Source organism: Odontesthes bonariensis, chromosome 8 (genome assembly GCF_027942865.1).
Source record: "Odontesthes bonariensis isolate fOdoBon6 chromosome 8, fOdoBon6.hap1, whole genome shotgun sequence".
NCBI classification, from domain to species: domain Eukaryota; kingdom Metazoa; phylum Chordata; class Actinopteri; order Atheriniformes; family Atherinopsidae; genus Odontesthes; species Odontesthes bonariensis.
Window position 1 is genome coordinate 37,338,640 of NC_134513.1, and position 144,179 is coordinate 37,482,818.

General features: G+C 43.4%; 2 protein-coding genes across 2 annotated transcripts; one reads left to right on the forward strand and one right to left on the reverse strand.

Moving 5' to 3' along the window:
- Window positions 1–435: 435 nt before the first annotated feature.
- ovch1 (ovochymase 1) lies at window positions 436–7,845 on the forward strand. Its single transcript, XM_075472438.1, has 12 exons — window positions 436–625; window positions 2,314–2,497; window positions 3,814–3,889; window positions 4,882–5,071; window positions 5,160–5,299; window positions 5,662–5,812; window positions 5,880–5,921; window positions 6,009–6,231; window positions 6,319–6,476; window positions 6,558–6,656; window positions 6,951–7,084; window positions 7,410–7,845. Exons 1-12 carry the CDS (start codon window positions 436–438, stop codon window positions 7,572–7,574), a joined length of 1,752 nt encoding a protein of 583 aa, XP_075328553.1. The 3' UTR covers window positions 7,575–7,845.
- stab2 (stabilin 2) lies at window positions 7,695–101,762 on the reverse strand. The gene is made up of 68 exons (XM_075472372.1): window positions 101,654–101,762; window positions 92,598–92,722; window positions 92,372–92,487; window positions 91,015–91,100; window positions 89,870–89,936; window positions 89,690–89,785; window positions 89,435–89,557; window positions 87,985–88,181; window positions 79,625–79,752; window positions 79,406–79,539; window positions 76,541–76,620; window positions 76,081–76,227; window positions 75,000–75,143; window positions 69,380–69,442; window positions 67,882–67,998; window positions 67,743–67,796; window positions 67,580–67,660; window positions 66,329–66,481; window positions 66,034–66,216; window positions 65,871–65,957; window positions 65,396–65,507; window positions 64,028–64,208; window positions 63,858–63,951; window positions 63,613–63,771; window positions 63,408–63,503; window positions 61,950–62,042; window positions 61,686–61,733; window positions 61,276–61,409; window positions 61,093–61,195; window positions 60,933–61,010; window positions 60,758–60,847; window positions 60,567–60,674; window positions 57,902–58,033; window positions 57,686–57,814; window positions 57,528–57,593; window positions 55,967–56,065; window positions 55,693–55,888; window positions 55,517–55,612; window positions 32,786–32,837; window positions 32,631–32,704; window positions 32,431–32,556; window positions 30,623–30,696; window positions 30,479–30,550; window positions 30,268–30,387; window positions 30,152–30,196; window positions 29,990–30,076; window positions 29,710–29,859; window positions 28,043–28,171; window positions 27,867–27,935; window positions 27,482–27,652; window positions 20,475–20,564; window positions 20,249–20,395; window positions 19,545–19,604; window positions 19,338–19,461; window positions 18,865–19,014; window positions 17,200–17,304; window positions 16,964–17,071; window positions 15,800–15,993; window positions 15,571–15,712; window positions 15,217–15,350; window positions 14,955–15,120; window positions 13,675–13,781; window positions 13,461–13,580; window positions 13,246–13,392; window positions 13,043–13,153; window positions 12,834–12,965; window positions 9,657–9,770; window positions 7,695–8,059 (listed from the first exon to the last, which is right to left on the reverse strand). The coding sequence occupies exons 1-68, from the start codon at window positions 101,738–101,740 to the stop codon at window positions 8,000–8,002; spliced, it is 7,662 nt and encodes a 2,553-aa protein (XP_075328487.1). The 5' UTR covers window positions 101,741–101,762; the 3' UTR covers window positions 7,695–7,999.
- Between the last annotated feature and the right edge of the window lie 42,417 nt (window positions 101,763–144,179).

Sequence of the window (144,179 nt, forward strand, 5' to 3'; positions counted from 1 at the left end):
GAAGCTGAGCGGCTCACAGCCCGCTGACTTGGAGCTTTCAGGCAGACATGCTGCTGGTTGTCCTCTGCCTTCTGTGGGTCTGTCTGCTCACAGGGCTTCAGACAGGTGAGAACCTCCCACCACACCTGCACCTCCACCTGCTGCTGGAGGAACCTCCACCTGAAGTCAGTCACAGACCATCAGCAGCTGCTACAGGAACCACAGAAACAGTCAAACTCTCAGCTCGGCTCATTAAGACTTTCAGTGTATCTGATCAATTCCATATTTGCCTTCATAAATCCTGAGACTTCCCTTTGTAAAACATGTTTCTGGTATAACCTGAAACGTTTCGGCCACAGCTGTATAGAGCTGTACAGATGTGGGAAAGTTTTACTCCTCACAGCTGTGGCAGAAGTGATGAGCAGAGTTCTGATGGTTGTTTCTGGACCCGTGAACATGAAATGTGTAAAAGCATACAGATCATTGCTGGAGCTGACGCCGTTTCCTCCTTCAGATGGAAACCAGCACCAGGCCCAGCACCAGCACCAGGCCCAGCACCAGAACCAGAACCAGGCCCAGCTGAATGTGACTTTAAATGAGACCCAGCAGAACAGCGCCACGTTCTCTGGACAATTCTGTGTCAGTGGTGAGTTCAAACAATCAGTTTCATCATACATTAACTCTGTTTCCCAGGAACTAAAAAAACCTTAAGATTTCATATCCTGTATATTTATAATTACTCCAAATGTGTATTTAGTTTAAATATTTCTATCAAACTCAATTGAACCCTTTTTAAAATGTGTAATCTCCATGAAAATCTCCAACTTTTTCCGAGCAGAGTCCAGTAATGCCCTCAGATCTTCACCACGTTCGCTCTGAGATGGAAACCTCGGCAGTACTCTGATTATTTTCAGGGGTTTTCATTGAAGATGCAGTTATTTATGGACTTTCCAGACCAGACAAAACTGTGAGCTGTAGCATCAAACCTTTGATTCAAGTCAGAGTTTTGATCCTCGCACTAAAAAGACTTACAGCACAAACTCATGATGGATGATAAAATGCCTCCGTGGGTCCACAGGAACATCTGCAGCCATTTGAACAACTTTAGTTTCCATGCCCTAACCTTGACACCTGCCTCTTAAAGCTACGATAAAAGATGCCACATGGAGGGGAAGAAGGGGGTGGAGGGTGGCGTTGGGACAGTTTGTTTGCCCCCACCTGCAGATGGTTTGGAGTTAAATGTTGGTGCTGATGGTTTGAATCCATGTACATGACTATTAGATGTTAGAAAACTGCGTTCCCACTGGTCACATGATATAAAGCACCAAAATGCTGTCCTCCCCCAGATTCTGGACTGTGAAAGTACTTCATGTTGGGACAAATGCTCCTTTTTCAGTTTCTGGTGAGACTGAAACCGTGTGAACATTTCCAGGTGAAACCAGCAGGATTGACTGCTTTAACGCCGGCTAACCGTCAGCTGGCCCACTGAATTTAAGCTTCTTTTCTGGGTTTATAAAGTGCCTGTTTATCAGATTTCTCCCCCAGAACTTCAAAATGACGGTTTTCTTTTCTTTTTTTTTTATTCTGGCTCGTGTCTGTGGGACAGTTTAAAAACAAACTCAGGACTTGAATCTTAAATGATGCCGAGTGGAACTGGTTCCTGGGTTACCTGGTAACCAGTTCTCACTGTTGCTCAATCATTTTGTTATCAAAATGTCAGAAAACTCTCAAACGTCAGGAAAACGGCCGGCTGCTCAACACAAAGTGTGTTTGAATGGTCCAAACGTTCCGGCTTTCTCCAACAGAAAGGCCCGGCTCACTCAGAGTCCGAGTCTGCGCTCCCAGCCGATGGTTTAAGGATCAGCAGCTTCCTTCATCTCTTCTGTTCACACTCAAAGGTTCATGAGTTTTCAGTTGGAAAGATAAATAAATAAATGTATATTTCTCCTTTAATCTCTAATTGACTTTTGGTCACTTGCAGTTGCTTTTTGACATGATCTCTACTGCATCCTGTAAATGAATTCTGTGTATCCTGTTTAAGGTCCAATGGAACCCTTTTAAGATTTCCGAACCCTGCAGTTCTTTTACTGTCCACCAGCGTTTCTGATTGGCTGAGCCGACCAGCTGATGTCCCTACTTCACTCTTTGAAAATGTTTCCAGGTTTTTCTTTGTTTTGCCCTTCAGGGCCACAGATGCCTGAACGTTGGATTTGAATATTTGTGGTAAATGTTGAGTGTTCCTAACCCTCACACCTGTTTCTTCTGTTAAACTCACCTGTGGAAGCCGTCTCCAGTGCTTCACCTGGACTCTCGTGTCTGCTTGAACCCGCTCAGAGCTGGCGGGGAAGCGCTCCTTCCCTCTGGAGGAGGAGATGGAGACCCGGATCATTGGGGGCCAGGAGGCCTGGGCTCACTCGTGGCCCTGGCAGGTCTCCCTGCAGTTCTCCTCCATGCCGGCCTGCGGAGGAGCCATCATCTCCCCACTGTGGGTCATCTCTGCAGCCCACTGCTTCAAAAGGTCAGAGGTCACATTCGCAGGTAGGGGTGGGCTACGAAGCAGCATTAATGTGTAAGGAGGTATGTTTGGTTTTCAGTGCTTACATCGCCATGGTAACTGATGCTGAAACAAACAAACCTCGTGATCAGATTTTCATTCAGAACTGATAGGAAATCAATCATCACTGAAAGCATTCTCCAAGAGAAGAGGTCATTTTATATTTGAGCCAAAGTAAGAACATTCAGGACAGCTGTCAATCTTCCCATGAGGGGTCTTCTGGCACCACATCTTCTGGTCTGCCTGGGCTGGTTCAGGTAGTAGGAGACCCTCGTTCATGGCAATATTGTGCAAATCTGGCATGCCTTCTCTGGACTATAGAGCAGTTTGCCCCCTGCTGTATGAAGACACCCCCACCTGGCCTTCAGCTCAGTGCGCTCCACAACAGCATGGGTGCTTTGATGCGTATATGTGTGCATTGCTCCGATTATGTTTGGCAGTCCAGCCACGGCAGGAAAGTCCCTCTTAATCTGTACTTGTTGGACATCTGATGTACCATGGGTGATAAACTGAGAGCTTTGATTACCAAGGGGAGCGCACGACTAACAGAGGACTGGGACACCCCCGATCTGTCTCCAATCTCCCTCTGAAAGGGTCCAGTGGCCAAAAATCCAAGGGTGGTGAGGACCTGGGCGTGTGGTGGAATTGGGTTTGATCGTCATGTTTCTCTCTGGAGTTGTGGCTCCAGCAAGCTGCATATTTACAGCAGCACAGTCCTTGGTGATCTAAATCGGGATGTCAGCCGTTTGTCTGTCTCCGCAAGGATATCTTCTCGGTCTCGGAACACACGCTCTCTTCCAAGAGCCTGACGCGCTAAGGCATCCAAAAGTAGCAAGTCAGCCGCTGGTTACGCTTCCCATTGACCTTGTTATTAAAGGGATAGTTCGCCTCTTTTGATATGAAGCTGTATGACATCCCATTTTAGCAACATCATTTATGAACATTTTCTTACCCCCTGTTGCGTCCTGTGGGCCGAGTTCCAGCCTCGTTTTGGTGTTGATGAAAGTAGTCCTAGCTAGTTGGCTGGGTTTAAAAAATAAAGCGTTTTGCTTCTCAAAACAATATGCGTTCAACAGACTAATACATTTGCATCACAGAAGGTTTTCTCTTGCAGTCCACAGCTTTGGCCGTGACAAGGACTCGGGTCCATTTAGCTGGACCTGTGGAACCTGCTTCGTATCCCACCCTTCAGCACTGCTGCTGCTTTCAGGACTACATTTACTGTATGCACAGTCTGGGCTTCTCCTCACACCTTTTTGATGGTGAAAACTTGTCTGCAGGTACAATAAAGAATCTCTCTGGAAGGTTCTGGCAGGTAAACATGACCTGGATGAGCTGAAGGAGCCTGAAGAGCAGGTAAGGGGATTAACTCTGTCTGAGATTCAAATGTTGATCTAAATATGGAAAAGAAGCTAATGAAACCAACTTAAAGCTGCCGTCAGCAACTTTTTTTTTAGTCATATTAGCTTGAACTGTCATGGGATTCTGGAAGTGGAATATTAAATAGGCTGTTTAGGAAAAATCCTGAATTCTGTAGCTCCCTCTAAAGCCTGTAATCGTGCTTACAAAAATCGAGCGCTCCCGGCTGTTTTTAACCAATCACGTTAGGTTTATTATTGATCTATTATCTGAGCAGAACAGTCACCAACCACGTCTTCCATGCTGAGCGTGAGTCTGCCCCAGCTTGTGTGCGTGCACACAGGTGTGAACTCACGTGCACAACCTCGTCCACAGAGGAGGAGGGGTTTGGGGGGCGGTTTGGAGCTTGGTAGAGGTTGGGGGAGGGACCTGAAAGTTGTATCAGTTCGAATTTTCCGACTTCAGACTCGGAATTTTGAAAACCTGCCGACTGCAGCTTTAAAAGATATAAAGCTCGTAAACCAGGGCGACTGAATACTAATTTGGTTTAAAATCTGAATCCTAAACCAATACATTCCATGTCACATTAATGGAAATATCCTATAGATGTTGTACTGGCTGTTAAAATGTAGGTTTCCATGAATTAGCTGTTTGTAAGGGGACCGAATCTGGAGAATCCACAGCCAGGATGCTTGTGTCTTGGTGTTTATCAAACACTAAGTAGTACCAAAAAATGCCAGACCGTGACTTTGATGGGTGAAATGAGAATTATGACCCATTTAGATTTCCAAAGGCGTGCATGTCCTTCAGGCTTCAGCCTCTAAAGCAGGGCCTATTTTTGACACATTGGTTCTCTCTGCAGCGGACATGAATCTGACTTTGCGCTTCCTTCAGTGGAAAAAGGAGCATGTTGGTGTCTGCCTGTTTCTGTAGTTTCTGCTCTGAGGCCAAACGACGAGCAAACATGTTTCTGACTTGTGTTTGCTCAGCTGGTCGGAGTCTCCCGGATTATCAGCCACCACGGATACGACACTCACACTAAAGAGAGCGACTTGGCCCTGGTGAAGCTTGAGCATCCACTGGTTTTCAATGAGTTCGTCAGACCCATCAACATCTGGATGTCTTCACTGCCTGAGCTCATGCACTGCACCATCACCGGCTGGGGCTCCACACAAGAGAGTGAGGAGGAGCTTCGTTGCCAGGAAACGGGTTAGACTAAGATATCCTTCCCTCTGAGTCTGAGCCCTCTTAATTCTCTCATCTCCAGACGGACCCAGAGTCCACAGACTGCAGGAGGTGAACGTGAGCATCCTGGCCTTTGATGTCTGTAACCAGTACTACAAGGGCAGGATGAGGCAGTCCATGTTCTGCGCTGGGAAGGATGAAGGAGGAGCCGATGCCTGTCAGGTAGCCTCTCAGAGCAGTGGTCATTTAGTCATCTGAATAGCCCACAACACGCCTGTTGAAGGGCTCGATGACCACTGACTTAAGGCACCTTATTGCTGGAAAACAGATGGGTAGGGCCATGTGGTTGCACTAGAGGAATGATTGGGATTGGTCCTTAAAGTTGTGGGAATTGGGTTCAGAACTCCTCAGAAAGTTCTTGGTCACTCTGAATAACTTGAGCAGCTCAGCTGACCCCTGGTGCACCACAGGGCTCAGTACTCGGCCCCCTTCTGTTCTGTTTTACATGCTTCCTCCTTCATGCAAGCCTTTTTTGAACGGCAGACTGGTTGACTTTCACGTCTCCCGTCCTGTCGGGGTCTTAGGGGGACTCTGGAGGTCCGCTGTCCTGCTTCACGGGTAGCACACACAAGTTGGCAGGTTTGGTGAGTTGGGGAGTCGGTTGTGGTCGAGCCAGAAAACCAGGAGTCTACACCAGAATCCAGCAGCACGTTCAGTGGATATCTGACATCATGAGTGAGTTTACTGAAGATGCGACACCTGGAGGTGTTTTCTGCCTTTAACCGTTTGTTCTTTAACTCAGAGGATGAAGATGAACAGCATGAAGATGAGCTCACAGAGCAGAGTACGTGTTTACCTTCACGCTGTTTAACGCAGAGATACGCCTGTTCTCCACCTGACCCGTCTCTGTATGACCCGTCCTGGATGACAGGGGGCCGGTGTGGGAAGCTGAAGCGCTCCAGCTGTGATTGGACTCCACGCCAGGCTTGGCTCTCGGTGTCCCAGGATGGGGCGGTGTTTCTGGAGAATGTGACGGAGTCCTGCGCCTTCTTCTGGCCCTGGATGGTCAGTTTGCAGTCCAACGGACGGCACTACTGCAGCGGGGTTCTGATCCACTCCCGCTGGGTCCTCACAGCCAAACACTGCAGCGTCAGGTGAGACCGCCGTCTGTCAGGGAGCTCCGGCCACCCCCCCACCTCACCGGCCACATCCATCCAGAGCTGACTTTTATTTCCCTGCAGCCCTAAAGAGGATGTGGTGGTTCTGGGAGTTCACGACCTCAAGCTGATGTCTGTTCAAACCATCCTGGTGGACGAGGTGTTCACTCCCCAGCATGACTCCAGCTTCCCCCCCCAGGCGGACCTGATGCTGGTTCGCCTCAGTGTGTTAGTCAGATTCGGTACGAAGAACTTCCAGTCCTGCTGTTATGATTCAAACACTTGGCTGAAATGTAGAAACTGTCCTCTGGTTCTGTCTCCAGGCCCCAGCGTGTCTCCCATATGTGTTCCCGAGGAGGACGAGGAACTGGACAACAGCTGGTCTTGTTTCACAGCTGGGTGGGGAACAACTGGAGCAACGAGTGAGCCAATTATTCGCCTCATTTTTCATTAAAAATGTACCTTTTGATTGGTGTTAAGTCCTGAAGGCCTACATGGATGGTAGGGTGGCATAAACCAGGAGCCAAAATCAGAGGTCCAGTAAGAGTGTTAATACTTTGTTTTAGAAAACAAGCTCCGCCCCATTTTACTTGAATAAAAGTGAGTGTCGGCTCTGAACTTGGACCTGGTGAAAGTGTCGTCATCCCTTCTTGTAAAGCACTTTGTAACATAAAGAAAACCAGAGAGCTGCTGTGTCTGTTCCTTTGGTTTTGTAGAGAACATTGATCCGGAGCGGCTGCACCAGGCGGCGCTGACCCTGGTCAACCAGACGGCCTGCGTGCAGAAGTGGGGAGGACTCCTCACCGAGGCTCACATCTGTTCACATCCAGCGGGCTCTACGTCCTGCATGGTAACCAGCTTCTTCACATAGTTTGTAACTGCATTCAATCAGACTGGACAGAACATCCAGTGAGGCATGAAAGCGGTCTTCAGGGTTTCCTTCTTTGGACCAGCGTGTCGGTGGATAAAGCGGCTTAAATCTGACTTCTGAGTGTTATCAGCAGGAGAAAAATGCTCTCGCTTCATCAGAAAGAGTTTCAGGCTTCCTTGGATAGTGAAAACCAATCGATGTGCTGTCCACGTGGGGGCAGAGATTTGATCGTCACTGTATTTTCTGTCTTGTTCTCTTGTGATGAGACACTTTGAATCAAATAATGGCTGATTTTCCTCTTTAGGGCGACTCTGGGGCTCCTCTATTCTGTCGGAAACGGGACACCTTCTTCCTGTTTGGTGTGGTCACATGGGGCAGCTGGCGCTGCGACGCACAGAAACCAGCCCTCTTCACCAGTGTGGCCGACTATCATTCATGGATCACTGATGTGACCGATGGCGTCGACTGAAAATAAATCTGGAACATCTTCATCCTTTGAGTCGAGCATCTGTTCGCTTTGAGCTTCTGCTCTACATCTCTGCCCATTCTGTAGCATCTTCAGGAGAAAACTGCCAAGCCTTTCAGTACTTTAAAAAAAAATTTATTTGCATTAAATGGAAACACAGATGATCACAAATCTTGAATACAGCTTTTAAAATCAACTCTTTAAAGGTTGGGAATGATTCTTGATTCTCTTTAAACTAAAACTGCAGTGAGCCTGGGAGGATGACGGAGCAGCCGTTGGCTTCAGCACACTCCTGGTGCAGGTTTACTCAGTCTGCAGAAATCACGCCACTCTTCAGTTCTTATGAAGGAAACCCGAAAGGAACACGGCTGCAGAAGGTCCGACGCTGGTCTGGGGGGTGCAGTCCAGCAGTGAGCAGCAGTTTGACACTAGCTGTCCTGCAGCAGGTCGTACACGCCTCCAATCACCACCTCGTGTTTGTCCTCCACCTGCAGACAAACCGTTTCAGAGCAGCCGCTTGACGTTAGTGCCAGAAAAACAAGTTTATCATTAACAGCCCCCTCCAAAGAAAATGCAGGGAGCAGAAGGGAATTACAGCTTCCCTTCACTAAAGTACGGGGTGGGTAATGTTAAAGGAATAAAGAAAAAACAATGCAGTTTAAAATCTATTGGTGTGACCCACAGTGATTACTGGCCCAGGTTAGGTGGGCTGAGAAGGGGGTGTTTGAACCTGTGCATCCCATAAACTATGAGTTTGCCCCAGCCTTTGTCTCATGATACTGCAGAACAAGAGGGTTGAAAGTCCAGGGCCCTCATTCATCATTAGTGCGTAGAATCCCTTCTAAATCCTGTCATGAGTGAAATTTAGAATGTGCCCAAGTACAAAAAAATCGGCATTCATCAAACGTTCTTACACAGGTCGTACGCACACGGGTAGGTAATCTGCAATGATAAATACCACACCTGCCAGTTCACCTTGCGCGGGCACGATCAGACTAATTTGCATCATGGAACGCCCCCAAGTAACCATATATGGCACCAACATTCCCCTTAAAAGCCACCGGAACTTGCTTGACTTGCGCGGATCTCAAACACATGAGAAGCAGTTTCGTGTCAGTTTCAGGGGGTCTCAGATCCCCCGAGTCCCCCCGTCGTTTGAACACTGACCATACATATAACCAATGTTGCAAACATGCTGCGCAACACTCACCAATAAGCCATCCATCTTCAACAGCTCCTTCTTGTAAATGAAGGCCCACGGAGCTGTTATGCAAAATAAAGGAATCGGACAGCACCTGTATATGCACTGGTATGGCTTGCGTGCGCTTAGTTTCTCGCTCGAGAAATGGCCCCAATTCACGGCAGAGCAATATGTTTTGGAAATCTGAACCTGCTTAGAAGCCACTCACTACTTTCTGCCAATAAATCTGCACGCTCCCTAAACACGCGCTCCCTCCGTAGCTCACGGTTTTCCAGATCCTCAAGCAATGCAAGATGGGCCATGTTGCGTTCTGAATGGCATGTCCTACGTGTGCCTTTTATACCCATATCAATTAAACTAGGCTGATTATTGTCAGGTCTTCTGGTGAAACAATTATTGTTACACTCTGAATGAAATGCAATGAACGCCAGGTAGGTCTAATGCACCGTGCTTTGGAATTGCATAGGCTACACGGACCCAAATGCCGTCAGACATACTGTAATGCAACAATTGAATGAACATTGTAATATTCCCCTGTGCAGCGATCAACACCATTTGCAGTTTCGTAATTCTACCACTAGGCAATGTGCGTAAGCATGGTCAAAGCTGTGCGTAGATTCAGGCACATTTCTAAGTTCAAGTACATGTTCATATTTCCCACACTTTGCTCAGGAATGATCGCACGCACGCTTTATGCACAGATCTGTTCCTAAGAACGCTTGATAAATGAGGGCCCTGGAAACTTAAAGTTGGTTCAGAACTGTTAAGAGATGAGAAGGGAAAAAAAGTGGTGGAGGCAGTTTCATCATTCTACGTTTAATAACTCCTACTGTTCAGAGGTTAAACCAGACGAGTGTTTAACCTGAACCACTGAGATCACTCACTGTAACGGCAGGCGTGTCGGACTGGGCCGGTTCTGGTCCTGCTTCATAAACTGGGTTAGTGATGCTGCGGCTGCAGTTTGCTGCTGTAGCCGCTTCATCGTCTCCGTCGTCCTCCTGATGAAATAACCGCAGTAAAGATCAGCTGTACTAAAACCAGGACGAGTCAGACACTTTAAGGAACCCTTCAAACGTGTTGCACCAGTGGTAAAAAAAAAGCAGTATGTTCGTTATGTGTTCCCTCTATGAAGCGGTTGTGTTTTTAACATTTTGCTCCTGCAGTGAAGCTTCATGTGGGAAACTTGTGAGGAACCTTTCCAAAGGAAGTGGGACAGAAGCAAACATGTAGAGATATGAGTCACTTTCAGGATCTGTGGACATGCAGCTCAACGGCTGCTGTTTTTAGAAATAAACATCTTCTGTAATCAACAGCAAATATCCTGCATCATAATATTAGCACACTTTTTGTTTGACTAATAAAATGAATGAAAACATTCTGTAATTTCAATTTTATTTAGATGTTAAAGGGATGGTTTTTTGACCTTACCTCTTTTGACATGAAGCTGTATGACATCCCATATTAGCAATATCATTTATGAACATTTTCTTACCCCCTGCTGCGTCCTGTGAGCAGAGTTCCAGCCTCGTTTTGGTGTTGATGAAGGTAGTCCGGCTAGTTGGCTGGGGTCCCGAAAATAAAGCGTTTTGCTTCTCAAAACAACATGCGTTCAAAAGAGTAATACATTTGCATCACAAAATCGTCCCTCCAGAAAAAGTCAGACCTCACAATAGCTTTGCCCTATTTTCTCTCCCTTCGTATCACTGCCTGCTGTGCAGACCGAAGTGCAGACCGATCACTCCCCTGCTTCCGAGCAGTAAACACTGTAACAGGCGCGGCTATCACTAGGTGGGTGAACGCATTGATATGAAGGGAGAGAAAATAGGGCCAAGCGATTGTGAGGTCTGACTTTTTCATCGAGAACAATTTTGTGATGCAAATGTATTACTCTTTTGAACGCATATTTTTTTGAGAAGCAAAACACTTTATTTTTAAACCCCAGCCAACTAGCCGGACTACCTTCGTCAACGCCAAAACGAGGCTGGAACTCCGCTCACAGGATGCAGCAGGGGGTAAGAAGATGTTCAGAAATGATGTTGCTGATATGGGATGTTACACAGCTTCATGTCAAAAGAGGCGAACTGTCCCTTTAACCGACTGTTGCAACAGCCAACATCTGAGGCTGATAGCAGCTCAGCTAACAGTTCAGCTATCAGGACTACAGCTCAGTTATAGCTCAGCTAACAGTTCAGCTGCAGCTCAGCTAACAGTTCAGCTATCAGGACTACAGTTCAGCTAACAGCTCAGCTAACGGGACTACAGCTAACAGTTCAGCTGCAGCTCAGGTAACAGGACTACAGCTAACAGTTCAGCTGCAGCTCAGCTAACAGCTCAGCTAACAGGACTACAGCTAACAGTTCAGCTGCAGCTCAGGTAACAGGACTACAGCTAACAGTTCAGCTGCAGCTCAGCTAACAGTTCAGCTATCAGGACTACAGCTCAGTCATAGCTCAGCTAACAGGACTACAGTTCAGCTAACAGTTCAGCTGCAGCTCAGGTAACAGCTCAGCTAACAGGACTACAGCTAACAGTTCAGCTGCAGCTCAGCTAACAGGACTACAGCTCAGTCATAGCTCAGCTAACAGGACTACAGTTCAGCTAACAGTTCAGCTGCAGCTCAGGTAACAGGACTACAGCTAACGGTTCAGCTGCAGCTCAGGTAACAGGACTACAGCTAACAGTTCAGCTGCAGCTCAGCTAACAGCTCAGCTAACAGGACTACAGCTAACAGTTCAGCTGCAGCTCAGCTAACAGGACTACAGCTAACAGGACTACAGCTAACAGTTCAGCTGCAGCTCAGCTAACAGGACTACAGCTATCAGGACTACAGCTCAGTCATAGCTCAGCTAACAGGACTACAGTTCAGCTAACAGCTCAGCTAACGGGACTACAGCTAACAGTTCAGCTGCAGCTCAGGTAACAGGACTACAGCTAACAGTTCAGCTGCAGCTCAGCTAACAGCTCAGCTAACAGGACTACAGCTAACAGTTCAGCTGCAGCTCAGGTAACAGCACTACAGCTAACAGTTCAGCTGCAGCTCAGCTAACAGTTCAGCTATCAGGACTACAGCTCAGTCATAGCTCAGCTAACAGGACTACAGTTCAGCTAACAGTTCAGCTGCAGCTCAGGTAACAGGACTACAGCTAACAGTTCAGCTGCAGCTCAGGTAACAGCTCAGCTAACAGGACTACAGCTAACAGTTCAGCTGCATCTCAGCTAACAGGACTACAGCTAACAGGACTACAGCTCAGTCATAGCTCAGCTAACAGGACTACAGTTCAGCTAACAGTTCAGCTGCAGCTCAGGTAACAGGACTACAGCTAACGGTTCAGCTGCAGCTCAGGTAACAGGACTACAGCTAACAGTTCAGCTGCAGCTCAGCTAACAGCTCAGCTAACAGGACTACAGCTAACAGTTCAGCTGCAGCTCAGCTAACAGGACTACAGCTAACAGGACTACAGCTAACAGTTCAGCTGCAGCTCAGCTAACAGGACTACAGTTCAGCTAACAGCTCAGCTGCAGCTCAGCTAACAAGTGATGATGGGTGAATGAATGTCACTGAACTGTTACAAAATGAGTTGTGAAAGTCTTTGGTTCCCTGATGTATTTCCACATTGTGCAGAAATGCTCTTTCCTTCACTATCAAACAACATTCCTTCCTGGAAAATGACGGTTCAACACCATCTTTTCAGTTTTTAATGAGGTGTTGGACAGTTCTTGTCCCATATTTTTGTAGTTTCATTAGTTTATTTTTCTATTTTTTTTTATTAGTTTGTTAAATCCAGCAGGTGACTTTTCTTTTTTGTAAGACCGTGTTTATCAGTAGGCTGCCAATATTTTACATGTTAACAATATAAAGATCATAGATACAGACCAATTTTACACAAACTAAAAAGTGTAAAACTTCTAAATCAATGAACAATGAAAAAAGACCATCAGTGTAATCTCCTTTATGGTACTCATTGACTGTAAACACACTATGATACAGAGGGTATTTCTTGTAGACCACCTACTGATCAACATGTTGACGGACAGACCCCTAACCAACCACAAGCTCTCACCTTGAAGTAGTGGAACTGGAAGGGTTTGGTGTTATGTTTGTAGAAGTAATATCCAACAAAGACGATTCCTGTCACCAAAACGATCAGCAGCACCACCCCCACTCCCATCCCCGCCCGGTGCGCCACCTGCATCTGCACAGCCAATCAGAGAGCTCAGAGAGGTCAGCAGCTTAAAACGACAGCAGAGAAATCAATGTGACATCAGTCACCTTGTGATGGGGGGGCGGGGCTTCCAGAGGTCCCTGGAGAACATGGATGATCCCATTGGAGGCCAGAATGTCAGAGTCGATGACAAAGCGATCATTGATGTAACGGGAGGACTGAGAAGATAAAGCAGAGTCAGATCTGATGAAGCTGATCTCAAACAGGAAGAGCACCCGCAGACTTTCCTAAACGTGAGGAAGACTCTCACCAGAGCTGAAGGGTTGAGCAGGTCGGCGACTCCGAGGACCGTCAGACCCCCGGCACGTGTCCTGATGCGACTGCCGTTCTTCAGCTGGCTGAGAGGAAGAGCCTGGCCCTCCGACAGGTGGAACTCCATGTCCCGCTGGGACAGAGTCTGCAGGGACAGACCGGTGAGGACACAGCGGCAGTCCAGGTGTTAGCAAAGCCTTCTGTGGGACTCACCAGGTTGTCCGGGAAGCCGCTGTTGTCAGGTACAAACAGAGTGGACTGCACTGCCAGGTTAGTGAGGCGCTTCACGAACTGCTGGCCGGACTCACACACCTCAGAGTAGTTCAGGATTTGCTGCAGAAGGAGGAAAGTCCAGAAATGTTTCTTTAGGCTGGAGCGTTGCTGTGCATGAAGCTGTGAATCCGCAGCAAAGCCACAACACACTCACTGTAAGGAAGTTGGAGAAGGTGGGTGTGGATGTGAGGACCTGCAGCAGGTTACCTGCACAGCTGAAACCGTCTCCAACGTAGCCTGCTTTACACTCACATTTCACCTCTGAAAAACACAACACACAGACAGTCAGCAGCAGCACCAGGTAACATATACTAACAGAATTCTCTTGTGGAGAATATGGTTGCAGTTCGATGCCTGAGATACAGATGCTCTGCTTCTCAGTGGCATGTCCACTGTGACACCACCACCTTTACCAACTGGTGTTAAGAAGCTCTGTGACACCACCACCTTTACCAGCTGGTGTTAAGAAGCTCTGTGACACCACCACCTTTACCAGCTGGTGTTAAGAAGCTCTGTGACACCACCACCTTTACCAGCTGGTGTTAAGAAGCTCTGTGACACCACCACCTTTACCAGCTGGTGTTAAGAAGCTCTGTGACACCACCACCTTTACCAGCTGGTGTTAAGAAGCTCTGTGACACCACCACCTTTACCAGCTGGTGTTAAGAAGCTCTGTGACACCACCACCTTTACCAGCTGGTGTTAAGAAGCTCTGTGACACCACCACCTTTATCAGCTGGTGTTAAGAAGCTCTGTGACACCACCACCTTTACCAGCTGGTGTTAAGAAGCTCTGTGACACCACCACCTTTACCAGCTGGTGTTAAGAAGCTCTGTGACACCACCACCTTTACCAGCTGGTGTTAAGAAGCTCTGTGACACCACCACCTTTACCAGCTGGTGTTAAGAAGCTCTGTGACACCACCACCTTTACCAGCTGGTGTTAAGAAGCTCTGTGACACCACCACCTTTATCAGCTGGTGTTAAGAAGCTCTGTGACACCACCACCTTTACCAGCTGGTGTTAAGAAGCTCTGTGACACCACCACCTTTACCAGCTGGTGTTAAGAAGCTCTGTGACACCACCACCTTTACCAGCTGGTGTTAAGAAGCTCTGTGACACCACCACCTTTATCAGCTGGTGTTAAGAAGCTCTGTGACACCACCACCTTTATCAGCTGGTGTTAAGAAGCTCTGTGACACCACCACCTTTACCAGCTGGTGTTAAGAAGCTCTGTGACACCACCACCTTTACCAGCTGGTGTGGGTGGCAGCTCCCCCGGCTGATGCTGCCTACAGACAGACTCCCGGGTTAAACTCAAACAGGCTGATGCTCCTTCTGGACATCTGTGTTCCTTCCAGGAACTGTTTCTAAATCAAGATGAAACTGGAAATGATTGTTTTTGGCCCTGAAGCGCCTTTTCTTTCCCTCTCACCCTTCATCCGGTAGCAGAAGCTGTCCCAGGTCTCACTCAGGTTTTTGCGAATGCCGTAGTCCACGATGCCCACATGTCCAAAGCCACAGTTGGGGTTGGAGTAGGTGGTGGGGTATGCGACCTGAGCCTGGTCCAACCAGCCGGCAGCACACATGTTTAACCCGCCCTATGCAGAACACACAACCAACAGAGAGCAGCTTCCATTGGCAACAACCCAAGCAGCAGACTGCAGGCTCACTCCGGCCATGTTGTGTTCACTGACCTGCTGAGCGTAGGACAGCTGAGTGTATGTAGCCAGGCTTCCTCCCTCTGCCGTGCAGGCCTGCTGAGCTGCAGTGTAGTTCAGTTTGTACTGACCTTTATCTGAACGATAGTGAAACACACCAAGCGTCGCATCTACACACAAACAACAGACAAAACAACACGTCAGAACAGTGACACGTCAGCCGGGAGTTTGAGGGTCCGGCGTAAATCCCAGCTATCCCACGGCCTCAGTGTGTCATGTAACCTCTCCACAGCGCTCCTGTAGTCCAACCTCTCTTCCACCATTACATGTTAGGTAATAACCACAACGGTGCTACAAGCGTTACACTAGCATCAATTTTAATGTGTGTACCTTCAAAATGGAGGTCGCTACATTTGGCGTCAGGGTGGCACTGCCCGTTGTCCTGAAGACAGCGGCTGATTGGCAGCTGTTTGATCTCGCAGGTCACTCCGTCTCCGAGGTAGTTGTCCTTGCAGGTGCACTTCTTCTTCCCCTGTTCACGTACAAGTTAACGCGTCAGCACAGGTGACACTTCAGAGAGCGGGAACAACTCACACAAATGGGCCCAACTCGTGGTTACCGGCGCCGTCATGGTGCAGGTGGCGTGTTCGTGGCAGCCGCCGTTGTCCCCGGAGACACAGGGGTCGATGGGCAGACAGGTGAACCCGTCTCCAGAGAAACCTTTAGGACAGGTGCAGCTCACCTTTTCCTCTTTCTGAGCACATTTGGCCTCTTTATCACAACCGCCGTTCCAGATGCTGCACATCTCGGCCACTGCAGAGACAGACAGACGCAGTCGGTCCTCGTGTTCATTTTTAAAGATCGATCGTTACAACCTGCCGGAACAGAAGACCCCTATCTGAGCTCTTATTGAGCTGAACGTGACAGGCTTTGGTCAAATATCTGTCAGTGTAAGCACAGTCTGCCTCACAATTAACTTTAATGATGCTGCCAATAATGACTTAAATGAGGATGTAAACTTCTCTAACCCCTCTAATTCTTTTTCCTGGTGATTCCAATACCCCCTTCAACTAAAGAAATAACTGTCACGGTTTGTGTTTTTCTGTTTTATTTTCTGTTTTATTTTATTTTTTTTGTGGTTTTTCTCTTTTGTTTATTTTTTTCTGTTTTATTTTGTAGTTTATTTTGTTTTTGTGTTTTTTTTCTGTTTTATTTAGTTGTTTTTCTGTTTTTCTGCTTTATTTTGTAGTTTATTTTGTTTTATTTAGTCGTTGTCAGTTTTATTTTGTGACTGGGTCAGATTTCTGTGTCTTGGTTTTTTCTGTGTTTTCTTGTTCGTGTTGTCAGTATTTGGGAGTTCTGAATTGAGATTTATTCTCCGTCTGTTCTTGTTGGGCCTTTCTGTTTCTGCTCTCTCCTTTATGATCCGTCTTAGCTGTTGTTTTGCTACAGTTTTATATCTGTCTGATGTCTGGTTCTGCCTCGGTTCAGTCCTGACATAACCAACTTAGTTTCACCTCGTCCTCGGTCGTTGTTCCCAGTTTCCTCGGCTCTGGTACACACCTGTCTCCGGTTAATCTGCTGCTGTCACTCGTCTCTTCATTAATCTCCAACACTAACAGTTAACAGCCAGTATGTTCTGATGAAGTTTTCTTGACCTCAGTAAATGACACTCTGAGTTTTGTGACGTACGGAAGCATCGGTGATGCCTCCAAACATTTTCCTGTGTTGGGATTTTGAGCAACAGGAAAGTGAATCGTTCTGCCAGTCCAGCTGTTCTTACCTGAGCAGGTGAATCCGTCTCCCAGGTAAAATGGCCGACAGACACAGGTGTTGTTTTCCTTACAGACGGCCTTTGGAGAGCAAGGCGGCGAACACTGAAACACCTCAGCTGGAGGACAGACACAGAGTCAACCTCTCAGAGTCAGAGTCCCCTGCATGGGACCGTTTTACTTCCTGACTGAGCTCCGCCCCTTTAAACTATTCTCTCTGAAACAGCGTGAACAGGAAGGCACTCACTTTGCGGAGCGTCGCATCGTTCTCCGGTCCATCCGTCCTCACAGAAACACAAGCCGGTGCCTTTCCGTCCGTCGTCACATGACCCGTGTTGGGAGCAGTTACAGGCTGTAACACAAGCATTCAGGATGAGGAAAGCTGCCGCCTCAGAGGAAGCGCGGAGGAAGCGCAGAGGAAGCTCAGAGGAAGCTCGGAGGAAGCGCGGAGGAAGCGCAGAGGAAGCTCAGAGGAAGCTCGGAGGAAGCGCAGAGGAAGCTCGGAGGAAGCTCGGAGGAAGCTCGGAGGAAGCGCAGAGGAAGCTCGGAGGAAGCGCAGAGGAAGCGCGGAGGAAGCTCGGAGGAAGCGCAGAGGAAGCTCGGAGGAAGCGCAGAGGAAGCGCAGAGGAAGCTCGGAGGAAGCGCAGAGGAAGCGCAGAGGAAGCTCGGAGGAAGCTCGGAGGAAGCTCGGAGGAAGCGCAGAGGAAGCGCAGAGGAAGCTCAAAGGAAGCGCAAAGGAAGCTCAGAGGAAGCGCAGAGGAAGCTCGGAGGAAGCTCGGAGGAAGCTCGGAGGAAGCGCAGAGGAAGCGCAGAGGAAGCTCGGAGGAAGCTCGGAGGAAGCTCGGAGGAAGCTCGGAGGAAGCTCAAAGGAAGCGCAAAGGAAGCTCAGAGGAAGCGCAGAGGAAGCGCAGAGGAAGCGCAGAGGAAGCTCGGAGGAAGCTCGGAGGAAGCGCAGAGGAAGCTCGGAGGAAGCGCAGAGGAAGCTCGGAGGAAGCGCAGAGGAAACTCGGAGGAAGCTCGGAGGAAGCGCAGAGGAAGCTCGGAGGAAGCTCGGAGGAAGCTCGGAGGAAGCGCAGAGGAAGCGCAGAGGAAGCTCGGAGGAAGCTCGGAGGAAGCTCGGAGGAAGCTCAAAGGAAGCGCAAAGGAAGCTCAGAGGAAGCGCAGAGGAAGCGCAGAGGAAGCGCAGAGGAAGCTCGGAGGAAGCTCGGAGGAAGCGCAGAGGAAGCTCGGAGGAAGCGCAGAGGAAACTCGGAGGAAGCTCGGAGGAAGCGCAGAGGAAGCTCAGAGGAAGCGCGGAGGAAGCTCGGAGGAAGCTCGGAGGAAGCGCGGAGGAAGCGCGGAGGAAGCTCGGAGGAAGCTCGGAGGAAGCTCAAAGGAAGCGCAAAGGAAGCTCAGAGGAAGCGCAGAGGAAGCGCAGAGGAAGCGCAGAGGAAGCGCAGAGGAAGCTCAAAGGAAGCGCAAAGGAAGCGCAGAGGAAGCGCAGAGGAAGCGCAGAGGAAGCGCAGAGGAAGCTCGGAGGAAGCTCAGAGGAAGCGCAGAGGAAGCTCAGAGGAAGCTCAGAGGAAGCTCAGAGGAAGCGCAGAGGAAGCGCGGAGGAAGCTCGGAGGAAGCGCGGAGGAAGCGCAGAGGAAGCTCAGAGGAAGCTCGGAGGAAGCGCAGAGGAAGCTCAAAGGAAGCGCAGAGGAAGCGCAGAGGAAGCGCAGAGGAAGCGCGGAGGAAGCGCAGAGGAAGCGCGGAGGAAGCGCAGAGGAAGCGCGGAGGAAGCGCGGAGGAAGCGCAGAGGAAGCGCGGAGGAAGCGCGGAGGAAGCGCGGAGGAAGCGCAGAGGAAGCGCGGAGGAAGCGCGGAGGAAGCGCAGAGGAAGCTCAGAGGAAGCGCAGAGGAAGCGCAGAGGAAGCTCTGCCGCTGCTCACCTTTACAGGTGGGTCCGTAGAAGCCGGCGCTGCACAGCCCGCAGGCCGTGCCCCTGAAGCCCGCGTCGCAGGCGCAGGTGCCGTTACCAAAGCTGCCGTCGTCACATTTACCGCGGCCGCTGCAGGGCGAGTGAACACCCCCCGGGCAGACTGCACAGAGGAGGGGGTCAACAGGTGAGGTCACCTGATTGGTCAAAAAACTTTAATGTTCTCCTTCCAACCTCCAGCATCCCTGATATACTGCATCTACTGATTACTGATGAGTTTATCAAAGGAAGCTGTTCATGAAAGAAGAAAGAGATCGAAAGAGTTCAAAGAAAAATGTTCACAGCCAAGGAGAATATAGAAGAACGTGCGGAACACGACGCCAAACATGACTGTTCATCAGGATGACATCACACACTTCACAAAAGAAATGATGAAAGTTGTTTTTGAACACGGACATAAAGTTGTTATTGAGGTTGATCTCTCACCCATACAGTCTCGTCCGTAGTAACCATGACAACACTTTGGCTTCCAGATGTTGACGGCGCAGACCGAGCGGCAGCCGGTGTTGTGACTGACAAACATAGTGGGAAGGTCACACTTCAACACCTCCTGAACACAAACCACACAGAGAGCGTCAGAGAGGCGCCTCCCTCAGCCTCCACCCGACAGGCGCTGCAAAGGGGGGCTCTGACCTTCCGCTTGGATATGCTGGGACAGCGAGTTGCAGAAGACGTGCACGGGCCGCAGTTCATCTACCAACGAAGAAGAAGGGAAAGAACAGGAAGGTAAAACCACCACCCAGAAATCCTTTTCAGACCAATGACAGCTGCCCTCAGACGTGCCCAATAACACTCTGAAACTGACAAAGTGTTTTATATACCCTCTGAATCCTAATTCAGCGGGTAATTCACTGAGATGTGAATTTACAGCTCAGCAGCTTCTCAGTGACATGTTCGTCTCAGTTCATCCTCATCTGACAGCAGTGTTATCCATACACTGTCTATAAGAGATGGATGTAGTTCACCATCATAAAGGACACAAATCCAGACACGCCTTCACGTGCAGTACCACTGATGGCCACTAGATTCTGCTAAAAACACAAATCTGGCTCCGATAGACAACAATGAAGTAAATAAATTTTTTCCTCAATAACGATGCGGCCATTTTTCTAGATTCATTGCTTGTGGTCAGAGTGGAAATAATCCAAAGTTATTTCTGGACCTAAAAGATTTCTGTCCAATCAGGTTTTTAATAAAAGAAATAGCTCTAAAATCTGCTGCTCCATGTCGCAATACCATTAGTCTTTTGTCAGTGAAGTTACAAACAGCAGCTGGTGTGTGTGAATGCTCTTTGCAACATCGACCAGGTGAGTTTCAGCTGTAAAGTGGCGACTCACCTGAAGATCAAAGGTTGTCTGCTCATCACAGCGCCCTCCGAGGCTGGGTGGAGTCAGCAGGCAGTCGATCCCGTAGGCAATCCCATTTTTAAAGACCAGATGTCTCTGAACGATCCGACACTTTCCGTCGTTGATGAAGATTTCTCCCTGATCAATCAAGAACGATCGACGTGTCAGAGCCTAATCTAATCTCAACTTCTGTCTTTCTTATTTGTGTTGTACTTACGATGTTGTCCGACCCGCCACAGGAGAAAGAGAGCACCGAACCCTGCAGCGTCCGAGCCGATTCCAGATAGATCAGAGCTTCTGCATAAACCTGAGATGATAGAAAGTTTATGAACCAATGAAATCTGGTTCGTTAAGTTCAGGTTAAACTGTTAACACCCCCCGGTGGCTGATCCAAATCACACCCCTTTCATGCCCCTAGTTTCTAGGATGTTTCATGTCGAGCTTAAACTCATAAGCATCATAAGAAGGTCTGCTGCTGATGCTGCTACTGTTTTCTCCATGCTGGAACACTGGATCTGGAATGAAATGGGACTCGGACTCAAATGAAATCCTTTCAGGGCAGCACAGGGATGGTCAGCCTGGTAAAGGCTACACTGAGTTCTGCACAGGAGAGATCGGCTCCGTTTCACAGTCTTTGGATTCAGGAGTCACATTTCATTCTTTTTGGCTCGACACCATCTCAAGGTGGCTGGAAAACATGCAGGAGTTTGTCCAACCAGCCTAAAGGTACTGAGCCCGGCTGTGTCCTATGGGAGTACTTTGGTAGTGGGGGGTGCCAGGCCCGTTTGGTCCTTTTACTCGTAAATTGACAGCTCGGTACGTTGGTGGCAGAAGGTCAGACTTGCTCCTGTTGGGTGTTGGACTCCTCGTGGGCCGCTGTGTGTAACAGACACAGAGGATGGGGGGTTCTGGTTGGTCGGTTCAGGGTCACGTCTTTGGGTTTTTAGCAGAGGATGTGGTCCAGGTGGCTTTGCTGGATGAGAACCAGCCGTGGTCTTCAGGCTGCTCTGACAGGGCTGAGGATGAGTCATCAGCAACAGGATGGAGCAGGAGGCTGTCAGCAGCTCAGTGAGGCGTCTGCAGAGCTGTGCACTCTGATGCCCAATCCCAATTCACCCCTCACCCCTTCCCCTCCGTTTTGGGCGTTCACGTGAAGGGGTAGTGTTGTCCCAATACTCTTCCAAAGCCGTTCCCCTTAACCCTACCCCTCCGTTGTAGCCCTTCAAACGGAGGGCTTCGGCCAGGCAGACTCCGTTTGAAGGGGTATGATATATTTCCCAGAATACAACGCGACTAACGGGAGATCGCGAGTCTTTTTAAAAATGGCAGAAGCAAAGAGAGCACCACACAAATGTAAGTTCTTCTATTTTTTTTGCCATAATTTAACTGTTTTAACCGTTTTAGGTTGTGATAACTGGTGTATTGTGTGAGTTTAAAGTGGTGGCAATGTGTAGTTGTTTTCTGCTATAAACGCACATGGGAAAAGTCGCTATTTTACATGGAGTAATCGGTCAATGCATGTGAAGGTGCTGCGAAAGAGTTGTCGTTTTTCAAATTGTAACACGAGTATTTACAAGCAATGTAGTTGGTTAACCATAGAGAAGTTCCTTTTGAGTTACGTGAGCGTCATTTCGCTACCTATTACCACAAGTATTCATATACGTGACTGATTCACAGGGACTCAAGCACAAACAAAGAGCCTGATCAGGTTTAGCGCCGAAAACGAAGATCTGTTTCTAAAGTCATCCCCATCCCCAAAAAGAAGTAGGAAGTCCAATCCCATAATGGATTACCTGATACAGGAGAGCCTGAAGGAGCAGAAGCGCCACGAGCAGAAGACGGAGCGCTTTTTAGCTCTGTTTGAGCGCATGATAGACAAACTTTACGGTGAGTTGATGCGCCATGCACCTATTGTACACACAGCCACCACTACCGCATTCTGAAACACCTTTTTTAAATTTTTTACAATGGATGAAAGTGCATGCTATAATGTCATGTCGTGTCTTGTTCCCCCAGAACATCACTGAGCCCATGCAGCACCTCTCGTTCTTGATGATTGCACTGTTGCCCGTTTATTTATATACTGTTTATTGTCCATATTTGCACCACACACTTTACAGCAGACACTTTAAGCTGTTATTTCTGAAAATAAGCTGCCTTACCAGTCTGTAATGTGAGCCTAATAAAAGAAATTAAGGGCAAAAGGTTTGTGAGCATGATTATCACATCAACATCATATGAACGACTGGAACGGATATTGGTATGAAGAGATTTATTATACAAGGGATAACAAAAAAAATTGGGGTACATGTTGTGGTCCAATGGGCAATAATTTGTAGGATGACCCGTCTGCTGGAAAGAAAAACATGGAAAGATCAGGCTTTCATCCTCCCAAACCAACACATTGATAGCACACACAAGGCAGTGCATTTATTTATGTCATCAAATCTGAACCTGGTACAAAGAAAACCGCTTCAAAAACGCATGAGCTGCATGTTTATCCCAAACGGAACGAGGCGAGTAACAAAGGCTAAACGTTAGCTTATGCTTTCAGCTAGGTTAGCCAGGTTAGGATACTACTCCAATCAATAAATCAGCAAATCCAATGAGACAAGCAAATTGTTTCTATATTACACGATATCACAAATGTACAGTTAGAAGCACTTTCAAACACACACACACACACAATCATATTCACACGCCGGCTCTGGAAGCTACCAGCTGCTCACTCACAAGCGTTATTTGCATTAATTTCTTATTGTACATACCGTAACAAGATCCAGCAATGCTCCCAGATGTCGAAGACGCCTTCGCCTGATGGCACTCCGTCGATTCGACGCAGATATTTCTAAAAATATCCGAATAGCCCAGGACAGCGCGAACACCACAGCACCGGTCATGTTTGTTTACTTCTGGCTAAAGCTGTCGCTTTTGGTTACGTAACAACTGACGGCGCGGACTTATGACGTTTGTGAGTGTGAAGTGCTGTCCCAATTCGAAGGGGTGACATTCCTAGCCCTTCGCCTACCCCTCCGTTTGAAGGGGCGAGGGGTAGGCGAAGGGGTAGAAAATAGAATTGGGATTGGGCCTGAATCTGTCACTGCATGAAAAGAGGGATTTGTGGATGTATGTGGCCCCTTACATATCCGCATACGTTAAGCCCCTGCATTTGCGGTGGTAAAAGTGAAAACTTGGCCCAAGTTGTCGCAAATTGACCTGGCAACTGCTCCCTCATGCCCCCCTCCCCTCCCCTACTTAGGAGAGCCTTTAATATGTAAATGCCAGTGATCAGGTCAGGAGCTGCCACAGTCATTTTCAAGTGGGGTGGGGTGAGGTGAGGTGAGGTGGGGGGTGGGCAGGCCTGTTTCTACACGTTCATCACTATCACCTCCAACTCCAGCCAAGTTTGTTGCTGTGTTGTCTTGAAAAAGAAGAGGTGCACGCTGTCTGCTGGTGACAGGTGATGCATATCTGTTTTTTTTTCTCCCAAACACCTCTTTTGTAATACCGCTTTTTGTGGGCAAGATTCAAGGATTCAAGGATTCAAAGGTTTATTGTCATATGTGCAGTTAGAAACGTGTTTCCCTGAACAATGAAATTATTTTCTTTGTTGCCCGCACTGGATGTCCAAATGTATAATAATAAAGATAAGATAAAGATAAAATAAGCATGCAACAGCAATATTCTAAAAGGTTTCTTAAATAAAATAGAAATATAGAAATAAAAATATAGAAATCTGGCCTGTATACATAATGTGCAGTAGTGCGCTCAGTGTTTTATTGTGTATGGCTTAATTCGGTGTCACAATGGTCACAATATCGCCGAGGTCTTTTCTTTGTCCTTGCAGAGTCCATTTTTGTGTCAAAACAGTGCAAATTGCCAGCTGTGGTCAGACAACATTAAATAGCAAAAGGACGGGAGGTTGTCTCGCGAGTATTCCGTGTAATGACGTATACGCATATGATTGGTGGAGCTTAACGGCTCGCATAAGCTCTCGTTCAATCACGTATGAGAAACATTGTGTCGTGCAGTGTAAACAAAAAGTTTAAGGAGCAGATCTGGCGGCAACAAGGCAGACAGAAATCGCTGAGGTCCCGTGCTGTGAAAACTGCCCTGGTTTGCGGAATACAATGGCTGGAAGACGACTTGCTTTCAACTCCCCAGCAACTCTCTGCGGGTCTACAGGTTTGTGTGTTTTTTTCTACTTGCACATGACCATTTGATTGTTTAATTTTAGTCTTGTTGACACTGTACAGCACTTGGGACAGTTCTCGCTGATTTTAAATGTGCTGTATATTAAACTTACTTACTCACTTGCTTACAGGCAGATAAAATGAAAGTCCTGTTGAATGCTATGACCGGAATGTCTCGTATGGTGGCCAGCACTGTGGATACGGTCGTGGAGAGGGTTCTGGATAGCCTGGCTGACACGTCCACAATCTCGATGAGATGGTGGTCTGGGAACTAGGTGTGCATTTTCTCGTATTTGAGGCGTGGTTCAAGAATGCCTAGAGCCGTTTATTGGGCGCTACGAATGTCTATCAAATGACGTCAGGTTCTTCCCATGCTGCTTTGCGCGCGATTCATAGCCAATTGTATCACTTATACCAGATGACGACAGAAATTCGACGAGGAAGAAGAAAAAAATGGAAAATAAAAGTAAACTTGCGCTCTAAGCTACTTAAATTGACAACAAAGTAGGGCTATATGCTATATTCTACATGAATTTTTATGTTGTAGAGTTGTGAATTTATTCTAATAATGGAGAAATTGAGCAGCCTTGCTTTGTTGTCTACAGTAGTAGATCAACCCTCATCTTACTTTGAAGCTCCCAGCTCCCTGAAGTGACGTCGACGCAGCTTTAGCAGCAGAGAAGCTATCAGGCTTGTGTTGATAATAATAAACTCCTGAACTATGTACAAACTTCCAAATGCATCGTTTTGTGAGTACAGACCATATTTGTACTACTGTAGAAGTTTGGTGTCATGACATGTGATTTTAGTGTGGTAATTTTGGAGATACTGCCAGGGTCCGTTAGCGCTTGTACTAAGCTATTCGGGATAACTCAGTAACTCAGCTGATGTTCAGCCAAGATCGGAAAAACTGCGGGTGGGCTACTTGGCTGGATATCACGGTTCAAATGACCCTAGGGTGAATCTACTCCGAAACACTTTCTAAGGCTGCATTGAACGGTAACGTTGTGCCCGCTGTCATGTTGGATTAACACTCTACAAGCTTCGGTGTAGCACATAGACATCGTCATCGTCTTGCTGCCCCCCCCCGTTCTGTGATTGGTTCCCAAACTCTGGCAAAAATAAGGGCGGTGGTTTCCAGGCTGACTTTGCAGTGAGAATGAAATCGAGCGCAAAGCAGCATGGGAATTCCCAGGCTAGGTTCTGGAGGGAATCGACCAGAGATTCGCTAGGTTGGAGGCAATATGGCCGTCGAGAACGCACTGGAATTACATTCCAGAGAAGTTGAAGAGCGCACCCCCAAGAGAAGGCGGATACAGAATCCGAAAATCGCGGTAAGAGTAGGTTATTGACTGTGGCTTTAGGCTAAACTCAACTTAATTTTGTCCATCACGTGAAAACCAGTGTGAGTTGCTTTATTTAAAAAAATGTGTTTCGTGTTTTCAATTTATAGGAAGCAGTTCGCCGCCTGCATAACTCACCGTGGCATTATAATCCAGGTCAAGGGTAAGAATAAGTGAATGTTCTCCTAATATCTAGTTGAGTTGGACCCGATGTTACGTTACGTCAATGCAGTTTTTTTTGTTAACCATAGGCCTATTGTTTTTACAGGCTACTGTCACCTCACAATATGGATGTAACGAGTCGCTTGAAGGAGGCGGTGGCAAACAGTCCGAACTTCAGAGAGGCAGACGGGGACACTATCGAGGGTGAGCGGCGCTGACTTTTACCACGGCTCTGGCACTGATACTTTTAAGCACTGGTCATTTTATTCATTCCTCTTGTTTGTTTTTTTCAGCTGCGTGACGGACCTGTGTGCTGTGCTACAGGCGCGTCTTGAAGCCAACCCGAAATACTCTCAGTCTCACCACAGAAGAGTGAAAGAGAGTAAGAACATATACGCTGTCAATATGACTTTTGTTACTTTATAGACAAGTTGTCAATATGCTGTGCATGGCTAGACTATGTTTTGATTATTTATTGGTTATTCCAACAGCTCCCAGAAGCCAGCTTCTGATCCAGGATGAGGACGTCTGACAACTCCTGCAGACCCTGCAGGGACCGGAGTAATGCGAGGAATGCGGATTCCAAACGGCGGCGTTTAGGCTTATTGTGTATATTGTAGGCTACAGCAGTGTGTGTATATAATTTTCAATTCTTTATTATCAACATGGTTCTTATTACAATGTAAGGTTTGTATATTGTGTGGTGTGGCAATAAAAGCGCTTTAAAAAAAAAAAATTCCTTTTTCATTTCCTCAATAGATTCACGTCATTCATGCCTGCATTAGCCTAGTCATAGTGCAGCTTATAAGAATGACGTGAATATATGAAGTACACAAACATCCCAGGAATATTAGTAATCATAATCACAATTATTAATCATAATTGCTGAGTGATATGCCCATATAAAGTATGAATATATTAACCTTATTGGCCAATGGGCGGTCAGCTTTACAGGAGCTTTTTTATGTAATCACGTGCCTTTTTCGTCCAATACCAGCGAGGCCAGTGAGAGGTCCAGGCACTCTCACAGCGGGGTGCTAATCGCTGGGCCATTAGCACCCCGCTGTGAGAGCCCGCCGCGAGTCGGGTTCGTTTCCGACGATTTTCTCGCTCAACAAACTTAGTTTGTCTGTCTGCAAGCGCCCAGGTGCGTCCGAAAATTAGGCAAATTCGCGGATGTTCACTGCCGTCCACAGTGACACAAATCCCTCTTTTCGTGCAGTGTGTCAGTTTGCAGGTTGATCTTCCTTCTTCCAATGGTCATCTTACTTTACTCTGTGTTCAGTGGTGCGTTGGATCGCCATCAGACCCTGGAGGAGTGGATGGAAGGAAGGAAGACCGGCCAGCAGAGACCTGCTGACAGGAGCTGCCACCATCACCTCTTATTTGTCTTATCAAATCTCTTGAAAATATTTCCTACATTGTAATGAATGGTGTTTCAGCTTCTTCTCACTGATTGTGCAGCTTCTGTCTGTTGTTTTCCTGTAAATGAACTCTCTGGTTCCTTAGACTTTGGTCTTTCTCACCCTCTGGCTCCGCAAGATGTGGTACTTCAGGTACTCCAGCAGCTGTGGTCGGTTGTGTTGGTGGAACAGGAAATCCTTCTGTTCTTGTGGCAGAGAAGCCATGGCGTCATCTGAGGGCAGGAAGATGGTCAGGAGCATGCCGTCGTTTACCAGGTCCATCACGCCGGTGTCCTGCATCATGACAGACACATCGAGTTAGACATGCGCATGGTGAACATCTGGCAGCCGTTTCTGAGTCACTCCAGCACCAAACTCCACCTTCCTGACAGACGTACACCAACCTAAACCTTCTGGAATCCAACTTTAGAAGATGTGAGGTTTGTTTGAAACATCGAAAAACACAGTTAGAAGCAGTATGTGATGAGGGCACGTGGGACAGTTTTACCTGCAGCAGTTTGTAGAAGGTTTTATAGCCCTGGCGATCAGCCACCTGTGTCAGGACCTCTGTTGGGTCCTGCAGAAAAACATCCAAACTGAGAAGTTAAAGAATCACTGAAACTGCTCATTGAGCCACACACGAGCTCCTATTCTGAACCAGTGATTGAAATCAGGTGTACTGACAGACATGAGCAGAATGTTGTCTTTGTCAATGTCAGGTGGAAACAGAATCCTGTCGATCTCATGGATGATCCCGTTCACGCTGACGTCGTCGCTGTCCGTCACATTCGCCTGGTTGACGAAGATTGTTCCCTGAAAATAAGAACATTTCTGATGACAAACAGCTAGCTCCATATGGATTTGTTCAATCCTGGAGGGCCGCTGTCCTGCAGGTTTTAGATGTGTCCCTGCTTCAACACACCGGATTCAGATGAATTGGATCTCTTCAAAAGATTGTAAAGTTCTGCACAAGCCTGCTAATGATGGGTTAGGGTAACTAAACTAACCCTAAGCCTAACAACAGACCTTTGATTCACAAAAACAGAGTCACCACGTGAGGAGCCCTTTGTTTAAAATGGCGGACCTGTTGTTTTAAACAAAGGCAAAACAACAAGTCCGCCATTTTGGACCGCTATGTTGAACAAAGACACACCAGTGTCACCAACGCAACAGAAACTGAACAGAATAAAACCGAATTCAGGGCAAGCTTAAAGATAAACTTTTTATCACCAAATTGGACACAGGACTACCCCTTAGATCTGATCACCTAAGGGCTGCCACAAAGGAGGGCGTATGGTGATAAACAGCTGAAACGCCTGCTGATGTTGTGGTACACCACTGATGAATTAGTCCTGAAATTGTTTAGGAAAAACTAGCTTAGCTTCCTGGTAGCGTGGAAATGCAGCTGGCATCTCCAGACTAACAGCGTTACAAAACCTAAACAATAGGCCACAATACAGAATACCAAATGTATGAAGAGGGATCAATCGCTTCTTCAGTTTGCATGCTCACAATTCTTCATGCTACTGGCTGCTGGTGTCTATGTTCTTATGGAACAGGATTGCTCCACAGGAACAACTTCAGCGACCTGTTCTGCCACAGCATTATGGAAATGATTGGCATACAGGTATCAGATAGAAAAGCATTTATGAAAAATGATGGAACACTTTTCCACTCTTGACACAGGACCCAGAGGTTTCCAGTTTATTTAATAATTTTTTTTAATAAGTTAATCATTTCAACAATGATTATGTCTGTACATAACCTTTCCCTTTCACTGAACCCTAACCATAAGGTACCAGGACCAGGCAGGACACGCCCAACCATATCTACCCCTACCTTTCCTTTAAGGATCACAACACCAGCCACTCTACATAAGTCTGGATGTCCAGAAAACTACCAGCCAGGTCTTGAGTTGTAGCGTGCACCCCCCTGGCTCCTACACCAAACTCCATGGCGGCTTTTCAGACGCGTAGGAGGGGAGCCACTGAGTAAAAACTAAGTAAGTAACCCTACTCCAACCCTAACCCCACCCTAACCCTAACCCTACTCCAACCCTAACCCTAACCTAACCCTAACCCTACTCTGCAGGACAGCGGCCTTCCAGGACTGGATGTAGACATCCCTGGTTTAGAGACTCTAAAGTAATAAGTGGAATCCATTGGCTCCAGCTCTGATCGACAGTTTGTCCCTGAGAGGACATAGAATAGTTCCCGGATGTCCTCAATGAACCGAGTCAATTACTGTGTTTTAACAGGTGTATCCACGTTTTTAAAAACCTGATATATTCAGACTTAAAGGATACAGGATGAATGTCACAAGCTATTAGATTTTGCTCTCCGATTGGTCACCTGGTTGGAGCCAGTGGTCAGGACGAGTCCGGACAGAGACGTCAGGTTTTGAGGTCGACTCAAGGCAGCAGGCAGCAGAGTATGACACATAACGATGTGGCTGCGCAGCATGTTGGCATAGGTTTCTTTGTACTTGGACAATGATCCCATCTAAAGCGGAAGAAATCATCAGATACAATCAGGCCAACACGATCACTGTGAATAGGCACACTTTTTACACTTTGTAATGAAGGAACAAAGGCCTGAAACATTTCAGCCCGTCTACAGACGAGTCACCGACCTTGGGTGAAGAGTCCCCTTTAAAAGCCTGAAATTTTGGAGCAAAGACAGTGAACGGACCACGACCTTTCAAGGAGATCTCCATCATCTGAAATAAAAGCTCTCTTCAGTTCATCTGACTCTGCCTGCAGGGGGCGGCAGAGGGAAATGCATCCACACTCACCATCAGACCGAAGTAAAAGTTGGTCAACCCCTTCATCTTCATCTCCTGCCAAGAATCAGCAGAGAGTTAACTCAAAGGCGACAGACGTGGTGTGACGTCAGGTTTCAGCTCCTCACCTTCTCCACTGTTCCTTTACACGTGACTCCATCACCGACGAAGTTTTTCATGCACGTGCAGGATCGAGTGCCGGGACCGGTCATGTTGCACTGTGCAAACTGGTGGCAGCCGCCATTTTTCTGAAAACGGCAGCAGGTTGGTGACGTGCATGTGAAATCTGAAGAAACAACCCACGGATCCCACGGAACTTCAGATTCATGATGAACTCACCTTTTTACACAAGTTGACTGTGCTGCAGTTCTGCCCATCACCTGAGTAACCTGCTCTGCAGGCGCAGGAAGTCTGACAAGGTAAAGTTAAATTAAAGATGGAAGCCGCTCATAGATCGTGTCCACGCTGAGACTGGCTGCTTACTTTGTTTGGTCCAACATGAACACAGTCTGCGTTGGTGTGGCAGCCGCCGTTTCCCTCCAGACACGGATTTATTTCTGTGGAGACATGCCTTGGATATCATCGTTTACGCTTTTCTTCAATCTAAATGCAACATGTTGAAGATCTCCAGGAGGAACCCCAGGACTTTTTATTCAAGGAGCAGCATCCGAACAGAATCCATACGTTTACAAGAAGTCCTGCAGAACCTCAGAAAGATCTAATATGGTGTTTCTCCAAGACTTCAGTAACCTCAATGTGTTTAAACATTCTTCAAGGAGATTCAAGGACTGCTTCAATACATTTAAAAGCTATTCCAAGTCTAATACTACCTGAAAAGCTTTAGAAATGCATTAAGAATATCTACAACCTCTCCAAGGACAGGACCACTGCTAGTTCCTCCAGGAGGTCCATAAAGCCTCCATATAGACCTCTAAAATCTCCTCAATAATTCCTTCAACCTTCTGAAGGCCTTGAAAACATCACCAAGGACTTGTAAAACCTTCCAGAGAAGATTTCAAGAGGCTGACAGCCTTAGTAAGGTCTTCCAGACCTCCTACAAGACCTTTAAAACTACTTTCCAATACATTAAAAATAGGGACTCAATCATCTCAAGCACTTCAAGAGGACTACAGCCTCATCAGAGTCCTCTGCTCAGAGCAGGTTCAGTGGGTAGGATGCTAACACATCATGTCTTAAAGACATAAAGATCTGGATGACTCAGAACTGATGATGGAGCTCCTCCCTCCGGATGATGGAGCTCCTCCTTCCGGATGGTGGAGCTCCTCCCCCCGGATGATGGAGCTCCTCCCTCCGGATGATGGAGCTCCTCCCCCCGGATGATGGAGCTCCTCCCTCCGGATGGTGGAGCTCCTCCCCCCGGATGATGGAGCTCCTCCCCCCGGATGATGGAGCTCCTCGCTCCGGATGATGGAGCTTCTCCCCCCGGATGATGGAGCTCCTCCCTCCGGATGATGGAGCTCCTCCCCCCAAATGATGGAGCTCCTCCCTCCGGATGGTGGAGCTCCTCCCCCCGGATGATGGAGCTCCTCCCCCCGGATGATGGAGCTCCTCCCCCCAAATGATGGAGCTCCTCCCTCCGGATGGTGGAGCTCCTCCCCCCGGATGATGGAGCTCCTCCCCCCGGATGATGGAGCTCCTCCCCCCGGATGGTGGAGCCCCTCCCTCTGGCTCAAGTTTTTATATCTGCAATCGGGTCCTCTTTCACCACCACACCACAACTACGTGACACCATCACTGAGAACCAGATCCAGAGATACTGAAACTTCCCCCCCTGAGGCAGAGACTCATCCCGACCAGAACCATGAACCAGAACCGCGGCCTCAGATCTGCTTCACACTCAGCTGTGAACTGAGGGTCATGAAGGAGCCAACAGAAGCACATCGTCTGTAAAAGCAGGTCCCCAAACCAGACGCCCTCCTCTCCACGACTACTTATTGCCTCCAACTCTACGTGCACGGACTGAAAGTACAGGAAAAACAGTTTCATCCAACTGCTCTGCACTGCAGGACTTTTGGGATTTCTGGCAACATTCTTGTTTCACTTTTTCATTCAACTCAAGTATTTCTGTTATTAGTTTCATATCAACTTTTCATTCGTCTTAAATTTGACATTCTTCTGAATCCATGGAGACCGGATGGAGCATACCTGCTCCTGTCCTCAGGGTTAGGGCTGAAGAAGTCAGAGCAACATGAGCTCATTCTTTAAAAGCTAAAACCTTAACACTGGTTCTTTCTGCTCGAGAGAAGTCCAGGTGAGACGGGTGAACCTACCAACACACACCAGTCCATCTCCAGCGTAGCCTTTGTTGCAGACGCAGTCTCTGCGGCCGGGTCGAGTCCTCTTACAGACTGCATACAGGCCGCAGCCACCTTTATCCACCAGACACGGGTCCACAGCTGCGCACATCATCATCATCATCATCAGTCTGTTGGTTCAGGTGGGAGGAGCTGAGCTGTGTGGGTGTTCCTACCTTCGCAGACGGTCCCGTTTCCTTTAAACCCGGCAGCACAGAGACAACGAGGGCCAGATGTTCGGGTCACACAGCTGTGAGGCGGATCAAAGGGAAACAGTCAAAAGGATGAAGAAGGTGAAGCTGCTAACACGGGATCGCTTTGTGTTGCTTACTTTGCACTGCTGTGACATTTCACTGAGCCACAAAGTTCATCCGCCGCGGACTCTGCAACAAAATAAATGTGAAGAATCAGCACCGGACAGCTCCATCAGGTCCAAACGTCCCTTCAAACAGATCCTGAGAGAAGCTATCATCCCAAACCCAAAGTTTGGGACTGAAGCTTCTAATAAGCTCTTCATATCATCAGATATGAATTTCAACACTTGGTCAGGCCTCTGGGTGGTTTCTTTGATTTTATTAGGAAATAAATCCAATCAAAATGACACGTAATGTACACATCTGATCATGTTGGAAGGTGTGATGTCACTCCCATGTAAAGATGATTTAATTCCAAAACAAAAGTTTATTATCCTCAGGATGATAAAACCATTTCCTATTCTGCAGTTTGGGTCCTTTTCTCTTTGTAAAAGCACAATTTAATCCACAAAGGTTGTTCTTTAAAGAAAAACTGACAGTTTTCTAACTCTGATCTCCATCTCTAAAAAACCTTCATTTCTTTAAAAAAAAAAATCACTTCTGTGTTCTCCAATATCAAAAGAAGTTCAAACATTTTAAATGCCATACTGACAACATCACGAGTTCAGCTCATTGAGGTTTCAGCACAGGTCTCTGAAGGTTTAACCTTTAACATGCTAACTGAGGCCTGCAGAGTCTGAGATGTAGCTCTTTGGGTTTCTGACCTTGGGGTGACCTTTAACCTTTAACATGCTAACTGAGGCCTGTAGAGTCTGAGATGTAGCTCTTGGGTTTCTGACCTTGGGGTGACCTTTAACCTTTAACATGCTAACTGAGGCCTGTAGAGTCTGAGATGTAGCTCTTGGGTTTCTGACCTTGGGGTGACCTTTAACCTTTAACATGCTAACTGAGGCCTGTAGAGTCTGAGATGTAGCTCTTGGGTTTCTGACCTTGGGGTGACCTTTAACCTTTAACATGCTAACTGAGGCCTGTAGAGTCTGAGATGTAGCTCTTGGGTTTCTGACCTTGGGGTGACCTTTAACCTTTAGCATGCTAACTGAGGCCTGTAGAGTCTGAGATGTAGCTCTTGGGTTTCTGACCTTGGGGTGACCTTTAACCTTTAACATGCTAACTGAGGCCTGTAGAGTCTGAGATGTAGCTCTTGGGTTTCTGACCTTGGGGTGACCTTTAACCTTTAACATGCTAACTGAGGCCCGTAGAGTCTGAGATGTAGCTCTTTGGATTTCTGACCTTGGGGTGACCTTTAACCTTTAACATGCTGACTGAGGCCTGTAGAGTCTGAGATGTAGCTCTTTGGGTTTCTGACCTTGGGGTGACCTTTAACCTTTAACATGCTGACTGAGGCCTGTAGAGTCTGAGATGTAGCTCTTGGCTTTCTGACCTTGGGGTGACCTTTAACCTTTAACATGCTAACTGAGGCCTGTAGAGTCTGAGATGTAGCTCTTGGGTTTCTGACCTTGGGGTGACCTTTAACCTTTAACATGCTGACTGAGGCCTGTAGAGTCTGAGATGTAGCTCTTTGGTTTCTGACCTTGGGGTGACCTTTAACCTTTAGCATGCTAACTGAGGCCTGTAGAGTCTGAGATGTAGCTCTTTGGTTTCTGACCTTGGGGTGACCTTTAACCTTTAGCATGCTAACTGAGGCCTGTAGAGTCTGAGATGTAGCTCTTTGGTTTCTGACCTTGGGATGATCTTTAACCTTTAACATTGACGCTGTGACGCTTTGCGGTAAGACGTGTTGCATCACTTCCTGTTACCTTGCTCGTGCACTGTGGAATTTCTTGCTCCGCTTGGACTACTGATAATCACTTTATTTCGATCTATAACTTACACAATTTTGCATAGTTAAACTCTATAGCTTACCGTTCTGTTCTAACAAACTCCTACAGATATTTATTCTCACTTTTTAACGGTGTGTCTGGTTCTCTAGCGTAGCATGGCTACCGGTTCTCTTCCTCCTTCTCCTGCTTTCACCTGCTCCGTGTGTCAGATGTTTAGTTACTCCTCTGCCTCCTTTAGCGATAATGGTACATGTAACAAATGTAGTCTTTTTGTAGTTTTGGAGGCGAGGTTATCTGAATTGGAAGCTCGGCTCTGCACTGTTGAAAATCAACCGATAGCGAGCCAGGTCCCTTTAGCCAGTGTGGAGCCACCTAGCGCAGCTAGCTCAATTAGCCTCCCCCTAGCAGAACCTGAGCAGCCAGGATTACAACGTGGCTGGTTGACTGTCAGGAAGAGGCATAGCTCTAAAGTCAAGCCCGTTGTTCATCATCGACCTGTCCACGCTTCAAACAGATTTTCCCCACTCAGCGACACACCCGCTGAGGATAAAACCCTGGTAATTGGCAGCTCTATAGTCAGAAACGTGGCATTAGAGACACCAGCGGCCATAGTCAAATGCATTCCAGGGGCCAGAGCGGGCGACATAGAATCCTATTTAAAACTGCTGGCTTAGAATAAACGTAAATATGGTAAAATAGTTATTCACGTCGGCGTTAATGACACCCGGTTACGCCAATCGGAGGTCACTAAAATTAATGTTGCATCGGTGTGTAATTTTGCCAAAACAATGTGGGACTCCGTAGTTTTCTCTGGACCCCTGCCAAATCTGACCTGTGATGACATGTTTAGCCGCATGTCGTCCTACAATCGCTGGTTGTCTAGATGGTGTCCAGCAAACAACGTGGGCTACATAGATAACTGGCAATCTTTCTGGAGAAAACCTGGTCTGATGAGGAGAGACGGCATCCATCCCACTTTGGAAGGAGCAGCTCTCATTTCTAGAAATATGGATGAATTTATTTGCCACCCTAAAACATGACAACCCAGGGCTCAGACCAGGATGCAGAGTTGTAGTCTTACACACTTCTCTGCAGCTTCCCACCTGCTGCTACCCACCCAATCAATTAACACAAAAGGAGCAAATCCTCTTGTGCAAAAAGAAATTATTAAAACAAAAACTTTAACTGAACAAAAACATCAAACTATTAAATGTGGTTTGCTGAATATCAGATCTCTCCTTTCGAAGTCTCTGTTAGTGAATGAGTTGATGTGTGATCATCATATTGATATATTTTGTCTTACAGAAACCTGGCTGCAGCAGGAGGATCATGTTAGCATCATGTTAGCATCATGTTAGCATTAATGAAGCAACTCCCTCTGACTGTTTAAATGTTCACGTTCCTGGAACCACAGGCAGAGGAGGAGGAGTGGCAGCTATCTTCAGATCAGGGTTACTCATCAGTCCCAGACCCAAGATTAGTTTGAGCTCTTTTGAATCTCTGATTCTCAGTTTTTCCCACGCAAAGTGGAAATCCCAGAAACCTCTTGTGTTTGTTGTTGTGTATCGTCCACCTGGCCCTTATTCTGAGTTTCTGTCTGAATTCTCAGAGTTTTTATCCCAGTTAGTGCTGAGTACAGATAAAGTCATTGTAGTGGGTGACTTTAATATTCATGTAGATGTTGAAAATGACAGCCTGAATATGAACTTTAATTCTATATTGGACTCTATTGGATTTTCTCAGAGTGTTCACAGACCGACTCACTGCCTTAATCACACCCTTGATCTTGTGCTGACTTATGGCATTGAGAGTGAACAGTTAACAGTGTTCCCTCATAACCCTGTCTTATCTGACCATTTTCTGATAACCTTTGAGTTTACATTACCTGACTATACAGTTTCTGAGAAGAAATTTACGTATAGAAGGTGTCTATCAGAGGATGCTGTAACCAGATTTAAAGAATTAATTCCATCATCCTTTTCTTCACTGCCATGTGCAGATATGACAGAGGACGACTACATAAACTTTACTCCAGCAGCACTTGACTCTCTTGTTGACAGCACTATAGTTTCAATGCGTACAGCACTGGACAATGTTGCCCCTCTGAAAAGGAAGGTAATCAGTCAGAAGAGGTTGGCTCCTTGGTATAATTCACAGCTGCGTGCTTTAAAGCAGACTGCAAGAAAGCTGGAGAGACAGTGGCGTTCCTCTAATTTAGAAGAGTCTCAGTTAGTCTGGAAAGATAGTTTAACAATGTATAAGAAAGCCCTTCGTAAAGCTAGAACTGCTTATTATTCATCATTGATAGAAGAGAATAAGAATAATTCCAGGTTTCTTTTCAGCACTGTAGCCAGTCTGACTAAGAGTCCGAGCTCTGCTGAGCCAGGTATTCCTTTAACTCTCAGCAGTGATGATTTCATGAGCTTCTTTATTAATAAAATTGTTTCTATCAGAGAGAAGATTGATGGAGTCCTTCCCACTATTATCAGTGATGTATCATCAAGTACAGCAGCTTTAGAAGTATCTTTAGAACCTGATTTGTATTTAGACGGCTTCTGCCCAGTTGATCTCTCTGAACTAACAACAGCAATAGTCTCTTCTAAACCATCAACTTGTGTTTTAGACCCAATCCCAACCAGACTGTTCAAGGAGGTTTTCCCATTAATTGACACTTCCATATTGGATTTGATCAATCTGTCTTTGTTGACAGGATATGTACCTCAGACTTTTAAGGTTGCTGTAATTAAACCTTTACTTAAAAAACCTACTCTTGATTCAGAAGTGTTGGCTCATTATAGACCTATATCCAATCTCCCTTTTATGTCTAAAGTTCTTGAAAAAATAGTTGCAGCTCAGCTTTGTGATCACTTACACAGAAATAATCTGTTTGAGGACTTTCAGTCAGGATTCAGAGTGCATCATAGCACAGAAACTGCACTGCTGAAAGTTACCAATGATCTCCTCTTAGCCTCTGATAGCGGACTTGTGTCTGTGCTTGTCCTGTTGGATCTCAGTGCTGCATTTGATACGGTCGATCACAGTATCTTATTACACAGACTTGAACATGTTATTGGGATTAAAGGAACTACATTAGGCTGGTTTAAGTCATATTTATCTGATAGATTTCAGTTTGTTCTTGTAAATGAAGAATCTTCCTCACACACCAGAGTAAGTCATGGAGTTCCCCAGGGTTCTGTGCTTGGACCAATTCTTTTTACTTTATACATGCTTCCATTAGGTAACATTATTAGACAGCATGGCATAAATTTCCATTGCTATGCTGATGATACTCAGCTGTACTTATCTATAAAACCAGATGAACCCAATAGGTTGGTCAGACTACAAGCATGTCTTAAAGACATAAAGACCTGGATGACTCAGAACTGTCTGCTTCTAAATTCAGACAAAACTGAAGTCGTTATCTTTGGACCTGAGCGTTTCAGGGAGAAATTGTCTAGCTATATAGTTACTCTAGATGGTATTTCCTTGGCTTCTAGTTCTACAGTGAGGAACCTTGGAGTTATTTTTGACCAGAACTTATCATTTGACTCGCATATAAAACAGGTTTCTAGGACTGCCTTCTTTCACCTTCGTAATATTGTTAAAATCAGGAACATCTTGTCTCAGAGTAATGCAGAAAAACTAATTCATGCATTTGTTACTTCAAGATTGGACTACTGTAATTCTTTATTATTGGGCTGTCCCACATATTCTCTGAAAAGCCTTCAGTTGATCCAAAATGCTGCAGCCAGAGTTCTGATGAGAACTAACAGGAGAGATCATATTTCTCCAGTTTTAGCTTCTCTTCATTGGCTCCCTGTTAAATTCAGAATAGAATTTAAGATTCTTCTCCTTACATATAAAGCTCTTAATGACCGAGCTCCATCATATCTTAAAGATCTCATTGTAAGATATTTTCCTAACAGAGCACTTCGTTCCCAAACTGCAGGTTTACTTGAGGTTCCCAGAGTTTCTAAAAGTAGAATGGGAGGCAGAGCCTTCAGTTATCAGGCCCCTCTATTGTGGAATAAGCTGCCAGTAAATGTCCGGGAAGCAGACACCCTTTCCACTTTTAAGACCAGGCTTAAAACTTTCCTTTTTGATAAAGCTTATAGTTAGGGATGGCTCAGGTGATCCTGAAACATCCCATAGTGAAGCTGCTATAGGCCTAGACTGCTGGGGGGCCTCATCTGTCACACCTTTCCTCACTTTACTCTCTTTATGTATATGTGATATTATTGTGGCCATTAACTCGTGTTTCCCTGTTCCAACAGATATCCTTTGAATGGTGTTACAGTGCCGCTGCCACGGCGGCCCCCTCCCCCCTCCCCCCCTTTCTGTCTTCTCAAACCCCAGCTGGTCGAGGCGGATGGCCACCCTTCCTGAGTCTGTTTCTGCCAGAGGTTTCTTCCTGTTAAAAGGGAGTCGTTTCTCTCCACAGTCGCCTCAGGCACGCTCAGGCCGGGAGATTGGACCGAAAAACAAAAAGTTTTCAGTGCAATCTGTTGGTTTTCTTAGCTAGGAAATTGTTTTTGAATTGGCTCTATATGAACAAATTGGATTATTTTATGAATTATGATTATTATTAATTAATTGAATTCCAATTGGCTTGAATTGGACTTACTATCTAAGTGCCTTGAGATGACATTTGTTGTATTTGGCGCTACATAAATAAAAATGAATTGAATTGAATTGAACATGCTGACTGAGGCCTGTAGAGTCTGAGATGTAGCTCTTGGGTTTCTGACCTTGGGGTGACCTTTAACCTTTAACATGCTAACTGAGGCCTGCAGAGTCTGAGATGTAGCTCTTGGCTTTCTGACCTTGGGGTGACCTTTAACCTTTAACATGCTGACTGAGGCCTGTAGAGTCTGAGATGTAGCTCTTGGGTTTCTGACCTTGGGGTGACCTTTAACCTTTAACATGCTAACTGAGGCCTGCAGAGTCTGAGATGTAGCTCTTGGGTTTCTGACCTTGGGGTGACCTTTAACCTTTAACATGCTGACTGAGGCCTGTAGAGTCTGAGATGTAGCTCTTGGGTTTCTGACCTTGGGGTGACCTTTAATCTTTAACATGCTAACTGAGGCCTGTAGAGTCTGAGATGTAGCTCTTGGGTTTCTGACCTTGGGGTGACCTTTAACCTTTAACATGCTAACTGAGGCCTGCAGAGTCTGAGATGTAGCTCTTGGGTTTCTGACCTTGGGGTGACCTTTAACCTTTAACATGCTGACTGAGGCCTGTAGAGTCTGAGATGTAGCTCTTGGGTTTCTGACCTTGGGGTGACCTTTAACCTTTAACATGCTAACTGAGGCCTGCAGAGTCTGAGATGTAGCTCTTGGGTTTCTGACCTTGGGGTGACCTTTAACCTTTAACATGCTAACTGAGGCCTGCAGAGTCTGAGATGTCGCTCTTGGGTTTCTGACCTTGGGGTGACCTTTAACCTTTAGCATGCTGACTGAGGCCTGCAGAGTCTGAGATGTAGCTCTTGGGTTTCTGACCTTGGGGTGACCTTTAACCTTTAACATGCTGACTGAGGCCTGTAGAGTCTGAGATGTAGCTCTTTGGGTTTCTGACCTTGGGGTGACCTTTAACCTTTAACATGCTGACTTAGGCCTGTAGAGTCTGAGATGTAGCTCTTGGGTTTCTGACCTTGGGGTGACCTTTAACCTTTAACATGCTGACTGAGGCCTGTAGAGTCTGAGATGTAGCTCTTGGGTTTCTGACCTTGGGGTGACCTTTAACCTTTAACATGCTAACTGAGGCCTGCAGAGTCTGAAATGTAGCTCTTGGGTTTCTGACCTTGGGGTGACCTTTAACCTTTAGCATGCTAACTGAGGCCTGCAGAGTCTGAGATGTAGCTCTTGGGTTTCTGACCTTGGGGTGACCTTTAACCTTTAACATGCTAACTGAGGCCTGCATAGTCTTAGATGTAGCTCTTGGGTTTCTGACCTTGGGGTGACCTTTAACCTTTAACATGCTAACTGAGGCCTACAGAGTCTGAGATGTAGCTCTTGGGTTTCTGACCTTGGGGTGACCTTTAACCTTTAACATGCTGACTGAGGCCTGTAGAGTCTGAGATGTAGCTCTTGGGTTTCTGACCTTGGGGTGACCTTTAACCTTTAACATGCTGACTGAGGCCTGTAGAGTCTGAGATGTAGCTCTTGGGTTTCTGACCTTGGGGTGACCTTTAACCTTTAACATGCTAAGTGAGGCCTGTAGAGTCTGAGATGTAGCTCTCGGGTTTCTGACCTTGGGGTGACCTTTAACCTTTAACATGCTAACTGAGGCCTGTAGAGTCTGAGATGTAGCTCTTGGGTTTCTGACCTTGGGGTGACCTTTAACCTTTAACATGCTAACTGAGGCCTGTAGAGTCTGAGATGTAGTTCTTGGGTTTCTGACCTTGGGGTGACCTTTAACCTTTAACATGCTAACTGAGGCCTGCAGAGTCTGAGATGTAGCTCTTGGGTTTCTGACCTTGGGGTGACCTTTAACCTTTAACATGCTAACTGAGGCCTGCAGAGTCTGAGATGTAGCTCTTGGGTTTCTGACCTTGGGGTGACCTTTAACCTTTAACATGCTAACTGAGGCCTGCAGAGTCTGAGATGTAGCTCTTGGGTTTCTGACCTTGGGGTGACCTTTAACCTTTAACATGCTAACTGAGGCCTGCAGAGTCTGAGATGTAGCTCTTTGGATTTCTGACCTTGGGGTGACCTTTAACCATTAGCATGTTAACTGATGCCTGCAGAGTCTGAGATGTAGCTCTTGGGTTTCTGACCTTGGGGTGACCTTTAACCTTTAACATGCTAACTGAGGCCTGCAGAGTCTGAGATGTAGCTCTTGGGTTTCTGACCTTGGGGTGACCTTTAACCTTTAACATGCTGACTGAGGCCTGTAGAGTCTGAGATGTAGCTCTTGGGTTTCTGACCTTGGGGTGACTTTTAACCTTTAACATGCTAACTGAGGCCTGCAGAGTCTGAGATGTAGCTCTTGGGTTTCTGACCTTGGGGTGACCTTTAACCTTTAGCATGCTAACTGAGGCCTGTAGAGTCTGAGATGTAGCTCTTGGGTTTCTGATCTTCTCTGAGATCGTTGCTGATGTCTTTCCTCCTTGGCATCATGTTAACACACACCTGAATGCTGCAGAACTTCTGCTTTTATAGAGCAGCTCACATTGACTGATGATCAGTTAATCACAGCATTGATCAGTTCATCAGAGCATTGATCAGTTAATCAGAGCATTGATCAGTGATTCAGAGCATTGATCAGTATCAGTGAATCAGAGCATTGATCAGTTAATCAGAGCATTGATCAGTGAATCAGAGCATTGATCAGTGAATCAGAACATTGATCAGTTAATCACAGCATTGATCAGTTAATCAGAGCATTGATCGGTTAATCAGAGCATTGATCAGTGAATCAGAGCATTGATCAGTTAATCAGAGCATTGATCAGTGAATCAGAACATTGATCAGTTAATCAGAGCATTGATCAGTGAATCAGAGCATTGATCAGTTAATCAGAGCATTGATCGGTTAATCAGAGCATTGATCAGTGAATCAGAGCATTGATCAGTGAATCAGAGCATTGATCAGTTAATCAGAGCATTGATCAGTGAATCAGAGCATTGATCAGTTAGTCAGAGCATTGATCAGTTAATCAGAGCATTGATCAGTTAATCAGAGCATTGATCAGTTAATCAGAGCATTGATCAGTTAATCACAGCATTGATCAGTTAATCAGAGCATTGATCAGTGAATCAGAGCATTGATCGGTTAATCAGAGCATTGATCGGTTAATCAGAGCATTGATCAGTTAATCAGAGCATTGATCAGCTAATCACAGTATTGATCAGTTAATCAGAGCATTGGTCAGTTAATCAGAGCATTGATAAGTTAATCAGAGCATTGATCAGTGAATCAGAGCATTGATCAGTTAATCAGAGCATTGATCGGTTAATCAGAGCATTGATCAGTAAATCAAAGCATTGATCGGTTAATCAGAGCATTGACCAGTTAATCAGAGCATTTATCAGTTAATCAGAGCATTGATCAGTGAATCAGAGCATTGATCAGTGAATTAGAGCATTGATCAGTTAATCAGAGCATTGATCAGTTAATCAGAGCATTGATCAGTGAATCAGAGCATTGATCAGTGAATTAGAGCATTGATCAGTTAATCAGAGCATTGATCAGTTAATCAGAGCATTGATCAGGGAATCAGAGCATTGCTCAGTTAATCAGAGCATTGATCAGTGAATCAGATTATTGATCAGTGAATCAGAGCATTGATCAGTGAATCAGAGCATTGATCAGTGAATCAGATCATTGATCAGTGAACCAGAGCATTGATCAGTTAATCAGAGCATTAATCAGTTAATCAGAGCATTGATCAGTGAATCACAGCATTGATCGGTTAATCAGAGCATTGATCAGTTAATCAGAGCATTGATCAGTGAATCAGAGCATTGATCAGTTAATCACAGCATTGATCAGTGAATCAGAGCATTGATCAGTGAATCAGAGGATTGATCAGTTAATCAGAGCATTGATCAGTGAATCAGAGCATTGATCAGTGAATCAGAGCATTGATCAGTTAATCAGAGCATTGATCAATGAATCAGAGCATTGATCAGTGAATCAAAGCATTGATCAGTTAATCAGACTATTGATCAGTTAATCAGACTATTGATCAGTTAATCAGACTATTGATCAGTTAATCAGAGCATTGATCAGTTAATCAGACTATTGATCAGTTAATCAGACTATTGATCAGTTAATCAGAGCATTGATCAGTGAATCAGAGCATTGATCAGTGAATCAGAGCATTGATCAGGGAATCAGAGCATTGATCAGTTAATCACAGCATTGGTCAGTTAATCAGAGCATTGATCAGTGAATCAGAGCATTGATCATTGAATCAGAGCATTGATCAGTGAACCAGAGCATTGATCAGTTAATCAGACTATGTGGGAGAAGGATGTCATGACATGTTCATGACTTCTGGCCTAGTTACATCCTGGGCCTTGTTGACTGGTTCATATGAATATTGTTGATAGTTAGAATGAGCGTGTTTATGATAAACGGCGAAAGCTAGGCGCCTCCAGAGAGGGCCACGTACACTTGTTATGATAAAACGGTATAAAAGAGGTGTCACAAAATGAGCTCGTCGGACATTTTGTACATTCTGTATGCACATTTGCTGTGACGGTTTGTTCAATAAACTCCCCAATGGACGGCTGACCAACGCGGGATTCGACTCTAATTTCTCCACAACATAATGGTGACCCCGAATTCGTGAGATTTTGCATCTGGATCCTGGCGGAGCGTGTCCTCTGTGCCCCGACAACCGACATCAGCTGTAACAAGCCGGCAGGTGGGATTTTGTTCCTACCATTACAGTTGATCTCTGTTAGTGGAGCACAGCTGACGGCTTCTTCCGGCTTCCCCAAATTTAAAAGAACACAGGAGAGAGACAGATCCTGCACACGGTAAGCTCTTCCATTGTTTACTTCTGCGCAGGGGGGCTGCTGAAATTGTTTGGGAAATTTTGGGCCAAGAGGTGCCATATGTTTGAATTGGGATAAAATTGGGTAAACAGCAGCTTATGTGAGTTGTAAAGCAGACAGCTGTGGTCAGTTGGTCTGGCTTGTGTGGTTGTATTGTATTTTTTTTGTTGGTAATTAAGAAGGACTATAGTCGCCGCGCTCCGGCCAATTGTGAATCGGATGAATTCAAACTGGATTAATTAATAGCTGTAAAGAAGCGGGTAGGTCGTTGAGCGACCACCAATGGTACCTCTTGCATTCTATCAGCCATCCTTCAATGCATTGGGGGGAGGAACACTGACGGTAGTACGGGGCACACTAGACTCATTAAACATACGTGAAAATTATTTTCACTAGTCAAGGAGTAAAACGAATACTGATAATTGATTGACTGGCGAACATTAAAGTTCAACGATTGAATCAATCAGGCTTTCAAAAAAAACTCTGAAATGAAAAAATCCAGTTCTATGAGGAGCACATTTTAAGTATATATGTTTATATCATTTTATATATCTGCCTAGAACTCTTTGGAGTTATCCGAGACCTCAGTATAAAGACATTTTGAGAAGAAAGTTCAAATTCGTTTATGAAATTGGCCACAGGAGATTATTATTGAGAGGTCACAGCGAAGCTGGTAAATACACGTCAGCATCTGTTGCTTTGGTCAAGAAACCATATCACAAGGCTTGTAGGGAAAACACATTTTGTATTCCATATATTGCCGACACCAACATCTCCTGAAAAATTAAAAGTCTAAATGAAAGAAATTGATAATTTAAAAATGTGAAGATTTGAACGGTGACTGACAAAACTTTGATCGACCGACTTGGTGATCGACCGACTTGGTGATCGACTGACTTGGTGATCGACTGACTTGGTGTGGGTGCGTGGGACCGGTCTCTGTTTGTGTGTCAATGTGTGTGTCAATGTGTGTGGAGTCCTGCTGGTTTGTGTGAATCAAGAAAGAGAAGAAAAGAAAAAAGGTTCTGACTCATATCATCCCTTGACTTTTGAGTATTCGTAGCATTTTAAGTTAAACTCAGATTTGCCTCATTGTTATAATTTGCCTCATTGTTATAATTTGCTTAATTGTTATAGTTGCCACATTAATAACTTGGGGAGATAAGGAGTTGTTGCAGTAATGTGCTGTGAGTTTTAAACGCTGAGTGTTTATTTCTTTAAGATTCTGGATTTTCGTTGAGTGCATCTTGTTATTATTGAATTATTGAGTACTGCTGTGATTGGTGTTAAGTTTCTAAAGTTCTATTCTCAACAGGCGAGTGAAGGTGTTTTGGCTTTCAGGGGGACAGAGAGTGCTGCGCGTTCACAAGGCCGGTGTGAAGGAGCGGGCTCTGTCCTTGACAGTTTTCTGCTGCTGCAAATGTTCGTGTGTGATCACATTTTCTTTCCTTGTGTCTTCCAGGGGCAATTTATGGTTGAACTGTAATAATTATTAGTTTTCTTTAGGTAATGTGCTAATTGCAGAGTTGTTATCAGTCGAGTAATGAGGGTTTCGCAATTCTAGAGGAGAGTTTCTGTCTCTAGTCAAGTTGAATGTGACATTCCTGATAAAGAAAGTTTTTCGCTTATGCATTGTTTCTGTATCTTTTGATTTGTAGTTTCCCTGTCTACAGCGTGTTAAATTGTATTTCTTTCTCTTTCTTAACAAATGCCATTTCGAGGTGAAGAATAGTGCAACTGTTATTTCTGTGTTAAATTGTATTTCTTCTCTGTCCAGCTGAAAGTTTGTATTTCCTCCTTTTTCTCAACTTGTAACAAAAAGTGTGACAAACGCCATTTTGAGTTGGGGTGTGGTTCAATTGTTATGTCTGGTTCAATTGTTATGCTTGGGAGGAGTTAATAGCAGTCTAGGAAGTAGATGTAATGGTGTGTTCATATTTGATTTGTTAGAAATTCACGTGGTTCATTGGAGGCAGGCTTAGAGGTGTGTTCATATTTTATTGGTTAGAAGTTACGTGTCTCAGACGTGTTTCATTGAAGATAGGTTTAGAGGTGTGTTCAGATTTCATTGGTCAAAAAAAATTAAATAAATAAATAAATAAATTTATTTCATTGGTCAGAATTGACGTAGCTGTGACGTACATTGGATCATCTGGATTGGTGGAGGACATTGTGTGTGGATTGGATCGGCAACATCCGGATGTGAGCAAAAGTTGGGGCAACGCCTCTAGCCTGAGTCACTTCAAACAGAGTAAGCATTAACTGAGCTTTCGATTAGCAATAAATTAACATTGGGTAGCATTAGCAATACAGCAAGTATTGATTAGCAATAATTAGTATTCCTTAGCAATAACTAGCATTGTTTAGCATTGATTAGCATTGATTAGCAATCAACAGTATTGATTAGCAATAACTAGCATTGATTAGCAATAGTTAGCATTGGTTAGCATTAGGAGCATTTGTTAGCATTTCGTTAGCCATAATTAGCATTGATCAGAAAGACAATTAGCATTGATTAGCAATAGCAATAAGGCAAATATTGGTTTAAATCTTAATTAGCAATAGGTTAGCATTTATTAGCAACAGCTAGGAAGCTAACATCAATTGGCATTGGTTGGCAAACATTAACATTAGCAATAATAGTAACCGAACTCCAAACCGGAAGTCAAAAAGCTAAATTAGCCTAACATTGAATTAACATTGGTTTAATTTAAAAAAACAAAAACAACCTAGAGCATAAGCTTTCAAAGCTAACGTAGGCTAACCTTAACATTAGCATTGACAACATCCAATCCAATAATTAGCTGCATCTAAGCTAAATTTAGCCGAGCATTAAATTAGCATTGATTAGAGTTAAATAATTAAGTTAATTTAAATTGACTTTCAAAAAAAAAAAAAAAAAAAAAAGGGGGGAATACGAATAATAAATAAGGGAAATTTAGAAAATAGATAAGTAAATAAAAAGAAAAAGTCAAAAGACAATAGAAGGGAACTAACTAGGTGAAACAATGGATGTAACACCAACAATAATCATCAGCGCCAAACATCCTGAACATTCCAAAGATATTAAAAAGATATCTCTAAAATGGGAAAAACGAACAAAAAATAACGTCTCACCCTGGCCAAAAGGGGGCACTTTCAATGTAACTGCCTGTAAGATTATGGAACAAAGGATTAAAGCTTACAAACCAAAGGACAAAAGCAAAAAGAGACAGGAAAAAAGAGAGCTTGAATTAAAAGTTTTACATTTCTTTGAAAATGCAGAGCTATTTCCAACACTGCCGGGAGCAGCAAACATACAAGGAGATTCTGAAATAAAAGATCACAAAATATCTCATGAACGTCCAGAACCACAAATAGCTACATCAAGCAGTCATGGAGCTCCTGAGCCAGACGCCGTCTGTAATTCAGATCAGGCAAGGGGACAGCTCCCACAATACCAAAAAAAAAAAAAAAAAAAAAAAAAAAAAAAAAAAAAAAAATCACCAGAACTGGCACCTCCAGTTCAAAAGGCATCTTCTGAAGAACATAAGAGTCCAACAGCGTCAGCACCCAGTTTGATAGAAATGACGCAGGGACAGTATGTGCCGTGGCAGATGCTCGACCTAGGGGGGCTGGTTGCTCGATTGCCGGACATTCACACAGGTGCAAGTAGATGGATAAGAGCTTTTGAACAAGAGACTGTGCATAAACTGTTGTCTGTGGGACACATTAAGGCAGTGTGGGCACTGTGTTTTGGAACTTCTACCATGGAGGGCATGTTGAGACACAGTGAGAATGACTGGATGTTAAGCCACCGAGCTGATGGAACTGATTTTAATGCATATCGAGCTGCACTCTGGAGAGCGTTACGAGCTGAGTTTCCTGTGGGAGTGGACCTCGAAGCATTAAAGGAGGAACCACTGTCAGGAACAGAGAGTCCGGCTGTGTACATTGCACAACAATTGAAGAAATGGAGACAAGAGTCTGAGGGAGAAATCGAGAAGAGCCCAGCTTGGGTGACATTGTTCAGAGTTTCCATCAAAGAGGCTCTGCCTGCCCCAGCTCAGGGGAGGCTGGAGGATGTGGTGGGGTTGAATTCAATGTCACATGGACAATTCCGAGACCATGTGGTGCATGCAGTAAACAAATACAGAAAAGAACTGAAACGGAAGGAGCAGGAGAAGGATATGCAAAGGGAACTTGCACGGTTGCAGTTAGAAGAACTGCAAGCGAAGCAAGAAGTACGAGATGAGGCCATGACAGCGGGGGCCGCTGAACAGCCATCACAGGGGCAAGTCCATCGTCGACCCTGTCAAAGGTCAAGAAGAGGTGCACCTGGAGGACGAAGGTCCTCGGGGGCATGTTGGGCCTGTGGCGAGAGGGGACACTTTGTTTACAGCTGTCCGAGAGCACCGAGAAACCCGAGTGTTCGGCAGGACCGTGGCCAGTCCCTGGGGGGCGGAGCAAGTGGCCCGGCAGGTCCAAGGCGTTCCTCTGGCAGAGGAATCCCAGTATTGGTTTACATTGACATATAGAGGTAAGAAGTACACTTACATCAGACGTACTCAAAAGGGTTTAAAAACCGCCCTCAGGTGTGTCATCACTACAAAACAAAACAAAGTTTTTAAGTTAAATGTGTCACGACTACTAAGTTTCTAAAACTCAAATTTAAATAGGTCACTGTTACTAGGACAGAACAAAACAAAGTTTCTGAATTTAAAATTTAAATGTGCCACTATTACGAAGTTCTAAAATTTGAACGGAACAAAGTTTCTAATTTAAATTTTAGCATTGATAGTCTGAATTAGAGTATCTATTTAGCCCATAGGGAATTACTGATATCTCTCCATCCCACTTGGAGGGAGTAAGAAAAGCGCCATGTCCAAAATAAATGAATAAATATCTAATGAATAAATAAGTAAGATTAAAATACAACAAGTATGATCTTCTTTTGGGAGGATTATGCAATAAAATGCGCTTCCTCTGGAAGGAATCATGAAAGATCCAAAGATCAAAGGTTGAAAGCACAACTGGAGAGGACAACCGAGGCTAAGTTAGCCTTTGAAAAGTTGAAACGAAATTAGCAAAAGTCATCCAAAACGGCCAACACTAGTATATGAGAAGCCATTTTTCTTATATGTCTCCAATAAAAACCATAAGATTTCAGAACTAATAAATCAGAGTAGGTATGTTGTGACTCGGGCAGGATGTTTGCAGGTTGTGCATCTTTTGACACGTCCAGATGTGAATACAGAAGTGTGCTACATCGGATCCTGCGGATGTCATTTCACGTGAGTTTGAAGGAGAACCACATGAGCGTGTGGCAGAAGCTGTGAGATACATTAAACTGAGACCTGACTTAGGAGCAACTCCACTTGTTCAGGCTGATGTCACTTATGTTGTGCATGATTCATGGTGTGAGATCATTTGGGTGATCATGAGGTTTTGCAGTTGTGAAACAGGAAGGTGGAAAACTTTGTGACGGTGAAAGCTGAGAAGGGTGAACGGACATGTTCGGCACAGTTGGCTGAACTGAAGGCACTAACGGAAGCATGTTGACTGGTGAAAGGTAAGGTTACGAATGTGTACACAGATTCTGCATATGCTCATGATATTTGCTATTTGTTTGAAGCAGTTTGGAAGCAGAGAGGGTTCAGGAGGTCAGACGGAAGTCCAGCGCGACAGGAGGTCCAAATGAAGGAGCGGATTGCGGTCATGAAAATTGAAAATTGGCAGTGATACAGTGTCAAATAATCGTAAAGGTAACAAAATGGTTGGTAAAGGTAATATCGCGGCTGATGAAGCAGCGAAAGTAGCATCAAAGTGCCAGCTTGCTGTTTTGGCACCAATGGTGGTACTGGAGCCAGATGTCGCGCCATCACAAGGATATTGGTCATACATATTGGATAAATAGTCGTAAATTTTTTTTTGGTAAGAGAATTGATTCATCTGTTTGTCTTTCCATCAGAGATTAGCTCAAATAATGGTTAAGTGTTTGTTTAGAAAAGTGCAAGAGGCATTCTGCAGCAGCTGCGAATCAAGCAGCGCTGTGGGGCCGTTTATCATCCACAGAGTCAAGGGATGGGTGAGAGGATCAATGGAACCTGGAAAGTGAAAGTGAATTGAATCTGTGCTTCAACTAAACTAACTAGATGCTTTGCCGCTTGCACTAATGAGCTTTCGTATGCAGACTCATAGAGTCACGCACTAACACCGCATAAAATGCTAACGGGTCGACCCATGCCAGCACCTCAGTTCCCACTTGAGCAGGTGCAAACAGAGTGGACAGCTTACATGAAGCAACTAACTGCAATCCACAGAACAATCTATCTACAGGAGGAGTCCAGAGACTTGAGTCTCAAACAGCTGGTTGAGAGACCAGTGGTGCCAGGCGACCAGGTGCACATCGAAGTGTTCCGGAGGAAGTGGCTTGTGCCAAGACGGAAAGGACCGTACACAATGGTACGAGCAACATCAACAGCAGTTCAAGTGGAAGGTAGCAACAAATGGTACCATTTGAATCACTGCACTAAGGTTCGAACTAAAGACACAGACGGAGTCGAGTCCGAGGGAAAGGATGAACAAAAGGAAGAGGTTAAGATTTCTGACACTGTGAGCATCCAGGTGTGGGTGTTGGCCGACAGCATGGGCTCAGGAGAACGAAGCCTGGAGATGTTGGACGGGATCCCGCAAACAGGAGAGGCTGGAAGAGTCCCGTGATGAAGCCAACCCGCAGGGAAGTAGCCAGCCTGGGTCAGATGAGTATGATGCAACAATACACACCCACTCAGACCATGCCACGCCACAAACTTTGCCAGCAATACACACTAGAGCTAGTCGTGAAGAGGTATCTGCTAAGCTTGAATTTAAGTTCATGGAATAAACGATTTGAGGAGGGGTGGATCATGGGTCCGGTGGAGGAGACGACCAAATCACCGCCTCTGGACGCCACGACAAAGGGGCAATCTGGTAAGATCATGTCAGATCGGGTCAGAAGTAGTTGTTCACAATGGTTGTAAGAATAGAAAGATTTTTTGGGGAAGACTAGGGGGATTGGATACCATTAGCACTACAGGACAGAATAATCATGTTAATCCAAGAACAGACGGAGTGTACATGCACAGGTGGAGTCAGGAAAACAGTGCAACTGTGGAAAATGGGTTAAGGCAGCACAGGATATGTGGTATAGATGGGCATGGTACACTACGAGGGAACTGACAGCGACGGAGTGTCTCATATGCGCAGACGCTCCAGGAGCATTGCCTGTTGTTGTTCCAGAGCCACACACCTTCAGGGACTGTGCAGTGGTCCAGCAACGGGAATGCAGAGAAGGTAGGTTCACATCGGCAGAGGATAAACGGTTATTGTTTCCTATGTGTGGTATTAAGTGCAGATTGATGTTTGGGCCAAATAAATTACATAGTTATTTTCAAAATAAGGGAGGGCCACAAATTGGAGTCTTCTTGTGCTGAATTTAATCTGGGTACATCACAGGATGGGCCTCCCACTGATTATAGAGTAGATTACGATGGTGAGTTTGAATGCTTTTGGAACTCGCGTAGGTAGTACTAATGTTAAATGAAAACAAGATTTATTGGGATTTATTTATTTGGATCAAAATGTGAAAATATAGAAATGATCATTTTAACTCTATATCTTTTTGGGGATCAGACACACCCAGTAGCTGAGAGTTACTGGATGTGTGGAGATCATGTTTTGTTAAATGTGCTACCCAACAGGGAGATAGGTCTTTGGGCACTGGTGAGGAGGAACACATCAGTTGTGTTAGTGTATGACAAGGTAAAAGAGATGCGAGGTTTGGTTGTGGAAAAAGGGAGAGTTAAAAGATCTAGTGATGGCTACATCAGGGATAAGCACGTTTACTTGGATGCAATAGGGCAGCCGAGAGGGGTTCCTTTTGAGCTCAAAGCACGCAGGGAGGTTGGACTGGGAATGGACTAATTACATATAATACAACCAACAGGGAATTCTTAGCTACACGAGTGAAGGGTTTGCAGGCTTTGGAGAACAACTACATGAGACGAATATGATGGCTTGGTAGAACAGACAAGTTTTAGAATGTATATTAGAAGGGAAAATGGTGTGTGCCAGATGGTTGGGGAAAATGTTGTACATTTATACCCGGGAACACTGCAGCTGATAGAACGTTTACAACGGCCGTGAAGGAGTTCAGAGAACGGAGAGAGGAGCTGACGTGTGATGCTGGTGGAGGTGAACGGTGGTGGACTGGTCTGTTTGGGATTTTGGGAGAAGGGGGAGCGATGACAGTTAAGGCGGGAATAGCAATATTGTTGATAGTGAGAATGGTTTCCCTATTGGGGTGTTGCATTATACCTATTCTGAGAAGGTGTTTGCTGCAAGTGATGTTCAAACAAACAGTGGAAGGAATCTGGAGGCAGATGACCATGCGAGACCAGGTCTGAGGACCAACGCATGGGAAGAGCGGGTCAACGAATGAAGGTTACCAACGGACGGTTCACAAGATTCTTTCCTCGAGGGTGGAACCAAGTTTAGTCTGACAGGGAGAAGAGATGGTAAAGATCTCTTTGATTGGGAGTGACGTACTGGCGACCTCTCCTCCCAGAGTTAGCTTAGCAGTTCCAGACCCAGCCGGACGGATGTTCGGCCAGAAGCAGACGACACCAGAGTACGGGAGATGGGACGGGACTGGAGGAGCTGCATTACATTGCATTTTATTACTATTGTTGTGTGATAATCCATAATTTTATGTATTGTACTTGATACAAAACGGTGATTAACTGATTTGAAGGTGATGTATTCATTCTATGTGTATTATCAATCAGAACTGATCACTAATATGTGCATTGCCAGTTGTGTTAGTCAACTGTTCGGAGTGCGACCTTGGTAAAGTGGTCGGTCGCCAGTGGGGGGGGCCGTAGGTGAGTTTTCCCAAGATAAGAACATGAGTTACGAAAGTAGCAGCCGGTGGGTTTTTCGCACCTATGCACTGCGAACAGTGGACAAGTGTGATGGCAATGTAAAACTTGTAGTGTTGTTGAAATCAATATCGTGTAATTTAATTTAATCATTTAATGTGATTCGAGTACACACATATATATATCCCTTTTCATGTATTCAAAATGGTCCCGTTGATTGATATTGTAGAATTATTAGAATAATTTAGTGTTGATTATGTTAATTAATTCTTAATTAACTATGTGGGATGATTTTCTTTCATTTTAGATTATTTCTTTATTAAATCACTGATAAGTGATTTCAGGGGGGACTATGTGGGAGAAGGATGTCATGACATGCTCATGACTTCTGGCCTAGTTACATCCTGGGCCTTGTTGACTGGTTCATATGAATATTGTTGATAGTTAGAATGAGCGTGTTTATGATAAACGGCGAAAGCTAGGCGCCTCCAGAGAGGGCCACGTACACTTGTTATGATAAAACGGTATAAAAGAGGTGTCACAAAATGAGCTCGTCGGACATTTTGTACATTCTGTATGCACATTTGCTGTGACGGTTTGTTCAATAAACTCCCCAATGGACGGCTGACCAACGCGTGATTCGACTCTAATTTCTCCACAACAACTATTGATCAGTTAATCAGAGTATTGATCAGTTAATCTGACTATTCATCAGTTAATCAGACTATTGATCAGTTAATCAGAGCATTGATCAGTGAATCAGAGCATTGATCAGTTAATCAGAGCATTGATCAGTTAATCAGAGCATTGATCAGTTAATCAGAGCATTGATCAGTGAATCAGAGCATTGATCAGTTAATCAGAGCATTGATCAGTTAATCAGAGCATTGATCAGTTAATCAGAACATTGATCAGTTAATCAGAGGATTGATCAGTTAATCAGAGCATTGATCAGTTAATCAGAGCATTGATCAGTGAATCAGAGCATTGATCAGTTAATCAGAGCATTAATCAGTTAATCAGAGCATTGATCAGTGAATCAGAGTATTGATCAGTTAATCAGAGCATTGATCAGTTAATCAGAGCATTGATCAGTTAATCAGAGCATTGATCAGTGAATCAGAGCATTGATCAGTTAATCAGAGCATTGATCAGTTAATCACAGCATTGATCAGTGAATCAGAGCATTGATCAGTGAATCAGAGCATTGATCAGTGAATCACAGCATTGATCAGTTAATCAGAGCATTGATCAGTTAATCAGAGCATTGATCAGTTAATCAAAGCATTGATCAGTTAATCAGACTATTGATCAGTTAATCAGAGCATTGATCGGTTAATCAGAGCATTGATCGGTGAATCAGAGCATTGATCAGTTAATCAGAGCATTGATCAGTTAATCAGAGTATTGATCAGTTAATCAGACTATTGATCAGTTAATCAGAGCATTGATCGGTTAATCAGAGCATTGATCGGTGAATCAGAGCATTGATCAGTTAATCAGAGCATTGATCAGTTAATCAGAGCATTGATCAATTAATCAGAGCATTGATCAGTGAATCAGAGCATTGATCAGTGAATCAGAGCATTGATCAGTGAATCAGAGCATTGATCAATTAATCAGAGCATTGATCAGTTAATCAGAGTATTGATCAGTTAATCAGACTATTGATCAGTTAATCAGAGCATTGATCGGTTAATCAGAGCATTGATCGGTGAATCAGAGCATTGATCAGTTAATCAGAGCATTGATCAGTTAATCAGAGCATTGATCAATTAATCAGAGCATTGATCAGTGAATCAGAGCATTGATCAGTGAATCAGAGCATTGATCAGTGAATCAGAGCATTGATCAGTGAATCAGAGCATTGATCAGTTAATCAGACTATTGATCAGTTAATCAGAGCATTGATCAGTGAATCAGAGCATTGATCAGTGAATCAGAGCATTGATCAGTTAATCAGAGCATTGATCAGTTAATCAGAGCATTGATCAGTTAATCAGAGCATTGATCAGTGAATCAGAGCATTGATCAATTAATCAGAGCATTGATCAGTGAATCAGAGCATTGATCAGTGAATCAGAGCATTGATCAGTTAATCAGAGCATTGATCAGTTAATCAGAGCATTGATCAGTTAATCAGACTATTGATCAGTTAATCAGAGCATTGATCAGTTAATCAGAACATTGATCAGTGAATCAGAGCATTGATCAGTTAATCAGAGCATTGATCAGTTAATCAGAGTATTGATCAGTTAATCAGAGCATTGATCAGTGAATCAGACTATTGATCAGTTAATCAGAGCATTGATCAGTTAATCAGAGCATTGATCAGTTAATCAGACTATTGATCAGTTAATCAGAGCATTGATCAGTTAATCAGAGCATTGATCAGCAGCAGACCCTCTGAGTTCCTGTGGGTTTGCTTTATCTCATTTTAACACTTGTTGAGGACAAAATTATTTTTTGTTGTCCTGATATGTAAAACCTTTGACTTAAAAGACGGTGGGTTGTTCACAAATAAAGCCCATCTTAAGCTAGCTTCTGCGATAACTTCCATACTTTCTTGGCAGTGTAGGCCTGTCCAGCCGACGTCACACTCGCACACCCCGTCTCCTTCCAGTCCTTCCCTGCAGCGTCCGTTCTTACACTCGCACTCTGCAGATGAGACGCACACATCAGGACGGCTGAGGCTCAAACACTTTCATTCACCTTTTAGTCAAATGAGCTGGATCAACCTTGATCGCAGTGAATTCCATATTTGCCGCTCTGGCAGGTTTCGCAGGCCGTCCCATTGAATCCTGCGTTACACCGACAGACCCCAGAGCCGCCCACCCCGTCCAAACACGCCCCGTTAGCGTAGCAGGGCTGCCCCTTGGGACCGGGACACGGCTCACAGTGCTCCCCGAAGAACCCGTCACAGCAGCGCTGCTCCTGGAGACACAGAGGAAGGTTGGTCCTGCTAAGACTCCAGCCGAGCAGCACTTCTTGCTGCCAGCAGCAGAAACCTACCATGTTTTTCTTCAGGCAGCTGGCTCTGCAGCCCATGGCCAGCAGGCGTTCCCCTTCGAACACTGTCGTGGTCACACATTGCCTCATCCTCACTGATTTCTGCACAGAACACAACTGATCAGCACTCACAGTAAGAAACTCATCATCTGTTACTTTGTATTTGACTCTGTAGAAGCTCAGATTATCATCAACTGTTTGAAATCTGGTATCAACCCCTGAGAAAAGCAACAGAAGCTCCATGTCATCAACCTAAGGAAACGGATTCCAGATCAGCACAAACTCTTCGTAAAACTGAGCTTTGTAAAAGAAGAAGAACGTAAGCTCAGAGTTTAAGGTTTAAATATCAGGACAGCAACAGCAGCAGGGTTTCACATGCAGCTGTTAATGTTTGCAGTTTGGGAGGCAGAGCCTTCAGTTATCAGGCCCCTCTCTGTGGAACCAGCTGCCAGTTTGGGAGGCAGAGCCTTCAGTTATCAGGCCCCTCTCTGTGGAACCAGCTGCCAGTCTGGGAGGCAGAGCCTTCAGTTATCAGGCCCCTCTCTGAGGAACCAGCTGCCAGTTTGGGAGGCAGAGCCTTCAGTTATCAGGCCCCTCTCTGAGGAACCAGCTGCCAGTTTGGGAGGGGGAGCCTTCAGTTATCAGGCCCCTCTCTGTGGAACCAGCTGCCAGTTTGGGAGGCAGAGCCTTCAGTTATCAGGCCCCTCTCTGTGGAACCAGCTGCCAGTTTGGGAGGCAGAGCCTTCAGTTATCAGGCCCCTCTCTGTGGAACCAGCTGCCAGTTTGGGAGGCAGAGCCTTCAGTTATCAGGCCCCTCTCTATGGAACCAGCTGCCAGTTTGGGAGGCAGAGCCTTCAGTTATCAGGCCCCTCTCTGTGGAACCAGCTGCCAGTTTGGGAGGCAGAGCCTTCAGTTATCAGGCCCCTCTCTACCTCTACCCTCGTTCCTTTTTTATAAAGCTTATAGTTAGGGATGGCTCAGGTGAGCCTGAAACATCCCATAGTTAAGCTGCTATAGGCCCAGACTGCTGGGAGAGCTCCCATGATGCACCTCTCCTCCCTCTGCTCTCTTTCCTCTCCATGTACATGTGACATCATTGTTGTCATTAACTTGTTTCTCTCTCTCAGCAGGTGTTCCTGGCCTGGTGTTACGGTGCTTGTTGTCCCCTCTTTCCTGTCCTCTCAGCCCCCAGCTGGTCCAGGTTTCTTCCTGTTCAAAGGGAGTTGTTTCTCTCCACAGTCACCTCGTGCATGGAGGGTTGGATCAGAGAGAAGTTTCAGTCTGTTGGTTTCCTGAGCTGGGAAACTGTTTTAAATGGCTCTAAAGTAGAATTTAATCAGTTTGGTCATCATTTGATTTGATGATGATTGTATCACAGTGAATTGGCTTGAATTGGACTGTATCATCCAAGAGCCCTGAGATGACTTCTGTTGGGATTTGGTGCTTTATAAATAAACCTGCATTGATTGAACTTTGTTGATCACGTGTTAACTAGAGGGAAAGTGTCCAGGCTGATGGCAGCTGCATCATCATCAGTGCAGGGGATGAGGGTGTGAGCTCTTACGTCTGGGACGGTGTTGTTGGGGCAGATCATGTGCTTCTGGTAATGCAAACAGTCGACACACGGTCCCTTTGAGAAGAGAGACAGAGTTAGTATTTGCCCTTCTCCACCTCCCACACATTTACTGTCCCGGCTGTGGAGCTGAAGTCAGCTGACTTTACCACAACGTTTTTATATGAGACTTTGTCACAGCGGTTTCTGTTGATGTGCAGAACGGCGGACAGCCCGTGGATCACTCCTTTACTGCTCAGAATGTTTGAGGAGTTGATCTGAGCATCGTTCACAAACAGCTGGAGGAGGGCACAGAGACAGAGCCGCTTAGTGTGACGATCATGTGATCAGATACATCTGCTGCCAGCGTGAGATCAGACGCACACCTTTCCGTCTCGAGGGTAGATGCCGAGCTGGAAGGAGAAGCCGAGCAGCGTCTTCTTGTACCCTCCGGGCTGCAGGTCGGTCTTCAACAGGCGCTCCGATGCCACCACGTGGTAACGAGTCGTGTTCACGTCCTGGAAAAAGTGACAAAAACCACTTCAATCTCTGGAATTAACAGTTCAGGTTGCAGTCATGTCAGGGTCTGAGATCGTCTTAGATTTCCTCCAGTGAAATAAGAACAGTACGTCTCTGTATAACCAGCATATACATAAATATATTTCTACATCCTGCAAATGAATGGACGGAGGAGTGCCACTGAAACACTAGGATTAATTTAAATACCCTCCTCTAAATCATTTTTGATTGGATAGGGAAACGCCCACATTTACACATGTGACAGATGATGCTAAATTAACTAACTAATTAACTTATTAATTAATTAAATTAAGGCTTCCTTTCAGAGTTTCTCTTTGGACATTTTCTGCTTCTTCCCTCATCTTCAGCCCAGTCCTTGTACCTGAGCATCTTCAGTGGAATGTGTTTTTTCTCTGTTAAGCCACTTAACTCTGAGCTCTGAACCATTCAGGCAGGAAAAAGGCTCCTAATTTAAAGGCTGAACCAGTGTTGTGTCCAACTTAGCAAAGAAGCCATTTTAAACTGGATCTTTAGGCACTTTGTTCCCAGCAGCCTGTCACAGAGACACATCATTTGTTCCCATTTCTTTAGCTGCATGTGTGAAAAACAGCAAAGATAACACAGTCTGACAGACAGAAAACAGGATTTCTGCAGCAACAAGGTGATTCCCAAAGAGCTGTTAGCTGAAAACTTGGCATATCTCAGCATGGTGTGCAGTGTGTCCTTAAAACATTTGAGGAAACTGGACAAGTGGAGGACAGAAGAAGAAGTGTCAGGCCTAAAGAACTATCTACAGCAGGTGAACAGGATCTGAAAGTGATGTCCTTAAGAAAGAGGAAAACATCCAGCAAAGACCTGACACAGGAGCTGAGAGATGCATCTGGACCTTCAGCTGATCCATCTGCTGTTGGCCCAAGCCTCATCAGAAATGGGCTCCATGGAAGGGTGGCTGTCAGGAAGCCGTTCTTCAGGAAGGGAAACAGGGAGAAAAGGCTGAGCTGTGCCAAAGGACACAAGAAGTGGGCTGAAAATCAGTGGCAGCAGGTCTGATGGAGGGATGAATCCTCCCCAGAGCCCGGACCTCAACATTACTGAAGCAGTGTGGGATCATGTTGGCAGAGAACGCAACAAAAGGCAGCCCACATCCAAAGAAGAGCTTTGGGATGTCCTTCAAGAAGCCTGGAGAACTATTCCTGAAGACTCCTTAAAGAAAGGACAGAAAGCTGTCTGAGAGGGTTCAGGCTGTGCTGGAGGAGAAAGGAGCTCAGAGCAGATATTCACTTTAAAGCTGCTCAGAACTGAACTAACTCTGCTTCTGACTCAGATTCTGGGTTTATGTTCATGTTGGAACATGTTTCAGTGAATCTCTGCAGCTGTTACCATGGAAACATCTGCAGATATTCACTTTAAAGCTGCTCAGAACTGAACTAACTCTGCTTCTGACTCAGATTCTGGGTTTATGTTCATGTTGGAACATGTTTCAGTGAATCTCTGCAGCTGTTACCATGGAAACATCTGCAGATATTCACTTTAAAGCTGCTCAGAACTGAACTAACTCTGCTTCTGCCTCAGATTCTGGGTTTATGTTCATGTTGGAACATGTTTCAGTAAATCTCTGCAGCTGTTACCATGGAAACATCTGCAGATATTCACTTTAAAGCTGCTCAGAACTGAACTAACTCTGGTTCTGCCTCAGATTCTGGGTTTATGTTCATGTTGGAACATGTTTCAGTGAATCTCTGCAGCTGTTACCATGGAAACATCTGCAGATATTCACTTTAAAGCTGCTCAGAACTGAACTAACTCTGCTTCTGCCTCAGATTCTGGGTTTATGTTCATGTTGGAACATGTTTCAGTGAATCTCTGCAGCTGTTACCATGGAAACATCTGCAGATATTCACTTTAAAGCTGCTCAGAACTGAACTAACTCTGGTTCTGCCTCAGATTCTGGGTTTATGTTCATGTTGGAACATGTTTCAGTGAATCTCTGCAGCTGTTACCATGGAAACATCTGCAGATATTCACTTTAAAGCTGCTCAGAACTGAACTAACTCTGGTTCTGCCTCAGATTCTGGGTTTATGTTCATGTTGGAACATATTTCAGTGAATCTCTGCAGCTGTTACCATGGAAACATCTGCAGATATTCACTTTAAAGCTGCTCAGAACTGAACTAACTCTGGTTCTGCCTCAGATTCTGGGTTTATGTTCATGTTGGAACATGTTTCCTGCACAGGTGGTCCTGGTGGTGTGTCCACCCCTCTGACCGTCCCTTCTGCTCCAGGAACAGACTGATTCTCTGTAAGTTACACAGCTGCGTGCCCCATCAACGTTGCCTGGTTTATCTCTTTTAAAGGCTGAGTTTGCTTCCACACAGATGACACCAGCTTTTAACTTCCTGACTGTGTGAACACATGCTGCGTGTTTCAGGAGAGCCTGTAGATCTGGATCAGTTTCTTTAAAGCTGTTAACCTCAGAGGAGGTCTGGGGTCATTAAAACGGTCTGTTAGACTTTGGGACTCCTCCCGCTGTACCAGAGCAGTCGCTCCCATCTTCTGGAGGTACTCAGAGATGGCGGCGTCTGTCGGAGCGAAGATGGTGAACTCGTCGTCCTGCTCGATCTCGTTTGTCAGGTTATAATCCTGAGAAAAGAGAAAAGACCACGCTTCAGCAAATGCCTCCATCATCCAGCTGCAGAGGGTGTGAGGTGTGCGAGCGCTCCTACCATCAGGTACGATCTGAAGAGCGAGAACTCGGGCCTCCGCGCCAGCGTAGCCAGCAGACCGTCGCTCAGCTTCCTGTCGGGAACTAAAACCTGAGGGCAGGAAGGAGGCGAGAGGAGAAGCTGTCAGAGCGGGTGGTCGCTGCGCGGGGGGCAGCAGCGTCTGATCAGCTCCAACCTTATCAATCAGGTGGAGCAGCCCGTTTGTGGCGGCTACGTTTGAAGTGATGATGGTTGCTCCGCCGACAGATGTGACCTGTGGAACAAACGCACTGCGTGAAGGCTGGATGTCAGAGTTTGTGAATGAAAGGAGTCCTATCAGGAAACAGATCTTTTACCTCCTGGCTGGTGGAGACAGGAAGTGTTGTTGAGAGCAGGGAGGTGATGGAGGACATGTCTCTCAGCTCGGACAGCGGGTGGCTCCCAGAGATCATGTGGTTTCTGTCAGACACACAGCAGCCGTCACACATCTGAGCACAACTCCAACCGACCGGGAAGGTGGAGCCACGCTCAGCTCTAACCTGATGAGACTCGGCAGGTTTCCCTTTGCGCTCCAGAAGCTTCTGTCCTCCTCCGACAGCTTAGAGACGGCAGCAGACGTCGGAACCAGCAGGGTGATGTTCTGATCCGACAGAGAGCCAGAGAGGCCGGAGTCCTGGCAGGAAGGGTGGTGTAAACAGATGTGAAGTAGCACAAACAGCTGTTATGCTCCTACAGCTGGGACAGTTATAGGAGTTATGGGCCGGATGCATCACACACTGACAACATCAGGACATGATAAACCTCAGATGAACACTGTGTCATCATTCAGATTCACTGAGGTTTAACAGAGGTTCACTAAGCTTGTTGGTCTGCTCTGATAGGTCAGCGCGAGGCCCTTCTTTGAGTAAAAGCTTCATATCCAAACAGGAAACAGACGGCAGACACTCACAGTTGTCCAGGTGAAGAACTCTGAGACGTCAGGTAGAGTCGCCAGCTCCTGAAATCAGCAGCAATCAAATCAATTCAAATCAAACTTTATTTCATAAGCACCTTTCATACTAAAAAGTAGCACAAATGCATAAACTCACACACAACATCACACCGACAACCACACTGCACCCCCCCCCCCCCCCCACCCCAACATGAGCAACATCAACAACAACAATCAATGGCGGCGATGCGATGCAGCCGACTAAACACGGGCGCCACTCACCTGTTCAACTGTGCCGTAACAGATGAGTCCGTTTCCAACGTATCCGTCATCACAGACACACGTCCACTGAGAGGACAGCAGGTGGCAGCTGGCCTGGAGACGGTTAAAGCACACGAGTCAGCAAAGCTGCAGACGCTTCTGCTCTGTAGCTAATTCATGCTCCTGCAGTCTGCTGTGAGGGCTAATTCATGCTGCTGCAGTCTGCTGTAAGGGCTAATTCATGCTGCTGCAGTCTGCTGTGAGGGCTAATTCATGCTCCTGCAGTCTGTTGTAAGGGCTAATTCATGCTCCTGCAGTCTGCTGTGAGGGCTAATTCATGCTCCTGCAGTCTGCTGTGAGGGCTAATTCATGCTCCTGCAGTCTGCTGGGAGGGCTAATTCATGCTCCTGCAGTCTGCTGTGAGGGCTAATTCATGCTCCTGCAGTCTGCTCTGAGGGCTAATTCATGCTCCTGCAGTCTGCTGTGAGGGTTAATTCATGCTCCTGCAGTCTGCTGTGAGGGCTAAATCATGCTCTTTCAGTCTGCTGTAAGGGCTAATTCATGCTCCTGCAGTCTGCTGTGAGGGCTAATTCATGCTCCTGCAGTCTGCTGGGAGGGCTAATTCATGCTCCTGCAGTCTGCTGTGAGGGCTAATTCATGCTCCTGCAGTCTGCTGTGAGGGCTAATTCATGCTCCTGCAGTCTGCTGTGAGGGCTAATTCGTGCTCCTGCAGTCTGCTGGGAGGGCTAATTCGTGCTCCTGCAGTCTGCTGTAAGGGCTAATTCATGCTCCTGCAGTCTGCTGTGAGGGCTAATTCATGCTCCTGCAGTCTGCTGTGAGGGCTAATTCATGCTCCTGCAGTCTGCTGTGAGGGCTAATTTTTGCTCCTGCAGTCTGCTGGGAGGGCTAATTCGTGCTCCTGCAGTCTGCTGTGAGGGCTAATTCGTGCTCCTGCAGTCTGCTGGGAGGGCTAATTCGTGCTCCTGCAGTCTGCTGTAAGGGCTAATTCATGCTCCTGCAGTCTGCTGTGAGGGCTAATTCATGCTCCTGCAGTCTGCTGTGAGGGCTCTGAGTAATTCATGCTCTTGCAGTCTGCTGTGAGGGCTCTGAGTAATTCATGCTCCTGCAGTCTGCTGTGAGGGCTCTGAGTAATTCATGCTCCTGCAGTCTGCTGTAAGGGCTAATTCATGCTCCTGCAGTCTGCTGTGAGGGCTAATTCATGCTGCTGCAGTCTGCTGTGAGGGCTCTGAGTAATTCATGCTCTTGCAGTCTGCTGTGAGGGCTCTGAGTAATTCATGCTCCTGCAGTCTGCTGTGAGGGCTCTGAGTAATTCATGCTCCTGCAGTCTGCTGTGAGGGCTCTGAGTAATTCATGCTCCTGCAGTCTGCTGTAAGGGCTAATTCATGCTGCTGCAGTCTGCTGTGAGGGCTCTGAGTAATTCATGCTCCTGCAGTCTTCTGTGAGGGCTCTGAAACTCACCAGGTAGTGACAGCCTCCCGTTACACTCACACACTGGTTGACAGCTTCGCACATCAGTCCGTTTCCTTTGTAGCCAGCCTTGCATATGCAGTCACTCTGAGCAGAATCACATCAAACAGAAAAAGACTTTCACCGGTGGGATCTGACCACGCTTCATTCCACGTGCTGCTCCTTTACCCAAACGGCCTCGCCCTGTGGCTGCTACCTGTCCAGGTCCCACGTAGATGCAGGTGCTGTTGGGGTGGCAGCCTCCTCTGTCAGGACCATCGCAGTTGTTGATGGGTCGACACCCGTCTCCGTCCTCCGTCCATCCGGTCAGACACTGACAGGAGTGCGTCGCCGGGCCCGTCGTTATGCATTTAGCCTGCAGGGGGCAGTAAAACAGCGCCTCAGAGGTGTGGGTGGGTGTATGCGCTTCCTGATTCCTCGCTGCTGGTTTGTCTGACTTACATTCACATCGCAGCCGCCTCTGAGGGGTGGAGCACACGGGTCCGACTCCACGCAGGTGATACCATCACCTTTGAAACCAGGTTTACAAACACACCTGAAAGCAGCAGACGGATAGGAAAAAGTGACCACAAACCCACTTCTGAGGTCTCACCTGGTGCAGGTAAACTCACCTGGCTGTTCCCTGGCTGAAGTCGCAGTCAGCGTGTGCGTGACAGAACTGGGCCTGAGCGCCGCAGACGGACGTCTGGCGCTCACAGAACCGACCGGTGTGACCCGGCCGACAGGAGTCCACTTTACATCGGCCATCTGAGTCCGGGCGGCTGTCGCACAGTCCGTGGATGCAGGGACAGGCTGAGGACACAGGTAAGGTTCCACACACGTGAGGTTCCACACAGGTGAGGTTCCACACAGGTGAGGTTCCACACAAGTAAGGTTCCACACAGGTGAGGTTCCACACAAGTAAGGTTCCACACAGGTGAGGTTCCACACAGGTGAGGTTCCACACAGGTGAGGTTCACACAGGTGAGGTTCCACACAGGTGAGGTTCACACAGGTGAGGTTCACACAGGTGAGGTTCCACAGAGGTGAGGTTCGACACAAGTAAGGTTCCACACAGGTGAGGTTGCACACAGGTGAGGTTCCACACAGGTGAGGTTCCACAAAGGTGAGGTTCCACACAGGTGAGGTTCCACAGAGGTGAGGTTCCACACAAGTAAGGTTCCACACAGGTGAGGTTCCACACAGGTGAGGTTCCACACAAGTGAGGTTCCACACAGGTGAGGTTCCACACAGGTGAGGTTCCACACAAGTGAGGTTCCACACAGGTGAGGTTCCACACAGGTGAGGTTCCACACAGGTGAGATTCCACACAGGTGAGGTTCCACACAGGTGAGGTTCCACACAGGTGAGGTTCCACAAAGGTAAGGTTCCACACAGGTGAGGTTCCACACAGGTGAGGTTCCACACAGGTGAGATTCCACACAGGTGAGGCTCCACACAGGTGAGGTTCCACAGAAGTGAGGTTCCACACAGGTGAGGTTCCACACAGGTGAGGTTCCACAGAAGTGAGGTTCCACACAGGTGAGGTTCCACACAGGTGAGGTTCCACACAGGCGAGGTTCCACACAGGTGAGGTTCCACACAGGTGAGGTTCCACAGAAGTGAGGTTCCACACAGGTGAGGTTCCACACATGTGAGGTTCCACACAGGCGAGGTTCCACACAGGTGAGGTTCCACACAGGCGAGGTTCCACACAGGTGAGGTTCCACACAGGTGAGGTTCCACACAGGTGAGGTTCCACACAGGCGAGGTTCCACACAGGTGAGGTTCCACACAGGTGAGGTTCCACACAGGCGAGGTTCCACACAGGTGAGGTTCCACACAGGCGAGGTTCCACACAGGCGAGGTTCCACACAGGCGAGGTTCCACACAGGTGAGGTTCCACACAGGTGAGGTTCCACACAGGTGAGGTTCCACACAGCTGAGCTCACAGCATCACAGCCGCCGGCGTGACATCACAACATATCACTCAGACTTACTGATGTCACAGTTGGGTCCGTATTTGTTGGGGGAGGAGCAGTACTGACAGCGAGAGCCTCTGAAGTTGGCCTCACAGATACACGATCCATTTCCTGCCATGCCCTCCATACACTGAAGAAGAAGAAGAAGAAGAAGAAGAAGAAGAAGAAGAAGAAGAAGAAGAAGAAGAAGAAGAAGAAGAAGAAGAAGACAGCGAGGTTTCATTCAACAACAACAAAAGAACTCAAACTAAACATTTGAACGTGAAGAAGAAATGCAGTTGCCCTTCGTGTAGCTTTTAGGATGACCCTGACCCGGATGACTGAGAATCTGCACCACCATCAGTCTGAAGCTTCCATCAGTCTCTCCAAAGCCCACAGAAACTAAATGAGCCAGATTCCCACTGCTTCCTTCCTAATTCTGACCCTAAAGTACGCGCTTCAGTTTCCTCTGAACACAGCAGTAGCCACACACAGGCTCCGCCCCTCTGCGCACCTGTCCGTGTCCGGAGCAGCTGGTCTGGAATCCACCTGGGCAGGGCGTGCAGTCTGGACCATAGAAACCTTTACAGCAGGCTGGAGTCTGAACAAACACAGGTGTGTTTACCAGGTGACAGCGGCAGCATTATCAGAAACAACGATGGGATGCAGCAGTGTACCGTGACAGTTGTGTTGCAGAGGGGTGAGCAACCTCTCACTGTTATCTTCATGGGTGGGTCACCAGTGGAAATAGTGGAAACACATCCAATGATTGCGTTGCGCCCATGGGCAGGGATTTTTACGTCTGCGTTGTCTTGGGACGGGCACGTGAGCAGGTTGGGTTGACAACTGACACACTCACCCTGAAAAACAGCAGCCTTTCAGACTCCTGAGCACAGCTTCATGGAAGCATCACATCACAGACAAAGTTTTCATGGTTAATCAGCTTCACACTGAGCCAACCGTCAAACTCACCTGGAAGAATTTGGTCCCTGTGATGTCACACCTGTGAGGCAGCACAGGCTCAATGGAGGGTGGAGTCAAAACTCCATCCATCACATACAGACGTCCATTTTTAGCCTCCACAGCTGCCTCCAAGATGGCCACTCCGTTAACCAGAATCTGACCCTGAATAAGAGAGAAGATGAACAACTGAAGACGCATTCACCAGCTTTTCTGCTGGATGCAGCAGATGGTCAGAAAGGCACTTCTCTTCTGTTTGGTTGTTGTTCACACCGTTGAGGTTCACCATCAACTTCACACGATTAGAACTAAATCAATCAACTTTATATTTATTTTCTTTGTAGATTACAGTTCATGGACAAAGTAAAGCTCAGGAGCTGCTCACCTGTGAGGTTGAAGTACCTGAAAACAAAAAGATTTGCCTTTGGTTTCTACCTCTGTTGTCTTTACTCTGTACCTGGAAGTTTGAGTTCAGGGTTGGTTTACAGCTAAAGGCTGCAGCCTAGTGACACCAGTCATGAGTTTGGGAACTTCCATTTTAGAGCCTTGGGTTTGAACTTTAACTGGAACCAAAAGCTGACATGAGCTGATTCATAAAACATGCTCAGCAGCAGCAGCTCTGGACACAATAATGACACCATGATAACTCATTGGAAAAATGTACCACCTTAAAGGGATGGTTCGCCTCTTTTGACATGAAGCTGTATGACATCCCATATTAGCAACATCATTTATGAACACTGACTTACCCCCTGCTGCGTCCTGTGAGCGGAGTTCCAGCTGAGTTTTTTTTTTTCCTCCCTTCATATCAATGAACGCCTGTTACGGTGTTTACTGCTCGGAGGCAGGGGAGTGCTCGGTCTGCACTTCGGTCTGCACAGCAGGCAATGATACGAAGGGAGAGAAAATAGGGCAAAGCTATTGTGAGGTCTGACTTTTTCTGGACGGACGATTTTGTGATGCAAATGTATTACTCTTTTGAACGCATGTTGTTTTGAGAAGCAAGACGCTTTATTTTCGGGACCCCAGCCAACTAGCCGGACTACCTTCGTCAACGCCAAATCGAGGCTGGAACTCTGCTCACAGGACGCAGTAGGGGGTAAGAAGATCTTCATAAATGATGTTGCTGATATGGGATGTCATACAGCTTCATGTCAAAAGAGGCGAACTATCCCTTTAATATCTCATGAGATGTTCCCGGTGGCCGTGCAGTGGTACTACACTTTGAGGCTTTTCGGCGGGATGGATCAGATCCACACTTACGTTTTCTGTCACATTGATTGTCAGAAACTGATTGGCCATCGTCACAATCCCGGGGCTCGACACGACGTTAAAGACCTCCAGCTTCAAGACAACGGAAATACAAGTCATTCGAGAAGATGTGCAGAGATTCAAACTCTGGGAGTCGGCAGGCGGTCATACTCACGGCGGTCGACGGGACGACGTGGTTCCTGAGGAGCTCCAGCAACTTGTTGTGACCCTGAGGGTTCAGAATAAACTGATGAAGTTCTAACCTATCAACAGGCCTCAATCTGTATGTTAATTAAAGCTCCAGTCGTTCTCACGTCTGCACTTCTGAGGAACTCCAGGTGTCCCTCCGGCATCGCATCGAAGGCTGCTGCAGCCGGAGCAAAGACGGTGATCGGTCCTGGAGCATCCATGACTGACGCCAGATCAGTTTTCTGTAGAGAGAGGTACACTTTGGTGAAGGTATAGCAAACACCACATGGATGGGCTTTTTAAAGTTTTTTTTTGGGGGGGGGGGGCTTTTTATACCTTTAATGATAGGACAGTGTGAGAGAGACAGGAAGCAGGGGGCAGAGAGATGGGGAAGACACGCAGCAAAGGGCCGCCCGGTGCGGGAGTCGAACCGGGGCCCGCTGCATTGAGGACTAAGCCTCTGTACATGGGGCGGCTGCTTAACCCACTACGCCACTGACCGCCCCGTGGATGGGCTTTTAGGTGCAGAGCCACATGCTTTCCTCAAGTATTCCTGAGATATTTAGTTCTCTGAAATTGTATGAGGCTCATCAGATGTTTCTTGGATTTAGTCTCTGGAGCAGAACAAAGGGTCCAACCATTCAGTCAGACACTAAGCCCTGCGCTGGCTGTGGTGCATCTCATCTGGACTCAAAAGTCAGATTTTTAAAGATCCCATTGGAAAAATCAACCGGATTACAGCTGGGTTATTTACTGAGAGCAGGAGAAGTCCCGACCGCAAAATTCAATATGGCCGCCGCATGCATGAAACACTTCTATCCGTGAACATGTCACAGTGTTTGTATGAGCAAAATACAAAACACATCAAGTTCTACTGGGTTTCCAAGTTGTTGCAAGAACACAGTTAACTTGAGTGGGACATCATTCCAGCTCTGATTTCTGACTGATGGAGTCCAAGTTGGTACAAAGACAGGAGGTACTGAGACCACAGAGGAACGCTGGTAAGTCCTCTGAGAGGCCGAAACAAGCCAAAGACCAGTCCCAGTCCACACCAAAGTCTGGATCCAGTCCTGATCTGAGCACCATGGTCAGACTGGGTCACACAGAGGGACACTGAGGCAGACCCGCTCCTTAGAAGAGGTGCCGAGGTGAACTGGGAGAACTGGAGCTGGTGTGAAGAAAGTGTTCATTCTTTCCTTGGATAAAGCTCATGAGCACATTCTTAAGAAACACAACATAATTATGTGAAACACACTGTTTTTCTACATTTTGATGCTCTCTTTCAGCTTTAATAACACATATACAAACACTGTGGATATCAGGAAGTCACATGGATGGGATTTATCTCTGCACACTGTTTTTAGTCAGCACTCCTGACTCAAACCTGATCAAACCAACGAACCATCTGGGATCCCGTCACGATTATCCCAAAGTCAACCAATCATTGAGACATCTGCTAACGGCCAACACACGAACCATCAATCATTATTAAAGACCAGCCTTCGTGATCTGAGGGTTCATCCTCTGCAGGATGCAACTTAGATCTGATACAGGTGGTTACAGGATGTGATTAACTACTGATGATCTGCCCCAAATTCATTATTAGTAATCTGATTACTGTACCTCCAATAAGGACTTGAATGTCCCGAATTTGCTGTAGTCAGAGATGATCTTCATCAGGTTCTCCTGTGGAGACACAACATGTTAATGTAATGACGGGATGACAGTGAGGTTACATCATGGTCATGTGATGTAAACATTGGCTGTATAAAACAGCTGTGGTTACGTCAGTCCTGCAGATATTTTAAAGTTCAAAGCAACTGGAGGATCTGACTGAGAATCACAGATTTCTACAGCTTTCAGAGGAACACATACTCAGAGTGCCGTCAGTTTTACAAAGATGGATGTGGTATTTGCTGTGCTAAATTTCTGCTCCAACACATTAAAGCCTCCATATTGTGTAAAACTCCCTTCTTCCTGTTCCTGGGAGCATATATCAGTATGTCTGAAGTCACCAGCAGGTGTAAAACTCCTTCTTCCTGTTCCTGGGAGCATATATCAGTGCGTCTGAAGTCACCAGCAGGTGTAAAACTCCTTCTTCCTGTTCCTGGGAGCATATATCAGGGCGTCTGAGGTCACCAGCAGGTGTAAAACTCCTTCTTCCTGTTCCTGGGAGCATATATCAGGGCGTCTGAAGTCACCAGCAGGTGTAAAACTCCTTCTCCCTGTTCCTGGGAGCATATATCAGGGCGTCTGAAGTCACCAGCAGGTGTAAAACTCCTTCTTCCTGTTCCTGGGAGCATATATCAGGGCGTCTGAAGTCACCAGCAGGTGTAAAACTCCTTCTTCCTGTTCCTGGGAGCATATATCAGGGCGTCTGAAGTCACCAGCAGGTGTAAAACTCCTTCTTCCTGTTCCTGGGAGCATATATCAGGGCGTCTGAGGTCACCAGCAGGTGTAAAACTCCTTCTTCCTGTTCCTGGGAGCATATATCAGGGCGTCTGAAGTCACCAGCAGGTGTAAAACTCCTTCTTCCTGTTCCTGGGAGCATATATCAGGGCGTCTGAGGTCACCAGCAGGTGTAAAACTCCTTCTTCCTGTTCCTGGGAGCATATATCAGGGCGTCTGAAGTCACCAGCTTGTGTAAAACTCCTTCTTCCTGTTCCTGGGAGCATATATCAGTGCGTCTGAAGTCACCAGCAGGTGTAAAACTCCTTCTTCCTGTTCCTGGGAGCATATATCAGGGCGTCTGAGGTCACCAGCAGGTGTAAAACTCCTTCTTCCTGTTCCTGGGAGCATATATCAGGGCGTCTGAAGTCACCAGCAGGTGTAAAACTCCTTCTTCCTGTTCCTGGGAGCATATATCAGGGCGTCTGAAGTCACCAGCAGGTGTAAAACTCCTTCCTGTTCCTGGGAGCATATATCAGGGCGTCTGAAGTCACCAGCAGGTGTAAAACTCCTTCTTCCTGTTCCTGGGAGCATATATCAGGGCGTCTGAAGTCACCAGCAGATGTAAAACTCCTTCTTCCTGTTCCTGGGAGCATATATCAGGGCGTCTGAGGTCACCAGCAGGTGTAAAACTCCTTCTTCCTGTTCCTGGGAGCATATATCAGGGCGTCTGAGGTCACCAGCAGGTGTAAAACTCCTTCTTCCTGTTCCTGGGAGCATATATCAGGGCGTCTGAGGTCACCAGCAGGTGTAAAACTCCTTCTTCCTATAGGAGCATATTTCAGGGCGTCTGAAGTCACCAGCAGGTGTAAAACTCCTTCTTCCTGTTCCTGGGAGCATATATGTTCTAGAATGCGCTGCTGAGGGTGGCAGCACGTTGGAGTAGCTCTGTACATCACATTGAGATTTTTCTTTTTTTTCTAAATTTCATTCCTGTTATTTCTTGGAAGAAATTGCATTTTTTGGACAACTGTTCCTTCCTGCCTTGGATGCTGTGCAGCTGGATTAATTTTTCCCAATACTTTTGTATTTTTTACTCTTTTGTCATGATGCATAACCATAGCAACAAGGTGGTTTACAACAGGGAGCAGCTGAATAACATTGGAAAAGCAGAAATAATTCGACAACTGAAGCCAGAAATCGCACTGGAATTGAAAAGGAGGCGTCGTGGATGCAGAGCAGGAGCAAAGAGGAGAGAAAGAAAGAAGAAGTTCAAACCATCTCTGCCATCCGTCATCATGGGCAATGTAAGATCATTAGCTAACAAGTTGGATGAACTTCTAGCCTTGACAAGGACTCAGCAAGAATATCGGGAATGTAGCATTATGTGTTTTACTGAGACATGGCTGCAGGATCATATCCCCGACTCCAGCGTCTCTCTGCCGGGCTTCCTGACTGTACGAGCAGATCGAGATATAAAGAGTAGCAGGAAAAGGAAAGGGGGTGGATTGGCAGTGCTTGTCAACAACAGATGGTGTCACCCAGGACATGTAACTGTGAAGAGTCGTCTCTGCAGTCCTGACATTGAACTATTGGCAGTAAGTTTTCATCCATATTATTTGCCAAGAGAGTTCACCAGTGTTGTTTTGGTGGCTGTTTACATTCCACCCTCAGCTGTTGCCGACACTGGATGTGATGTCATCAGTTCCGTTGTTGCTAAGATACAGACACAACACCCCAATTCTTTTGTGGCAATATCTGGTGATTTTAATCATGCCTCACTCTCTGCTAGACTGCCAACTTTTCAACAGTTTGTCAGCTGCTCTACCAGAGAAAACAAGACATTGGATTTGTTTTACACAAATGTCAAGGATTCATACATTTCCAAATCAAGACCTCCCCTGGGTAAATCAGATCACAACCTTGTTTTTCTCTGTTCAGCATATAAACCCCTTGTCCAGAGACTACCTGTCACAAAAAGGACTGTTAGAAAGTGGTCACAGGAAGCTGAAGAAGCCTTACAGGGTTGTTTTGATGCAACTGATTGGATTTCTCTTTGTAAGCCACATGGAGAGGACATTAATGCCATGACTGAGTGTGTGACTGACTATATAAACTTCTGTGTGGACAACACCATCCCCACCAGAACAGTGAGATGCTTCCCTAATAACAAACCCTGGATCACCTGTGAGCTAAAGGAACTATTGAACAAGAAAAAAAGAGCCTTTAGGGAGCGAGACAGGGAGTTACTGAGGAGTATACAGAAGCAGCTCAAAGTCAAGATCAGAGAGAGCAAGGAGGTGATAGAAAGAAGCTTGAGAGTAAACTGCAGAGGAACAATATCAGAGATGTGTGGTCAGGAATGAAGAAGATCACAGGCCTCAAGCAGAGGGAGGATCGGATGGATGGAAGTCTGGACAGAGCAAATGAGCTGAACACATTCTTCAACAGGTTCAGTTCAGGAACAAGCTCACCATCCTCCCCTCCTGTTCCCAGCCAAAGAGACATCCCACCCTCCTCTGACCCACAGCTTTCCTGTAACATCTCCACCTCCACCTCAGTCATGGATTCTTCTGCTTCCACTAGTTTGTCATCAACCCAATCAGGAGATGCTGCTGTCCCCTTTGCCTCCCCCTCCCACTTTTCTGTTTCTAGAAGTCAGGTGAAGAGGCAGTTGGAGAGACTGAACCGGAACAAGGCTGCAGGTCCAGATGGTGTCAGCCCCCGAGTCCTGAAGGCCTGTGCAGAGCAGCTCTGTGGGATTCTGCAACACCTTTTCAACCTTAGCTTGACCCAAGAGAAGGTACCACTGTTGTGGAAGACATCCTGTCTGGTTCCGGTACCAAAGAAAAGCCACCCTTCAGTCATCAATGACTACAGACCTGTTGCCCTGACATCCCACATCATGAAGGTCCTGGAGAGACTCCTGTTGACCCACCTGTGTAAGCAAACCAGCACATATCAGGACCCCCTGCAGTTTGCTTATCGCCATGGAGTGGGAGTTGAAGACGCTATCATACACCTGCTTCAACAAACCCACTGTCATCTGGACAAAGCAGGCAGCACTGTGAGGATCATGTTCTTTGATTTCTCCAGTGCATTTAACACAATCCAGCCTGATCTGCTTCGTCTGAAACTCCAGAAGACTCAGGTGGAGACCTCAACAATCACCTGGATTAATGACTACCTGACAAACAGACCACAGTTTGTCAGACTAAAGAATTGTGTGTCTAACCAGGTGATCAGCAGCACAGGAGCACCACAGGGGACTGTACTCTCACCATTCCTTTTCACTCTGTACACTTCAGACTTCCAGTACAAGTCAGACTCCTGTCATCTACAGAAATATTCAGATGACTCTGCAGTTGTCGGGTGTATCAGAGATGGACAAGAAGCTGAGTACAGAGAGCTGGTGGACCGCTTTGTGGCATGGTGTGGGAACAATCATCTCATCTTGAATGTTAACAAAACAAAGGAGATGAGTGTAGATTTCAGGAGAAACAGGGTCAGATCAAACCCTGTTTCCATCATGGGAGAAGAAGTGGAGGTGGTTGAGGAATATAAATACCTTGGTGTTCATGTGGACAACAGACTGGACTGGAGACAACAGTGAAGCAATCTACAAGAAAGGACAGAGCAGACTGTACTTCTTGAGGAAGCTAAGGTCCTTCAAGGTTTGCAACAAGATGTTGCAGATCTTCTACAAGTCTGTTGTTGAGAGCGTCATTTCCTCTTGCGTCATCTGTTGGGGCAGCAGCATCAGAACCAGGGACCTAAAAAGACTCAACAACCTGATAAGGAAGGCTGGTTCTGTTCTGGGGACGACTGTGGAACCTCTGGAGACAATGCAAAGAAGGATTTTGCATAAAATCAAGAGAATTATGGACAACCCTGAACATCCTCTCCATGAGACTGTTATCGGAAAACAGAGTCTCTTCAGTCAAAGGCTTCTTCAGTTTGGATGCAAAACGGACCGCTACAGGAAATCTTTCCTGCCCACAGCCATCAGCATCTATAATAACTCTTTGATTTAATTGAGCTACATCAACACCTAATTTCCCTCTGGGATAAATAAAGTATTTTTGAATTTGAATTTGAATTGAATATCAGGGCGTCTGAGGTCACCAGCAGGTGTAAAACTCCTTCTTCCTGTTCCTGGGAGCATATATCAGGGCGTCTGAAGTCACCAGCAGGTATAAAACTCCTTCTTCCTGTTCCTGGGAGCATATATCAGGGCGTCTGAAGTCACCAGCAGGTATAAAACTCCTTCTTCCTGTTCCTGGGAGCATATATCAGGGCGTCTGAAGTCACCAGCAGGTGTAAAGCTCCTTCTTCCTGTTCCTGGGAGCATATATCAGGGCGTCTGAAGTCACCAGCAGGTGTAAAACTCCTTCTTCCTGTTCCTGGGAGCATATATCAGGGCGTCTGAAGTCACCAGCAGGTATAAAACTCCTTCTTCCTGTTCCTGGGAGCATATATCAGGGCGTCTGAAGTCACCAGCAGGTGTAAAACTCCTTCTTCCTGTTCCTGGGAGCATATATCAGGGCGTCTGAGGTCACCAGCAGGTGTAAAACTCCTTCTTCCTGTTCCTGGGAGCATATATCAGGGCGTCTGAAGTCACCAGCAGGTTTAAAACTCCTTCTTCAGTGTGTGGATGTACAATGTGGTCAGAAACATTAAGTTTGGTCAGTTAAATGTTTGACTTGAGAGAAAGTGCTGCTTTTAACTCTGTGAGAGCCTGATTTTACTGCACAGAAACTATATATTTCAGTGTTCTTGTACATCTGTAGGACCGCCCCTGGATGAAGTGCAGCATTATTTCCAAAGAACAAACAGAAATGTTAATATCTCTTACGTCTGTGTTGCTCTCCACGGTGGCTGATACGCTGTCCATCAGATTACTGATGATATGGATCATACCGTTGGATGCAACGAGGTCCGACTGGATGATTGTGCCTTTCTTCCTGCTGCCATGGATACGGAGTTTGAGCTGAGTGTCCTGGAAAGAAACAAGATGGTGATCTTTTGATAAAACTATCAGCCTGTGTAACTTATTCCAACCCTCTCCCAGGCCATCAAAGAGAAGTTTTGTGTGTGTGCCAGAGGCCCTAAAGGCAGCCGGAGCTGCAGCTCCATCCTCTTCTCATCCCGTCCCACCTCTCTGCAGCTCCTAATACAATAAATCTGGTCCAACTATCTATCCCCAGTGACACATTTGTACATCACTGGGTGTTCATTGAAGGTGGCATGGTTTGGAAAATGTTTGCATCCCCCACCAGGTTGCTGGGGGATGCAACATACAGCATCTCCTTGTACCCAGTCATCTGCCAATCATTTCATCAGTTTATTTACACAGCCCATCTAAAAACAGCAAAGGTAACCGAAGTCAACTGGAATAAAGAAGGAAGCTCAATAAGAAGCAAACCACCAATTTAAACTCTACTCAAGTCAAGAAGAAGAGGTGAGACCTCAGCAATGATTGAAATATTTCTTTAGTCTGAGTGGTGGTTTATGTAAAGGCCAAGATCTTTGTCTGATGATCCAGTCTAAGCTGTCCAACTGTCTTCTTCTACATTTTCACTGTCTTCTTCTTCTCCTAAAGTCCAAAACAACCACAAGTTTCATTTAAAGCTGCAACAGTTGGTCAGAATGAATGTGTCACATTTGATCTTTTGGTGGTTTGACTTCTCTGAACCTTTTGGACTTGTGCTCAGGTCAAACTAAAGGCTGTGTTTTTGAGTCTGAACACTCAATCCAGGAGCAGTTTCACTCTGATGCAGTGAAGAAGCTCACAGTGCAGATGTAAAAACCATTGGCTTGTATTGGGTGTCAAACATTAAAAAACCTGAAGGGGTTTCTTTTGTTTTGTTTGTTTTCTCTTGGTGGTTTAATCTCATTTTCCTGATGTTTCTGATGGATGGCGCCTCTCTTCTCACCCAGTCTGATGCGACCACGGCTGATTTTCCCGTCAGAGTGTAGAAGACATCGGTTTTCTTCAGAGAGTCAGATGGCATCGCCCCAGCAGCCAGGTGGATCTTACACAGGTACTTAGCTTTGGACGTGTCGGCTGTCAGAGTCTTCATCTGGAAAACAAATGAAGATTTACAGCGTTTCATCTGATTATTACAACCTATTGTTAATATACAATCATTGTAAATATTAAGAATTTTTTGAGCTACTTGACTAATTTGAATTCCCCCCATTTATAATTGGGGGATGAATAAAGTATTTTTCTATTCTATTCTATTTCTTCTATTCCTGAGTTCAAACCACAGACTTCATTCCATCCTGGACTTCAGTTCACACATCTCCTTCCACATAAATGCGAGATGATCAATAGAAAAGTTTCTTCAACTCAAACTGCTGGTCGATACGTTTATTGGGTGCGATTCTCACCGAAAGTCCCCTGAAGCCTCTGTTGAGCGGGACGAAAACTGTGAAAGGACCCAAATTCATCAGCGGAAACACCAGAGAACCTGAAAAAAACAAACAGATCCAGCATCAACAGCATCTCTATCCATGGAACACCTGCAGGACACAAGGCTTCAGCTCAGACGCAACAAATCAGGTGGAACTTCTGTTGTTTCTGACAGCAGGATGTGATGATGAAGGAATGTTTGACCCAACAGGCAGCTGCTCAGTTACTGATATGATGCTTAATAATAAATGTCCTATCCTTTAGGAAACGTCCTTTAGGAGAGAAAGGACTACAGACCGGTATCCCTTCTACCCTTTCTGTCCAAAACTCTTGAATGTGCTGTCTTTAAACAACTGTCCTCTTACCTCCACCAGAACAACCTCTTGGACCCCCACCAGTCCGGGTTCAAGGTGGGCCACATACCTGAGACGGCCCTCCTAGCAGTAACTGAGTCACTCCAAACTGCTGGAGCTAACTCTCTCTCCTCTGTCCTGGTTCTCCTGGACCCTAACCCTAACCCTGGACCTGTCTGCAGCATCTGACCCAGTGAACCACCACATCCTTCTCTCTACCCTGGAGGGAATGGGGGTTTCTGGCTCTGCACTCTCCATGTTCTCATCCTACCTGACAGGTCGCTTCTACCAGGTCACACTGAGAGGGTCTGTGTCCAAGCCACGTGGGCTCACCACTGGGGTTCCACAAGGTTCGGTCCTGGGTCCTCTTCTTTTCTCCCTCTACACATCATCTCTTGGTTCTGTCATCCACTCTCACTTTTCCTACCACTGCTATGCAGATGACACCCAGCTGATTTTGCCCCGTCTTTTTCCCCCTCCTGACACCCAAGTGGAGGCATTGCTGGCGGACATCTCGGGGTGGATCTCGATGCACCACCTTAAGCTCAACCTGAGACTGAGCTGGTGTTTCTCCCGGGGAAAGGCTGCCCGTTCAGAGACCTGGCTGTCACCATGGATGACTCTGTGGTGACATCAACCCGGACCGCGAGGAGTCTGGGTGTGACCCTGGATGACCAACTGTCGTTCTGGGCAAACAGGGCATCAGTGACTGTGGGAGCGAAATGTCATGACATGGCCTAATTACATCGTGTGCGTTGTTGACTGGTTCAAATGATTATTGTTTAAGGCTAGAATGAGCTTGTTTACGATAGCGGCGAAAGCCAGGCGCCTTAGAGAAGATTGGGCTGGAGCCACGTACGCATTGTATGAAGCAGGGCAGTATAAAGGAGTGTCACAAACTGAGGTCAAAGGGAATCTCCGGACATTTCCGAATGCACATGTTTCTGTGACGGTTTGTTCAATAAAACTTCCCCATGAGAGGCTGACCGCGTGGATTCGACTCCTTTTTTCTCCACAACAAGACCCGTTCCTGCCGATTCCTCCTCTCCAACATCTGGAGGATGAAAATCCATCTCTGCAGGAAACACTATCCAGATCCGCCCTCTTAGGACATCACCTGTTTCGTCCCAGCTCCTTACGCACTTATTTGTTTCCTAAATTGTCTTCCCATATGTCTCGGTACCTAACTTACCGCACTTACTCTAGCACTAGTTATGCTCTTTTGCCTACCGATGTGGAACACACTGATTGTAAGTCGCTTTGGATAAAAGCGTCTGCAGAATGACGGTAATGTAATGTAATGTAAAGACGCTCTGACGCTTCCTCGGGAGATAAAACTCGATGTTAGAAAACTCCGATCATCTTCTTCTTTTCTCCACAAACAGTTTAGAACTGAAGAACCTTTCAGATGAGAGGAGAAACATCCTTAAGAACCAACAAGCAGAAGTCCAGTCGCCTTCTGTTAAAGCTCTCGGGATTGGTAAACACAGTCACAAGAGACAGCCGGTGAACAGGAAATAAAGATAAACAATGTGGTCTATGAAGGACACAAACTGTCCCAAAGACTCCTTTCCCTGAGTCAGATGTGGGCAGGAAGGGTAGAAATCCATCAGAGATCAGCTGGTTTACTTTAAACAAGGAAAGGATTTGATTGAAATCATTTTTCAGAGAAACATTTGCACACATATGCTTTATATTTAACTAAAATTTTAGTTGTTTTAGTTTTTTAAATTTTAGTTGTCTCAGTTATGTGTCAATTTTAGCTTTCTGCACATTTGGAGTCTGGAGAAACGCAATTTCAGTCACTGTGTAATGTACTGTTGCGTAGAAGATTGACAATAAAGTTGTCACGCCCATGGACTTGTGTTTTTTAATATCATGTTTTAAGTTACGTTTTTTTTGTTCAGTTCATGTCTTGGTTTTTAGTTTTGCCATGGTTTTTCCCTTCACTTCCCTCACCCAGGTAATTAGTTCATTCCCCTCACCTGTCCATTGTCTCCAGCTGCACTCATTCTCCAATCACTCCCAGCCCTCTATTTAGTCTCTTGTCTCCCCTGTCTGTTTGTTGGTTCCTTGTTTGTTTCTGCCCCTTCATGCCATGCTACGACGTATCTTGACCAAGTTAAGTATTTATTTATTAATAAATAAATAAGTGTTTATTTATTAATCCTTGCCATGTTAAGTCCTTGTTTTGTTCTCCAGTATTTTTCCCCAGTTGCGGCTAAGCCGCGCTTTGTGTTGTTACTTTGTTTTTTGTTAATAAATCACCCTTCTTCTTTGAAAAGTCCGCATCCGTGTCCTCCCTACACCACATCCTGACAGAAGTTCACTATGACTATGAGTGTATCCATGAGTTGGAGCCGTCATGGACCTGGGATGTTCTGTATTCCTGCTCAAAGCAGCTGCTTTAAACTTTCAAAGCATTAAAAAGCAGTTGCTGTTTGTAACCTAAGCCTGCACATAGGGAAAGTAGAAGGACCCTCCTCTTACTGAACAGAGAGATGGCGCTGCTCAGCTGGCCGCTCCACTGTCCTCCAGGCTCCGTGTTCAGCTCGTTCAGACGCTGAATGATGTTCCCGTAACACACCTTCCCGTTGCCGATGTAACCCTGGAGACAGGTGCACCTGGGGAGCAGAGCAGCAGCACGTCAGGGCTGGGACACGTGGTGTGCATGTGGCCGTCTCATCAAACGGAGGTCAGGTGACTCACTCCACTCCTCCTGGTCCCAGCGTGGAGCAGTTGGCGTTCTTGTGGCAGGAACCAGGTCTGCAGGCATCCCTCAGGCTGCAGCCGCCAGGCGACAGGTTCTCAAATCCAGGGAGACACTCGCAGTGAGACTGAAACACAGCAGGAATATGGAGGTAGATTTGTTTCTTTATTATTCAATCAAAAAAAAGGTTGCTTCAATCAAAAAATATATTTTCAATCAAAAAAACCCGTTTCAATCAAAGAAAAAAAGTGTTTGAATGCAAAAATATATTTGAGACTCAAAAAAATGCATTTGAACACTATTTTTTTTTGCTTGAAAATGTTTTTTTGATAGAAGTGAAGGTTTTTTTATTTGAAGCAACTTTTTTGATTGAAGTATTGTTGTTTTGTGTTTGGGCCATATTATGGGTAGGACATTTGTGTCTTTATAATTCAATCAAAAAAGAAGTTGCTTCAAACAAACAAAAAATATTTTCAATAAAAAAATCACTTCAATCAAAAAATAAACCTTTTCAATCATAGAAAAAATGTTTTTGAATGCAAAAAAATATTTGAGACTCGAAAAATTGCACTTGAACACTTTTTTTTTTGATTGAAAATGTTTTCTTTGATTGAAGTAATCTTTTTTGTGTTTGGACCATGTTATGGGTAGGACATTTGTGTCTTAATTATTCAATCCCAAAAAAGTTGCTTCAATCAAAAAAAAAACATTTTCAATCAAAGAAAAAACTGTTTAAATGCAAAAAAAAAAAAATCATTTGAAGTGTTTTTTTTTTTTGATTGAACTTTCTTTTTTTGTGAATGAAGTGAAAAAAGTTTTGAAGTCGTTTTTTTTTTTTTAATCATTTTGACACAAACGTACCGCAGTGGGCGGGTGCTTCCCCATTGGTCAGACATGTTTGAGTGACAAGTGTCTACACCAACGACGTCTTTCTGACAAGCAAGTCATGGTCGCCACTCGCCAGCGAGCCAGGAAGCAGTGGTCAGGCAGTGGTGGAGTTGTTGGTAAGTAGATAAAACCGTATTAAAATGATTGGTGTCACGTTATTAGCCTACTCTGTTTGATATTTCGATTAAACATACAGCTTGCTAACTTAGCTCACGTTGACTAATTTGTGTGATTGTGTTAGATATCTGACGCCTCATATTGTCAGGCAGGCTAGCAGGGTGCGCTAACGGCTAATTGAATTGTTTATTTCACTTAAGTAACGTTACAGAGGCTTGCTATGTGCTAGTGCTATATTGTGTTATAATACGTAACGTCATTAGTGGTCAAACAACAGTCCACAGGCCAACTGTTGCCCACAGCGCTGCCTGTTTAGCAGCAACAGGTCATGCAGAGCCTGAGTCTATCTTCTCACACAGCCCACAGGATTACACGACGCTGAAGTTGGCATCCGATTCGCCAGCCTCCGATTCGCGCATTAAAGGGGTGGGCATAAAGGGCCATTTCACTGCTTTTTTGCATTTTGATCGACCAAAACAAGGTCCTATATGGAAACTACAAAAGTTACACTGATCAAATCTGGATGGAATTATTCTAAAGAGGCTATAGATTCATTAAAATCTTGTTTGGGATTTGTGAAACCTTTTTCTGATTTGTAAAAATACAGAACAGGGCCATTTCACTTCTTTTTTGTTATTCTGATCACCCTGAACTGGGTCCTGTATGGAAACTACATTACTTAGACAGCTCAAATCTTGATATAATTATTCTAAAGAGGCTATAGATTCATTAAAACCTTGTTTGGGATTTGTGAAACCTTTTTCTGATTTGTGAAAATACAGAACAGGGCCATTTCACTGCTTTTTTTGCATTTTGATCGACCAAAACAAGGTCCTGTATGGAAACTACAAAAGTTACACTGATCAAATCTGGATGGAATTATTCTAAAGAGGTTGTAGATTCATTAAAACCTTGTTTGGGATTTGTGAAACCTTTTTCTGATTTGTGAAAATACAGAACAGGGCCATTTCACTGCTTTTTTGGTATTCTGATCACCCTGAACTGGGTCCTGTATGGAAACTACATTACTTAGACAGCTCAAATCTGGATAGAATTATTCTAAAGAGGGTACAGAGTCTTTAAAACACATTTTATTATTTGTGAAAACTTTATTTGGTCATTGAAAATTCAAAAAGTTCCTCTGAGCTTTCTTTCTTCTTTTCATTTGGACCATCCAAAACCAGAACCTGTATGAAAAATGATTAAATATGGGTTTAATCATTGATCACATGATATAAATGATATCAAACACACTTTAGAATTTGTGAAACCTTTCTTTGTCCCAAAATTCACTGGAGTCCTCGCCTCTCCATGTTCATTTTAATTTCCATGAGGATCTCCTGTCTTTCACTACATAGGAAAAAGAAAAAGTTCATGCATTTTACGTCACTAACTACTTACAAGAGTCTTCTTTACTTGTTGACTTTATTATCATGTTCTTTTATCTAGAAACAATGACTTCTCTCACCTTTCTTCCATCTGCCCGTGGTCAACCTCTGCCACCGGTTCAATCCGTTTCATTTTTCTGACTACTTCCAGAGCCTTTATTGTTGCCTGCATCAGACATCCCATAGTCCAACCATTAATATGCCCTATTCTGTATTGGATGCTTTGATGAAATCTGCATCACACATTTATTGCTGTCATCTCATTAATCTTTCCACTAACATGTGCTATCATTTCAGACCCTGCTTGTCTTCTCCTGCTCCCATCATAGTCATCTTACCTCCCATCTGAGTGCAGACAGGACCTTCTTCATCCCTTTATTAACACTATCTTAGATGTCTGTAAAACAACTGTTCAACATTGTCTTTGCCTTGCAGCCCTTTAGCCTATTTGTGAATGTGATAACCTGCCATTGTAATAATGAGATTAAAAACTGTCTATTTGGCTAAAGTTTGTTTCCAGTTGCCATTTTACAAGACACGTCAAGAAAATAAAAATTAATTTTATTTGACATATTTAATGTAAAATAATGGGTGGTTAAAGACATGGTAGGTAATCCTGTTCAGAAACACATTTTGTAATACTGGGTGAAATGGTCCGTCTATCCTGAGAGAAATCTATACAAGATGTATTTAGAAAAAGGGATGAAAATAATCAGACCTCTGTGGCAGCTGCAGGACTGAGAAAAAGCTGACCAATCCCGCTGATCTCGGATTGGTCGCCTACAAAAAACCAATCAGATGCCTCTGCTTTCTGCCTACGCCCCCCTCTGCCGGCTCCCTGCTCCATGTGCGCATGCGGTTCCACCGGCTTTGGATGAAGCACTGACGGAATGGGGAGGGGGGGGTGGAGCTTAGAGGAGTGGACACTTTCGAATCTTGCTAGCTCTCTTGCTAGCTCTCTAGGATTACCTACCATAGCTTTAAGACCAACAGTAATCATTAGGTTGTGCTTACATGATTTAGAATACTGTACATGGACATATGTATCTGTTAGGATGGCCATGTAGCAGCTGGATACGCAAGGTAGGAGACTTGAGGCAGAGGTAGTGATGAACCAACCGGGTGTTTTATTCACCAACATTTACATCAATCATACACTTTAACATGGACACATACTGCGGACCAGGAGCACTGTGGTCCTAGCAGCATTCGTAGTAACAGGACCAACTCTCTCACGTGGTCCAACTGGCAGCCTTATATCCTACTCTGGCTCCACCAACCAAACCCGTAGGGGATTCTGCTCCTCCCATTACACATCCCCATAACAACAACACACAAAAACCTTAAAATACATTTACCCTCTATTATAAAATCAATCAATTCCTAGCATGTCTAAACAAAAGTACCAAATCTACCAAAGACTTCCCCTAACTGATTCTGGTGCACTCCCCCCTACACTAATCAGCACATGGTACGACCCGGAACCTTCAAACGCTGCAGACTGAATGTAGGGACTCTTTTGACTGAGCACCCTGGAGAGGAGACATAGGTGAATGACTTTACACACAAATTTCAGAATTCACCATTCCAAACAGCATAGTCACCTCACAGTTTATCACATCCTTTAGCTACACGTATCCTTATCACAGAGCATTTCAGGCTACTAACTGACTGGATGTTTCCCTTTACAGGCCTGGTCCCCCCTCACTCCCCGCTGAGGGCAACACAGGACCTGCACACCCACCTGTTGTTAATATACACATTCAATAAAACATTTGACAATTTATTTATGCCACATTATTAAAAATACTACTCATGTGACCTCAAAGACCAAAAGTCAGAATGAAGATTACCTTCATTACAGTAGCCCATTTTCCCATTGTAATTTATTTTACTCTACTCTGGAGCCACGACAACACTACACATTTTTAACTGACCAAACTACACACTGTTCTATCTATATTACAACAACTTAACAAGAAGTTTATTTCTCACTGGCAACCACTTGGAGATATGAAGAAATAGTTTAACCCAAAAGACATCTTCAACATTCCAGAAAGACAAATCTTGATTAAGTAAATGTATTTCAACCTTACATTCACAAATTGTCTGGTATAGGGTGAACTCTAACAGCAAAATGTAATGTTTAATATCCAATTCATCAGTGCACATAACACATAATGGCAAAATACTACAGGTTTGATAGACGATATAATCAGGAAGTTGTGGTACAGTATCTAAGATAGTGTTAATAATGGGATGAAGAAGGTCCTGTCTGCACTCAGATGGGAGGTAAGATGACTATGATGGGAGCAGGAGAAGACAAGCAGGGTCTGAAATGATAGCACATGTTAGTGGAAAGATTCATGAGATGACAGCAATAAATGTGTGATGCAGATTTCATCAAAGCATCCAATACAGAATAGAGCATATTAATGGTTGGACTATGGGATGTCTGATGCAGGCAACAATAAAGGCTCTGGAAGTAGTCAGAAAAATGAAACGGATTGAATCGGTGGCAGAGGTTGACCACGGGCAGATGGAAGAAAGGTGAGAGAAGTCATTGTTTCTAGATAAAAGAACATGATAATAAAGTCAACAAGTAAAGAAGACTCTTGTAAGTAGTTAGTGACGTAAAATGCATGAACTTTTTCTTTTTCCTATGTAGTGAAAGACAGGAGATCCTCATGGAAATTAAAATGAACATGGAGAGGCGAGGACTCCAGTGAATTTTGGGACAAAGAAAGGTTTCACAAATTCTAAAGTGTGTTTGATATCATTTATATCATGTGATCAATGATTAAACCCATATTTAATCATTTTTCATACAGGTTCTGGTTTTGGATGGTCCAAATGAAAAGAAGAAAGAAAGCTCAGAGGAACTTTTTGAATTTTCAATGACCAAATAAAGTTTTCACAAATAATAAAATGTGTTTTAAAGACTCTGTACCCTCTTTAGAATAATTCTATCCAGATTTGAGCAGTCTAAGTAATATAGTTTCCATACAGGATCCAGTTCAGGGTGATCAGAATACCAAAAAAGCAGTGAAATGGCCCTGTTCTGTATTTTCACAAATCAGAAAAAGGTTTCACAAATCCCAAACAAGGTTTTAATGAATCTATAGCCTCTTTAGAATAATTCTATCCAGATTTGAGCAGTCTAAGTAATATAGTTTCCATACAGGACCCAGTTCAGGGTGATCAGAATACCAAAAAAGCAGTGAAATGGCCCTGTTCTTTATTTTCACAAATCAGAAAAAGGTTTCACAAATCCCAAACAAGGTTTTAATGAATCTATAGCCTCTTTAGAATAATTCCATCCAGATTTGAGCAGTCTAAGTAATGTAGTTTCCATACAGGACCAAGTTCAGGGTGATCAGAATACCAAAAAAGCAGTGAAATGGCCCTATTCTGCATTTTCACAAATCAGAAAAAGGTTTCACAAATCCCAAACAAGGTTTTAATGAATCTATAGCCTCTTTAGAATAATTATATCAAGATTTGAGCTGTCTAAGTAATGTAGTTTCCATACAGGACCCAGTTCAGGGTGATCAGAATAACAAAAAAGAAGTGAAATGGCCCTGTTCTGTATTTTTACAAATCAGAAAAAGGTTTCACAAATCCCAAACAAGATTTTAATGAATCTATAGCCTCTTTAGAATAATTCCATCCAGATTTGAGCAGTGTAACTTTTGTAGTTTCCATATAGGACCTTGTTTTGGTCGATCAAAATGCAAAAAAGCAGTGAAATGGCCCTTTATGCCCACCCCTTTAATGCGCGAATCGGAGGCTGGCGAATCGGATGCCAACTTCAGCGTCGTGTAATCCTGTGGGCTGTGTGAGAAGATAGACTCAGGCTCTGCATGACCTGTTGCTGCTAAACAGGCAGCGCTGTGGGCAACAGTTGGCCTGTGGACTGTTGTTTGACCACTAATGACGTTACGTATTATAACACAATATAGCACTAGCACATAGCAAGCCTCTGTAACGTTACTTAAGTGAAATAAACAATTCAATTAGCCGTTAGCGCACCCTGCTAGCCTGCCTGACAATATGAGGCGTCAGATATCTAACACAATCACACAAATTAGTCAACGTGAGCTAAGTTAGCAAGCTGTATGTTTAATCGAAATATCAAACAGAGTAGGCTAATAACGTGACACCAATCATTTTAATACGGTTTTATCTACTTACCAACAACTCCACCACTGCCTGACCACTGCTTCCTGGCTCGCTGGCGAGTGGCGACCATGACTTGCTTGTCAGAAAGACGTCGTTGGTGTAGACACTTGTCACTCAAACATGTCTGACCAATGGGGAAGCACCCGCCCACTGCGGTACGTTTGTGTCAAAATGATTAAAAAAAAAAACGACTTCAAAACTTTTTTCACTTCATTAAAAAAAAAAGAAAGTTCATCAAAAAAAAAACCACTTCAAATGATTTTTTTTTTTTGCATTTAAACAGTTTTTTCTTTGATTGAAAATATTTTTTTTTGATTGAAAATGTTTTTTTTTTGATTGAAGCAACTTTTTTGGGATTGAATAATTAAGACACAAATGTCCTACCCATAACATGGTCCAAACACAAAAAAGATTACTTCAATCAAAGAAAACATTTTCAATCAAAAAAAAAGTGTTCAAGTGCAATTTTTCGAGTCTCAAATATTTTTTTGCATTCAAAAACATTTTTTCTATGATTGAAAAGGTTTATTTTTTGATTGAAGTGATTTTTTTATTGAAAATATTTTTTGTTTGTTTGAAGCAACTTCTTTTTTGATTGAATTATAAAGACACAAATGTCCTACCCATAATATGGCCCAAACACAAAACAACAATACTTCAATCAAAAAAGTTGCTTCAAATAAAAAAACCTTCACTTCTATCAAAAAAACATTTTCAAGCAAAAAAAAATAGTGTTCAAATGCATTTTTTTGAGTCTCAAATATATTTTTGCATTCAAACACTTTTTTTCTTTGATTGAAACGGGTTTTTTTGATTGAAAATATATTTTTTGATTGAAGCAACCTTTTTTTTGATTGAATAATAAAGAAACAAATCTACCTCCATACAGGAACATGGGATCATCCTTCCTGAAGCAACGCACCGCCCCCTGCAGGCTGCTTTCTGCATTACAGCCCTTTACAGGTCCTCATCCTGCTCCTGCCCCTGCCCCTGCCCCTGCTCCTGCTCCTGCTCCTGCTCCTGCCCCTGCCCCTGCCCCTGCTCCTGCCCCTGCTCCTGCTCCTGCCCCTGCGCCCCTGCTCCTGCCCCTGCCCCTGCCCCTGCTCCTGCTCCTGCTCCTGCTCCTGCCCCTGCCCCTGCCCCTGCTCCTGCTCCTGCTCCTGCTCCTGCCCCTGCGCCCCTGCTCCTGCTCCTGCCCCTGCTCCTGCCCCTGCCCCTGCCCCTGCTCCTGCCCCTGCTCCTGCCCCTGCCCCTGCCCCTGCTCCCGCTCCTGCCCCTGCTCCCGCTCCTGCCCCTGCCCCTGCCCCTGCTCCCGCCCCTGCCCCTGCTCCTGCTCCTGCTCCTGCCCCTGCCCCTGCTCCTGCCCCTGCTCCTGCCCCTGCCCCTGCCCCTGCTCCCGCTCCTGCCCCTGCCCCTGCCCCTGCTCCCGCCCCTGCCCCTGCTCCTGCTCCTGCTCCTGCCCCTGCCCCTGCTCCTGCTCCTGCTCCCGCCCCTGCCCCTGCTCCTGCCCCTGCCCCTGCTCCCGCCCCTGCCCCTGCCCCTGCTCCCGCCCCTGCCCCTGCCCCTGCTCCCGCCCCTGCCCCTGCCCCTGCTCCTGCCCCTGCCCCTGCTCCCGCCCCTGCCCCTGCCCCTGCTCCCGCCCCTGCCCCTGCTCCCGCCCCTGCCCCTGCCCCTGCTCCTGCTCCTGCTGGGACCCTTTTCCTTCCTGAGACTAATCCTGATTCTTTGGCCGGTCCTTATCATGTCCCCATCTGAACGCTGTTCCTGATCCAGTTTAAACTTACCTTCCCCGGGCCATCGTAGACACAGCGGGCAGAATCCGGGGAGCAGCCTCCGCTTTTGTTCTGACACGGATCGATCGCCATGCAGACACGTCCATCGCCGCTGTAGCCCTCATGGCAGGCACACAGGTGTTGGTTTGGACCGGTGTGGACGCAGGAGGCGTGGGCATGGCAGACGGGCTGGATGCATGGGTTTTTAGCTGAGGAGGAGAGGATATTCAGTGGAAACACTCAAACACTACAACATTCTACTTTGTGAGGTGAAAGGCATATTTTCTCTGTTTTTAAAGCTACAGGCAGGCACGTGCTTCACAGTATCACACGGTCAGTTCTGAGTGTGATAACATCCATGGAACATTTTAGTGTGATGGAAATGTTTTGAAATTATTCACTAAATGGAACTTTTTCTGTGCTTGGGAATATCTGAAATCAGTCTCACCTGAAAAAACATCTGCAGGAGTACATTTAATCACCTCATCTGTAACATCACTGATGACTGGATCCTGAGCACATTTCCACATTTTTCTTTTATTTTCTCCTTTTCGATCCTTTTCTGAACTCATGAACACAACTATGAACAAAGCCTTTCCAACTTCTGACCTTTTTCGTGTTTTTCTCTCATTTTATCCACATAAAAACGACAGAATCAGTGAAATGAACGTTGGAAAGACATTTTACTGATTCTTACTATCAGATCCTGATTCTTCAGTGTTTGAGTGGCCAAGAACTGGTGTTCATCTCTGTTAGTTTCATCTGTTCTCAGTCCAGAGATGATCAGTTAGGGTTAGGGACAGCAGCTCAGGGGGCTCAGCATCTGTCACATCTGTCTCCTCAGAGGGTCTGGTCCCCCCTGGTACTTCCTCAGTATTCAGAGAAACCCAGTCCTCATTACTGCTGACACACTGGTTCCCATTCAGACCCCCCCTGTGCCCCATCTACCTCCACCTGGTCGACCCAGTTAAAGGGAAATTCTCACCCTTTGAATCTTCAAAGATTTGAACCAAAAACATCTGTTCTTGTTAAATATTTTGATTCATTTTCTCTAAATTTCACCAGAACATCTTCCATGTGAACACTTCCTGTTAGCTGCGTGAGCTAACGGCCCTTCCTGTTAGCTGCGTGAGCTAACGGTCAAACACTTCCTGTTAGCTGCGTGAGCTAACGGTCAAACACTTCCTGTTAGCTGCGTGAGCTAACGGCCCTTCCTGTTAGGTGCATGAGCTAACGGCCAAACGCTTCCCGTTAGCTGCGTGAGCTAACGGCCTCACTGATACGGCGTTTTATTTCACTCTTCAGTTTACTGGAACATTTTGAACATGAATACACCTTAATTCAGGGGTAATTCAGATGAAACTTGTCTGTTATCTGGTGTTAGTGAGTAGAAACAAGCTCTGATGTTAATGTGGGACTTTCAGCCCGTTTTATTCAGTGTGGGGGGGCTGTATAAACTCACATATACACTGAGATCCTGACTTTTCATAGCCTGGCAGACACTGACACACCAGCCTTCCTGTCAGAGCTTCTTCCATACAGCGAGAGTTGTGCTGACAGCTGTGAGCTGCACACTCAGGTAGCTCTGAAACAGAGGGTAGATATCAGGGAAATGGTGCAGGTAACTCCCCCAGAGACTGGTGCAGGTTCACAGGATGTTCTGGGTCCAGGTAACACAGAGGTGGGTTATAACGGTAACAGCAGCAGAGCAGCTTACCTTGGTCACAGTTGGGACCTTTGTATCCAGAGAAGCAGGTGCATCGACCGCCACCTCTCAGTCCAGAGTCACAGAGACCGTGGACACATGAGCACTCTGAGACCGAAGACACGAGCACAGCGGATGAGAAACAGTGAAAAGTGCTTTTATTCACCATGAGACGGCGGGATCTGAGGTTACCTGAGCTACAGGTGGGGCCATAACGACCAGGTGCACAGTCTTCACACGCAGTTCCTGCAAAGCCCACCTGAACCACACGGAAACATCATGAGGAAGGACTCTCAAACCCTGCTTTCCAAAGGTCATCAAGGTCTTCAATACTGGAACTGGTCCAGTTCAGAAGAAGCTTGAGAGACCGGGATAGTTGAATGGTCCTCTACTTGGCTCGAGATTATTTCAGTGTTCTGCTGGGTTCCAGTGGGATCCAGTGGTTCTAATGGTTTCTAATGGATGCAACATGCCTCCAGGGGTTGTTTCTTAGATTCCACAACAGAAACTTGTTGCTGGATTTAACTGTTATCTGTTCTGTTCTAAAGTTCGAGAAGTTATTTAGGCTTCTAGTTGAAAACACCATTGAAGAAGGTAGTTCCTTAGATGACATAAGGGGCTCAAACCGGTTCTAATGGTTTAACAAGTCTGTAGGTATAATTCAGAGGGCTCTGTTGGGTTCTCGTGACATTGATTGGGCTCTGGAATTCTTTTGAAAAGTCTGGGATCCTTAAGAGATCTCCTTGAGTCCAGGGACTCCTGAGGGAGTTCTAGGGTTTAAAAGCCAGTTGTAGACCAATTCAAAACTTCCCTGGGTCTTTTAGTGGTTCCCAGTGGTCTTGTTGCTGGTCTTTACGATTGTTTGGAGGCTCTAAGAAGTTTTAATGGCCATTTAAGTGATAGAGATCAATCATTTCTTGAGATGCTTAGTGAAGATGCCATTAAAGGAGTTCAATTCAGGTTGGATTTCAAGGGGTCACTTGAGTTGTTCTGGAAACAACATAGTAGGCTTAAATAGACTTTTGGTGTCCCAGGTGGGTCCTATCTGTCTATGATCCAGGTCTAGGATCCTTTTGGAAATAGTTGGATCCTTTAAAGGGATTTACTGGATTTCAGAGAGCATTGACCAATGTAGAACTTTTCTGGGTTGATCAGTGGATTCTATTGATCCTGTTACTCAATTAACTGATTCAGGGGGTTCTTAGGAGGTTTAAAGGACAGGATATTACCAAAATAAGACAAAGCCAGCACATATGAGCACCAACTGTTGCAGGTTCCGCATGCAGGTGAACCTGTACACAACATGCTCAGGATGTGTGCGGTCAGCAGGCGCTCACCTGGCAGCTGCAGGTGCCGTTCCCTCCCAGCCCGTCGGAGCAGCGTCCCCGGCCGCTGCAGGGACTCTTGGCCTGATCGGGACACTCTGAAACAGTGGGAACACAACAGGAAGCTGGCAGAACAGGTTTGTGTAACACTGCGTTGTTTTCATGTCTTCTGTGAGGACCCCCCCCCCACACATCCATCCATCCTTCCTTCCTAGCCCTCACCCCTCTCCTCAGCCTTTATCTGCCCTCTTCCTGTGTTCCTGTGTCCCTCTTTTATCTCCTCATGTCATCACTCCATCAGCATCTCTGTTTCCTCCTTTTCTGTGGCTTCAGACTGACACTTTTCTGTGGTTAACTTAAACTGCTTATACGTCAGAGTATATTTTCTGCTGCTGTCCAGTTGCTTAGAATCCTCACAGAGCCGGAGAATGTTTAAAACCAGAATTACTTTGGATCCGACATGTTTTTAGGTTTAAAGAAGTCTACAATACTGCATTTGATTTCACACGCAGAGCAGAAACAGCCAATGTTTGTTTTCCATCTCAGATGTGACGGTCCGTGAGGCAGCAGCTGGAACAAACAGGTGAACTTTTTCTCTCCCCTGGGTCTGAGTGGGACCAGAGTCCAGCTCCATGAGTGTCAGCAGATTTCTGTGCTGCTGACAGAGTCCGTGGACAGGAAGGAAGTCCTTATTTCTGCAGGATGCAGGCCGTCCTGGACATGTGACACCGGTCACCTGGAGGCCTGTGCTCTGAGTTTAAGGCCTTTCCTCACACCAGATATCAGGAACCTTCCTGCTTCATGAACAGGGGTAACAGCATCACCAGCTCAGTGTGGGAGTGAGTGGAAGAGAAAAGTACACCAGAAATACCTTCGAATATGTTCAGCCTTTATCAATCCTCTGAATACTTTCACTTCAAATTCTGACCTTCAGATGCATAAATACGTGTTAAATATATGAAGATGATTTCAACAGGAACTCATGTTACCTGCATGGCTGATACAGACCACAGTTTGAATGTTAAACAATCAGAGAATCTCCTTAAAAGATGGAGCAGGAGCACATAAATTAAACTGTTTTCAGGATCATAGATCATGAGTGTGAATTAGGTGCAGCTTTGGTTATTTCAAAATTCTCCTCTCTTTTAAGGGTTCTTCTGATGAGAATGTTGAGCTCATAGTTTCCATCATATCTGAGTTAAAACCAGTGTGCCTGTCCTTTAAAGAAGAGGTCTCAGATCTGGCACAGCTGCTGGGACCTTCTCCCTCTGCCGGACTGAATCAGCTGAATCAGTGCTCCTGTGGGATTGAATGATGTGTGTTTCTCTCTGTGCATGTTTCTGAGTAAATCACATGTTGGTGTACTGACCGATACAATCTGGACCCCAGAAACCAGGACAGCATATCTTCATCTCCAGCTCTCTGTAGCACTGGAAGGAGCAGCCGCTGATGGCCAACATCATGCTGGCAGTCTTAATGTGGTACCTGCAGGAAGAAACTCAGCTTTAAAGTCTTTAAAGACTCTGACAGAAACCAAACTCTGAGAACTGTCCAGCTTCTCAACCATCTGCGAGTCGGGTCCTTCTGCTGCTTACTTGCAGTCCGTCGTGGTGGACTGTGGGGACTTTTTGTAGCCGGACGGACACGCGACCAACAAGCTGATGCTGCAGGAGTGGCAGGCAGTCTGCGTCCTGGCCACCGTTCGGTTGGAGCAAAAGTTCTGATGGAAACAAACATCCACTCTCAGTGAGTCCTTTCAGGCAGGATTACATGCTAATCACTCTGCTTACTTTAGCTGAATGTGAGTTAGTAACTTACATTTCCTTTCAACTGTCATCACAGACAGTATGAACTGAAGAAATGTAATTACTTTTAACTCATTTTATTTGTTCTTTGTTTTTACATTTTAGACCTGCAACATTCCAATAAAAGTTGGGTCGAGGAAATTTACAGCGACTAATGAGGAAAAAGCAGCCTCCATGCCAGGCTGAGTCTGTGAGCAGCAGAGATGCTCAGAGGATCTCCAGTTTGTCCACAAATGTGTTTAAAACAACGTTCCTCAGAGAAAGACTGGAACGGATCTGCATATTTCTTTGAACTCAAACAGGCACTGATTCTACATAGTGACCCCCCCCCCCCCCCAGGACTTTCCTTCACCCTGTGCAATACTCCATTATGCTCATGTCTGCACTGAGAAAGGAGATGCTTTTAATCTCATTGTACTTGTGTAGTGACAATAAAAGGCATTCTATTCTATTCTGTGGTTATCTGGTGATCCACCCAGGAAACTCTCAGTGAAACGCTGGATCACACATTCTGTCCACAGGAAATAAATCTGAGCTGGAACTCTTTAAACACATGGTTTTCAAAATATTAGACTGAAATGTACAATTAAACAGATTAAAGACCGTTTAAAAAGCTCAAACAACTTCTGTTTTATGCATGACGTTATCAGTGTAAGTAAGTGAACCCCTGATCCAGCAGCTGGTAGCAGCAGTGAAAAATCTAAGTGAACCCCTGATCCAGCAGCTGGTAGCAGCAGTGAGAAACTAAGTGAACCCCTGATCCAGCAGCTGGTAGCAACAGTGAGTGAGAAACTAAGTGAACCCCTGATCCAGCAGCTGGTAGCAGCAGTGAAAAATCTAAGTGAACCCCTGATCCAGCAGCTGGTAGCAGCAGTGAGTGAGAAACTAAGTGAACCCCTGATCCAGACCAGCAGCTGGTAGCAGCAGTGAGTGAGAAACTAAGTGAACCCCTGATCCAGCAGCTGGTAGCAACAGTGAGTGAGAAACTAAGTGAACCCCTGATCCAGCAGCTGGTAGCAGCAGTGAGAAACTAAGTGAACCCCTGATCCAGCAGCTGGTAGCAGCAGTGAGTGAGAAACTAAGTGAACCCCTGATCCAGCAGCTGGTAGCAGCAGTGAGAAACTAAGTGAACCCCTGATCCAGCAGCTGGTAGCAGCAGTGAGAAACTAAGTGAACCCCTGATCCAGCAGCTGGTAGCAGCAGTGAGTGAGAAACTAAGTGAACCCCTGATCCAGCAGCTGGTAGCAGCAGTGAGAAACTAAGTGAACCCCTGATCCAGCAGCTGGTAGCAGCAGTGAGTGAGAAACTAAGTGAACCCCTGATCCAGCAGCTGGTAGCAGCAGTGAATGAGAAACTAAGTGAACCCCTGATCCAGCAGCTAGTAGCAGCAGTGTGTGAGAAACTAAGTGAACCCCTGATCCAGCAGCTGGTAGCAGCAGTGTGTGAGAAACTAAGTGAACCCCTGATCCAGCAGCTGGTAGCAGCAGTGAGTGAGAAACTAAGTGAACCCCTGATCCAGCAGCTGGTAGCAGCAGTGAGTGAGAAACTAAGTGAACCCCTGATCCAGCAGCTGGTAGCAGCAGTGAGTGAGAAACTAAGTGAACCCCTGATCCAGCAGCTGGTAGCAGCAGTGAGTGAGAAACTAAGTGAACCCCTGATCCAGCAGCTGGTAGCAGCAGTGAGAAACTAAGTGAACCCCTGATCCAGCAGCTGGTAGCAGCAGTGAGAAACTAAGTGAACCCCTGATCCAGCAGCTGGTAGCAGCAGTGAGTGAGAAACTAAGTGAACCCCTGATCCAGCAGCTGGTAGCAGCAGTGAGTGAGAAACTAAGTGAACCCCTGATCCAGCAGCTGGTAGCAGCAGTGTAAGAGAAACTAAGTGAACCCCTGATCCAGCAGCTGGTAGCAGCAGTGAATGAGAAACTAAGTGAACCCCTGATCCAGAAGCTGGTAGCAGCAGTGAGTGAGAAACTAAGTGAACCCCTGATCCAGACCAGCAGCTGGTAGCAGCAGTGAGTGAGAAACTAAGTGAACCCCTTATCCAGGAGCTGGTAGCAGCAGTGAGAAACTAAGTGAACCCCTGATCCAGCAGCTGGTAGCAGCAGTGAGTGAGAAACTAAGTGAACCCCTGATCCAGGAGCTGGTAGCAGCAGTGAGAAACTAAGTGAACCCCTGATCCAGCAGCTGGTAGCAGCAGTGAGTGAGAAACTAAGTGAACCCCTGATCCAGCAGCTGGTAGCAGCAGTGAGTGAGAAACTAAGTGAACCCCTGATCCAGCAGCTGGTAGCAGCAGTGAGTGAGAAACTAAGTGAACCCCTGATCCAGCAGCTGGTAGCAGCAGTGTAAGAGAAACTAAGTGAACCCCTGATCCAGCAGCTGGTAGCAGCAGTGAATGAGAAACTAAGTGAACCCCTGATCCAGCAGCTGGTAGCAGCAGTGTGTGAGAAACTAAGTGAACCCCTGATCCAGCAGCTGGTAGCAGCAGTGAGTGAGAAACTAAGTGAACCCCTGATCCAGCAGCTGGTAGCAGCAGTGAATGAGAAACTAAGTGAACCCCTGATCCAGCAGCTGGTAGCAGCAGTGAGGGAAAAACTAAGTGAACCCCTGATCCAGCAGCTGGTAGCAGCAGTGAGTGAGAAACTAAGTGAACCCCTTATCCAGCAGCTGGTAGCAGTAGTGAGTGAGAAACTAAGTGAACCCCTGATCCAGCAGCTGGTAGCAGCAGTGAGTGCGAAACTAAGTGAACCCCCTGATCCAGCAGCTGGTAGCAGCAGCGAGTGAGAAACTAAGTGAACCCCTGATCCAGCAGCTGGTAGCAACAGCGAGTGAGAAACTAAGTGAACCCCTGATCCAGCAGCTGGTAGCAGCAGTGTGTGAGAAACTAAGTGAACCCCTGATCCAGCAGCTGGTAGCAGCAATGAGTGAGAAACTAAGTGAACCCCTGATCCAGCAGCTGGTAGCAGCAATGAGTGAGAAACTAAGTGAACCCCTGATCCAGCAGCTGGTAGCAGCAGTGTGTGAGAAACTAAGTGAACCCCTGATCCAGCAGCTGGTAGCAGCAGTGTGTGAGAAACTAAGTGAACCCCTGATCCAGCAGCTGGTAGCAGCAGTGAGTGAGAAACTAAGTGAACCCCTGATCCAGCAGCTGGTAGCAGCAGTGTGTGAGAAACTAAGTGAACCCCTGATCCAGCAGCTGGTAGCAGCAGTGTGTGAGAAACTAAGTGAACCCTTGATCCAGCAGCTGGTAGCAGCAGTGTAAGAGAAACTAAGTGAACCCCTGATCCAGACCAGCAGCTGGTAGCAGCAGTGAGTGAGAAACTAAGTGAACCCCGGATCCAGCAGCTGGTAGCAGCAGTGAGTGAGAAACTAAGTGAACCCCTGATCCAGCAGCTGGTAGCAGCAGTGAGTGAGAAACTAAGTGAACCCCTGATCCAGACCAGCAGCTGGTAGCAGCAGTGAGTGAGAAACTAAGTGAACCCCTGATCCAGACCAGCAGCTGGTAGCAGCAGTGAGTGAGAAACTAAGTGAACCCCTGATCCAGACCAGCAGCTGGTAGCAGCAGTGAGTGAGAAATTAAGTGAACCCCTGATCCAGCAGCTGGTAGCAGCAGTGAGAAACTAAGTGAACCCCTGATCCAGCAGCTGGTAGCAGCAGTGAGAAACTAAGTGAACCCCTGATCCAGCAGCTGGTAGCAGCAGTGAGTGAGAAACTAAGTGAACCCCTGATCCAGCAGCTGGTTTCCTGTGGAACGTCATCAGTCTCTCTCCTGGTTCTGGAGGAATCTCGGCCCACTCTTCTCTGCACAGCTCGGTGAAGGTCCCACCACAGCATCTCAGTCAGGCTGAGGTCTGGACTCTGACTGGACCGTTGCAACACCTTGATTCTTCTCTTTTTCACACATTCTGCTGTAGATCTGCTGCTGTGTTTGGCATCAATGGGCCTCATGCAAGAACATTTTCGTATTTTTATTCTAAGTTTCTCTTACTTTTTTCGTAAGAAGGTCTCGTACGAACACGCCACGTCAGATTCAACAAACGCTCTTATCTTCGGAAAAAAGTGTGTAAACGACCTGCGTAAATGATGAATCCCACTCGTGCGTATAGAATTGCACGTGCACGAGGATAGTAGATTTGCATACTCCACGCCCTAAATGATACCATATAAGGCTGTGCTTCCTCTCTCCTGTGCCAGGAAGTGTTGAGTTATGAGAATGGCATCAAGGCACAAAAAGAACAACTTTAGGGGCTCTGAGACTGAAGTTCTGCTTTCAGAGATCCAGAAAGGAAAATCTGTCATTTTTAGCAGAGTCAGCAGTGGAATTACGGGACCTGCTAAAGCCAAGAAATGGGAAGTTATTACGAGTGCTGTTAATTCTGTGTCACCTGTAGTTCGTAATGTCACCGAAATAAAAAAATAAATGGTTTGATATGAAAAGGGCTTGAAAAAAACGTCTCGCCATAGGCAGGCGCTCGATGACTGCAACTAAAGCCGTGCGATCAGTTGTTGCCTCATCATGATGGCACTTTGATGGGGCGGTCCATGAGGAGGGTCTAGCCACGGGATGAAAGTCCCTGTGCTGTCATGACCATTAACCTTTAACATGATTGATTAATTGATTAATTGATTGATTGATTAATTGATCAATGAATCAGAGCATTGGTCAGTGAATCAGAGCATTGATCAGTTAATCAGAACATTGATCAGTTAATCAGAGCATTGATCAGTGAATCAGAGCATTGATCAGTTAATCAGAGCATTGATCAGTTAATCACAGCATTGATCAGTTAATCACAGCATTGATCAGCTAATCACAGCATTGATCAGTGAATCAGAGCATTGATCAGTTAATCAGACTATTGATCAGTTAATCACAGCATTGATCAGTTAATCACAGCATTGATCAGCTAATCACAGCATTGATCAGTGAATCAGAGCATTGATCAGTTAACCAGACTATTGATCAGTGAATCAGAGCATTGATCAGTGAATCAGAACATTGATCAGTGAATCAGAGCATTGATCAGTTAATCAGACTATTGATCAGTTAATCAGAGCATTGATCAGTTAATCAGAGAATTGATCGGTTAATCAGACTATTGATCAGTTAATCAGAGCATTGATCAGTTAATCAGAACATTGATCAGTGAATCAGAGCATTGATCAGTTAATCAGAGCATTGATCAGTTAATCAGAGCATTGATCAGTGAATCAGAGCATTGATCAGTTAACCAGACTATTGATCAGTGAATCAGAGCATTGATCAGTGAATCAGAGCATTGATCAGTGAATCAGAGCATTGATCAGTGAATCAGAGCATTGATCAGTTAACCAGACTATTGATCAGTGAATCAGAGCATTGATCAGTTAATCAGAGCATTGATCAGTTAATCACAGCATTGATCAGTTAATCACAGCATTGATCAGCTAATCACAGCATTGATCAGTGAATCAGAGCATTGATCAGTTAATCAGACTATTGATCAGTTAATCACAGCATTGATCAGTTAATCACAGCATTGATCAGCTAATCACAGCATTGATCAGTGAATCAGAGCATTGATCAGTTAACCAGACTATTGATCAGTGAATCAGAGCATTGATCAGTGAATCAGAACATTGATCAGTGAATCAGTGCATTGATCAGTTAATCAGACTATTGATCAGTTAATCAGAGCATTGATCAGTTAATCAGAGCATTGATCGGTTAATCAGACTATTGATCAGTTAATCAGAGCATTGATCAGTTAATCAGAGCATTGATCAGTGAATCAGAGCATTGATCAGTTAACCAGACTATTGATCAGTGAATCAGAGCATTGATCAGTTAATCAGAGCATTGATCAGTGAATCAGAGCATTGATCAGTTAATCAGAGCATTGATCGGTTAATCAGACTATTGATCAGTTAATCCGAGCATTGATCAGTTAATCAGACTATTGATCAGTTAATCAGAGCATTGATCGGTTAATCAGAGCATTGATCAGTTAATCAGAGCATTGATCAGTGAATCAGAGCATTGATCGGTTAATCAGAGCATTGATCAGTTAATCAGAGCATTGATCAGTGAATCAGAGCATTGATCAGTTAATCAGAGCATTGATCAGTTAATCAGAGCATTGATCAGTGAATCAGAGCATTGATCAGTTAATCACAGCATTGATCAGTTAATCAGAGCATTGATCAGTTAATCAGAGCATTGATCAGTGAATCAGAGTATTGATCAGTTAATCAGACTATTGATCAGTTAATCAGACTATTGATCAGTTAATCAGAGCATTGATCAGTTAATCAGAGCATTGATCAGTTAATCAGACTATTGATCGGTTAATCAGAGCATTGATCGGTTAATCAGAGCATTGATCGGTTAATCAGAGCATTGATCGGTTAATCAGAGCATTGATCGGTTAATCAGAGCATTGATCAGTGAATCAGAGCATTGATCAGTTAATCAGAGCATTGATCAGTGAATCAGACTATTGATCAGTTAATCAGAGCATTGATCAGTTAATCAGAGCATTGATCAGTTAATCAGACTATTGATCAGTGAATCAGAGCATTGATCAGTGAATCAGAGCATTGATCAGTGAATCAGAGCATTGATCAGTGAATCAGAGCATTGATCAGTTAATCAGAGCATTGATCAGTTAATCAGACTATTGATCAGTGAACCAGAGCATTGATCAGTGAATCAGAGCATTGATCAGTGAATCAGAGCGTTGATCAGTGAATCAGAGCATTGATCAGTGAATCAGAGCATTGATCAGTTAATCACAGCATTGATCAGTGAATCAGAGCATTGATCAGTGATTCAGAGCATTGATCAGTTAAACAGAGCATTGATCAGTTAATCAGAGCATTGATCAGTGAATCAGAGCATTGATCAGTGAATCAGAGCATTGATCAGTTAATCAGACTATTGATCAGTTAATCAGAGCATTGATCAGTTAATCAGACTATTGATCAGTTAATCAGACTATTGATCAGTTAATCAGAGCATTGATCAGTTAATCAGAGCATTTATCAGTTAATCAGAGCATTGATCGGTGAATCAGACTATTGATCAGTTAATCAGAGCATTGATCAGTTAATCAGAGCATTGATCAGTTAATCAGACTATTGATCAGTGAACCAGAGCATTGATCAGTGAATCAGAGCATTGATCAGTTAATCAGACTATTGATCAGTGAACCAGAGCATTGATCAGTGAATCAGAGCATTGATCAGTGAATCAGAGCGTTGATCAGTGAATCAGAGCATTGATCAGTGAATCAGAGCATTGATCAGTTAATCAGACTATTGATCAGTTAATCAGAGCATTGATCAGTTAATCAGACTATTGATCAGTTAATCAGAGCATTGATCAGTGAATCAGAGCATTTATCAGTTAATCAGAGCATTGATCGGTGAATCAGACTATTGATCAGTTAATCAGAGCATTGATCAGTTAATCAGAGCATTGATTAACTGATCAGCAGCAGCTGCTTCTTACTCTTAGTTCCTGTGGAAGCAGGAAGGGTTCACCTAGTTTTTCACTCACTTCTGTGTTTAGTCTCAGGTTTTGTTCCATAAATAATGAGACGGTGTGATATGCTGATCTGAGGTTGGATTCACTGAGTTTTATCACCTGCTGAGGAGCAGATGATGTTTTTATGTCTAAAATGGAAAACTTTTCACTTCATATTGTTCTATCTGCTGCTTCAGATAGAATTAAAAATTATTCTGACACATTGCTAAAGTTAGCGCTAACATTCGCTTCACTTTAACACATTTATGAGGGAGAAATCTGAAGCTCCAAATCAGGTGAATTCCAGAGAAAATCTTTGGTATTCAGACATCAAACTTTGATCTCTTTACTGAATGAATGATTCTAAATGGAATGAGAAATGGGAATGAGATTCTTCCCCAAGTGGAGGAGTTCAAGTATCTCGGGGTCTTGTTCACGAGTGAGGGACGAATGGAGCAGGAGATTGACAGACGGATCGGTGTGGCGTCTGCAGTGATGCGGGCTCTGCACCGGCCCGTCGTGGTGAAGAAGGAGCTGAGCCAGAAGGCCAAGCTCTCGATTTACCGGTCAATCTATGTTCCTACCCTCACCTATGGTCACGAGCTGTGGGTAGTGACCGAGAGAACGAGATCGCGAATACAAGCGGCCAAAATGAGTTTCCTCCGCAGGGTGTCTGGGCTCTCCCTCAGAGATAGGGTGAGAAGCTCGGTCATCCGGGAGGGGCTCGGAGTAGAACCGCTGCTCCTCCGCATCGAGAGGAGTCAGATGAGGTGGCTCGGGCATCTGGTTAGGATGCCTCCTGGGGCATCTGGTTAGGATGCCTCCTGGGGCATCTGGTTAGGATGCCTCCTGGGGCATCTGGTTAGGATGCCTCCTGGGGCATCTGGTTAGGATGCCTCCTGGGGCATCTGGTTAGGATGCCTCCTGGGGCACCTGGTTAGGATGCCTCCTGGGGCACCTGGTTAGGATGCCTCCTGGGGCACCTGGTTAGGATGCCTCCTGGGGCACCTGGTTAGGATGCCTCCTGGGGCATCTGGTTAGGATGCCTCCTGGGGCACCTGGTTAGGATGCCTCCTGGACGCCTCCCTGGTGAGGTGTTCCTGGCCCGTCCCACTGGGAGGAGGCCCCGGGGAAGACCCAGGACACGTTGAAGAGACTATGTTTCTCGGCTGGCCTGGGAACGCCTCGGGGTCCCCCCAGAAGAGCTGGAGGAAGTGGCCGGGGACAGGGACGTCTGGGTCTCTCTGCTCAAGCTGCTGCCCCTGCGACCCGATCCCCGGACCAGCGGAAGATAATGGATGCATGTTTCTAAATGACAGAAACCACGGAATGGTTGATCTCACCTGTTCTGAAGCCGGGAGAGTCTTCATCTCATCCATCATCATCATCAGAGATGCCATCAGCAGCTGCAAACTCAGCTGGACCTCCATGTCGTCTGCCACCCGTCCTGTCCTGTGTGACCCTTTTGAGCGTCTCCTCCTCTTCACTGACTCCTCCTCCTGGGTTTCCTGAAAACCAAAGTGCTGAGTGCACACTAACTCTCCTAATGAAGCCACACACACACAGGAAGGCAGATCTTTTCTGCTGTTTTTAAAAGTGACTGCAGTGCGATTGTTGAATAGATTAATGCCTGGATCAAATACACCTCTGCTATTTCTTTTAATGATAACAACAAGACAAATTTCTCTAAAGGAGAAGAGATGCTGCTTGAATCATATCGCTGGTGAGCAGGAGATGAACTCAGCTCCAGTAAAAAGTGAAGCCGTGAAATCCCGAGCTCATCGAGTGCAGGAGCTCAACAAAAAAATAACGGCATGCATTAGAAAGTCAAAGTCTTCCCTTCCCGGTGTGGAGCCACTGACAGGAGCTTTTAGAATAGCAGGAAATCCTGGACTGTGAATAAGATTCTGTGTTTTCTTTCCCCCAAACTTTCTGCCGTGTCATCACACACTGGTGATAACACACAGTTCTGCACTACTGCTCTGTGAGAATCCTAAATGACCCAGGAACACAAACCCGACCCAGAACTTAATCCTAAAACCAGGTCCGAAGGATTGAATAGGCCTCTGAGGGTCTGTACCGATGAGACGACCAAACAGCAAAACTTCAACGGGCAGAAAAGTCCTCAGAAAGATGGTGAAGATAAAGGTGAAGATGAAGAGAAAGATGAAGATAAAGGTGAAGATGAAGAGAAAGATGAAGAGAAAGATGAAGATGAAGAGAAAGATGAAGATGAAAATGAAGATGAAGATAAAGGTTTTTTTTGTCTCGCAGTTACAGCTCGTTACCAGTAGAGGGAGCTGCAGCCTCCCCAGCACCCCCTACTGCCCCGACCCTGGATAGGAGTGATCGCCACCAGAGTGGTGCAGAGCTACAGAGTAATACAGACAGCCGTTCCACTTCCTATTCGCCCCATTATAAAAAATTTGGCTGCAGTTCAGTTGATTTTGTCTGGGGGCGCTGGCGAGCGAGTGCAGAATGACCATTTTCCATAGGGCTGGCGCTAATAACTCAAAAAATGTCCCCGCTAGCGGCTGAAACCTGAAAATAATACTGTGATTTCTGACAGAGGGATGTGGATTTATATCGAAAGTACAATAACCTGGCAGTTATAGCTTTCTGTTTTCTTACAGGTCTGGCATTTGCGAATCAATATCCGCTAGCATCTAGCTAACGGAATCTGAAGAACGCGCGGCTGATTACGACCGGCTGCTTTACGGCACTCGTCCACTGTGCCAGAGTGCTAACCTGGTGCTGCTAACAACAACCAAAGCTAAACCAGAGGCTAGTCAGAGAGAATGTAAAAGGGCTGTGCTGAAATCTGTAACTATTTGAGCTAAAACCTCTCTGCTAGCTCAGCACTAGGACTGACCATAACGTAAAGTGATGCCAAATGCGTGACGTCACTCGGGATGCAATACTGACATTAAAAGTGTATTTTAAACAAATCTAGTGAGTCTAAAAAATCAAACCAAGTGCCGTTTGAAAGGATAATTTATCCTGCGTTTAGGAAAATTAAAATGAAAAAATATAAAAAATTCTATCAAAAGCAATGGCTGCATCTAAGGTGGATTTCATAGTACCACCAGAGAGTTCTGCCTGCTCTGCACTGCTTCGTTGGCGCCCCTAGAGTGCATTTCCATCCGGAAAAAGCCGCCAGTTTTCCCTCTCCTCATTATAGAGACTCTCTGGTAATACATCGCCACAACACTGAAATGTCCCCACATATCCTTAAAAGGTAAGACAGACTGTCCCCACAAGGCCGAACTGTCCTCACAAAATGTCCAGATATTGTACAACTGACTGTCCTCACAAAATGTCCAGATGTTGTACAACTAACTGTCCTCAAAATGTCCAGATGTTGTACAACTAACTGTCCTAAAAATGTCCAGATGTTGTACAACTAACTGTCCTCACAGAATGTCCAGATGTTTTACAACTGACTGTCACATAAAATGTCCAGATGTTGTCCAACTGACTGTCCACAAAAAATGTCCAGATGTTTTACAACTGACTGTCCTCACAAAATGTCCAGATGTTTTACAACTGACTGTCCTCACAAAATGTCCAGATGTTTTACAACTGAGTGTCCACAAAAAATGTCCAGATGTTGTACATCTAACTGTCCTCACAAAATGTCCAGATGTTGTACAACTAACTGTCCTCACAAAATGTCCAGATGTTGTACAACTGACTGTCCTCACAAAATGTCCAGATGTTGTCCAACTGACTGTCCACAAAAAATGTCCAGATGTTGTACAACTGACTGTCCTCACAAAATGTCCAGATGTTTTACAACTATCACACAAAATGTCCAGATGTTGTACAACTGACTGTCCTCACAAAATGTCCAGATGTTGTACAACTGACTGTCCACAAAAAATGTCCAGATGTTTTACAACTGACTGTCCTCACAAAATGTCCAGATGTTTTACAACTAACTGTCCTCACAAAATGTGCAGATGTTGTACAACTAACTGTCCTCACAAAATGTCCAGATGTTGTACAACTGACTGTCCACAAAAAATGTCCATATGTTTTACAACTGACTGTCCACACAAAATGTCCAGATGTTTTACAACTAACTGTCCTCACAAAATGTGCAGATGTTGTACAACTGACTGTCCTCACAAAATGTCCAGATGTTGTACAACTAACTGTCCACACAAAATGTCCAGATGTTGTAGAACAGACTGTCCACAAAAAATGTCCAGATGTTTTACAACTGACTGTCCTCACAAAATGTCCAGATGTTTTACAACTAACTGTCCTCACAAAATGTCCAGATGTTGTACAACTGAATGTCCACAAAAAATGTCCAGATGTTGTACAACTGACTGTCCTCACAAAATGTCCAGATGTTTTACAACTATCACACAAAATGTCCGGATGTTGTACAACTGACTGTACTCACAAAAATGTCCAGATGTTTTACAACTGACTGTCCTCACAAAATGTCCAGATGTTTTACAACTGACTGTCCTCACAAAATGTCCAGATGTTTTACAACTAACTGTCCTCACAAAATGTGCAGATGTTGTACAACTAACTGTCCTCACAAAATGTCCAGATGTTTTACAACTGACTGTCCTCACAAAATGTCCAGATGATTTAAAACTAAATGTCCTCGCGAAAAGTCCAGATGATTTACAACTAACTGTCCTCACGAAAAGTCCGGATGTTTTACAACTGACTGTCCTCGCAAAATGTCCAGATGTTGTACAACTGACTGTCCTCGCAAAATGTCCAGATGATTTACAACTAACTGTCCTCGCGAAAAGTCCAGATGATTTACAACTAACTGTCCTCACGAAAAGTCCAGAGATTTTACAACTGACTGTCCTCACAAAATGTCAAGATGTTTTACAACTAACTGTCCTCAAAAAATGTCTAGATGTTTTACAACTGACTGTCCTCAAAAAATGTCCAGATGTTGTACAACTGACCATCCTCACAAAATGTCCAGATGTTGTACAACTGACTGTGCACAAAAAATGTCCAGATGTTGTACAACTGACTGTCCTCATAAAATGTCCAGATGTTGTACAACTGACTGTCCTCACAAAATGTCCATATATTTTACAACTAACTGTCCTCATAAAATGTCCAGATGTTTTACAACTAACTGTCCTCACAAAATGTCCAGATGTTGTACAACTGACTATCCTCACAAAATGTCCAGATGTTTTACAACTGACTGTCCTCCCAAAATGTCCTGATGTTGTACAACTGACTGTCCTCCCAAAATGTCCAGATGTTTTACAACTGACTGTCCTCACAAAATGTCCAGATGTTGTACAACTGACTGTCACAAAATGTCCAGATGTTTTACAACTGACTGTCCTCCCAAAATGTCCAGATGTTTTACAACTGACTGTCCTCGCAAAATGTCCAGATGTTGTACAACTGTCCTCACAAAATTTCCATATGTTGTACAACTGACTGTTCACACAAAATGTCCAGATGTTGTACAACTAACCGTCCTAAAAAATGTTCAGATGTTGTGCAACTAACCATCCTAAAAAAATGTCCAGATGTTTTACAACTGACCGTTCTCAAAAAATGTCTAGATGTTGTACAACTGACTGTCCTCATAAAATGTCCAGATGTTGTACAACTGACTGTTCTCACAAAATGTCCAGATGCTTTCCAACTGACTGTCCTCACAAAATATCCAGATGTTGTACAACTGACTGTCCTCAAAAAATGTCCAGATGGTTTACAACTGACTGTCCTCACAAAATGTCCAGGTGTTGTATAACTAACCGTCCTCAAAAAAATGTCCAGATTTTGTACAACTAAACATCCTCAAATAAATTCCAGATGTTGTACAACTAACCGTCCTCATAAAATGTCCAGATGTTGTACAACTGACCTTCCTCAAAAAATGTCCAGATGTTGTAAAACTGAGTGTCGTCACAAAATGTCCAAATGATTTACAACTAACTGTCCTCACGAAAAGTCCAGATGTTGTACAACTGACTGTCCTCACAAAATGTCCAGATGTTTTACAATTGACTAACCTCACAAAATGTCCAGATGTTGTACAACTGACTGTCCTCATAAAATGTCCAGATGTTTTACAACTAACTGTCCTCATAAAATGTCCAGATGTTTTACAACTAATTGTCCTCACAAAATGTCCAGATGTTGTACAACTGACTATCCTCACAAAATGTCCAGATGTTTTACAACTGACTGTCCTCCCAAAATATCCAGATGTTGTACAACTGACTGTCCTCCCAAAATGTCCAGATGTTTTACAACTGACTGTCCTCACAAAATGTCCAGATGTTGTACAACTGACTGTCCTCACAAAATGTCCAGATGTTTTACAACTGACTGTCCACAAAAAATGTCCAGATGTTGTACAACTGACTGTCCTCACAAAATATCCAGATGTTTTACAACTGTCACACAAAATGTCCAGATGTTGTACAACTGACTGTCCTCACAAAAATGTCCAGATGTTTTACAACTGACTGTCCTCGCAAAATGTCCAGATGTTGTACAACTGACTGTCCTCACAAAATTTCCATATGTTGTTCAACTGACTGTTCAAACAAAATGTCCAGATATTGTACAACTAACCATCCTAAAAAATGTCCAGATGTTTTACAATTGACTATCCTCACAAAATGTCCAGATGTAGTAAAACTGACTGTCCTCACAAAATGTCCAGATGATTTACAACTAACGGTCCTCACGAAAAGTCCAGATGTTTTACAACTAACTGTCCTCACAAAATGTCCAGATGTTGTACAACTGACTGTCCTCACAAAATGTCCAGATGTTTTACAATTGACTAACCTCATAAAATGTCCAGATGTTGTACAACTGACTGTCCTCACAAAATGTCCAGATGTTTAACAACTAACTGTCCTCATAAAATGTCCAGATGTTTTACAACTGACTGTCCTCAAAAAATGTCCATATGTTTTACAACTGACTGTCCTCACAAAATGTCCAGATGTTGTACAACTGACTATCCTCACAAAATGTCCAGATGTTTTACAACTGACTGTCCTCCCAAAATATCCAGATGTTGTACAACTGACTGTCCTCCCAAAATGTCCAGATGTTGTACAACTGACTGTCCTCCCAAAATGTCCAGATGTTTTACAACTGACTGTCCACAAAAAATGTCCAGATGTTGTACAACTGACTGTCCTCACAAAATGTCCAGATGTTTTACAACTGTCACACAAAATGTCCAGATGTTGTACAACTGACTGTCCTCACAAAAATGTCCAGATGTTTTACAACTGACTGTCCTCGCAAAATGTCCAGATGTTGTACAACTGACTAACCTCACAAAATTTCCATATGTTGTTCAACTGACTGTTCAAACAAAATGTCCAGATATTGTACAACTAACCGTCCTAAAAAATGTCCAGATGTTTTACAATTGACTATCCTCACAAAATGTCCAGATGTAGTACAACTGACTGTCCTCACAAAATGTCCAGATGATTTACAACTAACTGTCCTCACGAAAAGTCCAGATGTTTTACAACTAACTGTCCTCACAAAATGTCCAGATGTTGTACAACTGACTGTCCTCACAAAATGTCCAGATGTTTTACAATTGACTCACCTCACAAAATGTCCAGATGTTGTACAACTGACTGTCCTCACAAAATGTCCAGATGTTTTACAACTAACTGTCCTCATAAAATGTCCAGATGTTTTACAACTAACTGTCCTCACAAAATGTCCAGATGTTGTACAACTGACTATCCTCACAAAATGTCCAGATGTTTTACAACTGACTGTCCTCCCAAAATGTCCAGATGTTGTACAACTGACTGTCCTCACAAAATGTCCAGATGTTTTACAACTGACTGTCCTCAAAAAAATGTCCAGATGTTGTACAACTGACTGTCCTCACAAAATGTCCAGATGTTTTACAACTAACTGTCCTCCCAAAATGTCCAGATGTTTTAAAACTGACTGTCCTCGCAAAATGTCCAGATGTTGTACAACTGACTGTCCTCACAAAATTTCCATATGTTGTACAACTGACTGTTCACACAAAATGTCCAGATATTGTACAACTAACCGTCCTCAAAAAATGTCCAGATGTTTTACAACTGACTGTCCTCAAAAATGTCCAGATGTTTTACAACTGACTGTCCTCAAAAATGTCCAGATGTTTTACAACTGACTGTCCTCAAAAAATGTCCAGATGTTGTACAACTGACTGTCCTCATAAAATGTCCAGATGTTTTACAACTGACTGTCCTCAAAAAATGTCCAGATGTTGTAGAACTGACTGTCCTCATAAAATGTCCAGATGTTGTACAACTGACTGTCCTCACAAAATGTCCAGATATTTTACAACTAACTGTCCTCATAAAATGTCCAGATGTTGTACAACTAACTGTCCTCACAAAATGTCCAGATGTTGTACAACTGACTGTCCACAAAAAATGTCCATATGTTGTAAAACTGACTGTCCTCACAAAATATCCAGATGTTGTACAACTGACTGTCCTCACAAAAATGTCCAGATGTTTTACAACTGACTGTCCTCGCAAAATGTCCAGATGTTGTACAACTGACTGTCCTCACAAAAATTCCAGATGTTGTTCAACTGACTGTTCAAACAAAATGTCCAGATATTGTACAACTAACCGTCCTAAAAAATGTTCAGATGTTGTACAACTAACCGTCCTCAAAAAATGTCCAGATGTTTTACAACTGACTGTCCTCAAAAAATGTCCAGATGTTGTACAACTGACTGTCCTCATAAAATGTCCAGATGTTGTACAACTGACTGTCCTCACAAAATGTCCATATATTTTACAACTAACTATCCTCATAAAATGTCCAGATGTTTTACAACTAACTGTCCTCACAAAATGTCCAGATGTTGTACAACTGACTGTCCTCAAAAAATATCCAGATGTTGTACAACTAACCGTCCTAAAAAATGTTCAGATGTTGTACAACTAACCGTCCTCAAAAAATGTCCAGATGTTTTACAACTGACTGTCCTCAAAAAATATCCAGATGTTGTACAACTGACTGTCCTCACAAAATGTTCAGATGTTGTACAACTAACTGTCCTCAAAAAATGTCCAGATGGTTTACAACTGACTGTCCTCACAAAATATCCAGATGTTGTACAACTGACTGTCCTCACAAAATGTCCAGAAGTTGTACAACTAACTGTCCTCAAAAAATGTCCAGATAGTTCACAACTGACTGTCCTCACAAAATGTCCAGATGTTGTATAACTAACCGTCCTCAAAAAAATGTCCAGATTTTGTACAACTAACCATCCTCAAAAAATTCCAGATGTTGTACTTCTAACCGTCCTCATAAAATGTCCAGATGTTGTGCAACTGACTCTCCTAACAAAATGTCCTGATGTTGTACAACTGACTCTCCTAACAAAATATCCTGATGTTGTACAACTGACTGTGCACAAAAAATGTCCAGATGTTGTACAACTAACCGTCCTCACAAAATGTCCAGATGTTGTACAACTGACTGTACTCCCAAAATGTCCAGATGTTTTACAACTGACTGTCCACAAAAAATGTCCAGATGTTGTACAACTGACTGTCCTCACAAAATGTCCAGATGTTTTACAACTGTCACACAAAATGTCCAGATGTTGTACAACTGACTGTCCTCACAAAAATGTCCAGATGTTTTACAACTGACTGTCCTCACAAAATGTCCAGATGTTGTACAACTGACTGTCCTCACAAAATGTCCAGATGTTTTACAATTGACTAACCTCACAAAATGTCCAGATGTTGTACAACTGACTGTCCTCGAAAAATGTCCAGATGTTTCACAACTAACTGTCCTCATAAAATGTCCAGATGTTTTACAACTAACTGTCCTCACAAAATGTCCAGATGTTGTACAACTGACTATCCTCAAAAAATGTCCAGATGTTTTACAACTGACTGTCCTCCCAAAATGTCCAGATGTTGTACAACTGACTGTCCTCACAAAATGTCCAGATGTTTTACAACTGACTGTCCTCAAAAAAATGTCCAGATGTTGTACAACTGACTGTCCTCACAAAATGTCAAGATGTTTTACAACTGACTGTCCTCCCAAAATGTCCAGATGTTTTAGAACTGACTGTCCTCGCAAAATGTCCAGATGTTGTACAACTGACTGTCCTCACAAAATGTCCAGATGTTGTACAACTGACTGTTCACACAAAATGTCCAGATATTGTACAACTAACCGTCCTCAAAAAATGTCCAGATGTTTTACAACTGACTGTCCTCAAAAAATGTCCAGATGTTTTACAACTGACTGTCCTCAAAAAATGTCCAGATGTTGTACAACTGACTGTCCTCATAAAATGTCCAGATGTTTTACAACTGACTGTCCTCAAAAAATGTCCAGATGTTGTACAACTGACTGTCCTCAAAAAATGTCCAGATGTTGTACAACTGACTGTCCTCACAAAATGTCCATATATTTTACAACTAACTGTCCTCATGAAATGTCCAGATGTTGTACAACTAACCGTCCTCAAAAAATGTCCAGATGTTTTACAACTGACTGTCCTCAAAAAATGTCCAGATGTTGTACAACTGACTGTCCTCACAAAATGTCCATATATTTTACAACTAACTATCCTCATAAAATGTCCAGATGTTTTACAACTAACTGTCCTCACAAAATGTCCAGATGTTGTACAACTGACTGTCCTCAAAAAATATCCAGATGTTGTACAACTAACCGTCCTAAATAATGTTCAGATGTTGTACAACTAACCGTCCTCAAAAAATGTCCAGATGTTTTACAACTGACTGTCCTCAAAAAATATCCAGATGTTGTACAACTGACTGTCCTCACAAAATGTTCAGATGTTGTACAACTAACTGTCCTCAAAAAATGTCCAGATGGTTTACAACTGACTGTCCTCACAAAATATCCAGATGTTGTACAACTGACTGTCCTCACAAAATGTCCAGATGTTGTACAACTAACTGTCCTCAAAAAATGTCCAGATAGTTCACAACTGACTGTCCTCACAAAATGTCTAGATGTTGTATAACTAACCGTCCTCAAAAAAATGTCCAGATTTTGTACAACTAACCATCCTCAAAAAATTCCAGATGTTGTACTTCTAACCGTCCTCATAAAATGTCCAGATGTTGTGCAACTGACTCTCCTAACAAAATGTCCTGATGTTGTACAACTGACTCTCCTAACAAAATATCCTGATGTTGTACAACTGACTGTGCACAAAAAATGTCCAGATGTTGTACAACTAACCGTCCTCACAAAATGTCCAGATGTTGTACAACTGACTGTCCTCCCAAAATGTCCAGATGTTTTACAACTGACTGTCCACAAAAAATGTCCAGATGTTGTACAACTGACTGTCCTCACAAAATGTCCAGATGTTTTACAACTGTCACACAAAATGTCCAGATGTTGTACAACTGACTGTCCTAGCAAAAATGTCCAGATGTTTTACAACTGACTGTCCTCGCAAAATGTCCAGATGTTGTACAACTGACTGTCCTCACAAAATTTCCATATGTTGTTCAACTGACTGTTCAAACAAAATGTCCAGATATTGTACAACTAACCGTCCTAAAAAATGTCCAGATGTTTTACAATTGACTATCCTCACAAAATGTCCAGATGTAGTACAACTGACTGTCCTCACAAAATGTCCAGATGATTTACAACTAAATGTCCTCACGAAATGTCCAGATGTTTTACAACTAACTGTCCTCACAAAATGTCCAGATGTTGTACAACTGACTGTCCTCACAAAATGTCCAGATGTTTTACAATTGACTAACCTCACAAAATGTCCAGATGTTGTACAACTGACTGTCCTCGAAAAATGTCCAGATGTTTCACAGATAACTGTCCTCATAAAATGTCCAGATGTTTTACAACTAACTGTCCTCACAAAATGTCCAGATGTTGTACAACTGACTATCCTCACAAAATGTCCAGATGTTTTACAACTGACTGTCCTCCCAAAATGTCCAGATGTTGTACAACTGACTGTCCTCACAAAATGTCCAGATGTTTTACAACTGACTGTCCTCAAAAAAATGTCCAGATGTTGTACAACTGACTGTCCTCACAAAATGTCCAGATGTTTTACAACTGACTGTCCTCCCAAAATGTCCAGATGTTTTAGAACTTATTGTCCTCGAAAAATGTCCAGATGTTGTACAACTGACTGTCCTCACAAAATTTCCATATGTTGTACAACTGACTGTTCACACAAAATGTCCAGATATTGTACAACTAACCGTCCTCAAAAAATGTCCAGATGTTTTACAACTGACTGTCCTCAAAAAATGTCCAGATGTTTTACAACTGACTGTCCTCAAAAAATGTCCAGATGTTGTACAACTGACTGTCCTCATAAAATGTCCAGATGTTTTACAACTGACTGTCCTCAAAAAATGTCCAAATGTTGTACAACTGACTGTCCTCATAAAATGTCCAGATGTTGTACAACTGACTGGCCTCACAAAATGTCCATATATTTTACAACTAACTGTCCTCACAAAATGTCCAGATGTTGTACAACTAACTGTCCTCACAAAATGTCCAGATGTTGTACAACTGACTGTCCACGAAAAATGTCCAGATGTTGTAAAACTGACTGTCCTCACAAAATATCCAGATGTTTTACAACTGTCACACAAAATGTCCAGATGTTGTACAACTGACTGTCCTAGCAAAAATGTCCAGATGTTTTACAACTGACTGTCCTCGCAAAATGTCCAGATGTTGTACAACTGACTGTCCTCACAAAATTTCCAGATGTTGTTCAACTGACTGTTCAAACAAAATGTCCAGATATTGTACAACTAACCGTCCTCACAAAATGTCCAGATGTTTTACAACTGACTGTCCTCCCAAAATGTCCAGATGTTTTACAACTGACTGTCCTCGCAAAATGTCCAGATGTTGTACAACTGACTGTCCTCACAAAATTTCCATATGTTGTACAACTGACTGTTCACACAAAATGTCCAGATATTGTACAACTAACCGTCCTAAAAAATATTCAGATGTTGTACAACTAACCGTCCTCAAAAAATGTCCAGATGTTGTACAACTGACTGTCCTCACAAAATGTCCATATATTTTACAACTAACTGTCCTCATGAAATGTCCAGATGTTGTACAACTGACTGTCCACAAAAAATGTCCAGATGTTGTACAACTGACTATCCTCACAAAATGTCCAGATGTTTTACAACTGTCACCCAAAATGTCCAGATGTTGTACAACTGACTGTCCTCGAAAAATGTCCAGATGTTTTAAAACTGACTGTCCTCAAAAAAATGTCCAGATGTTGGACAACTGACTGTCTTCACAAAATGTCCAGATGTTTTACAACTGACTGTTTTCCCAAAATGTCCAGATGTTTTACAAATGACTGTCCTCGCAAAATGTCCAGATGTTGTACAACTGACTGTCCTCACAAAATTTCCATATGTTGTACAACTGACTGTTCACACAAAATGTCCAGATATTGTACAACTAACCGTCCTCAAAAAATGTCCAGATGTTTTACAACTGACCGTCCTCAAAAAATGTCCAGATGTTTTACAACTGACTTTCCTCAAAAAATGTCCAGATGTTGTACAACTGACTGTCCTCATAAAATGTCCAGATGTTTTACAACTGACTGTCCTCAAAAAATGTCCAGATGTTGTACAACTGACTGTCCTCATAAAATGTCCAGATGTTGTACAACTGACTGTCCTCACAAAATGTCCATATATTTTACAACTAACTGTCCTCATAAAATGTCCAGATGTTGTACAACTGACTCTCCTAACAAAATGTCCTGATGTTGTACAACTGACTGTGCACAAAAAATGTCCAGATGTTGTACAACTAACCGTCCTCACAAAATGTCCAGATGTTGTACAACTGACTGTCCTCCCAAAATGTCCAGATGTTTTACAACTGACTGTCCACAAAAAATGTCCAGATGTTATACAACTGACTGTCCTCACAAAATGTCCAGATGTTTTACAACTGTCACACAAAATGTCCAGATGTTGTACAACTGACTGTCCTCACAAAAATGTCCAGATGTTTTACAACTGACTGTCCTCGCAAAATGTCCAGATGTTGTACAACTGACTGTCCTCACAAAATTTCCATATGTTGCTCAACTGACTGTTCAAACAAAATGTCCAGATATTGTACAACTAACCGTCCTAAAAAATGTCCAGATGTTTTACAATTGACTATCCTCACAAAATGTCCAGATGTAGTACAACTGACTGTCCTCACAAAATGTCCAGATGATTTACAACTAACTGTCCTCACGAAAAGTCAAGATGTTTTACAACTAACTGTCCTCACAAAATGTCCAGATGTTTTACAATTGACTAACCTCACAAAATGTCCAGATGTTGTACAACTGACTGTCCTCGAAAAATGTCCAGATGTTTCACAACTAACTGTCCTCATAAAATGTCCAGATGTTTTACAACTAACTGTCCTCACAAAATGTCCAGATGTTGTACAACTGACTATCTTCACAAAATGTCCAGATGTTTTACAACTGACTGTCCTCCCAAAATGTCCAGATGTTGTACAACTGACTGTCCTCACAAAATGTCCAGATGTTTTACAACTGACTGTCCTCACAAAATTTCCATATGTTGTACAACTGACTGTTCACACAAAATGTCCAGATATTGTACAACTAACCGTCCTCAAAAAATGTCCAGATGTTTTACAACTGACTGTCCTCAAAAAATGTCCAGATGTTTTACAACTGACTGTCCTCAAAAAATGTCCAGATGTTGTACAACTGACTGTCCTCATAAAATGTCCAGATGTTTTACAACTGACTGTCCTCAAAAAATGTCCAGATGTTGTACAACTGACTGTCCTCATAAAATGTCCAGATGTTGTACAACTGACTGTCCTCACAAAATGTCCATATATTTTACAACTAACTGTCCTCATAAAATGTCCAGATGTTGTACAACTAACTGTCCTCACAAAATGTCCAGATGTTGTAAAACTGACTGTCCTCACAAAATATCCAGATGTTTTACAACTGTCACACAAAATGTCCAGATGTTGTACAACTGACTGTCCTAGCAAAAATGTCCAGATGTTTTACAACTGACTGTCCTCGCAAAATGTCCAGATGTTGTACAACTGACTGTCCTCACAAAATTTCCAGATGTTGTTCAACTGACTGTTCAAACAAAATGTCCAGATATTGTACAACTAACCGTCCTCACAAAATGTCCAGATGTTTTACAACTGACTGTCCTCCCAAAATGTCCAGATGTTTTACAACTGACTGTCCTCGCAAAATGTCCAGATGTTGTACAACTGACTGTCCTCACAAAATTTCCATATGTTGTACAACTGACTGTTCACACAAAATGTCCAGATATTGTACAACTAACCGTCCTAAAAAATATTCAGATGTTGTACAACTAACTGTCCTCATGAAATGTCCAGATGTTGTACAACTGACTGTCCACAAAAAATGTCCAGATGTTGTACAACTGACTATCCTCACAAAATGTCCAGATGTTTTACAACTGTCACACAAAATGTCCAGATGTTGTACAACTGACTGTCCTCGAAAAATGTCCAGATGTTTTACAACTGACTGTCCTCAAAAAAATGTCCAGATGTTGTACAACTGACTGTCCTCACAAAATGTCCAGATGTTTTACAACTGACTGTTTTCCCAAAATGTCCACATGTTTTACAACTGACTGTCCTCGCAAAATGTCCAGATGTTGTACAACTGACTGTCCTCACAAAATTTCCATATGTTGTACAACTGACTGTTCACACAAAATGTCCTGATATTGTACAACTAACCGTCCTCAAAAAATGTCCAGATGTTTTACAACTGACCGTCCTCAAAAAATGTCCAGATGTTTTACAACTGATTGTCCTCGAAAAATGTCCAGATGTTGTACAACTGACTGTCCTCATAAAATGTACAGATGTTTTACAACTGACTGTCCTCAAAAAATGTCCAGATGTTGTACAACTGACTGCCCTCATAAAATGTCCAGATGTTGTACAACTGACTGTCCTCACAAAATGTCCATATATTTTACAACTAACTGTCCTCATAAAATGTCCAGATGTTGTACAACTAACTGTCCTCACAAAATGTCCAGATGTTGTACAACTGACTGTCCACAAAAAATGTCCAGATGTTGTAAAACTGACTGTCCTCACAAAATATCCAGATGTTTTACAACTGTCACACAAAATGTCCAGATGTTTTACAACTGACTGTCCTAACAAAAATGTCCATATGTTTTACAACTGACTGTCCTCGCAAAATGTCCAGATGTTGTACAACTGACTGTCCTCACAAAATTTCCAGATGTTGTTCAACTGACTGTTCAAACAAAATGTCCAGATGGTTTACAACTGACTGTCCTCACAAAATGTCCAGATGTTTTACAACTAACTGTCCTCACAAAATTTGCAGATGTTGTACAACTAACTGTCCTCACAAAATGTCCAGATGTTTTACAACTGACTGTCCTCACAAAATGTCCAGATGATTTAAAACTAACTGTCCTCGCGAAAAGTCCAGATGATTTACAACTAACTGTCCTCACGAAAAGTCCAGAGATTTTACAACTGACTGTCCTCACAAAATGTCAAGATGTTTTACAACTAACTGTCCTCAAAAAATGTCTAGATGTTTTACAACTGACTGTCCTCACAAAATGTCCAATGTTGTACAACTGACCTTCCTCACAAAATGTCCAGATGTTTTACAACTAACTGTCCTCATAAAATGTCCAGATGTTGTACAACTGACTGTGCACAAAAAATGTCCAGATGTTGTACAACTGACTGTCCTCATAAAATGTCCAGATGTTGTACAACTGACTGTCCTCACAAAATGTCCATATATTTTACAACTAACTGTCCTCATAAAATGTCCAGATGTTTTACAACTAACTGTCCTCACAAAATGTCCAGATGTTGTACAACTGACTATCCTCACAAAATGTCCAGATGTTTTACAACTGACTGTCCTCCCAAAATGTCCTGATTTTGTACAACTGACTATCCTCACAAAATGTCCAGATGTTTTACAACTGACTGTCCTCACAAAATTTCCATATGTTGTACAACTGACTGTTCACACAAAATGTCCAGATGTTGTACAACTAACCGTCCTAAAAAATGTTCAGATGTTGTGCAACTAACCATCCTAAAAAAATGTCCAGATGTTTTACAACTGACCGTTCTCAAAAAATGTCCAGATGTTGTACAACTGACTGTCCTCATAAAATGTCCAGATGTTGTACAACTGACTGTTCTCACAAAATGTCCAGATGCTTTCCAACTGACTGTCCTCACAAAATATCCAGATGTTGTACAACTGACTGTCCTCACAAAATGTCCAGATGGTTTACAACTGACTGTCCTCACAAAATGTCCAGGTGTTGTATAACTAACCGTCCTCAAAAAAATGTCCAGATTTTGTACAACTAACCATCCTCAAAAAAATTCCAGATGTTGTACAACTAACCGTCCTCATAAAATGTCCAGATGTTGTACAACTGACCTTCCTCAAAAAATGTCCAGATGTTGTACAACTGACTGTGCACAAAAAATGTCCAGATGTTGTACAACTAACCGTCCTCACAAAATGTCCAGATGTTGTACAACTGACTGTCCTCACAAAATGTCCAGATGTTTTACAATTGACTAACCTCACAAAATGTCCAGATGTTGTACAACTGACTGTCCTCATAAAATGTCCAGATGTTTTACAACTAACTGTCCTCATAAAATGTCCAGATATTTTACAACTAATTGTCCTCAAAAAATGTCCAGATGTTTTACAACTGACTGTCCTCCCAAAATATCCAGATGTTGTACAACTGACTGTCCTCCCAAAATGTCCAGATGTTTTACAACTGACTGTCCTCACAAAATGTCCAGATGTTGTACAACTGACTGTCCTCACAAAATGTCCAGATGTTTTACAACTGACTGTCCACAAAAAATGTCCAGATGTTTTACAACTGACTGTCCTCGCAAAATGTCCAGATGTTGTACAACTGACTGTCCTCACAAAATATCCAAATGTTTTACAACTGTCACACAAAATGTCCAGATGTTGTACAACTGACTGTCCTCACAAAAATGTCCAGATGTTTTACAACTGACTGTCCTCGCAAAATGTCCAGATGTTGTACAACTGACTGTCCTCACAAAATTTCCATATGTTGTACAACTGACTGTCCTCACAAAATATCCAGATGTTTTACAACTGTCACACAAAATGTCCAGATATTGTACAACTAACCGTCCTAAAAAATGTCCAGATGTTTTACAATTGACTATCCTCACAAAATGTCCAGATGATTTACAACTAACTGTCCTCACGAAAAGTCCAGATGTTTTACAACTAACTGTCCTCACAAAATGTCCAGATGTTGTACAACTGACTGTCCTCACAAAATGTCCAGATGTTTTACAATTGACTAACCTTATAAAATGTCCAGATGTTGTACAACTGACTGTCCTCACAAAATGTCCAGATGTTTAACAACTAACTGTCCTCATAAAATGTCCAGATGTTTTACAACTGACTGTCCTCAAAAAATGTCCATATGTTTTACAACTGACTGTCCTCACAAAATGTCCAGATGTTGTACAACTGACTATCCTCACAAAATGTCCAGATGTTTTACAACTGACTGTCCTTCCAAAATATCCAGATGTTGTACAACTGACTGTCCTCCCAAAATGTCCAGATGTTGTACAACTGACTGTCCTCCCAAAATGTCCAGATGTTTTACAACTGACTGTCCACAAAAAATGTCCAGATGTTGTACAACTGACTGTCCTCACAAAATGTCCAGATGTTTTACAACTGTCACACAAAATGTCCAGATGTTGTACAACTGACTGTCCTCACAAAAATGTCCAGATGTTTTACAACTGACTGTCCTCGCAAAATGTCCAGATGTTGTACAACTGACTAACCTCACAAAATTTCCATATGTTGTTCAACTGACTGTTCAAACAAAATGTCCAGATATTGTACAACTAACCGTCCTAAAAAATGTCCAGATGTTTTACAATTGACTATCCTCACAAAATGTCCAGATGTAGTACAACTGACTGTCCTCACAAAATGTCCAGATGATTTACAACTAACTGTCCTCACGAAAAGTCCAGATGTTTTACAACTAACTGTCCTCACAAAATGTCCAGATGTTGTACAACTGACTGTCCTCACAAAATGTCCAGATGTTTTACAATTGACTGACTTCACAAAATGTCCAGATGTTGTACAACTGACTGTCCTCACAAAATGTCCAGATGTTTTACAACTAACTGTCCTCATAAAATGTCCAGATGTTTTACAACTAACTGTCCTCACAAAATGTCCAGATGTTGTACAACTGACTATGCTCACAAAATGTCCAGATGTTTTACAACTGACTGTCCTCCCAAAATGTCCAGATGTTGTACAACTGACTGTCCTCACAAAATGTCCAGATGTTTTACAACTGACTGTCCTCAAAAAAATGTCCAGATGTTGTACAACTGACTGTCCTCACAAAATGTCCAGATGTTTTACAACTAACTGTCCTCCCAAAATGTCCAGATGTTTTAAAACTGACTGTCCTCGCAAAATGTCCAGATATTGTACAACTAACCGTCCTCAAAAAATGTCCAGATGTTGTTCAACTGACTGTTCAAAAAAAATGTCCAGATATTGTACAACTAACCGTCCTAAAAAATGTTCAGATGTTGTACAACTAACCTTCCTCAAAAAATGTCCAGATGTTTTACAACTGACTGTCCTCAAAAAATGTCCAGATGTTGTACAACTGACTGTCCTCATAAAATGTCCAGATGTTGTACAACTGACTGTCCTCACAAAATGTCCATATATTTTACAACTAACTATCCTCATAAAATGTCCAGATGTTTTACAACTAACTGTCCTCACAAAATGTCCAGATGTTGTACAACTGACTGTCCTCAAAAAATATCCAGATGTTGTACAACTAACCGTCCTAAAAAATGTTCAGATGTTGTACAACTAACCGTCCTCAAAAAATGTCCAGATGTTTTACAACTGACTGTCCTCAAAAAATATCCAGATGTTGTACAACTGACTGTCCTCACAAAATGCTCAGATGTTGTACAACTAACTGTCCTCAAAAAATGTCCAGATGGTTTACAACTGACTGTCCTCACAAAATATCCAGATGTTGTACAACTGACTGTCCTCACAAAATGTCCAGATGTTGTACAACTAACTGTCCTCAAAAAATGTCCAGATAGTTCACAACTGACTGTCCTCACAAAATGTCCAGATGTTGTATAACTAACCGTCCTCAAAAAAATGTCCAGATTTTGTACAACTAACCATCCTCAAAAAATTCCAGATGTTGTACTTCTGACCGTCCTCATAAAATGTCCAGATGTTGTGCAACTGACTCTCCTAACAAAATGTCCTGATGTTGTACAACTGACTCTCCTAACAAAATATCCTGATGTTGTACAACTGACTGTGCACAAAAAATGTCCAGATGTTGTACAACTAACCGTCCTCACAAAATGTCCAGATGTTGTACAACTGACTGTCCTCCCAAAATGTCCAGATGTTTTACAACTGACTGTCCACAAAAAATGTCCAGATGTTGTACAACTGACTGTCCTCACAAAATGTCCAGATGTTTTACAACTGTCACACAAAATGTCCAGATGTTGTACAACTGACTGTCCTCACAAAAATGTCCAGATGTTTTACAACTGACTGTCCTCACAAAATGTCCAGATGTTGTACAACTGACTGTCCTCACAAAATGTCCAGATGTTTTACAATTGACTAACCTCACAAAATGTCCAGATGTTGTACAACTGACTGTCCTCGAAAAATGTCCAGATGTTTCACAACTAACTGTCCTCATAAAATGTCCAGATGTTTTACAACTAACTGTCCTCACAAAATGTCCAGATGTTGTACAACTGACTATCCTCACAAAATGTCCAGATGTTTTACAACTGACTGTCCTCCCAAAATGTCCAGATGTTGTACAACTGACTGTCCTCACAAAATGTCCAGATGTTTTACAACTGACTGTCCTCAAAAAAATGTCCAGATGTTGTACAACTGACTGTCCTCACAAAATGTCCAGATGTTTTACAACTGACTGTCCTCCCAAAATGTCCAGATGTTTTAGAACTGACTGTCCTCGCAAAATGTCCATATGTTGTACAACTGACTGTCCTCACAAAATTTCCATATGTTTTACAACTGACTGTTCACACAAAATGTCCAGATATTGTACAACTAACCGTCCTCAAAAAATGTCCAGATGTTTTACAACTGACTGTCCTCAAAAAATGTCCAGATGTTTTACAACTGACTGTCCTCAAAAAATGTCCAGATGTTGTACAACTGACTGTCCTCATAAAATGTCCAGATGTTTTACAACTGACTGTCCACAAAAAATGTCCAGATGTTGTACAACTGACTGTCCTCATAAAATGTCCAGATGTTGTACAACTGACTGTCCTGAAAAAATGTCCAGATGTTGTACAACTGACTGTCCTCAAAAAATATCCAGATGTTGTACAACTAACCGTCCTAAAAAATGTTCAGATGTTGTACAACTAACCGTCCTCAAAAAATGTCCAGATGTTTTACAACTGACTGTCCTCAAAAAATATCCAGATGTTGTACAACTGACTGTCCTCACAAAATGTTCAGATGTTGTACAACTAACTGTCCTCAAAAAATGTCCAGATGGTTTACAACTGACTGTCCTCACAAAATATCCAGATGTTGTACAACTGACTGTCCTCACAAAATGTCCAGATGTTGTACAACTAACTGTCCTCAAAAAATGTCCAGATAGTTCACAACTGACTGTCCTCACAAAATGTCCAGATGTTGTATAACTAACCGTCCTCAAAAAAATGTCCAGATTTTGTACAACTAACCATCCTCAAAAAATTCCAGATGTTGTACTTCTAACCGTCCTCATAAAATGTCCAGATGTTGTGCAACTGACTCTCCTAACAAAATGTCCTGATGTTGTACAACTGACTCTCCTAACAAAATATCCTGATGTTGTACAACTGACTGTGCACAAAAAATGTCCAGATGTTGTACAACTAACCGTCCTCACAAAATGTCCAGATGTTGTACAACTGACTGTCCTCCCAAAATGTCCAGATGTTTTACAACTGACTGTCCACAAAAAATGTCCAGATGTTGTACAACTGACTGTCCTCACAAAATGTCCAGATGTTTTACAACTGTCACACAAAATGTCCAGATGTTGTACAACTGACTGTCCTCACAAAAATGTCCAGATGTTTTACAACTGACTGTCCTCACAAAATGTCCAGATGTTGTACAACTGACTGTCCTCACAAAATGTCCAGATGTTTTACAATTGACTAACCTCACAAAATGTCCAGATGTTGTACAACTGACTGTCCTCGAAAAATGTCCAGATGTTTCACAACTAACTGTCCTCATAAAATGTCCAGATGTTTTACAACTAACTGTCCTCACAAAATGTCCAGATGTTGTACAACTGACTATCCTCACAAAATGTCCAGATGTTTTACAACTGACTGTCCTCCCAAAATGTCCAGATGTTGTACAACTGACTGTCCTCACAAAATGTCCAGATGTTTTACAACTGACTGTCCTCAAAAAAATGTCCAGATGTTGTACAACTGACTGTCCTCACAAAATGTCCAGATGTTTTACAACTGACTGTCCTCCCAAAATGTCCAGATGTTTTAGAACTGACTGTCCTCGCAAAATGTCCATATGTTGTACAACTGACTGTCCTCACAAAATTTCCATATGTTGTACAACTGACTGTTCACACAAAATGTCCAGATATTGTACAACTAACCGTCCTCAAAAAATGTCCAGATGTTTTACAACTGACTGTCCTCAAAAAATGTCCAGATGTTTTACAACTGACTGTCCTCAAAAAATGTCCAGATGTTGTACAACTGACTGTCCTCATAAAATGTCCAGATGTTTTACAACTGACTGTCCTCAAAAAATGTCCAGATGTTGTACAACTGACTGTCCTCATAAAATGTCCAGATGTTGTACAACTGACTGTCCTCACAAAATGTCCATATATTTTACAACTAACTGTCCTCATAAAATGTCCAGATGTAGTACAACTAACTGTCCTCACAAAATGTCCAGATGTTGTACAACTGACTGTCCACAAAAAATGTCCAGATGTTTTACAACTGTCACACAAAATGTCCAGATGCTGTACAACTGACTGTCCTAGCAAAAATGTCCAGATGTTTTACAACTGACTGTCCTCGCACAATGTCCAGATGTTGTACAACTGACTGTCCTCACAAAATTTCCAGATGTTGTTCAACTGACTGTTCAAACAAAATGTCCAGATATTGTACAACTAACCGTCCTCCCAAAATGTCCAGATGTTTTACAACTGACTGTCCTCGCAAAATGTCCAGATGTTGTACAACTGACTGTCCTCACAAAATTTCCATATGTTGTACAACTGACTGTTCAAACAAAATGTCCAGATATTGTACAACTAACCGTCCTAAAAAATATTCAGATGTTGTACAACTAACCGTCCTCAAAAAATGTCCAGATGTTTTACAACTGACTCTCCTCACAAAATGTCCATATATTTTACAACTAACTGTCCTCATGAAATGTCCAGATGTTGTACAACTGACTGTCTACAAAAAATGTCCAGATGTTGTACAACTGACTATCCTCACAAAATGTCCAGATGTTTTACAACTGTCACACAAAATGTCCAGATGTTGTACAACTGACTGTCCTCGAAAAATGTCCAGATGTTTTACAACTGACTGTCCTCAAAAAAATGTCCAGATGTTGGACAACTGACTGTCCTCACAAAATGTCCAGATGTTTTACAACTGACTGTTTTCCCAAAATGTCCAGATGTTTTACAACTGACTGTCCTCGCAAAATGTCCAGATGTTGTACAACTGACTGTCCTCACAAAATTTCCATATGTTGTACAACTGACTGTTCACACAAAATGTCCAGATATTGTACAACTAACCGTCCTCAAAAAATGTCCAGAAGTTTTACAACTGACCGTCCTCAAAAAATGTCCAGATGTTTTACAACTGACTGTCCTCAAAAAATTTCCAGATGTTGTAAAACTGACTGTCCTCATAAAATGTCCAGATGTTTTACAACTGACTGTCCTCAAAAAATGTCCAGATGTTGTACAACTGACTGTCCTCATAAAATGTCCAGATGTTGTACAACTGACTGTCCTCACAAAATGTCCATATATTTTACAACTAACTGTCCTAATAAAATGTCCAGATGTTGTACAACTGACTCTCCTAACAAAATGTCCTGATGTTGTACAACTGACTGTGCACAAAAAATGTCCAGATGTTGTACAACTAACCGTCCTCACAAAATGTCCAGATGTTGTACAACTGACTGTCCTCCCAAAATGTCCAGATGTTTTACAACTGACTGTGCACAAAAAATGTCCAGATGTTGTACAACTGACTGTCCTCACAAAATGTCCAGATGTTTTACAACTGTCACACAAAATGTCCAGATGTTGTACAACTGACTGTCCTCACAAAAATGTCCAGATGTTTTACAACTGACTGTCCTCAAAAAATGTCCAGATGTTGTACAACTGACTGTCCTCATAAAATGTCCAGATGTTGTACAACTGACTGTCCTCACAAAATGTCCATATATTTTACAACTAACTGTCCTCATAAAATGTCCAGATGTTGTACAACTAACTGTCTTCACAAAATGTCCAGATGTTGTACAACTGACTGTCCACAAAAAATGTCCAGATGTTGTAAAACTGACTGTCCTCACAAAATATCCAGATGTTTTACAACTGTCACACAAAATGTCCAGATGTTGTACAACTGACTGTCCTAGCAAAAATGTCCAGATGTTTTACAACTGACTGTCCTCGCAAAATGTCCAGATGTTGTACAACTGACTGTCCTCACAAAATTTCCAGATGTTGTTCAACTGACTGTTCAAACAAAATGTCCAGATATTGTACAACTAACCGTCCTCACAAAATGTCCAGATGTTTTACAACTGACTGTCCTCCCAAAATGTCCAGATGTTTTACAACTGACTGTCCTCACAAAATGTCCAGATGTTGTACAACTGACTGTCCTCACAAAATGTCCAGATGTTTTACAACTGACTGTCCTCAAAAAAATGTCCAGATGTTGTACAACTGACTGTCTTGACAAAATGTCCAGATGTTGTACAACTGACTGTCCTCACAAAATGTCCAGATGTTGTACAACTGACTGTTCACACAAAATGTCCAGATATTGTACAACTAACCGTCCTAAAAAATATTCAGATGTTGTACAACTAACTGTCCTCATGAAATGTCCAGATGTTGTACAACTGACTGTCCACAAAAAATGTCCAGATGTTGTACAACTGACTATCCTCACAAAATGTCCAGATGTTTTACAACTGTCACACAAAATGTCCAGATGTTGTACAACTGACTGTCCTCGAAAAATGTCCAGATGTTGTACAACTGACTGTCCTCACAAAATGTCCAGATGTTTTAAAACTGACTGTTTTCCCAAAATGTCCAGATGTTTTACAACTGACTGTCCTCGCAAAATGTCCAAATGTTGTACAACTGACTGTCCTCACAAAATTTCCATATGTTGTACAACTGACTGTTCACACAAAATGTCCTGATATTGTACAACTAACCGTCCTCAAAAAATGTCCAGATGTTTTACAACTGACCGTCCTCAAAAAATGTCCAGATGTTTTACAACTGACTGTCCTCAAAAAATGTCCAGATGTTGTACAACTGACTGTCCTCATAAAATGTCCAGATGTTTTACAACTGACTGTCCTCAAAAAATGTCCAGATGTTGTACAACTGACTGTCCTCATAAAATGTCCAGATGTTGTACAACTGACTGTCCTCACAAAATGTCCATATATTTTACAACTAACTGTCCTCATAAAATGTCCAGATGTTGTACAACTAACTGTCTTCACAAAATGTCCAGATGTTGTACAACTGACTGTCCACAAAAAATGTCCAGATGTTGTAAAACTGACTGTCCTCACAAAATATCCAGATGTTTTACAACTGTCACACAAAATGTCCAGATGTTGTACAACTGACTGTCCTAGCAAAAATGTCCAGATGTTTTACAACTGACTGTCCTCGCAAAATGTCCAGATGTTGTACAACTGACTGTCCTCACAAAATTTCCAGATGTTGTTCAACTGACTGTTCAAACAAAATGTCCAGATATTGTACAACTAACCGTCCTCACAAAATGTCCAGATGTTTTACAACTGACTGTCCTCCCAAAATGTCCAGATGTTTTACAACTGACTGTCCTCACAAAATGTCCAGATGTTGTACAACTGACTGTCCTCACAAAATGTCCAGATGTTTTACAACTGACTGTCCTCAAAAAAATGTCCAGATGTTGTACAACTGACTGTCTTGACAAAATGTCCAGATGTTGTACAACTGACTGTCCTCACAAAATTTCCATATGTTGTACAACTGACTGTTCACACAAAATGTCCAGATATTGTACAACTAACCGTCCTAAAAAATATTCAGATGTTGTACAACTAACTGTCCTCATGAAATGTCCAGATGTTGTACAACTGACTGTCCACAAAAAATGTCCAGATGTTGTACAACTGACTATCCTCACAAAATGTCCAGATGTTTTACAACTGTCACACAAAATGTCCAGATGTTGTACAACTGACTGTCCTCGAAAAATGTCCAGATGTTGTACAACTGACTGTCCTCACAAAATGTCCAGATGTTTTACAACTGACTGTTTTCCCAAAATGTCCAGATGTTTTACAACTGACTGTCCTCGCAAAATGTCCAAATGTTGTACAACTGACTGTCCTCACAAAATTTCCATATGTTGTACAACTGACTGTTCACACAAAATGTCCTGATATTGTACAACTAACCGTCCTCAAAAAATGTCCAGATGTTTTACAACTGACCGTCCTCAAAAAATGTCCAGATGTTTTACAACTGACTGTCCTCAAAAAATGTCCAGATGTTGTACAACTGACTGTCCTCATAAAATGTCCAGATGTTTTACAATTGACTGTCCTCAAAAAATGTCCAGATGTTGTACAACTGACTGTCCTCATAAAATGTCCAGATGTTGTACAACTGACTGTCCTCACAAAATGTCCATATATTTTACAACTAACTGTCCTCATAAAATGTCCAGATGTTGTACAACTAACTGTCCTCACAAAATGTCCAGATGTTGTACAACTGACTGTCCACAAAAAATGTCCAGATGTTGTAAAACTGACTGTCCTCACAAAATATCCAGATGTTTTACAACTGTCACACAAAATGTCCAGATGTTTTACAACTGACTGTCCTAGCAAAAATGTCCAGATGTTTTACAACTGACTGTCCTCGCAAAATGTCCAGATGTTGTACAACTGACTGTCCTCACAAAATTTCCAGATGTTGTTCAACTGACTGTTCAAACAAAATGTCCAGATATTGTACAACTAACCGTCCTAAAAAATGTTCAGATGTTGTACAACTAACCGTCCTCAAAAAATGTCCAGATGTTTTACAACTGACTGTCCTCAAAAAATGTCCAGATGTTGTACAACTGACTGTCCTCATAAAATGTCCAGATGTTGTACAACTAACTGTCCTCACAAAATGTCCAGATGTTGTACAACTGACTGTCCTCAAAAAATATCCAGATGTTGTACAACTAACTGTCCTAAAAAATGTTCAGATGTTGTACAACTAACCGTCCTCAAAAAATGTCCAGATGTTTTACAACTGACTGTCCTCAAAAAATATCCAGATGTTGTACAACTGACTGTCCTCACAAAATGTTCAGATGTTGTACAACTAACTGTCCTCAAAAAATGTCCAGATGGTTTACAACTGACTGTCCTCACAAAATATCCAGATGTTGTACAACTGACTGTCCTCACAAAATGTCCAGATGTTGTACAACTAACTGTCCTCAAAAAATGTCCAGATAGTTTACAACTGACTGTCCTCACAAAATGTCCAGATGTTGTATAACTAACCGTCCTCAAAAAAATGTCCAGATTTTGTACAACTAACCATCCTCAAAAAATTCCAGATGTTGTACTTCTAACCGTCCTCATAAAATGTCCAGATGTTGTACAACTGACTCTCCTAACAAAATGTCCTGATGTTGTACAACTGACTGTGCACAAAAAATGTCCAGATGTTGTACAACTAACCGTCCTCACAAAATGTCCAGATGCTGTACAACTGACTGTCCTCACAAAATGTCCAGATGTTGTAAAACTAACCGTCCTCACAAAATGTCCAGACGCTGTACAACTGACTGTCCTCACAAAATGTCCAGATGTTTTACAACTGACTGTCCTCCCAAAATGTCCAGATGTTTTACAACTGACTGTCCTCGCAAAATGTCCAGATGTTGTACAACTGACTGTCCTCACAAAATTTCCATATGTTGTACAACTGACTGTCCTCGAAAAATGTCCAGATGTTTTACAACTGACTGTCTTCAAAAAAATGTCCAGATGTTGGACAACTGACTGTCCTCACAAAATGTCCAGATGTTTTACAACTGACTGTTTTCCCAAAATGTCCAGATGTTTTACAACTGACTGTCCTCGCAAAATGTCCAGATGTTGTACAACTGACTGTCCTCACAAAATTTCCATATGTTGTACAACTGACTGTTCACACAAAATGTCCAGATATTGTACAACTAACCGTCCTCAAAAAATGTCCAGAAGTTTTACAACTGACCGTCCTCAAAAAATGTCCAGATGTTTTACAACTGACTGTCCTCAAAAAATTTCCAGATGTTGTAAAACTGACTGTCCTCATAAAATGTCCAGATGTTTTACAACTGACTGTCCTCAAAAAATGTCCAGATGTTGTACAACTGACTGTCCTCATAAAATGTCCAGATGTTGTACAACTGACTGTCCTCACAAAATGTCCATATATTTTACAACTAACTGTCCTAATAAAATGTCCAGATGTTGTACAACTGACTCTCCTAACAAAATGTCCTGATGTTGTACAACTGACTGTGCACAAAAAATGTCCAGATGTTGTACAACTAACCGTCCTCACAAAATGTCCAGATGTTGTACAACTGACTGTCCTCCCAAAATGTCCAGATGTTTTACAACTGACTGTGCACAAAAAATGTCCAGATGTTGTACAACTGACTGTCCTCACAAAATGTCCAGATGTTTTACAACTGTCACACAAAATGTCCAGATGTTGTACAACTGACTGTCCTCACAAAAATGTCCAGATGTTTTACAACTGACTGTCCTCGCAAAATGTCCAGATGTTGTACAACTGACTGTCCTCACAAAATTTCCATATGTTGCTCAACTGACTGTCCTCATAAAATGTCCAGATGTTTTACAACTGACTGTCCTCAAAAAATGTCCAGATGTTGTACAACTGACTGTCCTCATAAAATGTCCAGATGTTGTACAACTGACTGTCCTCACAAAATGTCCATATATTTTACAACTAACTGTCCTCATAAAATGTCCAGATGTTGTACAACTAACTGTCTTCACAAAATGTCCAGATGTTGTACAACTGACTGTCCACAAAAAATGTCCAGATGTTGTAAAACTGACTGTCCTCACAAAATATCCAGATGTTTTACAACTGTCACACAAAATGTCCAGATGTTGTACAACTGACTGTCCTAGCAAAAATGTCCAGATGTTTTACAACTGACTGTCCTCGCAAAATGTCCAGATGTTGTACAACTGACTGTCCTCACAAAATTTCCAGATGTTGTTCAACTGACTGTTCAAACAAAATGTCCAGATATTGTACAACTAACCGTCCTCACAAAATGTCCAGATGTTTTACAACTGACTGTCCTCCCAAAATGTCCAGATGTTTTACAACTGACTGTCCTCACAAAATGTCCAGATGTTGTACAACTGACTGTCCTCACAAAATGTCCAGATGTTTTACAACTGACTGTCCTCAAAAAAATGTCCAGATGTTGTACAACTGACTGTCTTGACAAAATGTCCAGATGTTGTACAACTGACTGTCCTCACAAAATGTCCAGATGTTGTACAACTGACTGTTCACACAAAATGTCCAGATATTGTACAACTAACCGTCCTAAAAAATATTCAGATGTTGTACAACTAACTGTCCTCATGAAATGTCCAGATGTTGTACAACTGACTGTCCACAAAAAATGTCCAGATGTTGTACAACTGACTATCCTCACAAAATGTCCAGATGTTTTACAACTGTCACACAAAATGTCCAGATGTTGTACAACTGACTGTCCTCGAAAAATGTCCAGATGTTGTACAACTGACTGTCCTCACAAAATGTCCAGATGTTTTACAACTGACTGTTTTCCCAAAATGTCCAGATGTTTTACAACTGACTGTCCTCGCAAAATGTCCAAATGTTGTACAACTGACTGTCCTCACAAAATTTCCATAAGTTGTACAACTGACTGTTCACACAAAATGTCCTGATATTGTACAACTAACCGTCCTCAAAAAATGTCCAGATGTTTTACAACTGACCGTCCTCAAAAAATGTCCAGATGTTTTACAACTGACTGTCCTCAAAAAATGTCCAGATGTTGTACAACTGACTGTCCTCATAAAATGTCCAGATGTTTTACAACTGACTGTCCTCAAAAAATGTCCAGATGTTGTACAACTGACTGTCCTCATAAAATGTCCAGATGTTGTACAACTGACTGTCCTCACAAAATGTCCATATATTTTACAACTAACTGTCCTCATAAAATGTCCAGATGTTGTACAACTAACTGTCTTCACAAAATGTCCAGATGTTGTACAACTGACTGTCCACAAAAAATGTCCAGATGTTGTAAAACTGACTGTCCTCACAAAATATCCAGATGTTTTACAACTGTCACACAAAATGTCCAGATGTTGTACAACTGACTGTCCTAGCAAAAATGTCCAGATGTTTTACAACTGACTGTCCTCGCAAAATGTCCAGATGTTGTACAACTGACTGTCCTCACAAAATTTCCAGATGTTGTTCAACTGACTGTTCAAACAAAATGTCCAGATATTGTACAACTAACCGTCCTCACAAAATGTCCAGATGTTTTACAACTGACTGTCCTCCCAAAATGTCCAGATGTTTTACAACTGACTGTCCTCACAAAATGTCCAGATGTTGTACAACTGACTGTCCTCACAAAATGTCCAGATGTTTTACAACTGACTGTCCTCAAAAAAATGTCCAGATGTTGTACAACTGACTGTCTTGACAAAATGTCCAGATGTTGTACAACTGACTGTCCTCACAAAATTTCCATATGTTGTACAACTGACTGTTCACACAAAATGTCCAGATATTGTACAACTAACCGTCCTAAAAAATATTCAGATGTTGTACAACTAACTGTCCTCATGAAATGTCCAGATGTTGTACAACTGACTGTCCACAAAAAATGTCCAGATGTTGTACAACTGACTATCCTCACAAAATGTCCAGATGTTTTACAACTGTCACACAAAATGTCCAGATGTTGTACAACTGACTGTCCTCGAAAAATGTCCAGATGTTGTACAACTGACTGTCCTCACAAAATGTCCAGATGTTTTACAACTGACTGTTTTCCCAAAATGTCCAGATGTTTTACAACTGACTGTCCTCGCAAAATGTCCAAATGTTGTACAACTGACTGTCCTCACAAAATTTCCATATGTTGTACAACTGACTGTTCACACAAAATGTCCTGATATTGTACAACTAACCGTCCTCAAAAAATGTCCAGATGTTTTACAACTGACCGTCCTCAAAAAATGTCCAGATGTTTTACAACTGACTGTCCTCAAAAAATGTCCAGATGTTGTACAACTGACTGTCCTCATAAAATGTCCAGATGTTTTACAACTGACTGTCCTCAAAAAATGTCCAGATGTTGTACAACTGACTGTCCTCATAAAATGTCCAGATGTTGTACAACTGACTGTCCTCACAAAATGTCCATATATTTTACAACTAACTGTCCTCATAAAATGTCCAGATGTTGTACAACTAACTGTCCTCACAAAATGTACAGATGTTGTACAACTGACTGTCCACAAAAAATGTCCAGATGTTGTAAAACTGACTGTCCTCACAAAATATCCAGATGTTTTACAACTGTCACACAAAATGTCCAGATGTTTTACAACTGACTGTCCTAGCAAAAATGTCCAGATGTTTTACAACTGACTGTCCTCGCAAAATGTCCAGATGTTGTACAACTGACTGTCCTCACAAAATTTCCAGATGTTGTTCAACTGACTGTTCAAACAAAATGTCCAGATATTGTACAACTAACCGTCCTAAAAAATGTTCAGATGTTGTACAACTAACCGTCCTCAAAAAATGTCCAGATGTTTTACAACTGACTGTCCTCAAAAAATGTCCAGATGTTGTACAACTGACTGTCCTCATAAAATGTCCAGATGTTGTACAACTAACTGTCCTCACAAAATGTCCAGATGTTGTACAACTGACTGTCCTCAAAAAATATCCAGATGTTGTACAACTAACTGTCCTAAAAAATGTTCAGATGTTGTACAACTAACCGTCCTCAAAAAATGTCCAGATGTTTTACAACTGACTGTCCTCAAAAAATATCCAGATGTTGTACAACTGACTGTCCTCACAAAATGTTCAGATGTTGTACAACTAACTGTCCTCAAAAAATGTCCAGATGGTTTACAACTGACTGTCCTCACAAAATATCCAGATGTTGTACAACTGACTGTCCTCACAAAATGTCCAGATGTTGTACAACTAACTGTCCTCAAAAAATGTCCAGATAGTTTACAACTGACTGTCCTCACAAAATGTCCAGATGTTGTATAACTAACCGTCCTCAAAAAAATGTCCAGATTTTGTACAACTAACCATCCTCAAAAAATTCCAGATGTTGTACTTCTAACCGTCCTCATAAAATGTCCAGATGTTGTACAACTGACTCTCCTAACAAAATGTCCTGATGTTGTACAACTGACTGTGCACAAAAAATGTCCAGATGTTGTACAACTAACCGTCCTCACAAAATGTCCAGATGCTGTACAACTGACTGTCCTCACAAAATGTCCAGATGTTGTAAAACTAACCGTCCTCACAAAATGTCCAGACGCTGTACAACTGACTGTCCTCACAAAATGTCCAGATGTTTTACAACTGACTGTCCTCCCAAAATGTCCAGATGTTTTACAACTGACTGTCCTCGCAAAATGTCCAGATGTTGTACAACTGACTGTTCACACAAAATGTCCAGATATTGTACAACTAACCGTCCTAAAAAATATTCAGATGTTGTACAACTAACTGTCCTCATGAAATGTCCAGATGTTGTACAACTGACTGTCCACAAAAAATGTCCAGATGTTGTACAACTGACTATCCTCACAAAATGTCCAGATGTTTTACAACTGTCACACAAAATGTCCAGATGTTGTACAACTGACTGTCCTCGAAAAATGTCCAGATGTTGTACAACTGACTGTCCTCACAAAATGTCCAGATGTTTTACAACTGACTGTTTTCCCAAAATGTCCAGATGTTTTACAACTGACTGTCCTCGCAAAATGTCCAAATGTTGTACAACTGACTGTCCTCACAAAATTTCCATATGTTGTACAACTGACTGTTCACACAAAATGTCCTGATATTGTACAACTAACCGTCCTCAAAAAATGTCCAGATGTTTTACAACTGACCGTCCTCAAAAAATGTCCAGATGTTTTACAACTGACTGTCCTCAAAAAATGTCCAGATGTTGTACAACTGACTGTCCTCATAAAATGTCCAGATGTTTTACAACTGACTGTCCTCAAAAAATGTCCAGATGTTGTACAACTGACTGTCCTCATAAAATGTCCAGATGTTGTACAACTGACTGTCCTCACAAAATGTCCATATATTTTACAACTAACTGTCCTCATAAAATGTCCAGATGTTGTACAACTAACTGTCTTCACAAAATGTCCAGATGTTGTACAACTGACTGTCCACAAAAAATGTCCAGATGTTGTAAAACTGACTGTCCTCACAAAATATCCAGATGTTTTACAACTGTCACACAAAATGTCCAGATGTTGTACAACTGACTGTCCTAGCAAAAATGTCCAGATGTTTTACAACTGACTGTCCTCGCAAAATGTCCAGATGTTGTACAACTGACTGTCCTCACAAAATTTCCAGATGTTGTTCAACTGACTGTTCAAACAAAATGTCCAGATATTGTACAACTAACCGTCCTCACAAAATGTCCAGATGTTTTACAACTGACTGTCCTCCCAAAATGTCCAGATGTTTTACAACTGACTGTCCTCACAAAATGTCCAGATGTTGTACAACTGACTGTCCTCACAAAATGTCCAGATGTTTTACAACTGACTGTCCTCAAAAAAATGTCCAGATGTTGTACAACTGACTGTCTTGACAAAATGTCCAGATGTTGTACAACTGACTGTCCTCACAAAATTTCCATATGTTGTACAACTGACTGTTCACACAAAATGTCCAGATATTGTACAACTAACCGTCCTAAAAAATATTCAGATGTTGTACAACTAACTGTCCTCATGAAATGTCCAGATGTTGTACAACTGACTGTCCACAAAAAATGTCCAGATGTTGTACAACTGACTATCCTCACAAAATGTCCAGATGTTTTACAACTGACTGTCCTCACAAAATGTCCAGATGTTTTACAACTGACTGTCCTCCCAAAATGTCCAGATGTTTTACAACTAACTGTCCTCACAAAATGTCCAGATGTTGTACAACTGACTGTCCTCACAAAATGTCCAGATGTTTTACAACTAACTGTCCTCATAAAATGTCCAGATGTTGTACAACTGACTGTCCACAAAAAATGTCCAGATGTTGTACAACTGACTGTCCTCACAAAATGTCCAGATGTTTTACAACTGTCACACAAAATGTCCAGATGTTGTACAACTGACTGTCCTCACAAAAATGTCCAGATGTTTTACAACTGACTGTCCTCGCAAAATGTCCAGATGTTGTACAACTGACTGTCCTCACAAAATTTCCATATGTTGCTCAACTGACTGTTCAAACAAAATGTCCAGATATTGTACAACTAACCGTCCTAAAAAATGTCCAGATGTTTTACAATTGACTATCCTCACAAAATGTCCAGATGTAGTACAACTGACTGTCCTCACAAAATGTCCAGATGATTTACAACTAACTGTCCTCATAAAATGTCCAGATGTTGTACAACTGACTGTCCTCACAAAATGTCCATATATTTTACAACTAACTGTCCTCATAAAATGTCCAGATGTTGTACAACTAACTGTCCTCACAAAATGTCCAGATGTTGTACAACTGACTGTCCACAAAAAATGTCCAGATGTTGTAAAACTGACTGTCCTCACAAAATATCCAGATGTTTTACAACCGTCACACAAAATGTCCAGATGTTGTACAACTGACTGTCCTAGCAAAAATGTCCAGATGTTTTACAACTGACTGTCCTCGCAAAATGTCCAGATGTTGTACAACTGACTGTCCTCACAAAATTTCCAGATGTTGTTCATCTGACTGTTCAAACAAAATGTCCAGATATTGTACAACTAACCGTCCTCACAAAATGTCCAGATGTTTTACAACTGACTGTCCTCCCAAAATGTCCAGATGTTTTACAACTGACTGTCCTCGCAAAATGTCCAGATGTTGTACAACTGACTGTCCTCACAAAATTTCCATATGTTGTACAACTGACTGTTCACACAAAATGTCCAGATATTGTACAACTAACCGTCCTAAAAAATATTCAGATGTTGTACAACTAACCGTCCTCAAAAAATGTCCAGATGTTTTACAACTGACTGTCCTCAAAAAATGTCCAGATGTTGTACAACTGACTGTCCTCACAAAATGTCCATATATTTTACAACTAACTGTCCTCATGAAATGTCCAGATGTTGTACAACTGACTGTCCACAAAAAATGTCCAGATGTTGTACAACTGACTATCCTCACAAAATGTCCAGATGTTTTACAACTGTCACACAAAATGTCCAGATGTTGTACAACTGACTGTCCTCGAAAAATGTCCAGATGTTTTACAACTGACTGTCCTCAAAAAAATGTCCAGATGTTGTACAACTGACTGTCCTCACAAAATGTCCAGATGTTTTACAACTGACTGTTTTCCCAAAATGTCCAGATGTTTTACAACTGACTGTCCTCGCAAAATGTCCAGATGTTGTACAACTGACTGTCCTCACAAAATTTCCATATGTTGTACAACTGACTGTTCACATAAAATGTCCAGATATTGTACAACTAACTGTCCTCAAAAAATGTCCAGATGTTTTACAACTGACCGTCCTCAAAAAATGTCCAGATGTTTTACAACTGACTGTCCTCAAAAAATGTCCAGATGTTGTACAACTGACTGTCCTCACAAAATGTCCATATATTTTACAACTAACTATCCTCATAAAATGTCCAGATGTTTTACAACTAACTGTCCTCACAAAATGTCCAGATGTTGTACAACTGACTGTCCTCAAAAAATATCCAGATGTTGTACAACTAACTGTCCTAAAAAATGTTCAGATGTTGTACAACTAACCGTCCTCAAAAAATGTCCAGATGTTTTACAACTGACTGTCCTCAAAAAATATCCAGATGTTGTACAACTGACTGTCCTCACAAAATGTTCAGATGTTGTACAACTAACTGTCCTCAAAAAATGTCCAGATGGTTTACAACTGACTGTCCTCACAAAATATCCAGATGTTGTACAACTGACTGTCCTCACAAAATGTCCAGATATTGTACAACTAACTGTCCTCAAAAAATGTCCAGATAGTTTACAACTGACTGTCCTCACAAAATGTCCAGATGTTGTATAACTAACCGTCCTCAAAAAAATGTCCAGATTTTGTACAACTAACAATCCTCAAAAAATTCCAGATGTTGTACTTCTAACCGTCCTCATAAAATGTCCAGATGTTGTACAACTGACTCTCCTAACAAAATGTCCTGATGTTGTACAACTGACTGTGCACAAAAAATGTCCAGATGTTGTACAACTAACCGTCCTCACAAAATGTCCAGATGCTGTACAACTGACTGTCCTCACAAAATGTCCAGATGTTGTAAAACTAACCGTCCTCACAAAATGTCCAGACGCTGTACAACTGACTGTCCTCACAAAATGTCCAGATGTTTTACAATTGACTATCCTCACAAAATGTCCAGATGTAGTACAACTGACTGTCTTCACAAAATGTCCAGATGATTTACAACTAACTGTCCTCACGAAAAGTCCAGATGTTTTACAACTAACTGTCCTCACGAAAAGTCCTGATGTTTTACAACTGACTGTCCTCACAAAATGTCCAGATGTTTTACAACTGACTGTCCTCCCAAAATGTCCAGATGTTTTACAACTAACTGTCCTCACAAAATGTCCAGATGTTGTACAACTGACTGTCCTCACAAAATGTCCAGATGTTTTACAACTAACTGTCCTCATAAAATGTCCAGATGTTGTACAACTGACTGTCCACAAAAAATGTCCAGATGTTGTACAACTGACTGTCCTCACAAAATGTCCAGATGTTTTACAACTGTCACACAAAATGTCCAGATGTTGTACAACTGACTGTCCTCACAAAAATGTCCAGATGTTTTACAACTGACTGTCCTCGCAAAATGTCCATATGTTGCTCAACTGACTGTTCAAACAAAATGTCCAGATATTGTACAACTAACCGTCCTAAAAAATGTCCAGATGTTTTACAATTGACTATCCTCACAAAATGTCCAGATGTAGTACAACTGACTGTCCTCACAAAATGTCCAGATGATTTACAACTAACTGTCCTCATAAAATGTCCAGATGTTGTACAACTGACTGTCCTCACAAAATGTCCATATATTTTACAACTAACTGTCCTCATAAAATGTCCAGATGTTGTACAACTAACTGTCCTCACAAAATGTCCAGATGTTGTACAACTGACTGTCCACAAAAAATGTCCAGATGTTGTAAAACTGACTGTCCTCACAAAATATCCAGATGTTTTACAACTGTCACACAAAATGTCCAGATGTTGTACAACTGACTGTCCTAGCAAAAATGTCCAGATGTTTTACAACTGACTGTCCTCGCAAAATGTCCAGATGTTGTACAACTGACTGTCCTCACAAAATTTCCAGATGTTGTTCATCTGACTGTTCAAACAAAATGTCCAGATATTGTACAACTAACCGTCCTCACAAAATGTCCAGATGTTTTACAACTGACTGTCCTCCCAAAATGTCCAGATGTTTTACAACTGACTGTCCTCGCAAAATGTCCAGATGTTGTACAACTGACTGTCCTCACAAAATTTCCATATGTTGTACAACTGACTGTTCACACAAAATGTCCAGATATTGTACAACTAACCGTCCTAAAAAATATTCAGATGTTGTACAACTAACCGTCCTCAAAAAATGTCCAGATGTTTTACAACTGACTGTCCTCAAAAAATGTCCAGATGTTGTACAACTGACTGTCCTCACAAAATGTCCATATATTTTACAACTAACTGTCCTCATGAAATGTCCAGATGTTGTACAACTGACTGTCCACAAAAAATGTCCAGATGTTGTACAACTGACTATCCTCACAAAATGTCCAGATGTTTTACAACTGTCACACAAAATGTCCAGATGTTGTACAACTGACTGTCCTCGAAAAATGTCCAGATGTTTTACAACTGACTGTCCTCAAAAAAATGTCCAGATGTTGTACAACTGACTGTCCTCACAAAATGTCCAGATGTTTTACAACTGACTGTTTTCCCAAAATGTCCAGATGTTTTACAACTGACTGTCCTCGCAAAATGTCCAGATGTTGTACAACTGACTGTCCTCACAAAATTTCCATATGTTGTACAACTGACTGTTCACATAAAATGTCCAGATATTGTACAACTAACTGTCCTCAAAAAATGTCCAGATGTTTTACAACTGACCGTCCTCAAGAAATGTCCAGATGTTTTACAACTGACTGTCCTCAAAAAATGTCCAGATGTTGTACAACTGACTGTCCTCATAAAATGTCCAGATGTTTTACAACTGACTGTCCTCAAAAAATGTCCAGATGTTGTACAACTGACTGTCCTCATAAAATGTCCAGATGTTGTACAACTGAATGTCCTCACAAAATGTCCATATATTTTACAACTAACTGTCCTCATAAAATGTCCAGATGTTGTACAACTAACTGTCCTCACAAAATGTCCAGATGTTGTACAACTGACTGTCCACAAAAAATGTCCAGATGTTGTAAAACTGACTGTCCTCACAAAATATCCAGATGTTTTACAACTGTCACAAAAAATGTCCAGATGGTTTACAACTGACTGTCCTCACAAAATATCCAGATGTTGTACAACTGACTGTCCTCACAAAATGTCCAGATGTTGTACAACTAACTGTCCTCAAAAAATGTCCAGATAGTTTACAACTGACTGTCCTCACAAAATGTCCCGATGTTGTATAACTAACCGTCCTCAAAAAAATGTCCAGATTTTGTACAACTAACCATCCTCAAAAAATTCCAGATGTTGTACTTCTAACCGTCCTCACAAAATGTCCAGATGTTGTACAACTGACTCTCCTAATAAAATGTCCTGATGTTGTACAACTGACTGTGCACAAAAAATGTCCAGATGTTGTACAACTAACCGTCCTCACAAAATGTCCAGATGCTGTACAACTGACTGTCCTCACAAAATGTCCAGATGTTTTAAAACTAACCGTCCTTATAAAATGTCCAGACGCTGTACAACTGACTGTCCTCAAAAAATGTCCAGATGTTTTACAACTGACTGTCCTCGCAAAATGTCCAGATGTTGTACAACTGACTGTCCTCACAAAATTTCCAGATGTTGTTCAACTGACTGTTCAAACAAAATGTCCAGATATTGTACAACTAACCGTCCTAAAAAATGTTCAGATGTTGTACAACTAACCGTCCTCAAAAAATGTCCAGATGTTTTACAACTGACTGTCCTCAAAAAATGTCCAGATGTTGTACAACTGACTGTCCTCATAAAATGTCCAGATGTTGTACAACTGACTGTCCTCACAAAATGTCCATATATTTTACAACTAACTATCCTCATAAAATGTCCAGATGTTTTAAAACTAACTGTCCACACAAAATGTCCAGATGTTGTACAACTGACTGTCCTAAAAAAATATCCAGATGTTGTACAACTGACTGTCCTCACAAAATGTTCAGATGTTGTACAACTAACTGTCCTCAAAAAATGTCCAGATGGTTTACAACTGACTGTCCTCACAAAATATCCAGATGTTGTACAACTGACTGTCCTCACAAAATGTCCAGATGTTGTACAACTAACTGTCCTCAAAAAATGTCCAGATAGTTTACAACTGACTGTCCTCACAAAATGTCCCGATGTTGTATAACTAACCGTCCTCAAAAAAATGTCCAGATTTTGTACAACTAACCATCCTCAAAAAATTCCAGATGTTGTACTTCTAACCGTCCTCACAAAATGTCCAGATGTTGTACAACTGACTCTCCTAATAAAATGTCCTGATGTTGTACAACTGACTGTGCACAAAAAATGTCCAGATGTTGTACAACTAACCGTCCTCACAAAATGTCCAGATGCTGTACAACTGACTGTCCTCACAAAATGTCCAGATGTTTTAAAACTAACCGTCCTCATAAAATGTCCAGACGCTGTACAACTGACTGTCCTCAAAAAATGTCCAGATGTTTTACAATTGACTATCCTCACAAAATGTCCAGATGTAGTACAACTGACTGTCCTCACAAAATGTCCAGATGATTTACAACTAACTGTCCTCACGAAAAGTCCAGATGTTTTACAACTAACTGTCCTCACGAAAAGTCCAGATGTTTTACAACTGACTGTCCTCACAAAATGTCCAGATGTTTTACAACTGACTGTCCTCCCATAATGTCCAGATGTTTTACAACTAACTGTCCTCACTAAATGTCCAGATGTTGTACAACTGACTGTCCTCACAAAATGTCCAGATGTTTTACAACTAACTGTCCTCATAAAATGTCCAGATGTTGTACAACTGACTGTCCACAAAAAATGTCCAGATGTTGTACAACTGACTGTCCTCACAAAATGTCCAGATGTTTTACAACTGTCACACAAAATGTCCAGATGTTGTACAACTGACTGTCCACACAAAAATGTCCAGATGTTTTACAACTGACTGTGTTCGCAAAATGTCCAGATGTTGTACAACTGACTGTCCTCACAAAATTTCCATATGTTGCTCAACTGACTGTTCAAACAAAATGTCCAGATATTGTACAACTAACCGTCCTAAAAAATGTCCAGATGTTTTACAATTGACTATCCTCACAAAATGTCCAGATGTAGTACAACTGACTGTCCTCACAAAATGTCCAGATGATTTACAACTAACTGTCCTCACGAAAAGTCCAGATGTTTTACAACTAACTGTCCTCACAAAATGTCCAGATGTTGTACAACTGACTGTCCTCACAAAATGTCCAGATGTTTTACAATTGACTAACCTCACAAAATGTCCAGATGTTGTACAACTGAGTGTCCTCGAAAAATGTCCAGATGTTTCACAACTAACTGTCCTCATAAAATGTCCAGATGTTTTACAACTAACTGTCCTCACAAAATGTCCAGATGTTGTACAACTGACTATCCTCACAAAATGTCCAGATGTTTTACAACTGACTGTCCTCCCAAAATGTCCAGATGTTGTACAACTGACTGTCCTCACAAAATGTCCAGATGTTTTACAACTGACTGTCCTCAAAAAAATGTCCAGATGTTGTACAACTGACTGTCCTCACAAAATGTCCAGATGTTTTACAACTGACTGTCCTCCCAAAATGTCCAGATGTTTTACAACTGACTGTCCTCGCAAAATGTCCAGATGTTGTACAACTGACTGTCCTCACAAAATTTCCATATGTTGTACAACTGACTGTTCACACAAAATGTCCAGATATTGTAAACTAACCGTCCTCAAAAAATGTCCAGATGTTTTAAAACTAACTGTCCACACAAAATGTCCAGATGTTGTACAACTGACTGTCCTCAAAAAATATCCAGATGTTGTACAACTAACCGTCCTAAAAAATGTTCAGATGTTGTACAACTAACCGTCCTCAAAAAATGTCCAGATGTTTTACAACTGACTGTCCTAAAAAAATATCCAGATGTTGTACAACTGACTGTCCTCACAAAATGTTCAGATGTTGTACAACTAACTGTCCTCAAAAAATGTCCAGATGGTTTACAACTGACTGTCCTCACAAAATATCCAGATGTTGTACAACTGACTGTCCTCACAAAATGTCCAGATGTTGTACAACTAACTGTCCTCAAAAAATGTCCAGATAGTTTACAACTGACTGTCCTCACAAAATGTCCCGATGTTGTATAACTAACCGTCCTCAAAAAAATGTCCAGATTTTGTACAACTAACCATCCTCAAAAAATTCCAGATGTTGTACTTCTAACCGTCCTCACAAAATGTCCAGATGTTGTACAACTGACTCTCCTAATAAAATGTCCTGATGTTGTACAACTGACTGTGCACAAAAAATGTCCAGATGTTGTACAACTAACCGTCCTCACAAAATGTCCAGATGCTGTACAACTGACTGTCCTCACAAAATGTCCAGATGTTGTAAAACTAACCGTCCTCATAAAATGTCCAGACGCTGTACAACTGACTGTCCTCACAAAATGTCCAGATGTTTTACAATTGACTATCCTCACAAAATGTCCAGATGTAGTACAACTGACTGTCCTCACAAAATGTCCAGATGATTTACAACTAACTGTCCTCACGAAAAGTCCAGATGTTTTACAACTAACTGTCCTCACGAAAAGTCCAGATGTTTTACAACTGACTGTCCTCACAAAATGTCCAGATGTTTTACAACTGACTGTCCTCCCATAATGTCCAGATGTTTTACAACTAACTGTCCTCACTAAATGTCCAGATGTTGTACAACTGACTGTCCTCACAAAATGTCCAGATGTTTTACAACTAACTGTCCTCATAAAATGTCCAGATGTTGTACAACTGACTGTCCACAAAAAATGTCCAGATGTTGTACAACTGACTGTCCTCACAAAATGTCCAGATGTTTTACAACTGTCACACAAAATGTCCAGATGTTGTACAACTGACTGTCCACACAAAAATGTCCAGATGTTTTACAACTGACTGTCCTCGCAAAATGTCCAGATGTTGTACAACTGACTGTCCTCACAAAATTTCCATATGTTGCTCAACTGACTGTTCAAACAAAATGTCCAGATATTGTACAACTAACCGTCCTAAAAAATGTCCAGATGTTTTACAATTGACTATCCTCACAAAATGTCCAGATGTAGTACAACTGACTGTCCTCACAAAATGTCCAGATGATTTACAACTAACTGTCCTCACGAAAAGTCCAGATGTTTTACAACTAACTGTCCTCACAAAATGTCCAGATGTTGTACAACTGACTGTCCTCACAAAATGTCCAGATGTTTTACAATTGACTAACCTCACAAAATGTCCAGATGTTGTACAACTGAGTGTCCTCGAAAAATGTCCAGATGTTTCACAACTAACTGTCCTCATAAAATGTCCAGATGTTTTACAACTAACTGTCCTCACAAAATGTCCAGATGTTGTACAACTGACTATCCTCACAAAATGTCCAGATGTT

Bases quoted from the DNA above. Each gene is read 5' to 3' on its own strand.
- ovch1 (XM_075472438.1), top strand. From the start codon at position 436: ATGAAATGTGTAAAAGCATACAGATCATTGCTGGAGCTGACGCCGTTT. The intron at 5,813-5,879 runs GTGAGTTTACTG...TCTTTAACTCAG, and splicing joins GTGGATATCTGACATCATGA to AGGATGAAGATGAACAGCAT. The intron at 7,085-7,409 runs GTAACCAGCTTC...TTTCCTCTTTAG, and splicing joins CGGGCTCTACGTCCTGCATG to GGCGACTCTGGGGCTCCTCT.
- stab2 (XM_075472372.1), bottom strand. From the start codon at position 101,740: ATGGAGGTCCAGCTGAGTTTGCAGCTGCTGATGGCATCTCTGATGATG. The intron at 92,723-101,653 runs GTGAGATCAACC...TGTTTCCATCAG, and splicing joins CTCTCCCGGCTTCAGAACAG to AACTTTTGCTCCAACCGAAC. The intron at 13,782-14,954 runs GTGAGAGGGAAA...TGTGTTTTTCAG, and splicing joins CTTCTGCTACCGGATGAAGG to AGGTGAAATGTGAGTGTAAA.